The sequence below is a fragment of the Rattus norvegicus genome, chromosome 4, assembly GCF_021556685.1.
Source record: "Rattus norvegicus strain SHRSP/BbbUtx chromosome 4, alternate assembly SHRSP_T2T, whole genome shotgun sequence".
NCBI lineage: Eukaryota > Metazoa > Chordata > Mammalia > Rodentia > Muridae > Rattus > Rattus norvegicus.
Window position 1 is genome coordinate 11,480,340 of NC_141537.1, and position 138,209 is coordinate 11,618,548.

Genomic DNA, 138,209 nt, shown 5'->3' on the forward strand with positions numbered 1-138,209 from the left:
GAAAGATGCAGCCAGGGGTGCCTGGGTTAACCCCAGGGCCCAAGCCCTGCTCTGGCCCTGGAAGGATTCAAGAGCCTCATTATGGGTTTCGGTGATGTTGGAGAAATACCACCAGCCCATCACCCCCGTTCTTTATTGCTTCTGGTTTGGAGCTCTGGGCCAGGGCCTAGTCCTGGTCGGTATTTTAATAATTATTTAACAGTGTAGATCTATGTGTCATCTACCAAGTGTCCAATAAAGGAGGAGGAAGCTACACACCTTCCTTCCTGGGTCTCTGAGCCTTTTTCTCTCCCTGCAGTCAGCATTCACTCCTCTCAGGCAGCTGTGGACCTGATGAGGCCGGAGTCTGGAGGACTTACCTCCCCCACCCACCCCTTTCTGGATTGAGCATTTCCTTAGGCCAGGGTTGCAGGAGATTTCATGGATTTTGGATGTGGAGGGCTTGTCAGATAGGAGACTGACCTTGCCAACTTTTTGGAAGTCTGGAAACAGGAGCTCAGATTTCTAAGAAGCTTCCTGGCGTGTGTATGCTAGGTGTCACGGGCCATACGTTGCAGTATGATGTGCTGCTGCCACCTGCATGCCGCATGGGGCACTGTTAGGAATCAGGTTCTTAAGTTGCATTTGGTGGAGTGGAAGAGATGCGTGTAGGGTCTGCATCTGCAGTTCGCCTGACACAGTTCCGTTATCTTACATACACGTACGCCCTTCAAGCTCTGTCTAGCTTACATCTAAGGTCATAGTCTCTGGTCCTTTGGAACTTTGAGGCTTCATGTCAGTAGGTACCCCCAAAACCTCAGTGGCCATCTTTGTGAGAAAACACACCCAGCCATTTTTCAGTATGTTTATAGTACATCTAAGATAGCAAAAGAACCTCCCAGATGCTGTTCAGATCCCCAAGGAGCTCACAAGTGGGAAAGCCAACAAAACAGAAAGGCAGGCTATACATCATGTTCAATTTTAGTTTGGATACTGGAAGGATCAAAAGTACTCAAAGTGGAGGACTATCTAGCCACATCCCAGAAAGGCAAGACTTGAACCTGTTCCTATTTCCTAAAAAAGGGACAATGGTCCTCAGATAGTGAGGTCCCAGAACTGCTTAGGTGGAGGGAACAAAGCTATCCCATTGAAAGCTGAGTTTTGCAGTCTGTTCCACCAGAGCCCCAGGGAAATCTGGCTCTGATTTGCTCCCTGGGCTGGGAGCAGTGGTTTAAATCAGCCTGCCCTGGGTATCCAGAATTGGTTTTCAATAGAATCACTTGCCACCAGATCCACTGCCTGTCATCAGAACTCAAAGCAAGGTGTGGCCCAGGCTTGGGATCCCAGCACTAGGTTTCCTGACCCTTCTTTCTCATCAAAAGACTGGGGTCCCTGAGTTCAGAGTTGGAAGGACTTGGCATCTGGAGGAAGGGAAGTGTATTCAACCTCATAATCCAGTCAGCCTGTGTGTCACCTATACTTACTGGGGAAAAGCCAATTTGACCATTTTAAGAATGCCTAGAAAGTCTGCAAATTATCTAAAATTAGCAGTACCTTGTTTGGGATTCAGAACTGCCCTTGGCCTCAAAGCAAACAGCAGCTGTGATGTCGCTGGGTTTTGTGACTTGGGAAGGGGTGGCAGTGCATGTTTCTGATTTGTAGCACCCTCCTTTCCAAAAAACCATTCGACCTGTTCAGGTTCCCTTAGTCCCAGTATTCAAAGTGGCTTTAGCTCAGCTTTGGGATCAAAATCTAACAGAAGGGTTGGGTCAGGTGTGGACGCAGGAGTGGCTTTTAGCTTGATTGAGCAGAGAGCTTAGTAGGTAACCCTTGTAAGATGACCAACATCGTCTTGACTAGCTGCAGCCTTCTGTTGGCAGGAATGGTCAGAATGGTGACTGGTAAGGCCTCAGTCAGCTCTGACCCCCAATTGGCTTAACCATTCCTCTCCCCCCTTACACTGACCAAGTCCCCATACTCACACGTGAGGCTGTCATCAGGTCCCTACCATCTAGAAGCTTCTGTGATGGGAAAGGAGACAAGCACAGAGGGAAGAGCCTTATTCAAAGTCACTCCCAGGCCAAGGTCATCTGCCTTCTGACCCAGTGCTGTAGTAACTACGGTACAGATCACTTGCTGCAGAGTAACTTGCCACGCAAATACCAGACTAAATGAACAAGCCCTCTGACACGCAGTCCTCTAAGAATGTCACCCCAGGGATAGCTCCTCTGCTCACTTGGGACTGAGATGCATGTGTAGCAAGAGCTCTTACATCACAGTAACTTGGTATGAGTTGTTACTTGTCCATTTGTTCATATACTGATGAAAACAGCAAGAATCAGGGCAGGGAGATGGTGCAGTCAGACCCAAGTAGCCAAGGCTGGAGAGATGGCGCAGTGGTTTACAGTGTTTGCTCTTCTTACAGGGCCTCCATGTTCAGTTCCTAGTACCTACCATGTCTGGTGACTCAACCATCCAGGGTCTGAGGGAGTATGTGCATGTGTGCGTACACACAAAACCAAACAACAAAATCCCTAGCATCCATGAGAAAGCTGAGCACACCAACACACTGGGATTATAGTCCAGCACTGGGGAAATGAGAGGATTCCTGGGGCTTCCTGACCAGGCAGTCTAGCTCAGTTGGTAGGCCCTAAATTCAGTGAGAGATCCTGTCTAAAAACATAAGAGACAAACCTTGTAATTCATCAGATCCACTTAAATCAAGCTGAGTACCAAAAGAAATAGGAAACTACAACCAAAATCCTCAAGTATTTCCATGAAAATGCATGAACAAAGCCAGGCAGTAGTGGTGTATGCCTTTAATACCAGCACTTGGGAGACAGAGGTAGGTGGGTCTCTGAGTTCAAGGTCAGCCTTGTCTACAGAGTAAGTTCCAGGACAACCAGGGGCTACATAAAGAAACCTTGTCTTGGGGAGGCAAAAAGTATAAACAGCCAGGATTGCTGGTGCATGCCTGAGGGCCCAGCACATAAGAGGCCAAGGTAGGAAGATGTCAAATTCTAAGCCAACCCACGCTACATGATAATTTTTTGTTTTTTTTTTAAATGTGTCAAACTGAAGGTTAGTTTAACGGTAGAATACTTCCCTGGCAAGAACAGTGCCCCAGGCTCCATCCCCAAACCCTGCAAACATAAATGCTCATGGGCACTTCACAGCCTTGGCAGACAGATACTGACGTCAGGGACACTGCTAATGGGAACGCTAGCTACAGGTGGAGTGTGTTAGGAAGGTCAGGGTCATCCTGGGCTAAATGAGGAGCTTGCAGCCAGCCTGGGCTGCATGAAACCTTATCTTAAAAAACAAACAGGGGGGTTGGGGATTTAGCTCAGTGGTAGAGCGCTTGCCTAGCAGGAGCAAGGCCCTAGCAAGGCCCTGGGTTCGGTCCCCAGCTCCGGAAAAAAAAAAAAAAAAAAAAGAAAGAAAAAGAAAAAACAAACAGGGCTGGAGAGATGGCTCAGTGGTTAAGGGCACTGATTGTACTTCCAGAGGTCCTGAGTTCAAGTCCCAGCAACTACATGGTAGCTCATAACCATCTGTAATGAGATCTGGTTTCCTCTTCTGCTGTGTCTGAAGACAGTGACAGTGTATTCATATACATAGAATAAATACATCTTTAAAGGGGGGGGGGGAGGTTGGGGATTTAGCTCAGTGGTAGAGCCCTGGGTTCGGTCCCCAGCTCCAAATAAAGAGAGAAAAAAAAAAACCCTACCAAACAGTGGCGTTACCATAGGATGTAGAGACATGGATGAGAGATGAAGTCACAAACAGCAGGAGCTCCAGATGACTGCGAGCCATCCAACATGGTAGCTACGAGGGATTGAACATGGGCTCTCTGCAAGAGCCATCTCTTCAGCCCTGTGTGCTCAGGTCTGACTGCTCCGTCCCTGCCCCTGCATCTTGCTGTTTTCATCACAAACAAAGAAATGCTGCTCACTGGCTTGCTCTCAGGTTTAAGGTCAGCTGATTTTCTTATACATCCCAGACCCACCTGCCTAGGAAAAGTACTGCCCTTAGTGGGCTGGCCTCCTGCATCGATTAAGCGAATAGCCCACACAAAGGAATATATACTATAAGGATCGTTTGGGTGTAATTGTGCCAAACTAAACTAGTGAGGAGAATAGTTGCCTTAGGTGGGGAGGAAAATAGGGGTATAAAGGAACACTCTAGAATGATAAAATATTGTGACTGGACATTGGTTGTATAAATAAATACACTTGTCAATATTTAGATATGGTGGAGAGATGACTTGGCAGTTAAGGACACTTGCTAATCTTACAGAGGACCTGGGTTCAATTCCCAGCAACCTCAGGGCAGCTCATAACTTCCCTAAGTCTAAACCAAAGGAATTTGATGCCCTCTTCTGGTTTCCTGGGACACAGACGTACGTTCAGCAGAACAACCTCCATCCACATAAAAAATAAAGGGAAAAGTAGGTGGAAAATGAGGACAGTGTTGACCTCTGACAACCCCCCTACACACACACACACACACACACACACACACACACACACACAAATGGGGAGAAAAGCAAAATGCGTGTAGAACTGCCCATTTGTTCACTGAAGATACTGACCTACAAGGGATCCTACAAGGGATAGAGTCACTTTGTAATTATATAAACTGTGTTTAAACTTTGTGCACAGGACCAGCAAGAGGGTTCCCAGGGTAAAGGCACTTGCCTCCAAGCCTGATTATTAGTTTGATAACTAGAGTCCACACGGCGGTGGTGGGGGAACTGACTCCTGCAACTCTGCTCTGACCTCTGCATGGTCACCATGCGCGCACACACACACACACACACACACACACACACACACACACGCACACACACACACACTATAAATAAAAAATAACATTGGATTTACAGCCTCGTGTTGAGCAATGCGAACATTTCTAAGAAAATTTTAGTCAGTTTTATCCTTATGTGAATGTCAGAGTAAACTTGCAAAAGCTAACAGTGGCCTCAGCTGTCACTAGGCCATGCAGTCGTATGACCACTGTCACTGCATATTTGATCCACTGCCAAAAACAGAACGGTGGGAATGAAATGGAAATGCAGCTTCCTGTTTCTTTGTGTCAGGACTGGAGTCTCAGTCACCATTCTCCCTAAACACCCCAATTAACCCAGTGGTCCCTGACATCCACTTTTCCCTGGGTGGGTTGATCATGAACTCTGTCCTAGTTTGTTTTCTGTTACTGTGTTAAACACCATAACCAAAAACAACTCGGAAAAGAAAGACTTTTGTTATGGTAAATATCAAAAAACTGGTTCCATCTTTTATCCCACTCTATCGTCATCACCCGGGGGGCCACATGGCACTGTGGGGTATCTATCTCAGCGGCTCCACACTGCCCCCAAGTACGCTCTGACTCAGGTGGTCCTCAGGGCATTCCGACATGGCACCTTGTCACTCTGGTCCCTGGAGTTAGTTCCCGCACCCGTGAGGCCAAATGGAACTAACCATAATTTACCTCTGGTTAGTATCGCTTCCAGCAGCTCTCTGTCAGCCTCGAGCTGTCTAGTTCCAGTTACCCAGTAAAATCAAGACTCAATAAGCTGCAACCCAACAATCAGATTTATATGTTAAATTCTTAATCCACAGTACATCCACACAGTAAACTCACAACCAATTGATAAGGATAGAAACCACCCACCTAGATAAGATAAATTGACCTATAGAAATCCATCCCTTAAGAAATATTCATAACTACCTCGGCCAATCAAAACCACCCGGATCTGGGTCATCCTTCTTCATCTCCATCTTGATTCTTCTCCTTGATTCTTCTCCTTGATTCTCCTCCTCCCCCCCCTCCTCCTCCTCCTCCTCCTCCTCCTCCCTCCCCCCCCTCTCCCCGACTTATAAAAGCTTTGTCCCTGCCTCACGTTTTTTTACTATCCAATCATGGCTTTGACCTAATTGTGCCAGCCCTCACCTGCATATAGGCATCAACCTACAGACTTTATTTCAGTTTACAGCTTGCAATGGACCCTTGAGGGAAATCAGGACAGGGAAGAACCTGGAGCAGAAACTGCAGAGGAATGTTGCTTACAGGCTTGCCCTCGGGGTCAAGTTCACACTACTTATACAGCCTAGGCCCGCCTGCCTTGGGATAGTACTGACCATGTGACCTGGCCCCTCCTGCATCAATTAAGAATCAATAAAATACCTCACAGACATGGAGGCAAGCAAATCTGATGGAGCCAGTTTTTTTTTTTTTTTTTTTTTGGTTCTTTTTTTCGGAGCTGAGGACCGAACCCAGGGCCTTGCGCTTCTTAGGCAAGCGCTTTACCACTGAGCTAAATCCCCAACCCCGGAGCCCCACTTCCCAGGTATCTTAAATTGACCACCAAGGTTACCCATCACAAACTCTTTTGTGAATGATATCTTCTGAATGGCTCAGCCAGGCTGAAACATCTCAACTCTCTGGAAAGCCCAGGCATCCGTGTCTGATGTTGCCTAGATAGAGAACTGGCCAAGGATTGTGTCAGAGGGCACCAAGGACATCACCAACTATACCAGCTCCAAGTGACATATGCACGTGTAGTCTGTTCTTGTGCACAGTGGTGATTTGAAAAGGGGATGTGTTAAGCCAAAGAACTGTCTGGAGCAACAGTGTCCTCCACATTTGAAGCTACCACAAGTGGAATCCTAACACACTATAAAAACTGCTACCTGGAGACATGCCAAGAGAGATATGTGATAGTGCTTTGTGACTGGATGACTAATACAGTGATACAGTGTTACAATAATACTGCAATAGTGGTACAGTGACAGTGATACAGTGTTACAATGATAGTGATACAGTGTTTCAGTAATATAGTGGTACAATGTTACAGTGATAATGATGCAGTGTTACAGCAGTGCAGTGATAGTGTGTTATAGGGACAATGATACAGTGTTACAGTGACTGATACAGTATTACAGTCATACAGTGATAGTGTTACAGTGACAGTGATACAGTATTTCAGTAATACAGTGGTATAATGTCATAGTGACAGTGATACAGTGTTACAGTGATACAATATTACAGCAATATAGCATCAAACCAACAGTGATACAGTGTCACAGTGATGACAGTGATACAGTGTTACAGTAACACAGTGATACAGTGTAACAGTGACAGTGATACAGTGTTTCAGTAATATGGTGATATAGTCTTACAGTGATGGTAATACAGTGTTACAGTGATACAGTGTTACAGTAACACAATGATACAGTGTTACAGTAACACAGTGATACAGGGTTACAGTGGCAGTGATGCAGTATTCCAGTCATACAGTGATACAGTGTAACAGTGACAGTGATACAGTGTTACAGTGACAGTAATACAGTGTTACAGTAATACTGTGATGCCACACTACAATAATACTGTGATATAGTAATACAGTGATAGCAGAAATACAGTGATACAGTAATAGAGTAATACCATGTTACAGTAATACCGTGATACAGTAATACAGTGATACAGTAATACAGTGTTACAGTAATACAGTAATACAGTAATATAGTAATACAGTGATACAGTGTTGCAGTAATACAGTGTTGCAGTAATACAGTGTTGCAGTAACACAGTGATACAGTGAGCTGGAGCAAGGCCCAGGGTAGGATCCTTTCCATTTCTGGGCCCACAATTCCTAGGATGTGTTACCTTGAGATGGTAGTTTGTGACATCAAGTTGCATGTCCTTGTGCTGTCTGTCTCCCAGCACAACACAGATTTATTTGTTTTGGGATGGGGATGTTGGTGGTGATTGATTTTTGTCTTTCTTATTTTTCAGTTTAGGTTTTCTTTTTCCTTTGAAACAGGGTTTCTCCATACAGCTCTGACTGTCCTAGCACTCTCTCTCTAGACCAGGCTAGCCTTGAACTCAGAGATCCATCTGCCTCTGCCTCCCTAGTGTTGGGATTAAAGGCATATACCACCACCATTCAGCTTTTGAAGTAGGTTTCATGTAGTCCAGGCTGGCCTCCATCTCATTTTGCTGAGGATGACCTTGAACCCTGAATTTTCCTCCTCCTACCTCCTTGTGCTGGGATTACAGGCGTATACCACCAAACTGTTTATTCAGTGCAGGACTTTTGTGCATGCTAGGCAAGCACTCTACCCACTGAGCTACACCTCAGTCGGCAAATCAAGTCTACTCTTCAAGACATGGAAGAGAAGTGGTGGCTCACCCCTGTAATCCCAGCAGGCAGGAGGCACAGGTGGGAGATCTAGCTGAGCCTCAGCCCCACTATACCCCCTGATTTGATACTTTGATGTGGAAGGTGTGACTCATGGATTAGCAGCACCTGGGAGACAGGAGGAGTGAGCAGCACCTCAACCTGGCTGGAGCCTCCGGCTAAACAATATCCCCCAGTTATCCATAGCAAATATGGGAGTCTGCTCGTCCTGCTGACTTTCTTCTCCCCCCTCCTTAGTCCTTCCTCTCTTCCTGCCTTCCTTCTTCCTTACTCTCTTCTTCAATCTATTCCTCATTCTTTCTTGCCCCTGCTTAATACTGAGCCAAAACTGCCACCCCCCAACCAAAATCAGGGGATGTGAGGGCTTTCTGACCACATCCAGTACCTGTCTTTCCCTGCTCCTACCATCCCGACTTCTCAGGTGGGTCATACACAAGTCAAGACCATGCTGAGGAGGTGACTCAGGGCTAGAATGTGTGCTTATCGTGTACCAGGCCCTAGTTCTATTTGCAAAACTTTACCCCACCCCCAGGAGTAAAAGCCACAGAGTGCAGGAGAGGAGGATGGTCATGGTGTAAGAGTGTTTGAAGTGGTTGAATGAGATGTCTCCATTGGTTTACCACATTTGAACATTTGGTCCTTACTTGGTGCTGCTGTTTAGGGAGGTTAAGGAGGAATGGCCTGGCTAGAGGAAGTGTCCCAATGGGTTTTGGGAGCTGAAATCCTTGCCCTGTATCTGTAGTTCACTCACTCTACTTTGATTTTGAGGTTGAAGATGTGAAATTCCAGCTTCTTGCTCCAGTTGCCTTCAGCAACTGACCCGCCATTTTGGACTCTAGCTAGCACTCTGGGAACCATGAACCAAAATAAATTCTGTAAGTTGCTTCGGTCATGAGAGTGTTACTTTATTGATAGGCAGAAGAATAGGTGCCAGAGTTGTGCCATACTCTGCCCTGACATTCCTCTAACTATTGTCTGTGGACTTTGAGTGTGCATCCTCAAGGATGTCTTCCTAGACAAGTGTCCCCAGCCCTGCGCTCCCAGCCCCACCTCTCATCTTTAGAATGTAGGCACAATGGGTTGGAATTCTTCAAACCTGTTCCACCCCTTGCTTAGCTTCTGCGGGTTCCACCAACTTACAAAGGGCATCGAGAGGTGAAGGCACCATGTCTGAGGGGTGAGAGCTTGAGGGGGTGCAGAGCAAATACTTTACTATACTTGAGATGCATGAACAGAGGGGAGCTGGGTGCTGGCAGGCCCTGCATGCCTTTGGGCATCTGCATGGCCTCCCAGTTCTACCTCCTGGGATTGGCATTCAGTCCCAGGGTTTCAGAAGTCTGCAGAACTTCTCCTGGACTATTCCAGCTCCAAGACTCTGAGGGATCGAAGGCCATTTCTCTTCTCATCCCTTCCCCACTACTGCAGACCATTACCACAGAGTGGGTGGGGACCCTTACTTACAAAGGTCTCTAGACTCCCATCCCCACAGGGATGACCGGGCCCAGCTCTCAAGCCTAGGCCAAGTCCCCACTGTCCTTCCTGATCCATCAAAGGCCTCAAACCCCTTATCATAGACCTCCAAGCCAGGCCTGTGCGCTCTCCTTCTTCAGCAACCCCTCGTTTCACTGAAGTCCACTTTGATACTATCATGAACTTCTGCAACCCCAAGTTCACAGTCCTCCAAAATCAGCAACTTGTCCCCTGTCCCCACTGTTCCCTCTTGGTGGTGGTGGTGGTGCAGCACACAGCTAGTGCACTTTCTCTAGAACTTACCAACGCCTCTGGGAGGCCTCCCACGCGACTCTGGAAGAGGTGCTGGAAAAAGAGCCATCTCCGCTTGAACCCGTGCTCACCCGGGAGCGGCAGAGCTTCCAGTACAGGATCTCGGTGCTTTACCTGTACTACCTGGGGCTGCTGCGCCGCTTCAACCTGGCCTACGACCAGATGGTGCAGCCACAGAAGCGTAGGTTGCTGCGGCGCCTTCTGGACGGTGTGGCAGGACGCGTGCTGGAGCTTAAGGACGAGCTGGTGCGCGTCGACTTGTGTGAGACCCACTGCCTGGACCGAGTGTTGCAGGAACTCAAGCTAACCCCGGTGGGTGCAGGAGCAGCCACTCATGGCGAGATGAGAGTTGGGCCCCTTGTGGAGTCATGGGTTGGGATTGGGTAGGCCATGACCTGAAGCAGTTCTATTAGGGAACTGGGTGATGGGACTTGGGATTTAGACTCTCGGGAACTGCGGGGCTTTTGAGAGAATTGGGCTCCCACACTGTGTCTGAGAAGATCTGGAAGCCACAGAAGGTGGGTGAGGAAGGTCCTCTGGAGGCTTGCTTCTCAAAGCATGGTCCCTGACCATCAGCTAAGAGCTTGCTGGAAATGCAGAATGTATCTCAGACCTACTAAATCTGCACGTGTTTCTCAAAATATCCCCAGGAGGTCTGTGAGCATCGCCAAGTAGTAGAGGCGTGGCACAATGCTAAGCAGTGTCCAGGGCTGCCCTATCAAGGCCAGGATTTGGTACTTGCTCCATAGCCAAAGAAGTCTCAAAGTTTCCTTAGTCTGCTTCCGTAGACTTAGGGGTGGGGAAAGGAGGAGGGTTTCTCCAGGTACCATGTTCTGTTGCAGTCTGGATGATAAAGACACTATCAAATGCTTTCCTGTGGATCCTGAGGGATGGCTGCGTTTGGCACTCTCAGAATTAATCTCAATCAGATGTGGGGCAGGCTAAGAAAGGGGTGACCCCTGGGTCCTAAACCATAATTCATGTTTCCCACCCCAGGTTTCTAGGAGGGCGGGAAATAGAAGTGTCTGGAAACCCAGACGATGGGCCTGAGGGCCTGACTTTCTAATATCTGACCCTCCTTCTCCCCCTATATTGTTTTAAAGGCAGACTTGGAGGTTCCCATCCCCAAGTATTTTCAGCTGGAGCAGACCAGCACCATGAAGGCCCGTCAGCAGATGCTGGCCGAGATCCTGGCCAGACTGGAGCCACTGGCTTCTCAAGAGGTAATGTTGCTAGAGCCATTAGGGTCAGAACCTGAGTCCTGGAAGTCTTAACAAGCTAGGTTCCCTTATGGACCCTCAAATCGCTCATCAAACACATTAATGGTAAAGGAAAGGCTGTATTCGCTGTGGTTACCTTCAAAAGTAGCAGAAAAAAAGAGATTTCAAGTTCACTTTCAGGGTCACAACATTAGGTTTAGGTTTAAGTAGAGGACCAGACTACTTAGCCCAGTAGCATAACTAAGTAGCTCTCTCCCAAAGCCCCGCCCATAGTTGTCATTGTCATCACCACCACCACCACCACCATCACTACCACGTGGGCTCCAATCTTTCCTACAAGGTAGTCTGATAATGGTTCAACTCTGTAAGCATCTTTCTGGGAGACAAGATCGCGCCCTGGCTGGCACCTGGCTCCTTTCCCTACCATGATCTTCCTGGGGAAAATTCCAGATGCTTGAGGTTCATTGTTTCAATACCCTGACTGCCAAAGAGAGGGGCATGGTGTCTCCAGTGCATCTTGATTCCTGCCAAAGCGTTCCCTGTAAGTGAAGGACACTCTCCCAGATTCCTTCTACATCTTTCCTTAGCACAAACGGGCCCTGTCCTACCCTAGTCCCACTTCAGAGGCAGCCCACAGCCTCTCCAAGTCTGCTCTTGTATTCTCTGGGACCCTCTGACACTTTGCAGGACACATCTCAAGCACCTTGGATGAGGGCCCCACTACATCGTTGCTGACTGATCTCTCAGCAGCCCTCCCTGGGTACAAGCATGCCCTCCGGTCTTACTGTTCTTTTTGCTCCTTGTTATGACCAGAATCTTCGAGGAATGAGCCGGACTGAGGCCCTGATTATAGTGCAATGTGCCGAGAGGGCTAGGCAGGGCCGACTACGAGCCACCTTCATGCGAGAGATTAGGAAAGAGGAGGAACGGGACCGGAGGATTCGAGAGAATGGGCGACAGAAATTCAGTCAGGACCAGGGAGCCATTGTCATACAGAAGGTAACCCTGGGTGACAGAAAGAAGGCCAGGGTAGACTCACCTCTCCCAGTAAGAGCTGGGCACAATGATTCATCCCAGGAGTAAGAATGCCTCAGGTCTGTGGTCCTATAGCTTGATGCTAAACCCGAGACGTCAATCCATCAATAAGCCCAAGACAAGAAGACCAAAGGTGTCTCAGGATGGATGTGCCCAGCACCTAGGAAAGCACATTGGTACACTCTGTAACCTAGGTCCTAAAGGGGCTGTGTCACATCCCTAGCCCAGGTTCTTTAGGTCAAAACTGCTGGGAGGGGCTAGGGAGGTGTCTTGAGGTTAAGACCACTGGCTGCTCTTGAAGAGGCTCTGAGTTCGTTCTTAGCATGCACATGGCAACTCACAGCCATTGTAACTCCAGTTCCAGGGCACCCACCACCCTCCTTCCTCCAGTCCCACGCTAACTTCCTGTGCCAATACCTTAGGTGACATCAGGCAGCAGCAGTCACCCCTGCTGCTCCCCACTAGGCCTGAAGTCACATGGCCTGGAAAGCACCTAAGTGGCATGTGCCCCTGACCCAGGTGTGGAAAGGTTACCTACAGAGAAAACGTATTGAGCAAGATCGACGCATGGAGATGGAGTTCATTGGCATGGTAAGCCCTCCCTGGCCTGCCCAGCGCACCCCTCCTTCGTCAGCTTCGCCCCTGTCACCTTGTCCCAGGGTCTACTTCCTCCACTGAGGCAGGGCAGGAGACCCTGGGGGAGAAAGAAGCATAAGAACCGGGAACTCACTGGGTTTTCCCAGCCCTCCCACTTCTAGAGCATCCCATAGGATATCAAATGTGGGGGTAGGGATGACAGAGGGCCTCCTGGACCTTGCATCCCTGCCCCGGTTGGCAGGAGAGGCTTTGGGGTGAGTCCAGCCTCAGGAAACCCCTCAGAAAAAACTTGGAAGCCATGTTGGGGTAATAATATACCCCTAAACCAGGACTTCTGAGGCTACAGGCTTCCCTACTTGCTCTAGAAGCCCAGATGAGCTTCTCTGGACTGCTAAGAGTGACTACACATGGCGGGGAGGTGTAGCGAGAAGGGACTGAGACCCCTAGATATTGCACATGTGCATATCCAGGTGGAGTGATCACCCCCATTCTCTCAAAGTGTCCTCTATCTTCAAACCCTTCCTTCAACCAAGCCTGTTTCTGTCGAAGGCCCTGACAGGGTGAGGGTCAGACTCTGGGACAAGGAGCTTTGCCCTGGGTGGATCCTCTGGAGACCTGGCTGGAGGGCGGGGCAAGGTTAAGGCGGGGCAAGTTTAAGGCCAGAAGGACTAAAAGAAAGGCATTTTGGGGAGCAGGCTGGATGACTACTAGGGGCTGCTGTGCAGGAGTAGAGGTCAAAGACTTGCTAGGAGGCTGCAGAATGGGACCCCCAGGAGGGAGAGGAGGGGTGGGGGCAAGAGCAGTGGGTGAGGAATGAGCCTGGCCGCCCGGGCCCATCAACAGTGTGAGCTCAGCGTTTTCAGTAATTGTCTCTGCGCAGAGTGATATTTAAAATACATTTGGGAGCCAATGAGGCGGGAAAGTGGCTGTGAGAGCGGCTGCCAACTCGGCCGCCAGGCGGGGCATGCGTGGGGGCTGGGGCCCCAGGCTCACGGGGGGGGGGGGGAGGGGGCTGCTAGGGAGGGGGAGCGCCGCCCGGATGCATCTAGCAAACTCATTACCAGGGTAATTTACACAGACAAATTTCGGCTCCAAACACAATTTCTCCTGATGCAGGCATGCCCGTTGCTCCGTGAGGGCATGTGCATGAGACACGGGCGTGTGTGGAGGGCGTTGGGAGCGGAGTGGGAGCAGGTGTGTGTGTCTAAACATGGAGGCTGTGCCATCCTTTGTAAAATCTTGGCCTCTCTCTACTTCCCCTAGCTCCCCTCGTCCAGCCAGACAACGAGACAGAATGCCCTTGCCCAGGCCTTCGTGGGGGAGGAGTCACGGAGGACCCGGCAGGTGGAAAAGGAAGAGGAATTCCAGGAAGCCATATCGAAAACCCACGAGTCTCTCACGGAGACCGAGGGCCCTGACATGAAGGAGAGGATGAAGGACCAGATACGACAGTGGTTTATTGAATGCCAGTCAGTGTCCACAGCTGCAGCTGACCCAACCTTCCATACTTCATCCCCCACCTGTTCTCCCGTGAGACTGTCCCCACCTCTGTCTGCTCTCACCCTCTCCTAACACTCTCCGTCTAGACCTTGAGCTCCACTGTAAGGGCCATCTTCACACCTGACTTCCCATTTGCCTGTGAGAAAAGAAGGTACCAGGACAAAACAGGAAGTGTCGCAAAAGCTCCCACAGCAGTCTACAATTCCATCCTAACTGCTTATTCTTCCGGGTATCCCCCATCTCTCTTTCATTCATTTATTCTTCCCTCCATCTCTCCAACCACCCCATCCCTGTGCCTGTCCACCTAGTCATCTATCAGTCAGTCAATCATCTACCCGCCCCTCCACCCACCCCTCCACCATCTAACTGTACTATATCCACTCAGTGCCCTTACTGGTCGGTTCCCTGATTATCCAGACGAGGCTTCAGGTGGATCCTACCTGATCTTCGCAGACAAGACTCCAGAGCAGGTACTCTTGAAAGGGAGCAGGCCCCGCCTGTGATTATGGACAACAGTGTGTGTGAGCTGAGTGGCAGTGGATTGCAAGAGTCAGCCGAAACAGAGAGCGCTATGGCCAGAGGGGAGGACATGTGCCTAAAGAAACTAGATGGGGCTGAGGGCAGTCATGGCCCTGAGAAGGGAGTGGTCTTGGAAGACCACTGAGGATGGTCCCAGAGCGGGCATGGCTCTGATGAGATCAGTCCTTCCCAGCACCCTGCCCTTATTTGACCCCCCCAGTGCCATCTCTGTACACCCGCTGTCTCTACCTTGGCAGTTTGCCAAGGCTGAGAAACCAGGTCTGCTCAGCTGAGGCAGGCAGTGGGTTCCCTTCTCTAAAGTCCCCAGTCCCCAGAACACTGCTTGTTGGGTCCAGGTGAGACAAGAACTGGAAGCACAGGCCCAGGAGAATAAAAAGAAGGAACAAGAGAAGAATAAGGACAAAGTGAAGGAAAAAAAGGAAAAGAAGAAAAAGAAAACCAAGGAAGAAAAGGCCAAGAAGGTTGGCTAGTTCCCAGCAGAGGGATTGCGTGTGGGGAGGGAGAGCCTGTGACTCTGAAGTCAGCTCTGAGGGAGGCTTTCCCAGTCTCCTTGAGGAGGCAAAACTGCTCTCCCTTTCCATTCTAGGACCCAGAAGTGATGTTCAAAGTGCTGCCATCCAAATCTATCCCTGTGATTAACGCTGGTCACGAGGAATTCACAAGTAAGAACGGAGGGCCAGATGTGTTGAGCCTGGGGTGCACTGTCTCGGGTCTTAGGTCTTAGAAAAAGTAGGTATCTGCTACAGGAGTGGCACAGGAGGAGAGGGAAGAGGTTAAAGAAGTATGTGATGGCCAGTGAGTGGGAATGTCGCTTGTTTTCTTCAGGATTCTTGAGTCAAGCAGTTAAACCTAGGGTAGAAGCAGGGCTGGCAGCTAGTGAGGACAGGAGGCTAGCTAGCTAGGGAACTGTGTGTACGTATGTGTGTGCATGTGCTTGTGTGTGTGCATGTGTGTGTTTGTGTTTGTGTGCATGTGCAGCCTTTTTTATGTGGTTAGGTATTTGGAAGAGCCGCTATGACAACAAACACCCCAGCCAGAGCTTTGACTCTGAGACCCTCCGGGAGGAGAAAAGGAAGCAAGTGGAGATGGAGATCCGGGTGCAGGTGGGCCACAGCCTGAGGCTTGCCTCAGCTACTCTCTGGAGCCTTCCCACCCCTTCCCAGTCCACCCCCAGCACCTCAGGCCAGGCTCTACCTGTCACCCTATCACCCACACTGTCCCAGCTTCTCTAGTTTCCCCTCAGGGATCAATAAGGATGGGAGCGGGGCAGTCAGAGGTACAGCCAGCCTAGCCACAGTGCTGAGCATGCCCCCCCACACACACACACACGCACTAAACCTCATGACTGGGCTGTCTGCTGATAAGAATATGTCATCCTTCAGACCCATCCTTGGTGGGGACCTGGCTTCCAGCAGCCCATTGAAAGCCTATAGCTGCTTAGGTCCCCGAAAAATTAAGGGGATGATTTCTGACTCTATTTTGTGGATTCCATCCAAAGTTAATGACTGGGGAGGGTGGTCACCCTCATCATGGAGAGCAAAGTGTGGATTCAGATCTGGCATAGACAGGATCAGTGGAGCAAAGACCGGCCGAGTCTCTAGTGGAAAGCATTGGTGGCTGTCTGTCCCCTTCCTCCCCTGAGGCTCCCCCCACCCCCACCCCTCTCATCTAATCTCATGTATCCAGGTGGATGAGCTAATGAGACAGGAACTGAGGAATTTGCGTCTGGCTGTGGACAGGGAAGAGACCAGACCCCTCAAGTCTCCAAAGGCAGATAAGAGTCCAGGGCTGGGAAGGAGAGGGTACTTGGGGGTGAGTTGGGAGCAGATGGCAATTACCTGTATACTCATTTCCCACCAGAAAAAAGGCGGGAAAAAGAGTGGAAAGAAGAAGAAGGAAAAGGATCTGACCCCAGACAGGTGATCTGGCTTCACAGCCTTAGGCTTCTACAGGACGCAAACCCTGGCTCTGTCATTATGTAGCCTTAAGGAAACTGCTTCACCTCTCTGAACCCCTAAGCTTGTCAACCAAGTTTCTGCCTTTAAAAATGGAAATCGCTCTGGGCAGCCCACATACTATTAGTGGAGGCAGGAGGATCTCTGTGAGTTTGAGGCTTGTCTGGTCTACAAAGTGAGTTTCTGGGCTTTCGGGGCTACAAAGAGAAACTCTGTCTTGAAAAACAAACAAACAAAGCTGGGTGAGTTGCCCTTGTGAGTCAGAGAGTGAGGTGTGTGTGGGAAGACAAATGGATCACTGAAGTTCATTGGCTAGCTGGTCAGACAGACCTGATGGGCGAGCCATCAAGCAAGGAAAGGCAACTTGACATTGATCTTCGGCTTCAATACGCATGCTCACACACATGCACTTGCATGCACATGTGCATACACACACACACACACACACACACACGCACATTAGCTTTATAATCATTCATACATACATACATATATATATATATATATATATATATATATATATATATATAAAATTTGACTGTCCCTTCAATCTGTGCCTATATTGAATACCCTATGGGCACTGGGGGACCTGCTAGAAGCCTTCTGCTTACTAATGGCTGCAACTTCTGCAGGGCCACAACTCACAAAGGCAGTCACACTCTACACTTTGTTTGGGAGGCAGGGAAAAAAAGATTTGTGCTCAACTCAGACTTCAAATGGTGGACACAAAAGACTGGTGGGCATTGTTTGCAGGGGCCTTGGCTTCTGCCACATTCCGCAGGGCACTCACTGTGGAGTGTCTATCCCCTGACACAGTGGTCAGGAATTAATTTTCTGATTCTGGCTGTCCAGATGCCATGTAGACATTTCTGCTCACAGAAATTACCAGGGCACCCCTTGCCTCTTTTTGTGATCAAAGCCCCATCTCCACTTCCTTCTCTTGTCCCCTCTCACTGATGTCTGTGGTGTCCTTCTGCACCACTCTCCCACAGGTCTGTGGACTCATTGTTTGAAGAGCTTGTTGTCATCGGCCTTATAAAGAAGTCTCTGCTTGTGACACTGAATGACTACATTGGTGAGCCCCTCTCATGTCCCTGCACCTAGGTATGGCCACCTTGCCCTTCCACACCTGCCCCGCGTCCTGGGGTCTCTCTTCCAACAGATCTCTCCCACAGACACTCACAGGCGTGTCACTCATCAGCTGTCCCCTCCTGGTCCCTACAGGTGACTGCCTCTATCTCGGGTCCACTCTGACCTTGGCAAACAAGATACCCATGCCTTCCCTGTTTGATATACGGCAGAACATAGCACTGTATGGTGTTCTTCGGTTGGGTGAGAATTCCGGGGAATGTGGAAAGCCAGAGCTGGGTGGGACCACAGGAGCATGGCTGAGAAGGGTGTGCAAGCCTAGTGGACCTTCTTCAGTTACACTCAAATTGGGCCACCTTAGAGATCGAGTGAGACCATGACTTGCTCAATCCCAACTGGCATCCTGTAGTCAGTCTCGTTCTCAGAGAGGCATCCCTGCAAGCTTATTAAAGGCCAGAGACCTTTAATAAGAGCCTTGCAAACAGTGTGTCATGTGCTTTCAATGCCACCCACCAGGGTAGAATTGTATGGTGTGGAGGGAAAAGCAGTGTCCCCGACTGGCCCTTACACACAGTTCTCTACCACGGAGGTGGCAAGCAGGCTGTTGATGCAGACCTGGGGAAGCTGCTCAGGTCCTGGGGAAGGTAGCACAACCCAGACCCTCATCTCACCCTCTTAGCCCCAGGCCGCCTTAGAACCTTCTACACCTACTGCCCAGTTTTGGTCCATTGCCTGCCCCAGCCCTCTCTACTTCCTCCCAGGCTCCCATGACATACATACCATGGCACCCCTTGTCCGCTCCATCCTCCTGGTGGGACCCTCTGGCATGGGGAAGAAGATGTTGGTCCAAGCGGTGTGCACAGAAACTGGTGCCAACCTGTTTGACCTGTCACCTGGCAACGTGATGGGCAAATACCCAGGGAAGAATGGATCACAGCTATTGGTGCACATCGTCTTTAAGGTCCGTAGCCTCGAGTTTGAGGCTTGGGTTGATTTCTCAGGAGAGAGACAACAGCAGGGCTGGCTTTCTGAACACTCTGGGGGTGGTCTATGCTGTACCGAAATGAAAAGGACCTGAACGGACATCTTTCTGGTAACCCTTGTGGGATCCTGTCATCCCCTGAAGCCCCTCTGCTGGGGAATGTGGGAGGAGGTGAAGGCTGGAGAAAGCGAGTAGAAGCTAGGGGCTCTGGGTCTGGGGTCTGAGCAGCTGGGGATGTGACCCTTGGCCCAGGGATGTCTGGCATTTGACCTCTACGCTCTAACCTATCCAGGTGGCCCGGGTCTTCCAGCCCTCTGTCATTTGGATTGGAAATACTGAGAAAACCTTCTACAAGAAGATCCCAAAGGAAGAAAGGAGGGTGAGGACTGTGGGCAGAAAGGACTGGGGTGGACAACAGGAGCGTGGGTCTAGGCTGGAAGTCTTGCTCAAGTCATTAACATCATTCAAGTCACCTTGCTCAAGTGTCCTGTTCTGGTCATGCCTACTTTCCTTACCTTAAAGCTGCCCCACTCAGGACTGACTTGAAGCACAGCTCTAGGCCATGTGATCTGAGAACGGGGCTCCCACAGCCCCAGTCACTGTGTCCCAAACCCACACCCTTCCCTCTTTGGAGCAGATGGACCCAAAGAGAATAAAGAAAGACCTCATGAGGGCCACGAGACAGCTGGGCCCTGGTGACCGAGTGATGCTGATAGGAACCACGGAGCGCCCACAGCTGGCCGAGATGAAGGGGTTGTGCCGGTTCTATGAGCGCATCCTCTTCATACCCCGGCCTGATTACGCTTCTCGTTATGGTGAGGCCAGGAGCGGAAGCCAGGACCACCGCCCTGCCCTTTTGAGTCTTGGCTCTCTCTTCACATCCCTCACTTTTGCTCTGAGCCTCAATTCCAGCACCAAATGACAGGTCTGGAAAAGCCATAGTTCTCTGGCTAATGGCCTCAGTGAAATAGACACTGAGCATGTAACTAGAAGAACAATTCTATCCCACCATGTCCCACACCTTCCTGGAGAGACATGTTGTTCTTCCCGGGCCCAGAGCTGCTTGGACAAGGGCAGAGGCTTGGCTTTTGCTGCTCTCTGACCTATATGCCTTCCTCCCTCTGCAGTGCTCTGGAAACGGATGATAGAGAACCAGGGAATAGGGGTACAGCAGACCCAGAGTCTGGACATTAGTGCCCTGGCTAGGGTGTCTGATGGCTACACACCTGGTCACATTCTACAATCCATCCAGTCAGTGCTGACAGAACGCCGGCTCCTTCAACTGACCAAGAAGCCACTGGTTGCCTCCGAGTTTGTGGTGCACTTGGCAAAGCTGGATCCAGTATACAGGGAGGAGGAGGAATCCCTAAAGGTGAAGTTGCTAGGCCAGAGTTGGTGGGCTGGGCCAGGGCAGCCTGTTGTCACCCTCCACCCCTACCCCCAAAGCTACCCCCAATGCCACTCGGTTGTTGTTCAGGACAAAGGCACTTGGTTGTCAGCTGGGAAAGGAACAATTAACTCTAGGGAGGGACAGAGCTGTAGGCGCCTGAGGAAAGGAGCTTGAAAGGGCCACCTGGGCTGCCAGCACTAGACACAGCTGGTGACCACCATGGCCACCATGCCCAGAGAGAGGTTGAGCTTAGGAGTCTCAGAGGCCTGCAGGGCTGGAGGGGAGAGGCAAGTTTCTCAAGAATGGGTGACTCTATAGACTGAAGTGATTAGTAGAAACTAGGAAAAGGCCCCACTGTGATGGAACGCTTCACCCCACCCCTTACCCCCAAGCCTGAGAGGATGAGAGGGAGAGACTTGTAAGGCTGAAGGAGGGTTGCAACCAGGGAACTGAATCCCTGCATCTCTGCCAACCCAGGAATGGTTTTATAAGACTCCGCTGGGAAAAAAGAATATAAAATTTACCAAGGACCAACAGGAGGCTGAGGAGGCCAGACTGGCGAAGGAGAAGAAGAAGAAAAAGTGAAGGTCTTTGCTGTTGGGTGTGATGTGGTGAGGGGGGGGGTGCCTCGAGAGTGTGACAGACACATAAAGGCCCAGCTGGCTCCTGAGGGCTCTCTTCTCTTGTCAATCTTCATGGCTTCCTGTCCCTGAGCTCCACCCCTGGGCCCTGGCTCATCCAACCTCTGCTCTGGCTGCCACTTATCCTGTGCTGACTCTCCTCTCCACATCGCTTGTTCAAGACACTTAAGAGAGGGGGATAACAGGAAGAGAAGGACCAAGAGGAGAAAATCCAAAGGGAAAAATACCAAGTCTAGAAGGGAGTCAGCCCTGCTTTAGCCCACCAGTACTCACTCCCTCTATAACCTGTCCTGTCCATGCCTCGGTCTTCTTCTTTATGAAGTAAGGAGATGTTAGACAATATCTGCTAAGGTTCTTCCTGGTCTGGGACTCAATTATGCAGCTGAAGCATCTACAGAGTGAGGGAGTGAAGAAGGCGGGGCCTTGGGGCCACAGAGATGCATGGAGGGCTAGAGGGGCCATGGTGGATCACCGAGAGGACAGAGGCAGTGCCTGAGTTGTCTCCCTCTCTCTGATGGTTCATGGCTAATATTGACTGACACCTGATAGTATCTAGAACCACCTTGGAGACAATTTTCTGGGTATATCTGGGAGGGAAGTTTGTAGATTGTGAAGGGAAGAGCCACCCTAAATGTGTGTTGGAACCATTCCATTGGATGGGATACAGAGTGCAAAAGCTATGGTGAGCTGGTCCCGTATTCTTCCCTCTGTGCTTGCTCATTTTGGAGGCACTGTGTCCCATTGCCTCACACTCCTGCTGCCGAGTCTGCGCCAGCACCACGGACTGTGTTCCCTCGAACAGGGAGCCAAAATAAAAGCTTCATTCTTTGAGTTATTTTTTGTCAAATTTGTTTTTGTGTGAGGGTTGGTTTGTTCTTTGTTTTTGTTTTTCACTTTGTCATTGTGTGAAGAAAAGTAACTCTTAGAGTCTTTCTCCTACAAAGTGAGTGGGAGACTCAGAGGCCAGGACTACTGTCAACAAGGGCTGAAGAAGACGCATTGGCAGAAATGCCAACCTCGTGTAGAGGGTGTGAGAAGAATCAATCAGTGCCCGTGGTTAAGAGTCGGTGTGAGGGGCTGGAGAGATGGCTCAGCGGTTGAGAGCGCTGACTGCTCTTCCGAAAGTCCCGAGTTCAGTTCCCAGCAACCACATGGTGGCTCACAGCCATCTGTAAGGGAATCCGATGCCCTCTTCTGGTGTCTGAAGACAGCTACAGTGTACTCACATACATAAAATCAATCTTTAAAAAAAAAATCACTGCGGGCCGGACCAGGTAAGAGCCCAAGGTTAGAGCCATCCAAAATCCGAGACCGGCAGATGCAAGGGAGCTGAGCCCAAAGGTCCCCTTCACCTCTCTCTCTCCATTCTTTTGCCTTTTACCACCACCTTAACAAAAGCAGACTCAGTGCTCAATAGCCAGAAAGGCTTCCTGATCACTTCCAGCAAAGACACCGTACAATTATGGAGGGGGAGGGTTGCCATGTAGGAGGCGCTGGCTCACCCAGCGAGTGAAGCTGAGATGTGGCGGGAAGAGATGTGGTACCTGGGATTGATGGGAATGGAGAGCAGCACCTGGATAGACACTGGGGAACAGAGCAGGCTCAGCACCCAATGGGCACAGGAGTGATTCCGTTGCTGCCCGGAGATCGAGCCCTGCTTTCCTGGACAGAGGTCGGCTTCATCTCCAGTCTCTGAGGCTTATCTCTACCAGGCTCCGATGGGTTTAGGAGCAGAAAGTTGTATTTCAGGGACGGGATCAGCGGCCTCCCTTGAGCTCACAGACGTAGGCATGTGGAGCTGACTTGGTGATAGAGCCAGTGGCAAGACTTGGGAGCTTAGGATCCTGACTCCAGTCCTGGTCTGGGGCAAGTTATCTGAGTGTCCCTAGGCACACCCTTTCCTTCTCTGGAATGTTTTCCTGTCTGTGAAGCAATGACTTGGACAATGCTTCAACCTCGATGTCATGGGTTGCTTCCCCACCGCTCTGTCCGGCCCCTCTCTCCCCTCTCTCCAGAAGGAGCACTTCATCTAGATACTGACAGCCGGGTGCTATTTACAGCTGACCTGACGGTCTCTTGCTCCTCCCACACTGGGCTTCTCTTGGCTGGGGCCCAGTGCTGCTTGCACAGTTTGACTTTAGCGTGGCTCAAGTCTTGCTTCTTTGGCTCTGTCTCCTAGAAAGCAGCCATGCCCAGGGGAGGACACTCGCCTCACTGCAGGAGACACGATCTGAAGTGCTTCCCCTCTGCTCCTACCTGCCAGATCTGGAAAGCTCAGACCTTCCCAGCCCGGAGGACCCCTGGGTCATCACCACTGCTGTGCCGTGACATGGCTCTGCAAAATGCACTGTACACTGGGGACCTGGCAAGGCTGCAGGACCTGTTTCCCCCTCACAGCACGGCTGACTTGCTGCTGGAGAGCCGGTCAGCTGAGCCTCGCTGGAGCAGCCACGAGAGGGGTGAGGGACAGCTGGGCGTGGGAAAGCCTGAGACGGGAGCTGGGCTGGCTACCTCAGGAACAGAGGTCCCAAGCACTGAGGGCAAGTTGAAGTCCCTAGCTGCTGCTCTCCACACCAAACTTTCCCAACAACCTAGCCCTTGGCCCAAGATAGAAGTCATGTGGAGCCCAGAATAGCTCCTGTTGGACATCGTGGCCAGGTCAGGCTCCAGCAAGGGACATAGGACCTCTGCCCTCTCTGCCTATGGTCCTCTCCTTTCCTTCTGTTCTCTCTGTCTGAGGCCTTTTCCTCATCCCTTTCCCCTGACAATATCCCTTTCCCCATACGCTCATGAGTTGGTCCCCAGAGGAGTGCAGGGACCAGGGAGAGCCTCAGGGTAACAGATACAGCCTCTGCGCCAGGCTGGTGGAGAAACCCGACAGAGCCCCTGAGGAGAATCCTGAACCTGGCCTGGGACCTATCATCGTCCGCAAGGCTTCAGGACCTGCTCTTGCCTTCTGGCAGGCAGTGCTTGTTGGGGATGTGGGCTCTGTCTCTCAAATCCTCTCGGACTCCAGCACTGGTCTGGCTCCTGATTCTACCTTTGATACCAGCGACCCAGAGCGATGGAGAGATTACCGCTTCAACATCCGTGCTCTGAGTACGGGCCGGGCCATGGCAGGGTCTGAGTGGGAGAGGGGAGGGCTGCAGACTGAACGCTGGGTCTGCCTCTGTCAGCGTCGCCCTCTTGACTGGCAGCTCTTTAGGTTAGGTTCTGAGGCCTCTGCTTCTGTCTTCCTAGGACTCTGGTCTCTGACATTTGAAGAGGAACTGACCACTCCACTGCACGTGGCAGCCAGCCGTGGCCACACTGAAGTTCTTCAGTTGCTGCTAAGGCGCCGAGCAAAGCCAGACAGTGCCCCCGGGGGCCGCACTGCCCTGCATGAGGCCTGTGCTGCGGGTCACGCCGCCTGTGTGCACGTGCTGTTGGTGGCTGGAGCAGACCCCAACACTCCTGACCAAGATGGCAAACGCCCTCTGCATCTCTGCCGGGGGCCTGGTATCCTTGAGTGAGTGATCTCTTATCCTGAGTCCACTCTCAAGGGGGCAGGCTGGGCTGGTAGTGTCAATGTGTAATCGCTTCCAAGACATCCAGCCATTGGTCCCCAGCAACAAACTTCTGCTCCTCTGGGGGAGACTGGATAGCTGGGGCGGGGGCCTAAGTTATTATGACCAGTGATCCAGGACCCTGACCTAATGAAACTCCAGTAACCACTTGAATCTGTGCAGAAAGGGCCTCCCATCCTCTATGACTGCATGCCTTGCAGAAAGGATGAGTCATCCTTCTTGAGTCCCCTCCTAAGGACCTTGTCCCCTTGTCAAGCTCACCACCAGTGAGTTTGTCACAACAGGGTTTGTCGCATTACAGCTGGAGATATGTTCTACACTGGTGTGTATTGGCATACACCTATGATCCTACAGGGGAGTGAAGGCGGGAGGATCTGGGGTTCAAGGTCATCCACCACGGCTACAGTGTGACTTTCAGGATGACGTAGGCTTTGTAGCAAGCTTCAGATCAAACCTGGTCTCGAAACCACAGAGATGGAGAGAGAGAGAGAGGACAAGTAAATCATGATATAATTTAAAGTTTCCTGGCAGCCCTACTGAAAACAAAACAAAACCAATAGGCAACTGCAATAAAATAAATATAATACAAAAATTTCCATGCCAAGCATGGTGGTATAGCACGGGGACAGGGAACCAAACAGGGGTCTTTCAGAAAAACAGCCAGTGCTCTTTTGCTGAGTGCCATTACCTGCGTCTCTGACTAGTGTATAAACCCGTGCAAGGCTGTCAGTCCCTGCAGCCTTGGTGACCTGTGAGATGTGAGGTTAATGAGAGTACCAGGGACGGAGGCTGGCTATCAGAAGAACGTGTTCCAGCCCCATGGCAACTGCTGTGACTTGTACCCTCATAAGGAAGGAAGGGATGAGCCCTGCACAGAGAACTCAGGGCTGTGAGGGTTTGCTTTTGTTTTGTTTTTAATGATTTAGTTTCTTTTATGTGTATGAATGTTTTTGCCTGCGTGTGTATGTGTGTGCGCGTGCGTACGCGTGTGCGTATGTGCGTGTGTGTGTGTGTGCATGTGCACACATGCACCTGGTTCCTAAGGAAGGTAAGACAAGGCTATAGGATCTCCCAGAACTGGAATTTGGATGCTTGCAAACCATCGCAATGTTGCTGTTTTGAACCCGGGTGCTCTGGAAGAGCAGCCAGTGCTTCTAACTCCAGCCTCTCAGTTTGTTTTTAAGGCCACTGTGTTGGGGCTGAAGAGGTGACTCAGTGGTTAAGAGACACTTTTACAAAACAGAGTTTACTTCTCGGCACCCATATCAACTGCCTATAACACCAGCTTCAGGGAAATCTAGGGCCTCTGAACACATGTACACACACACACACACACACACACACACACACACACACACACCGAGAGAGAGAGAGACAGAGACAGACAGAGACAGACAGAGACAGACAGAGACGGACACGCAGAGAGAGAAAGAGAGAGAGAGAGGAGAGGTTATTATGGGCTGCAATGGCTGGTGTCTGTAATCCCAGCACATTGGGGGCTGAGGCAAGAGGAGCATCTGAGTTCAGTAGTAGTTTGAGAGTTTGAGAGCAAGCACAGGGCATCCATTGTGGATTCTGCCTCATGTTTATGGGAAAGCCTGGAAAATGGAGGGTAGAAGACCATGAGGTCTACAGAGTCCTCAGGGTGTTAGCTGTGCTCAGGCCAGCAGCAATGTTGCTCTGTCCTCACCCACCGTCTCTCCCTGATTAGGTGTGTAGAGTTGCTCCTGAAGTTTGGGGCACAAGTGGACGGTCGGTCTGAAGATGAAGAGGAGACCCCTTTGCACGTAGCTGCCCGGCTTGGCCACGTGGAACTAGCAGATCTGCTCCTGAGATGGGGTGCATGTCCTCATGTTCGAAATTCTGAAGGTTGGACACCACTGCTGACTGCCTGTGACGCCCGCTGCCAATCCCCAGTGGATGCCGAGGCCACCGCCAACCGCTGTTTTCAACTGTGCAGCTTGCTGCTGTCGGTGGGGGCAGATGCTGATGCTGCCAACCAGGACAAGCAGAGGCCCCTGCACCTGGCCTGCCGCCATGGCCACTCAGCCGTTGTACAACTGCTCCTTTCCTGTGGCGTCAGTGCTAATGCCATGGACTATGGGGGACACACGCCTCTGCACTGTGCTCTGCTCGGTCCAACTACAGCACTGGCCCACAGCCCTGAACACATCGTGCGGGATCTACTCAATTATGGTGCAGTCAGAGTGTGGCCAGGGGCACTCCCCAAGGTACGGGCCGTGGGGCGGGGTGAAGGCAGTTACCTGTGTCGGGTTTGCATCTCAAAGCAGCTTGGAGCACTTGAACGGATAGACAGATGACGGATAGACGGATAGATGGATAGACAGATAGATGGGTTTCTTCTTCCACACTACAAGTAATCAAAAGTAAGGGAAGGGATACAGTAGCGAGTGCATGTAAACACATGTGTGAGCACACACACACACACACACACACACACACACACGTGTGTGTGTGTGGGCGCACCTGAGGAAAGTGCACAGTGAGGGTAGTGGGTCAGTTACAAAGGATCACAAGGACAGAAGAACCAGGGCCAATGAGGGCGGCAGTGAGGGCTTAGGGGCCTTCTTCAGGCCTTGAGCTGAGGAAGGCAGAGTTTGAAGAGATCTGCCCTGGACATGGGCGAGCCTTCCTGAGGGCAGAGCTTGAATCTATCTCCAAGGCTCAAAGGCTCTGAGCATCTGGGAAGGAACACAGCTCTGCTTTCTGAAAGTTTAGGACACCTTCCTCCCCACCCCCAACTAGCTGTCACTGCCCTCCGAAAATACTTTAGACCATCATCTTCCCGTTTCAATCTTATATTAACTTCCCCAGCGTGAGTTCTACTTGAGACACTGGGCTAGTATGTCCTGGGACAGGTCTTTGTCCCATGCTGAGTTGAGCTACATTATAACACGGAGGCTTCTGGACCTGGTGTAGGGACAGTTGTTCTCCAAGGGGAAATGTCAAAGCTAAATTGGCCTTCTGAAAGGGTAATGGCTCTGGGCAAGTCCCTGCTAGCCCAGCCCCCTTCCCCAGCCATCCCTGTTGTCCCTGCCTCTCCCCTTTGCTCACAAACGTAGCAGCATCTGTCTGGATTCCTAAGCAAGACCAAATAATTAAACAGCCCGAGAGTTCGGCAGATTGGTCTCCCCTTTGGGAAAATACAAGAAAATCAACAATTAACACTAATTAATCTCCTATTAACACCAGATAATTAGGAGACGAGCAATCTCCTGTAATCTGACTGTGGTACTGACAGCTAATGATTTCCCCGCCAGGCAGGGCAGGAAGAGGACCTGGTGCTGCAGATAGACATCCCAGAACCCACCTCCTCTGCCCCCGAGCCCGCCTGCTTTGCCCTTTAGCCGTCTAGAGGGAAGGCACCAAGTGAAGGACACTGTTTGACCCTTTCTCACAATCCGAAGCCCCTCGAGCCTTGGCTAGAGTCCCAACCTCCCAGCAAGGACAACTCAGACTTGCCCATGTGGCAAGCCAGTCTCGGTCTCCAGAAACCTGGTGCACTGGGCTTGATGCTGAAGAGACCAGATGGGGGTCGGGCCTTGACATTGCTCCTGTGGCCGGCTGTAAGGCAGTCTCTGAAAGTCTTTGGCTCCCAAGTTCCTAGCATGGCCTACAGCCTCTGCAGAAAGAGATGGAAAGTTGTAACATTACAGAGAGGGCCAGTGCCTACCAGACCATGTACACTGCCGGGCTGCTCAGCCTAACCATAGCCTGCAAGTCTGGTGACCATGAAAAGAGTAGGCTCTGTCGGGCCATGATGCTGCAGCCTTTAATCCCAGCACTCGGGAGGAAGAGGCAGGTGGATCTCTGAGTTCGAGGCCAGCCTGGTCTATAAAACAAGTTCTGGGACAGCCAAGGCTATACAGAGAAACTCTGTCTGGAAAACAAAAGAAAAATAAAAAACAAAAACAAAACAAAAGAAGAAAGAAAACAAGAAAGGAAAGATTAGGCTCTGACGCCGGGCACCTGTGTGTAGAAGTTGTTTAATCTTCCCTGTGCCTGTATCCTCATTTGTAAAAAAGGGTTCCCTATAGCCCAGGGTTCATATTCGAAATACAGTTCACACGGGTAACTTAGAACTGTGACCTATGCACAGTGCGCAGGGTGTATTGCTGGTGTTCTGGAATGAAGCGGATGGATAGGAGTGGGAAAGCTCTTGCTAAATTGTGAGGAACCACACTAACATAAGAAGCAATCAGACAGGTGCTGGAGAGATGGCTCAGTGGTTAAGTAGCACTGGCTGCTCTTCCAGAGGTCCTGAGTTCAAATCCCAGCAACCACATGGTGGCTCACAGGATCTGATGCCCTCTTCTGGCACATAGTATACATGCAGATAGAGCACTCATACATTAGATAAACAAATATTAAAAAAAGAAGAAGAAGCAATCAGACAGGTTAGAGGGCAAGGCTAGCCGGCACAGCCTTAGTGGGGATCTGAGGACTGCCTGGGCTTCCTAGAGGTGGGACTTAGCAAGGGGACTCCCTGGAGAGAGGGAAGGAACAGAGCAGGCCTTTCCAGCAGAGATGTGATGTCCCGGACAGATTAGGCTGGCACAGCCCTGATAAACACTGTTCAGAGACAGGGTGAGAAAGGGAGGCACAGGGCACATAAGTTCTGGCCTCAGGAACCCCCGTGCCAGCACTACATCCTTCCACCTGCCCCACTACCCAGGGGCATTCACCTGGAATTTCAGTGGTGAGGTAGGCGGGGGTTATATGTGGAGATGCTCCCTGGGGACACAGCACATAGCAGTTTCATTGCCTCCGAGTGCTGGGATTAAAGGCATGCATAAGTTTTTTGACTTAAAACATTCTTACCTGTATGGGTATTTTGCCTTCAGGCATGTCTGTGCCTGGTATCTACAGAAGCCAGAAGAGGTCACTGGATCCCTTGGGACGGTAGTTACCATGGTTGTGAGCAGCCATGTAGATGATGGGTCCTCTTCAAGGGCAGCAAGAGCTCTTAACCACTGAGGCATCTTTCCAATGAGGGCTTTTGTTTTTATGAGAAGCGTCTCATAAAGGTCTCAGGTAGCCCAGACAAGCTATGATGTCTGACCTGAGATCCACACGGAGTTTCTGTGGCACTTACAATTGAATCAGAGGCGTCAGGTATGCTAGGCAAACCCTACCACATGAGCTGTATCCTTAGCCCCAGCACTGATCTTTTTAATCTGCTGAGGAGTTCACAGCCAGGCCGCTCTAGTCAGCAGGAAAACCCAGGACAGAGCCCTGGAGGGCAGATAGTTCAGTAGGTGGGAGCGAGGAGCTGCAGCAACAAGTAAGCCTGCTAGAACTGGCAGTTTCTTACATGCTCTGTGCCTCAGCGTCCCTCACAAGTTGAAGACAATAGCAGAGACGAGGATTAAGGGTCTGTGCCTGCAAAGTGCTGGGAAAAGGATCTGACTCGAGCTATGTGAACTCTAGAAATACAGTTGTCGACTTTCTGGTGCCCCTCCAACCAAGTACCACAGGCTGAGATGCTAACAGCCACACGAGTCTTCCCCCTCCCAGTTCTGAAAGCTGGAGCTAGAAATAGAGGTGCTGGAAGGTCGCTTTCTTTCTGGGAGGTGTACTACACACCTCTTTCCAGCTTCAGTAGTTCCCTGGTGTTCCTTGGTTTGTGCCCAAGGAATCACTTTGACATCTTGTGGTGATGCCTTTGCAGGACCCAAACTTGAGATATGTCTGCCTTGAACTTTTGATCTTCCCATTTTCCTCTCGATTACTGGGATTATGGGCATTATATCCAGCTTATATGGTACTGTAGGTTGGGCCAGGGTCTTAAGCAAATTACTAAGTTATATATAAGCCCTGTTCTTCACATATGAATTACAGCCATATTGGATAGAGACCACGCTAATGACCGTCGACTTGGTCGAATCTGCAAACATCCTGTCTCCAGACTGAGCTTGATGATGTGTATCTGTGATCCCAGCATATAAGTATTAAACTCCCAGCAGCCATCTTGGCTCCATGGGCTCTGACTCCCTCCCTGGGCCTCTTCAGGCACCACAAATGGTATACACATACAGACACACAGATACATCCAACCCAGGGCTTGGGAGTCAAAGGCAGGTGGATCTGTCAGTTTGAGCTCCTCTTTATTATTCATTGAGAGGGGTTGGAGAGACGGCTTGGGACGTTAAAGCACTTGCTGCTCTTCCAGATCTGGGTGCCAGAGGACCATAGCGATGTGGGTGCTGGGACTCAAAACCATCTCAGAACCATCTCTAACTCCAGTTCCAGGGAATCTAACGCCCTCTTCCGGCCTCTATGGACACTGCACATGCATACATACCAGCAAAACTCTCATATACATAAATTTACATTTAAAAAAATCTTTAAAAATTAACAAGCAAATAAAAATCTAAAAAAAAAAAGAATCAAGTAAATAAAACCTCATTTTCAGATCCGCTAGATCTGCAGTATTTTTTTTTTTTTTTGGTTCTTTTTTTTCGGAGCTGGGGATCGAACCCAGGGCCTTGCGCTTCTAGGCAAGCGCTCTACCACTGAGCTAAATCCCCAACCCCGATCTGCAGTATTTTTGTGGGAGAAAGTTTACAGCGGTTGCTCTGGTCATCCGGTCACCCCACATGGCCTGTCAGGATTCTCTAACAAATCTCTTCCTCTTGCAGGTGCTGGATCGCTGGTGCATGTCGCCACGCACCATCGAGGTCCTGATGAACACATACCGTGTAGTTCAGCTTCCTGAGGAGGCCAAGGGCTTGGTGCCACCTGAGATCCTACAGGTCAGCATCCCAAACCCTTAGCACAGCACTCAGTTTGGCCCTGGGAGACGATATCCAATGCGCAGCAGCCTTGTCTGTCCTCCATAGAGATTACCTAACAGCCCACGCGTATCTAGAAAAATAGACCTTTGGAGTGAGTTCTGAGAGTTTGTATGAGGTTCTTGGAGATGCTCCCAGTGGTCACCTTCCTCGCCCTGTTAGAAGTGTGTGGCGGCTTCTCAAGGCTGTCCTCACTGAGTCCTCTCTGTCTGTCTCCAGAAGCACTGTGGATTCTACTCTTCCCTCTTCGCTTTGGTGAAGCAACCCAGGTCGCTGCAGCACCTCTGCCGCTGGGCGCTCCGCACTCACCTGGAGGGCCGCCTGCCCCACGCCCTTCCACGGCTACCCCTGCCACCGCGCATGCTCTGCTACCTGCAGCTGGACTTTGAAGATCTGCTCTACTAGGTGAGCTCTGGTTTCTGGAGGCAGCCACTGTGCTCCGGGGATGGGGGGTGGGGTGGGGTGTTGGCAAGTTGAAGGGAGATTGGAGGGTGGTTTTGGCCTGAACCAGCTGTTTCCACGGCCACAGTAGTTCCTTGATGCCTGTCTCTCCTTCCAGATGTGCACTACCCTGCGAACAAAGCAGACTTCCCAAGGGGCATCTCTCAGAGATAAATGACTCCAGGCGGGTTATTCCCAGCCCAAGGCCCACCTTCAAGTCAGTAATGGATGTCTTGATGCACACTTGAGGGAAGAGGCCCGAGCAGCATCCAGCTGGTAGTGGTGCAGAGAAGGCCCCTGTGCAAAACTGTGTGTGCATTGGAAATCTCTAGGCTGAAGCCCAGAGCGATGGTGCAGGTGTTATCTTAGTCCTTGAGAGGTAAAAGCAGGAGGGTGGATTGTGCTACCCGGTGAGACTTTGTCTTTTTTTTTTTTTTTTTTTTTTAAGTCTATAGGTTGTGTGATTTGGTGCTGTCTCCAACAAGACTCCATCTGCCTAGTGCTACTCCCTCACACAGAATCAGAGTAGGCCACCCCTTGTGCAAGCCACCTCACCTCTTCCTTCAGGATCCAGCTGCAGGTCCCAGAACAACCTGCCTCTCTCCTCACATGCAATGCTTAATGGCCTCGGCAGTGAGAACTTGTCAGAACAGCCTGCAGGGTGGGCAGGGCAGCGGTGTGTGTAAAGGGAAGCGGTGGCCAGGCACTGGACATGGAAGAGCCCCTGGGAAGGGCTCATGGATGTAGGAGAGAGAGAGCAACCATGGCTTGGGTGATACCAGGGGCCCAGGTTTAGGAAAACAACCATGTTTACCCACTGCCCGTGTTACCTGTAGATCAGGGAACATCACTCAGTGCACATCTGGCTCCTGTTCTATTTAATCTACTTTAATTTTTTCTGTATAAGAGTGTTTTACCTGAATATGTGTGTATGTGCACGCGCACATATCGTCATGCCTGATGCACTTGGAGGCCAGAAGAGAGAGTAGAATCCCCTAGAACAAGAGTTACAAATGGTGTGAGCTGCCACGTGGGTGCTGGAAACTGAGCCTAGGTCCTTAGGAAGAGCAGCCCATGCTCTTAACTTCAGAACCATCATTCCAGCCTCTTTAATCTGCTCCCTTAAATGTAGCTTTGTGGTGGCAAGAGTGTAGGGCTGTCAGGTCTGGGTTTTACCCTCAGCTCTGCCATTAGCTTGCTGTGGAGTGAAAGTCTGCCTAGACTCAAGTTTCCTTGTCTGTAACCGGGTAGAGCTGGAGCAGCGCTGCTCGCACTGCTGTAACCAGGATCCTACAATCTGGGGGCTGCAGCAGCCAGCAGGGAGCGAGCGAGCGGGGATGACCCACCTGCAGAGCACCAAGCCAGTGGGCTGTGGGCTGTGATGTCAGAGGTCCCTGGACCCGAGTTCCCAGGATTCAGAGCACTTTTCAGCCAACTGCAAGCAGCCAGACTATGTGGGGCGGGGCTTGGGGGATGGGCGAGAAGGCTGTAGGGGCAAGTGGAGTGGAGGGGGATGGAATGGCCTCTGAACTTGGCTTTACCATAACTTTGGACAAGCCGGTCAGCTTGGGCTTCAAGTGCAAGGGCTATGGAGAGGTTTCTGGTACGACCAGAGGGCCCAGGGCTTTTCTGCACCCTTAGCCGTGGAAAAACCCTGCTGTTTGGTCCCTACACCTTGCAAGGATAAAGGTTGGGGTCAGAAGATCCCGAGGTACAGGCAACCAACCCACTGAGGAAGATGTTTCACCATCCTGAGTGAGTCTCTCTGGAGATGCTGTCTCAGCTCTGAGGTGAGGAGCTCTGGAGGATGTCCTATGTTCATTTATTTGCCCATACCTGCCTCCTGTGCTCCAGGCTGGGCAAGCAATGGCTATGTGGGACACCCTTCTGTCCCCCACTATTATGCTGAAAACATTAGGCACACAAGAAAAGGTCACACATAGTAGTAAGTGCGGAGACAGATGGGAAGAGTGATGGGACAGCAACAGGGAGTTACTTTGTATTTGGTGACAGGGAAACCTCTTTGAGGAGGTTGACATTTAACCTGAGCTCTGGATGACAAGGCAGGGCCAGCACCTAAGGAGAATGTGAGGAGACAAGGAAGAGTAACTGGGCCAGTGTACCTCAGGCTGCCTGGCTGCAAGTGTCTGGCTAGAGGAGAAGTATAGAGAACCCATAAGGTTGGCTGGAAGCTATGGCAGCCATCCTGAGATGTGAGGGGGATGTGGGGGGGACTGGCCTTGGAATTGGGGGGGATTGCTGCTGGGCAACTACATACCAGACTTACCCAAGGTGCCTCACAGGCTTTTTTTTTCCCCCTTGAACAACTAGGTGGGTGGAAGTACTAATTACTAAAGTAAGGAAGCTGAAAAGGTCTGTGTTAGCCAGAATAACCTGTCAGACATCTCCAAGGAGGTGTGTCCAAAGGCCAGATGGACTAATAAGGTTGAAGTGCATAAACCTGAAACTCTTTTCAAGAGGACCTTATTGCCTGGGGCACAACTTTCTACACACCCTGTCTATGGGTTCTGCACACCATGTCTATGAATTCTGCACACCCTGTCTATGGGTTCTACACACCCCGTCTATGGGTTCTGCACACCATGTCTATGGATTCTGCACACCCTGTCTATGGGTTCTACACACCCTGTCTATGGGTTTTGCATCGCCTCTGTTGTATCCCTTCCACACAGTTCATTTTGTGCTCCCTAACTGCCAGGATTAAAGTCACAAGTATAAGGCTGCAAAACGTGGTCCTGCCCTCAGAGAATTATCAATACAGCCACACGGCCATCACAGAACACATGTGAGCTAGTTAGGATACAAAGAGCAAAGTGTGGAGGTTGAGAGAGGCTGAGAAGGCTCCACAAAGGAGTTGACACCTCAGAGACGCCATATCTGGGGAATACTAAGTGTCGGACTCCTTTTCAAGGAGCCAAGAAAGGAAGACAAGAAAGGTGGTACGAAAGGTGCCTACCTTGATGCCTTGCTTCCCATAAGGAAGCAGCAGTAGGAAGGCCCTTCCTGGGGTTAGACATCCAGACACTTGCAAGCCAGAGACTTCCTCCCCAGCCTCCTGGCTGACGGTCCCGCGGGCCCAGAACCTCTCCCTGGTAATTGCTTTCCATAATGTGTTTGCTCCAAACCAATTTCACGCCTCCGTGAGGACTCCGCCCTGCACTGGAGGCGCGGACCTCCCTACCACCAACCTAAGCTCCTGTGAACGGGTGGGCTCACACATACCACACTCATTCAACACAACAGAGACACCGAGTTGGAGAATCCTGACACAATAAAGTTGCGTGTGCCTACATGCGTGTACAGTAGACTTCAAGACATTCGTGAACAATCCTCACGCTCAAGCCCTCACTTACAGTGGAGTAAGAAGCACTCTGAAGCTTGGACCTCTTGCCTGATTCTAGTCCCTTTGCCCTTGACACCTTTCCCGACTAACGCCAGGGGGCGCTGAGGCTCTCCATGCTTCCCTCGCAAAACTGTAGTTGCGTTCTAGCGCCACCAGAGGGTACCCGCGGACAGAAGCCGACGAGGCCCACAGTGGAAGGATACTCCAGCCTGAACGAGTCAGAGACATACATGGACCTGTTGGCTTTACAACACTTCGCTCATTCTTTGTGTCCAGGTGTAACTGCCAGGATATAAAAGGGAGGCCAGAAAATGAGACCTTACATAGGACCAAGCAAAAAGGGTAGATCAAATGATTTATCCAGTTGTAGAGGTGCATGCCAGTAAAACGGTCTGGTTTACTGGTCTATATACAAGAACTAGGCCAGCCAGGCCACATAGTGAGGCCCTGGGTTGTTTTTTGTTTTTTGTTTTTTGGTTTTTTTTTTTAACCAGATAAGTAAATAATACATTTAAGACTCTCTCCAACAAAGACATGAAAACGAAATTTAAAAAGTTCCTGTGCTGAAAGGAGCATGTCCCAAGGCTATGTATGTACCACAAGAGTGGGCTAGCTCGGAGGACACACAGGGTTCCATTTTATTATTTACTGTTAGTCTTTTTATATTCATGTGCGCAAGTGTTTTGCCTACATATAGACACATGTACCACGTGCGTGCCTGGTGCCCCGGAGGTCAGAAGAGGGGTTCAGATTCCCTGAAGCAGATATTACAGAAGGTTGAGAGCTGCCGTGTGCATGCTGGGAACAGAACCCGTGTCCTCTGGAAGAGCAGCCAGTGCTCTTAAGGGTTGAACCACCGCTCTAGCTCCCTGGCTCTATCCCATCTTTAGAAAAGATGTCCAGGGCTTCAGTAACAAAGTAACCACTTTCTGCTCCATGGGATGGAATGGCATCTGTCCTTGGTCCTAAAGTGCTGCTGGCTGAGGGCGGTAGGTCCCTTCCGATTGGGCAGGTACAGCCAGCCTCCTTTGGTTCCCTGCAGAACTCATTTAGAAGGAAGTAGTCTGGTATTCATGACACCCTTGCTTTCTAACTAGTCAGAGTAGATGATATGCTCTCTCTCTCTCTCTCTCTCTCTCTCTCTCTCTCTCTCTCTCTCTCTCTCTCTTTCCTCTCTCTCTCATACAGAGACGTCAAAGAGACCATGGTCATGTGGCTCAGGGAGGACCAAGACTTCTTCCAACTCTTTTTTAATCCCGACAGTGCTCCCCCATTTACAGTGTGGCCTGAGTTTCCCCCCCAAATGAAAGGGCAGGGATAGAAAGCAGGCTGCAGCAGTCACTCTTGAACATGCGATAGTAGTTACTGAGTATCAAAGACGGAAACAGTCACTCTTATGACCCCAGCAGAGCCAGGGGCTGATTGAAGATATAAATGGATTACAGAACTCAGTATCTGGCACACATGCCAGGTCAGCACAAAGCCCCTGAGGTCTTGCTTAGTTCACTTGTGAGTGGGTTACACACTGGGATTTATTGGTACCAAAATATAAACCTTCACCTCTTTGCCAGCCTGAGTGGGGAGTCTATGCTCTAAGCATTAGTGCTAGACAATACACTCTTGGCTGGGGTAGGTGACATACATTTGTGAGATCAGAAGGCTTTTACCCTTGAGACCCTGAGAGTGCACTATGCATTCTGTACCACAGAGAATGGTAGGTTTGTTTAAATGTGCGTGTACTACCAATGCTTTGGGACAGAGATATTTCAACATATATCCTTTTGAGCTTTTGAAATTTTGTTCCCTGTGATGTTATTACCTATGCAAAAAAATGAATGCAATTACTTTTAAAAATGGCTCTTCTCCGTGTGTTATTTGATTGGTGCGGAAGCTGTTCATACAGCCTTAATTGCAGTAATTGTAGCTCAAAGTTCCCTCCATAATTCATCAAGTCAATAAGCCTCTGTTATGTATCCAACACTGTAAAGCCATCAAATCGAGTACTTGACCTCTCCCTTCTTAAGTACAATACACTTCTGAAATCTGGTCTTCATTATCAGTATCCTGGAAGGCTTGGCTAACTTAACAAAGGTTGCTCACAAGACTGTCTTTAGCCAAAAAATGAACTCCAGTTGTTTATTGTGAGCTGGAGTCCCCAGGCCTAAGGGAAAGCACCTATGTTTTCTCTAAGGCTGCACCTCACAGTCTTGTCTCTTGTGTCCATTGGAAGAATGTAGAGCCCAGAAGTATATCAGGACTGCAGAGACGTGATGTGACACCATCTTCTTTTCACTTCTCTGATGAATTCTGAAGGCAGGACCTTCCTCCTCCTCTCTTCCCACTCATAGGGTCTCACTAGGTGCCCCTGGCTGGCCTGGTCTCAGGTTCAGACTGGCCTGGAACTCCCTAGGTAGCTGAAGATGACCTTGAATGTCTGATCTCCCTGCTTCTGAATATCAACAGGAGCTACCACGAAAACAGCTCAAACCTGATCTTATTTAATCCCGACTGGCTGCGACCCTGCTGACAGCTGGACAATAGCTCTGCTTGGGAAAAATGTCGGAGACCCAGTAGTCCCTTCTGCCCAGCTCTGGCCTCTGTGGGAGTTCTGTAGGCTTTCCTCTTTATCTAAGTAGGATCACTCGCGCTCCTAAACTGTATCCTGTTGTACTTGTCTGGCTTTGCTATCGATCCTTTTAACTATTAAGCTTTTCCTGACCCCACCTGAATAGTTCCCTAGTCCAAAGGATGCACTTTTGGTGGCCAGGCTTGCTCTCCATTTGCAAATTCAAGCCCCTCTTCTTGCTTGTCTCTGACCTGAGGTGCTTATGCAGCCAAAAGCCAATGACTTTTGCCTCTAGAACGGCAAATCTGCTGCTGGGAATCAGAGGAGGGGGACAGTCAAGGCGGGATGGGGGAGGTGAGCAGAGTCATCTGCAATTAGCAGATAATTAGCGCTGCTGACCCTTGGGGCTCATCAGCGCTCCTGGGGCCAGCCCCCAGCAATCAGCCAGGGCAGGTCGAGAGTGTCAGGCCTGAGAATGAATAGGGCTCATCAGACGCTCTGGAGCCAGGGAGCCAATCAGGGAAATTAATGGCGAGAGAGAGAGAGAGAGAGAGAGAGAGAGAGAGAGAGAGAGAGAGAGAGAGAGAGAGAGAGAGAAGAATGAGAAAATAGACTGGGATAGAGAACCAAAAAAGAGAGAAATAGGAATTTAAAAGGAGGCTAAAAGGGAGGAAAGAGTGAGAGGAAGAAAGAGAATGGAAAGGAGGGTGGAAGAGAGGTGGAGGGGTAAAGGAGAAGGAGGGGGAAGGGTAAGTTCTTGGCCCCGTGTGAACACCCAGGAATTTCCGCAGAAGCGAGAAGTTGGCGATGGAAGAGAAATGAGGGAGAAGGAGCGAGAGCCAGTGCCTAGAGAATCGAGTCCCGGACAGAGAGTGCGAAGGGACGGGGAAGACTGTAGGAAAGCGGTTGCCCACGAGTGGCCCCGGGCGCTCACGGGGCCCTGGGCAGAGAGCGCGCCCCCTGCTGCCCCGCGCCGCGTCCTGACTCCTACGGATCGCCACTCCGTGCGCCCTGAGTCGCTCCTGGCGTCCCACGCGCCCCCGCCCCGCCCCGCCGCGCCCCTCTCGCCCTTCGAGCCGCGCCGAGCCCGGGTCCTGTGGGCTGAGCCGGGAGCAGGTCCGGGCGCGGGGAGGGGACCTGGCCAGCTGCCGCCGCCGCCTCCTCGCCCGCCGCAAACTTTCACAAAGCGGCGGGTCCGGCCTCATCAATCTGCATTAATAATAGTTGGTTGGGCCGCGGGGGGCGGGCGGGGTCCCGGGCCGGCCGGGCCACTGGGAAGGCGCGGGGCGCGGGGCGCGGGAGCCGGGCGCGGCGGCGGGCGGAGGGAGCAAGTGAAGCGTAATTTGAGGAAGATGGATGAGTCCGGAGGGCGACACCCCCAGCCCGCCCGCCCGCCCCCTCCCTCCTTATGAGCGAGGGAGCGCGGCGCCGGAGCCACACTGCGCCGAGCCCGCGCCCCGCCGCTACCTCGGCCCGCGCGCCCGCAGCGAGCCCTGCGTGTCCGCGCCGGGCGCACGGCGGGGCCCGGGCAGCGCCATGCAGAGAGCGGCGGGCGGCGGCGCCCCCGGGGGCAGCGGCGGGAGCGGCGGCGGCCCCGGCACCGCCTTCTCCATCGACTCGCTCATCGGGCCGCCGCCGCCGCGCTCGGGCCACCTGCTCTACACTGGCTACCCCATGTTCATGCCCTACCGGCCGCTCGTGCTGCCGCAGGCGCTGGCCCCGGCGCCGCTGCCCGCCGGCCTGCCGCCGCTGGCCCCGCTCGCCTCGTTCGCGGGCCGCCTGAGCAACACCTTCTGCGCGGGGCTGGGCCAGGCGGTGCCCTCGATGGTGGCGCTGACCACTGCACTGCCCAGCTTCGCAGAGCCCCCCGACGCCTACTACGGACCCCCGGAGCTCGCCGCCGCCGCCGCCGCCGCCGCCGCCTCCACCGTCTCGCGAAGCAACCCGGAGCCCCCGGCCCGGCGCACAGACGGAGCGCTGGATGCGGACGAGCTGCTGCCTGCGCGCGAGAAAGTGACTGAGCCTCCGCCGCCCCCGCCGCCCCCGCCTCCGCACTTCTCAGAGACTTTCCCGAGTCTGCCGGGTAAGTGCTGGGACCGACACGGGTTCGACCGTCAGGAAGTCCCAGACCCGGGACCGGTCCAAAACTCTCTCCATCCGCTTGGAGTCCTGGAGTGTGGGACTCCAGAGCGTACACGGAGTTCGGTCCTGAACAACTCCATGTCCCAAAGCCCTGCTCTGGCCCCGGAGCTCCTGAAGCCTCACCAGCAGCACGTTTCTCTCGGCATCTAGTCCCCAAGCCTTGCCCTGTCTCTTTCAGAATCCGTTCGTTTTTCTCCTCTCATGGGTTGTATTCCTGAGGGGCCCAGCAGGACCCTAGGGTGACAGCTTGTTGGAGCAATTGTCAGTTTAGTACTCGGGAGCACATTCTGAATAGAGTCCTCAACACTCAAACGGTGGGCATGGGCTTTAGGGATGCAGGGCACAAGGAGGGCCTGGTGAGCCTGTGGCTTCCCGTTAGCGGAGGTCGCTCTCGAGTTCTCCTTTAAACTAGATCTAAAGGTTGGAGAACCAGGTAGGGTACGGGACCAGAGCTGGGCAAGACTGGAGTTGCTAAAGGTTGGCAGAGTTGGGTGTGGCATAAAGACTTGGAGTTGAGAATCCTGCTAAGATTCAGCTGAGCCTTCATTTAAGAGCCCTGGCTCTCCCGGGGAGGATGCCTTCTCCACAGAGACAGGGTGTAGTAAATGAACCCCGATCAGAATCCATTCCCCTGAAGCCCTCTTGTCCTGACCTCAGTATCTACCCTAAAGCGAAGGCTTTCTCCCAGCCAGGCAGAGCCAGGTGTGCCAAGATCAAGGCTTCTGCAATCTGACGAGTTCTAATTAAGAAAGATCGCCCGTGCCAGGGTGGAGAGCTTAAACTTCCTTCACACTAGGACGAGCCCACTTCGGCTCCACAGTTCGTGGCGCTTAGGTTGGGATGGGAAGGACCGGAAGGATTTGGAGGCTGACCGCAACAGAGGCAAGAAGAGGGTCCAAGAATCACTGACTAGGACAGGCAATTCCTGATGGCAAGCCCATGCCGTGAAACAGCCCTCAGCGCTGTTCACTCTTTCAGATGCCGGTGGCTGTCAGGAAGCCTGCCATCTACTTTTTAAATTTGGTTCCGGACATTTTGGCTATGGGGCTTCATCTGTTAATTCCTTTTCCAAACTGATTGACCAAAGAGGATCAGAAGTCAGAGCGGCATCTCCTTAGGAGGAGAGAGCTGAACTGGAGATAGGAGACAGGATCTTGAGGAGTAGGGGGCAGGGCCGAGCTTGGAGGAGGGAAAGCAGCAGGAGGCTCCTAAGAAGGAAGGATTGGGAGGGCTCAGACGCAGGGAAGAGGGCAGGGCTGGATACCGCAGAGATGCTGTGGAGGCTACAGGGCAGGAAGCAGCCCCAGGCACACATAAGAAAACCCAGAGCTGGAGGGAGGTGAGAGGAACCCACAGGTGGAACAGAACTGAGAGGGTGTGCCCTTACCACGGGAGAGCAACCCTCATCCCTACACCACCAGGGCCCCTCTGTTCCTTCTGTCTGTAACGGAGGTTCTTTTCTGAAATAAGCCCAGCACTGGCAATTAAACCAAATATATGGACAGAGAGGGAAAGGACAGAAGAGAAATACTGAGAAAGAAGTAAGGAAAGACCTGTGGTGGTGGTGGTGGTGGTGGTGGTGGTGGTGGTGGTGGTGGTGGTGGTGGTGGTGGTGGTGTTTGGAGAGAGCTGTGGAAGGGGTGGGGTCTGGAGATTGCAAACGGGGCACAGACTGTGGGGAGAGGAAGTTGGGCTGGGCTGAAAGGTAACTGAGCAACGTCGTTGAAAAAAGTGTTTGAGGAAGAGAGTTCTGTCACTGAGAACCGGGGGAAAGCTGAAAGCTGAAGGAAGGTGCTGAGCAGGACTGAGTTTCAGTACCAGGAGTATTTCTATTCCCTAGGTAGGGTTTCAGGCCTGAGGGCGGTTGGTGGCTGGCGACACAAGGAAAGTGAGGAAGAACCTATTTCCTTATCTAAAAAAATAAATTATAATCCAGAGTGGGGGGCATGGAGAAAGGGCTTTGTTGGCACAATAACGGGAGAGAGACCTCGAAGCGGAGTTTTGACAGTCTCTGTCTTGAAGGTCATGCCCCACCCCGGAAGGTCTCTGGTAGTATCACCATGGAGGCTACAAGACCTGTCAGGAAGGCAGGCTCGAGGGAAACACCGAGGGTCACAGGGGCGGGGTCCTGGCCTGTGACTTCTCCCTCAGCAGGGCTGTCCCAGCCCTTTGACGACCACTCACCTACCTTCCTAGGTGTGAGTCTGAAATGTTAGGATTTTATATCCATCCAGGGGATGGGAGCACACGCCACTGAGGGGTGAGACATGGAGCCTCTATGGTGGATGGCTTGGAGGATGTGGCGCTGGGCAGGCTGTGTGTGTTGAAACAGGAACCTCCACAGGAGAGAGTCTGGGAGCAGTGTAGTCCTTAAAGTGACAGAAGAAGAGTTGCTTTCCTGGTAGAGACAGCTGGATGGCACTGGCCGAAATTATTGGTCACCCACACTTGTTGAATGGGATAGCTAGGCATGGTGGCACCTGTAACCAGGAGGTAGAGGCCGGCAGATGAAGTCAAAGTCAACCATAGCTACATATTACGTTGGAAACCAGCCTGGGTTACTTAAGACCCTATCTATAAAAAGAAAAGAAGAAAAACTTACCATGAAGATAGGCCAGTTCGGAGAATGAAAAAGTTCTATTCTTTGGGAATCACAGAAATTTTTTTCAATTAGTTAAGAATTAAGAAAGATGTCATTATCTGAGAATTGAGGAAGAAAGGTCCCAGAAATGCATTATAGTTTGAGTGTAGGGGTGAAAGCTATGTTAGCAATGAAAAGAAAACCTAAGTGAATAAATGATGGATAGAAAGCACATTGAGTGTGGTAGATTCAAGAGAGTCCTAGGTTTGGAGTGTGGGTGCAGTAGGGCTAACAGGGCAGCCTTTTAATAGGAGTGAAAAAGACAAGAGGATTTTGAATGGGTAGCAGGGATTAAATATGGATCAATAAATAGTCTGGGGTGGTAGAATGCTTACCCAACACAGAGCAGGGTATTGAGTTTTGTACACACACAAACACACAAACACACACACACACACACACACACGCACGCACGCATGCATGGACACACATACCTGCACATTCACACACATGTACACACACATGCATGCACACACATGCACACATGCACACTCACACATGTACACACATGCATGCACACATGCACACTCACACACACATGCACATACATACATGCACATGTACACATACATATGCACACACACTATCCCACATGCACATGCCAAAAGAAGAACCCAAAGAAGTGACAACTGACTACTAGAGCTATCAAGGAAGCTATATGTTAAAAGTTTCCACTAGTCACATTAAAAAGATAAAGGAAAAGGCTGCAGTGGGCGATAACAATCTTATTTAATCAAATGCACCCAGAATACCCTTCAGCATTAATCCATATAAATTTGAATGGCATATTTTGTATCCTCTTTTTACACTGTTTGAAACCCACTGTTCTCCACTCCCACCTTGGCTCTCTTCAAGCTGACATATTTCGGGAGCCAATGGTGACCATACCCCAAGGATCTGAAAGAATAGGCAAATGAAAGTGATGGAGGAAGAGATGGGGTGGCAGGTCCTTAGCACCCCAGGAAATATGCAGAAGACTGCAGGGAGCTCCCAAGGACAAGACCAGGTCCAGCCCCAACTGGGAGGGTCAGAGCCGGTCCCAAGGGTCTGAAGGATGAGATAGCTCAGGCACAGCTATCCTGTGTGCCAGATATGGGAAGGCTGTGCGGCACTCAGCTGATGACTGGGAAGGATGCTGTTTGCTGGTGTGTGTGTGTGTGTGTGTGTGTGTGTGTGTGTGTGTAGGAATCAACTGTCCTCTGGGGAAAACGCAGACCAAAGCTTCAAAATGAGAGTATTTGGAGTATTCCACTGGAAGGTCGGACCACCTGAAGGCTTAGACGGTGGGGGTGGGTACGCCGTGTATTACCATTAGATGGGTGATGGAAACGCAGAGAGAGACTAACATGAGGCGGGACACCACGTTGGATGCTGAACTAATTAGAATTTTTGTAGCTAGGGATGGCCTAAAGGACCTCAGTATGTGAGGGACCAGACTGAGAGATGCCGGTGTCGTGAGCATCGTCTTTTCAAAACTGAGCAGGAAAGGATTTATTAATTTCCAAATGGAGATTGCAGTAATAATGGTGATCACAAAGGCGACCAGGAAACTTCAGAGGAGTGTGCCAGTCAAGGGCCGATGATAGCTCTAAGCTGAGCGCCTGATTGAGGCAAGGGGACATCTTCAGATGACCATTCATTGATGACTGTCACCTGTGAGAGGGAAATGGGAAACAGTGTGCTGCAGAGCCAGAGACTTCCGCTGTTCTAAACAAGCGGGGAATGTTTTGTTTCAGGTGACAAAGACCCGGAGTATATTTTCCTAGAACTTCTGAGAAGCTGCACAGAGAGAGTGCTTGTTCCGCTGGCTTTTTGCTTTGTTTTGTTTTTTAAAAACGGTTTTTCATTCTGTTTTCCCATGCTGACCTCAGACTCACTGTGTAGCCCAGCCTGGTCTCAAGCTCCCAGCACTCCATCTGCCTGAGCCTACCTCCGTGTATTTAGGACTCAGACTTGTTCCATTGACTTTTTGTACTTTTATTTTATCTCTCTACAATATTTTACTTTTATTTGTAAATTATGTGCATACGTGTGTGCAGAAGACAGAGGAGTGTTGGGTCTCCTGAGGCTGCAGTGACAGGTAGCTGTAAAATGCTTGGCATGGTGCCGGGGAGAGCAGTATGTGTTTCTAACATGGAGCCATCTCGCTGGCTGGTTTTGTTTTTTATTTTGAGACAAGGTCTTATGTATCCTAGGCTGGCTTCAAACTCACTGTGTGCAAAATGACGTTGCACTTATTTATTTTTTTAAAATTTACTTTATCTTATTTATATGAGTACACTGTAGCTGTCAGACACAACAGAAGAGGGCATCGGATCCCATTACAGATGGTTGTGAGCCACCATGTGGTTGCCGGGAATTGAACTCAGGACCCCTGGAAGAGCAGTCAGTGCCCTTAACCACTGAGCCATCTCTCCAGCCCGATCTTGAACCTCTGATGTTACAGTCCCAGACAACTCTCCAATGACTTTTTCTTTTCCTTCCTTCCTTTCTTCCTTTCTTCCTTCCTTCCTTTCTCCCTCCCTTCCTCCCTCCCTCCTTCTCTCTCTTTCTCCCCCCCCACCCCAGTCAGAGTTTCTCTGTGTAGCCCTGGCTGTCCTGAAGCTCACTCTGTAGACCAGGCTAGCCTCGAATTCACAGAGATCCGCCTGCTTCTGCCTGCCTAGTACTGGGATTAAAGGAGTACCTGCTTCTCTTCTCCTGTCCTCTCCTGTCCTGTCCTGTCCTGTCCTGTCCTCTCTTCTCCTCTCCTGTCCTCTCCTGTCTTCTCCTGTCCTGTCCTGTCCTCTCCTCTCCTCTCCTCTCCCCTTCCCAAGATAGGATCCCTCCATGTAGCCCTGGCTGACCTGGAACCAGTCAGGCCTCAGCTCATAGAGAGCCTCCTGCCTCTGCCTCCTCAATGTTGGCATTGATGATGTGTGTCCCTGTGGTCAGAACTCCACTGACTTTTTAAAAAGACAAGTAAGAGATGGTATTAGCTCTTGCTGTCAAGTCTGAAGCCCTGAGTTTTAATCCATGGGACCTACATGGTGATAGGAGAGAACCAGGTCTCAAAAGCTTTGTCATCCATGCTCATGTGCACTCATGTCATCCATGTTCATGTGCACCCATGTCATCCATGCTCATGCACATACATGTCATCCATGCTCATGCACACACATGTCATCCATGCTCGTGCACATACATGTCATCCATGCTCATGTGCACCCATGTCATCCATGCTCATGCACACACATGTCATCCATGCTCATGCACACACATGTCATCCATGCTCATGTGCACCCATGTCATCCATGCTCATGCACATACATGTCACCCATGCTCATGTGCACCCATGTCATCCATGCTCATGTGCACCCATGTCATCCATGCTCATGTGCACCCATGTCATCCATGCTCATGCACATACATGTCACTCATGCTCATGCACATACATGTCACTCATGCTCATGTGCACCCATGTCATCCATGCTCATGTGCACACATGTCATCCATGCTCATGTGCACACATGTCATCCATGCTCATGCACACACATGTCATCCATGCTCATGCACATACATGTCACTCATGCTCATGTGCACCCATGTCATCCATGCTCATGTGCACCCATGTCATCCATGCTCATGTGCACCCATGTCATCCATGCTCATGCACATACATGTCACTCATGCTCATGCACATACATGTCACTCATGCTCATGTGTACCCATGTCATCCATGCTCATGTGCACACATGTCATCCATGCTCATGTGCACCCATGTCATCCATGCTCATGCACACACATGTCATCCATGCTCATGCACATACATGTCACTCATGCTCATGTGCACCCATGTCATCCATGCTCATGTGCACCCATGTCATCCATGCTCATGTGCACCCATGTCATCCATGCTCATGCACATACATGTCACTCATGCTCATGCACATACATGTCACTCATGCTCATGTGCACCCATGTCATCCATGCTCATGTGCACACATGTCATCCATGCTCATGTGCACCCATGTCATCCATGCTCATGCACACACATGTCATCCATGCTCATGCACATACATGTCACTCATGCTCATGCACACACACATGTCATCCATGCTCATGTACACACAGACATACTAAATAAACATTGTAATTGTAAAAATTTAAAAAGGCAAATGGTGCATTAGCTCAAAGTGACTAAGGATCATTTACTTGGCAGCTCTGATACAGAGTCCAGTCTTAGTTTTGTCACTATTTTGCTGTGTAATTTTGATAACACACCTGCTCCAATCAGAGACTATGTTATTGTATGCCTAGTGTAGGCCGTGTATGTTTGACACTTTGGGAGAGCCACTGTCACATAACTACTTTAGGCTTTACCTTCCTCATCTAGATCAAAAGTTTTCATTGAGGTGCTTGTGTGTGTGTGTGTTTGTATGTGCATAGGTGTATACAAGTGTGTGTGCGCATATGTGCATGTGTGTATCTGCGTGTGTATGTGCGGGTGTACATGCATGTGTGTTGTTTATCTGTTTTTGAGACAGAAACTCATTATGCTGACCTGGAGCTTGCCATATCATCCAGGCTGACCTTGGACTCATGTTCATCTACCTGCTTCTGGACTAAGGGTGTGCGTCACACCCAGCCAATAAAGGGGCCTCTGCTACTCCTTCAATTCCTAGACCAAGTGTTCAAAGAGGGATCTGAACTCCCAAGGCCTCCTGCAAGGAGTCTGACGTCATTGCTTTTACTGACTCCGAACCAAAAATCAGCATGTCCTTTAATTTGTGATCGTGAAACAAAACATCATGATTGTCTTTTTTTTTTTTAAAGATTCTATTTTTTTTTCTTTTTTTTAAGATTTTGTGTATTTTATGTATATGAATACACTGCAGCTGTCCTCAGACACACCAGAAGAGGGCATCAGATCCCATTACAGATGGTTGTGAGCCACCATGTGGTTGCTGGGATTTGAACTCAGGTCCTCTGGAAGAGCAGTCAGTGCTCTTAACTGCTGAGCCATCTCTCCAACCCTTAAGAATACACTTTTTTTTCCCGGAGCTGGGGACCGAACACAGGGCCTTGTGCTTGCTAGGCAAGCACTCTACCACTGAGCTAAATCCCCAACCCCCATGATTGTCTTAAGAAGTTTTTGTCATGGATAGAAACATGTTTCATGAAAGTTTACATTCTTTGGAGAGACTCTGCCTTAAAATTTACCACATAATAAAATAATACAATTGTATTTTTAATGACATGTATATGTATGTGACTACATGTATTTGCACATAAATACAGCCTCTGAAGGTAGAAGGATTTACATCCTTTGGACCTGGAGTTATAGGCTCTTGTGAGCTTCCACACATGGCTTAGGAACTGACCTCGGTCCTCTCCAAAAGCAGTAAACACTCTTAGCCCCCAAGCCACCCCTCCAGCTCCTGTCACTGTGATTTTAGTATAAACATGTACTCTGTTTCATAGCTGAGAAGGGGCTGGCTGGTTTTATCTACCACCCAGGGAATTCATGGTACAAAGTTCATGAAGATCCCCAAAGGAGGGACAAATCTCAAAGTGTCTGGCAGCCCTGGAGACTTTTGCTGGGGGATTGGAATGGCGCTGTGCTGCATGGATTTTCGTGGGGATGAGTAGCTTCTGTGATGCACACACAGCTGTAGAGGTGCATATTACAGAAGATTAGGAAGAGAATTCCTTTCCTTTGGTTTTTTTTTTTTTTTTTTTTTTTTTTTTTTTAGGTTTTTGAGGATAGGGTTTCTCTGTGCAACCCTGGCCATCCAGGAACTAACTTTGTAGACCAGGCTTGACTGGAACTCAGAGATTTCCTGCCTCTGCCTGGGATTAAAGGTGTGTGCCACCACTTCCTGGGTCAGGAAGAAAGTTGTTCCTCTCAGAGTAAGGGGCAGGAAGATTGTACTGGGAACAGTGGGAGGAACCAGCCAGACAGGGAGGGAGGGATTCAAGGATATTTTTGTTCTCGAACAGGTTTGATGTCAGCCTGGGCTACATGAGACCCTGTGTCAAAAGAGATATGGGAAGAAAGAAGGGGGGAGAAGAGAGAGGATGAGAAGGAGGAGAAGAAATAATAATTATAATAACAAGAATAATGTCTGGGCAGGTGGTGCATGCCTTTAATGCCAGCTCTCCAGAGGCATAGATAGGTGGATGAATTCCTGTGAGTTTGAGGCCAGGCTGGTTTACATAGAAGTCCCAGGCCAGCGAGGACTATACAGCGACCTCCCTCTCAGTGCTCCAGATGCTGCTGCTGCGTGATGATGATGGAAATATTTCAGTTGGAAAGAAGAGAGGGAGGCTATGATAATATTATGAGCAAAGTGTTGTGTTGAGCTCGAGGCTGCTCTAAGAAGCTGCAGTCTTTTGGGTCTTTTCCATGAGCTGACTTGACATCAGGAAATCGGAATCACAGAGAAAGAGATTCGTGTGGGCATGCCGAGAGAGGAGTTGAGGTAGAAGCGAGGACATTACTTAGAGCAGCAGTCCTCAACTTACGGGTTTCCATCCTTTGGGGGCTGAACAGCCCTGTCTCACAGGTTGCCTAAGACCATTGGAAAACACAGATACTCACACTGCAGTAGCAAAATTACAGTAGCGAAGCAGCACCAAAAACAATTTTGTGGTTGGGGGTCACCACAGCACCAGGAACTGGACTAAAGGCTCACGGCATTAGGAAGGCTAAGAACCAATCGCTGATTTAGAGGGTATGAGGCAAAGGCTGGCTGGGTGGGGAGAAGTGGCTGTGTGTGAGCTGGCCTTGGAGGTAGAGATGAGCCGCGTGTGTGCACAGAAGAGGGGAAGCCTGGGTTCCTGCTGCACAGGAGGGGCTGGCAGCCTTTGTCAAACTCTGAACATAGGGGAAGAGTTACCAGCTTGGAGGAATTTGGAGGCACTCTTGGCAGTGGGGACTGTTTTGAGAAAAGACAGGTTAAGGGAGATGGTTGAATTCAGGTGTCCTCGGGAGAGACAGCCCCATGCTGGTCAAAGGGTGAGACAAACAAAACACGCTCTGACCAGCAGCAGCAGCTTTCCAAACTGTGAAGTGCAGAAAAGGGGGGTCAGAACAGGGGTTGTGGTGAAGCTAGAACTTTCATGGGGAGCTGTAGGGAGGGACTGTGCAAAGCCCCGAGTGCCGGAATCCTGCGTACGGACACAACGTTGAGACGTTGGCCACATCACCTCTCTCCTGCCTCCTCAGTGAAATCAGGGCTTTGGAGTAAGTTATGGTTAACGGTTTCTGGCTGTACAGGCACTGGGCTCTCAATGTGCTTGAGCCTCCTGTTTGCTTGCTCATTTGTCCATTTATTGAAAAGATTCAGTGGCTCTCACAGTTCTAGGCTAGCCCACAGCTCATAACTCACCTGCCGTGGCCTCTCCATTAGCTGAGGTTAGACGTGCAAGCCACCAAGCCTGGTTTACAATTCTGCTTGATCCTTAAGGTTACCTCTATTGATTCTTTTATTAAAGGGGGCAGGGATGGTGACTGGAGAGATGGCTCGGCCACTAAGATCACTTGCAGCTCTTGCAGAGGACCTGGATTCAGTTCCCAGCATCCATGTGGTGGCTCACGACTATCTGTAACTCTTCTAGATGACCTAATGCCTCATCTGATACTGATACCCGTGTGTGTGTGTGTGTGTGTGTGTGTGTGTGTGTGTGTGTGCACGCATGTGCATGGGTGCGTGCATGCATGTGTGTGTGTGTGCGTGCGTGCGTGTGTGTGTGTGTGTGTGTGTAATATTTAATATATGTTAAAGGCACCCTGAACAAGGAGTCTTCTGCGCTTCCCAATGTGGAGTAGCCAGCTGGGCAGGGGCAGGCCAGCTCTGTACATAGTGTGGTGATGCCAGGCCTGGGTTTAAGACTGGGTTAATGATCAGAGACTGAGGAGATGGCTGTGAGGTTGAGCACTGGGTGTGGGTTTCATGTGTGCCTGGTGTGGATGGAGGAGGGCGGCAAGAGCAGGAGATGCTAGCTGGGTTGGAGAGTCTGGGCCTGGCCTTTCTATGGTTGCCTGTCCAGTTCAGCCTTTATGTCAGATAACACTGGAACATCACAGGTTGTACCTGGGAGTGATGAGCTCAGAGCCAGGGTTGCTGCTTTGAGGAAGACACTCAAGGTTAACCTGTGAGGCCCCAGTGGCCTTTATCCGAGAAAGAGGGCTGTGGTGCTATCTCTCCGTTACAAACAGGAAGGCCCTACACCGAGTGCTGGGCGTAAAGGAAGTACGGCTGAGGGCTGTGGGTGTAGCTGAGCCCCAGACTCTGCCTAGCGTGTATAAAGAAAGCCCGGAGCCAGATCCCAGAACCAGGTGTGGCGGTGTGGGCCTTGAATCTAAGCTGGGAGGAGGTAGAGGCAGGATTAGAAGCTCAAGGTCGGGGTTGGGGATTTAGCTCAGTGGTAGAGCGCTTGCCTAGGAAGTGCAAGGCCCTGGGTTCGGTCCCCAGCTCCGGGGAAAAAAAAGAACCAAAAAAAAAAAAAAAAAAAAGAAGCTCAAGGTCATCCTTAACAAACAGTAAAGAGTTTGAGGCTAGCCTAGAGCTATGAGAACCTGTGGGGGTGGGAGGGGGGTGCTGGAGAGGTGGCTTAGCAGTTAGGAGCACGGGGTTCAGTTCCCATCACCCACATGAAAGCTACAACCTTTAGGAACTGCAATACCAGGGGAATCCAGCGCTGTCTTCTGGTCTCCATGGGCACCAGGCGTGCATGTAGTAAACAGATATTTATTGAGGTAAAACACCTATACACAGAAAAATAAATTAAAAATTAATTAACTGGGGCTGGGGATTTAGCTCAGTGGTAGAGCGCTTACCTAGGAAGCGCAAGGCCCTGGGTTCAGTCCCCAGCTCCGAAAAAAAAACCAAAAAAAAAAAAAATTAATTAACTGAAGGTAAAGAATCATCATCTTAGCTCTCAGATGGTAGCTTTCTACAACATTCTGTTGTGAGAGATCTCTTTACCGGGAGTGGCATAAAACAAGGTACCATTATTTCTGGGGTGGCGGTGGACACAATAGTCTGAGGACTTTGTAGGAGACAGGCAGAATGGAAAACCACGCGGACTGATACAGGTTCAAATTGACCTCTGCCTTCCCTTGCTTTGTGGAGAGGGTACGGACTGACTTTATAGGCCAGGCTAGCACTGAGCCATGGTCTTCCTGCCTCAGCCTCTCAAGTCCTGGGATTACAGAGGCAAGGCACCATGCCCGTACATGTGTGTGGCTTTCTCTCTTCTGAAGGCGTCCTAGTGGTCTCCGGTTTTAGCCTCAAGCTCTCTGTTTCTCTCCTGTGCCCCCCTAGGACCTGATCTCTCCTCCCTTCCTGCCTTTCCTCTTCTTCAGAACTCCTGTGCCCTCAGGTGTGTGTTTCAGTTCGATGCTATTGATTGGATGACAGTAACTCAAAGCCGGTGGGTTACGGAGAGGTTCAAAGTCCAAATGAATTCCTGCCAAGGCGCTGTGTGGAGGAACAGCCCCAGGGCACAAGGCAGGGCTGTTTTGCATGGAGTGTTGTAGGTGTGGGGTGGAGGGTTCGGTCTGTCTGCAGTCTGCTGACTGCTGCTGCTTCTCCAGAGAGCTTCCACCTCCAAAGCCCCACCCTACCTCACTACCCACCCCCGAGCCTAGACAAGTTTTCTCTGTGTAGCTCTGACTGTCCTGGAACTTACTTTGTAGACCAGGCTGGCCTCAAATTCATAGATTTGCCTACCTCTGCCTCCCGAATGCTGGGATTAAAGGTTTGTGACAGCATTTATTTAGTGACTCCCCATGAACTGCTTGTAACGATAGCTCAACCTCGATTTTTAAAAGCATTTATTTATTATTTTGTTATATGTATGTGTGTGCTTGAGTGTGTGTTTTGAGTGTGTGTATGTGTTCCATGTGCTATCAGATCCCCTGGAACCAGACTTGTGACGTGGGTGTGGCATGACCCTGGGTATGGGTACTTGGAACCACACCTAGGGTTTCCAGAAGAGCAGCAATGCTCTTAACTGCTGAACCACTGTCTTAACAAAAGACAGCCATTTGTTGATTCAAGCAACTACACAGCATCTGGACACATCCAAAACTGCAGATGGTGTTAGGTCTTCCGACCTCGACCTCGACCTCGACCTGAAGCTTCCCTGGCTTCCCTTAAGGCACTGTCTTCATCTAGAGAGAGAGGTGGAGAGGGCACAGCACCAGCAGCTCTCGACTGTCACAATCCCTGCTTCAGATCCCTGAGTGTACAATTCAGGATGACACTAAGGCTTGGGGGATAGTATGTCGTTCTTGGTCCCATCCGGCCACAGGCTAGCCTGAGTTCAGAAACACAGAGGAATGTGTTGACTGGCTACCTGGTTCTGGGCAGCCCAGGAGAGGGGAGGCCCTAAAGAAAGTGCGAAAAAGAAGGGAGACAACTGGCCCAGAAATAAGACAAAGCAACTTCTAATCTAGTGCCTGTCAGGGTGGGGAAGGAATACTAGTGGGAAGAAGCTCGGATTCCTCAGGGGCCATCGGAGGATGGAGAAGAGACCCGGGAGGCTCTGAGACACAGACCCACAATGAGGAAGGCAGAGTTAGAAAACTTCTGCCCTTCAAAGGCTGATGCAGAGTAGAAGAAAATACAGAACTTGATACTAAAGTGAGCCTGTTTCCATAACCAGCTTTTACATTTTTAAAAATTGTGTGTGTGTGGGGACTGGAGAGATGGCTCAGTGGTTAAGAGCACTGACTGCTCTTCCAGAGATCCTGAGTTCAAATCCCAGCAGCCACATGGTGGCTCGCAACCATCTGTAATGGGATCTGGTGCCCTCTTCTGGTGTGGCTGAAGACAGCGACAAGTGTGCTCACATACATGAAAAATAAATAAATAAATATTTTTAAAAAATTTGTGGGTTGGGGATTTAGCTCAGTGGTAGAGCGCTTGCTTAGCAAGCACAAGGCCCTGGGTTCAGTCCTCAGCTCTAGAAAAAAAAATTGTGTGTGTGTGGTGTGTGTGTGTGTGTGTGTGTGTGTGTGTGTATCTGCAACATGAGTGTGATGAGTGTGATTCTGGAAGAGGCCAAAAGAGGGTGTCAGATCCCCAGAAGGAAGGCCAACACATTTTTGAGCCGCCCAACATGGGTGCTGAGAAGCAAACCCAAACCCTCTGGAAGAGCAGTGTTCTTAACTTCTGAGACAGGGACTGCTGTATTCCTGACTGGCTCTCAGCTCACCATGTGGCTAAACATGCAGCTTCATGCAGTGCTGGCGATCAGATTTGGGATTTCATGTACGTTAGTCAAACCCTTTAAATGAGCTACAGCTCCAGTCTTCCCCACCCCCTTTTCTTGGTTATGAGCCCAGCCTTTAAGGGCTGAGCCATTTCTCCAGCCTAGCCCCTCCCCCCTTTTTGAGACAGAATCTTAACCTGTAGCTCAGGCTGGCTCTTAAACTCAGCATCCTCCTGCCTCTGCTTCCTGGATGCAGGGATTACAAGTGTGTACCACCATAACACTTTCTCTTTTTAAAAACTTACTTTTAATTTTGTGTGTGTGTGTGTGTGTGTGTGTGTGTGTGTGTGTGTGTGTGTATGTGTGTGTGTGTTGTCTTAGGGTTTCCATTGTTGTGAAGAGACACCATGACCAAGGCAACTCTTATAAAGGATAACATTTTTTAAAAGATTTACTTATTTATTTTTTTTAATTTTTTTTATTTACTCATTTATTATATATAAGTACACTGTAGCTGTCTTCAGATACACCAGAAGAGGGCATCAGATCTCTTTACAGATGGTTGTGAGCCACCATGTGGTTGCTGGGAATTGAACTCATGACCTCTGGAAGAGCAGTCGGGTGCTCTTAACCACTGAGCCATCTCTCCAGCCCTACTTATTTATTATATATAAGTACACTGTCTCTGTCCTCAGACACACCAGAAGAGGGCATCAGATCCCATTACAGATGGTTGTGAGCCTCCATGTGGTTGCTGGGAATTGAACTCAGGACCTCTGGAAGAGCAGTCAGCGCTCTTAACCACTGAGCCACCTCTACAGCCCAAAGGACAACATTTAATTGGGGCTGGCTTACAGGTTCAGAGGCTCAGTCCATTACCATCAAGGTGGGAAACATGGCAGTGTTCAGGCAGACATGGCACTGGAGGTGCTGAGAGTTCTACATCTTGTAGAAGAGGTAGTCTGCCAGGAGAAGACTGTCTTCCAGGCAGCTAGGAGGAGGGTCTCAAAGCCTATCCCCTACAGAGACACACTTCCTCCAACAAGGCCACACCCACTCCAAGGCCACACCTCCTCCAACAAGGCCATAGCTCCTAATAGTGCTGCTACTTGGACCAAGTATTCCAACACATGAGTCTATGAGGGACAAACCTATTCAAACCACTACATGAGTGTTAGTGTGCACCTGCCTGTGGATACGTACATGTGAATGCAGATGTCCACAGGGGACCTCGATGAACCCAGACATGGTGAGCCACCTGAAGTGGGTACTCAGAACTGAAGGCCTGCAAGAGGTGCCCTTAGCCACCGAGCAACCTCCCCAGACTTAGGAAATACGTTTTCAAAGAAAAGAAAAGCTAAGTGGTAAGATTCCATCACCCAAGCTAGCAAGGGCAAGAATAACTTGGGTGGGAATTCTGCCTCGGGAATGATAGGAAAACTCACCTGCTAAAAACAACACGGTGCTCAGTGACAGGCCCTCCTCTGTGGCAATTCCAGGACTCATCTGTGAGTGCATTCGGTGTGATTTGGTAATTAAATTAGAGCCTATGTGTATGTGAAGGAAATCAGAGTTGCATTTGAATTTGATAAGAGGGTTATTTAGGGCTGGAGAGGTGGCTCCAGCAGTCAAGAGCACTGGCTGCTTTTCTAGAGGACCTGGCTTCAATTTCTAGCACCCGCTTGGTGACTCACAACTGTCTGTAACTGCATCCTCAGGCGATCTGGTGTTCTGTCCTCCTTGCGCATCAGGCACACACACGTGGTACAAAAACACGGTTGCAGGCAAAACAGTCACACACATGAAAATAAACAAAAATCTTAAAAATTACTTTCTACTGCAGGGTGGAGGGGGGCAGCTGGGAAAGAGCTGTGACCTCAAGTGGGGTGGGGTGGAATTTGCTGGAAGGGCCGGGATGAGTGCAGGGGTTTCCTAGACTGAGCTGCAGGGGTATGGTGCAATGTCCCTGGCTGTGGGGCTTAGGAAATCCCATTCCCTTTACCTGGAAACGGGGCTAGTGACTGCGACTGCACCGATAGAGGGGAGCGAGCAGCAAGCGGCTCGAGGTACAGAAAACACACATGGAAAGCCCAAGGTTACACAAGAGCATTCTGGGTAGTGGTCATATTAGAGTACCCGGAAAGGTTGCCAGCACTGAAAAGGTATGGCTTTCTGATGTTGCGATTAAACATTCTGAGCAAAAGTCATCTGGGGAGGAAAGGGTTTATATGCCTCAATCGCAGTCTATCACCAGGGGAGCCAGGACAAGAACTCAATCTAGAACTGAAGCAAAAGCCACGGAGGAGGGCTGCTTACTTACTGCCTTACTTCTCACGGCTTGCTCAGCCTGCTTTCTCATAGAACCCAAGATCACCCACCCAAGGGTGCCACTGCCCAAAGCTGTCTGGATCCTCCCAACCATTAACCAAGAAAATATCCTCAAAGACATACCCAAGGCCAATATAATAGAGGAAGTCCTTCCATTGGAGTCTCTCTTCTCAGACAGTTCTAGTTTGTGTCGAGATGGAAAAACTAACGGGACACATGGGGACTCAGAACTACCCCGAGCTTGTCACAAAGCTTGTCACAAGGCAGGACAGCAGTGATCTAGTGAATGTCCTGCAAGGAATGTGGAGGGGTGGGAAGACAGGGAGGCTCCTTACGACATATCAAGTTCCAGAGACAGTGGCTTGCTGACCCTGTGCGAGTCCAAGGGATGAGCAAAGAAAGAGCTGGAAGGGGCCTGGTACGTCACACATGGGAGACAGTTCTGGCTTACAGAGGAGGGGTTCAGCCATGGCACCTGGCTGACTAGGGCTCTGAGGACTGGAAAGTACTTTGGAGAATTGACCCCACCTGCCAGGGAAAGGATGAATGGCTAGGAAGTAGGGAGGAGTCTTAGCTGGGATCACTGTAAACACCCACTCTGGGAGTGTTCCCGGGAATAAGTCTGAAGATGCTCCCTCACCTCCTCATCCTTGGTGACTCCAGTGCAGGTTTCCACCATTAGCAGGCGAGTCTGGGGCTGCCAGGGCTGGCCTCAGACTCAACACCATCCAGCCTTGACCTCCCTGGTGCCAAGATTTCAGGCATGCGCCTCCACGCCCACCTCAACATTTTGCATCTGTCCACTGGGGAAATGGCTCCCATAGGCGGTGTGTGGTTGTTGAGCTCCTCCCTAGCCTGATGGAGCCTTTTCCTCATTTACTTTTGAGATTATAATATAATTACACCATAGCCCCTTTCCTCCCTCCCAACCCCCTCATATACTCACCTTGCTCTCTCTCCAGTTCATGACCTTTTTTCATTAACTGTTATGCACGCACACATGTACGGTCACACATGTTACTAACTATCCCTGCTTGGTCTGTATAACATTACACGTATGCTCCCAGGGCTCCTTACTTGTTACTGGATAACCACTGGATCTCCCCCTCTCAGTGTTCCTTCATTGCCTGTTGTCATTTGCTTGGTCTTTCCCCTCCCTGGGCCTCCTCTGTCTCTGGAGCCACTGCCCTTGCTGTGGGAAGCAGCCACTGTCCACATGTGGGCATACTGTGTGCACAGCGTGAGTATGGTGTCTGGATTCAGTGTGTGTGTGAGAGTGCGTATGTGCATGTGTGTGTGCCTGTGTGTGCACATGTGTGTGTGTGCACTCGAGTGTGTGTGTGTGCGTGTGAGAGTGTGTACTGTGAGTATGTGAGAGTGAGTGTGTGTGTATATGAGTGTCTGTGTCTTGCATCAGCTCTCTGTGCAACTGTAGTCCAAGCTTTGTGATTTCCAGTTCCCAGGATAGGAACTCCATGACGAACCATCCAAACTCTGCCTGTTTCCAACTAACCAGCCAGAGACAGAGAGGTTTCTCCACAGGCTCTGGACTCACAGGGAGCCTAGCACACTCTGGCACCAGTCCACACACACAAGGTGACCTTTCTGCCTGCTTGGACACCTCCCTAGGACAGCTAGGTTACTCGCATTTGAAACCCTTTTTCATTTTGTTGAAGATTTCCTCCACAGAATCATTATTTTCCATTATAGGATGTTAATGGGGGGCGGGGTGGTAGTGCCAGAGAAATGGCTCAGTGGTTAGGAGCACTGACTGCTCTTCCAGGGGTCCTGAGTTCAATTCCCAGCAAACACATAGTGGCTCACAGCCATCTGTAATGAGATCCAATGCCCTCTTCTGGTGTGTCTGAAGACAGCTACAGTGTGCTCACACACATAAAATAAATAAATCATAAAAAAGATGTTAATGTAAGCCAGCCATGATAGCTCACGCCTTTAATCCCAGCACCTGGGAGGCAGAAGCAGGCAGAGTTCTGTGAGTTTGAATCCAGCCTGGTCTATAGAGAAAGAACCCGGACAGCCAGGACTACTTAGAGAGACAAGGCCTCCAAATAAAACCAAACCAAGCCAAAACAAAAAAACAAAAACAAAAACAAAAGCAAAGCAGCAATACAATCAAAATAAATAGTGAAAAAGACATTGAACCACATTACATCTTGTTTTGTTAACTAAGTCCATTTTCATCTGGAAATTTACATCTATCTAGTCCAATTTCTCTAAATCAAACTTGGTAAAGAAAAAAGTTCATCAGGAAGGTTTGACAGCTAGGCATCCCTCAGGAGGTAGAAACAGGAGCTGCAAGGTCAAGGCCAGCCCGGCCTCCATGGTGAGCTCCAGGCACAGAGCTCCTTTGAGAGAGACTTCTTCTTGAGGAAGCAACAGCCTCGCCTCTTCTGCTAGTTTTCAGTCATCAACAAAAATGTGTGTTCTTTTTGTCTTGACTCTTTCACCATTAATATTCATTATAAAGCAGAGCGATGGGACTAGCTTGCATTTCCTTTCTTGCTAAAACTAGGGTCTTATTTTACAGCCCTGGCTGAGAGACTCACTGTGTGTGTCAGACTAGCCCTGAGTTCATAAAGATCTGCCTGCCTCTGCTTCCCAAGTGTTGGGATTAAAGGTGTGTACACCACACCCAGATGCATTTTACCCTCCCTCCCTCCCTCCCTCCCTCCCTTCCTCCCTCCCTCCCTCCCTCCCTCCCATCTTTATCTATTCATTTTATTGTATGTGTGCATGTTTTGGCTGCATGTGTGTACGTGTACCACGTACATCCTCGAGGCCCAAGAAGGTCAAACCAGGGCATCCGATCCACTAGAGCTGGGGTTGTGGGTGGTTGTGACGAGCCATCTCCAGCCCCTGCATTTCCTTCTTAACTAAGTTATGAGGAATGGTAACCTACGCGGGCTGCCTGCCTGCCCTTCTTCCATGTACCCTGAGTAGTTCATTCATTCCTGGTTGCTGACCCCGTCCCGGTTCTCAGTGCGCCCTCTTCTGGTGGAGCAAAGAGCAAGAGACAGCAGAGCACATCTCACAAGTCAGTGCTCGGGGGCGGGGCGGTACTGTTTAACACCCCACCGCCATCATCTCTGTCTCTAGGAAAACCTTCCTTTCACTCTGTCTGGTCCACCATTTCATTTCTCTGCCACTTCACTCGGCTTCAGCCTCCTTTCTGCAGCCTGCGTTTCCCTTCCCCTCTCCCCTCTTGTGGATCTCTTCATTGTTCCAAAAGCTGTCCTTTGAGGCTGGTGGCTGTGTGTTTCTCTCAGCTGCCCCACCCCCACCCTGATCTAGAGGTAGCTTATCAGAGTCTTCAATGTCACGATCATAAAGGCGCAGACAGAAACTCTTGGCCCTGCCACTCAGTGTCCCACCGGGATCAAGAAACAGAGAGAGGGCATGAACCCTCACTCCATGTGTGGCTTTAAAAGCGGCACTGAGGGTGGCCTGCTTGTGTGGGCTGGAGTTTCTGGGTCTGTCTGAAGACAGAGGGATGGATGAGATTATCTCAGAAGGGCTCTGCCAGACCGAGGAGCTGGGAGCCTCCTCTCAATCATAATCAATTTAGATTTATTGGACGCCCCCTGAGGGCTTGGCACTGTACTAAATGATTCCATCCTTCAAGCCCTGAAATCCAGTTTCTGCCTTTTTAACACTGTTTAAAACACTGCACTATTGGGAGACAATTTTGTTAACATATTATGAATTACAACAAAGTATGTTTTAAAAAATTGAAACCACAGAACTTAGTAATGGCGTTGGAAACGTTGTTCATTTCTCTTAGCACCTGAAGATCCTGTGGCATTCCTCTGTGTATGGGAAGGTCTGAGGCATGCTGGACAGAGGGTAGGGTAATAGAAGAAGAAGAGGGGGTCTGTTCTGGTGCTGGGGCTGTGTAGAGTTAAAGCAGGTATCTTAGAAGAGACCAAGAAGGGAATCGATGGGGGTGGGAGTGCATGTACCTGCTGGAAATAGCCATTTTATTATGTTAAGTGTTTATTACATGATTACTTTATAGGTAATTTTTTTTTTCTTTTCTTTTTTTCGGAGCTGGGGACCGAACCCAGGGCCTTGCACTTGCTAGGCAAATGCTCTACCACTGAGCTAAATCCCCAACCCTATAGGTAATTTTTAAGATACCAAAGCCACACCTGTGAATAAGATATGACTGAAACCCATATTTTCGTGAAGCTTATATTCTAATAGGAAGAGACATAGGCTTTTTTTTTTAGATTTACTTATTTATGAATGTATGAGTTCTCTGCATGTACACCCATGTGCCAGAAGAGGGAATCACATCCTGTTACAGGTGGTTGTGAGACACCATGTGGGTGCTGGGAATTGAACGCAGGACCTCTGGAAGGGTAGCCAGTGCTCTTAACTGCTGAGCCACCTCTCCAGCTTGAGACATAGCTTTTACGGACAAAGTGAATAGTGTAAGGTGTCACATGTTGTGGCAGCAGATGAGCCCAAGAGCATCTTAATTCCAAGAGGATGAAGGAAGAAGAGCCAATTTCAAGGAGCAGAGGAAGGAGTCCATGCTTGGTCTGGAAGGAGTAGGATGTCTCTGACAGAGAGGACTCTCTGACCTGGGGTCAGGTGGGGACAGAAGATAGGAAAACCTTTAGAAGGAGCCAGGTTGGTGAGAAGGTGGAGAGAAAGGGCCCAGCTCTGGGCAGATCTGAAAGGCAGATTTGTCTCTGTGTGTGTGTGTGTGTGTGTGTGTTGTGGTGTGTGTGTGTGTGTGGTGTATGTGTGTGTGTGTGTGTGGTGTATGTGTGTGTGTGGTGTGTGGTGTGTGTGTGTGTGGTGTGTGTGTGGTATGTGTGTGTGTGGTGTGTGTGTGTGTGTGGTGTGTGTGTGTGGTGTGTGTGTGTGGTGTGTATGTGTGTGTGTTTGGTGTGTGGTGTGTGGTATGTGTGTGTGTGGTGTGTGGTGTGTGTGTGTGGTGTGTGTGTGTGTGGTGTGTGTGTGGTGTGGTGTGTGTGGTGTGTGTGTGTGGTGTGTGTGTGGTGTGTATGTGTGTGTGCGGTGTGTGTGGTGTGTGTGTGGTGTGTGTGTTTGGTGTGTGGTGTGTGGTATGTGTGTGTGTGGTGTGTGGTGTGTGTGTGTGGTGTGTGTGTGGTGTGTGGTGTGTGTGGTGTATGTGTGTGTGTGTGTGGTGTATGGTGTGTGTGTGTGTGGTGTGTGGTGCGTGTGTGTGGTGTGTGTGTGTGTGGTGCGTGTGTGTGGTATGTGTGTGTGGTGTGTGTGTGTGTGTGTGGTGTATGGTGTGTGTGTGTGTGGTGTGTGTGGTGTGTGTGTGTGGTGTGTGTGTGGTGCGTGTGTGTGGTATGTGTGTGTGTGGTACGTGTGTGTGGTATGTGTGTGTGGTGTGTGTGTGTGGTGTGTGTGTGGTACGTGTGTGTGGTATGTGTGTGTGGTGTGTGTGTGTGGTGTGTGTGTGGTGGGGGGAGTTGGATGGGACCATGGGAGGAGAAGTAACGAGTGGTTTCATGGTGGAGTTTAAAAATGGGGAAGCATGCCTAGGTGAGAAGGTTGGAGAGAGGTTGAGATTTCCATTTGGGACTTGAGAAATCTGAGTCTGTGGAAATAAGAAAAATGTGAACAAGACCCCTTAGCAAGAGGAAGGAGTGCACCCATGTTCTGAATTTCCAACAAAAGATTGCTTTTGATTCTATTATTTATGCATAAGAGTGCCTGTATGTCTGCTCCGTGTGCATGCAGTACCCATGAAGACCATAAGAGAGCATCAGAGCTCTTGGATATAGTTACAGATGGTTGTTGATGGGTACTGGGACTAGAACCCTGATTCTCCTCCGCAAGAGCAGCCAGTGCTCTTAACAGCTGAGCCATCTCTCTAGCCCCCAGGCGCTAAATCTTGCCGTGTCTGTGGCCAGGGCTGAGGTAAGGAAGGAAGGGTGACTGACTGAGTGTGGTCAGGTTTATCATCCATGTTTGTTTGCAACATCCTTGGTGGCTGGCACTTTTTCTAGCCAGCACGAGGCACCTGAATAGCAAGCTGCTTATGGGAAGTTTGGAGACTGACTGGGCTGCTGCAAGCTTGGGCAGGGGCGACATGAAGATGCTGACTGTAGTGATGGAGTCGGGGGCAAAAGTCTCCAGGGATCCTGAGGAAAAGGAGCAGGCATGAAGGACCAAGGTGTGGACTCACTGGGAGCAAACAGGTTGCTGACTACAGGCCCACTGTGAGGGGCCTCGATAAGCCGGGACCATTGCCATCTGCCTGCCTGCCGGGTGCCTCTGTACATGCCTTCTCTCACACACCAGTCACTATGCCCGGAATCCAGTCTGCTCTGAGCTGTGGCCTCAGCTCTGAACATGCCTCGGGAGTGTAAGTGTGTGATGTGGGTTGGGTGTGCAACCCTAATTTTCATGCAGTCGTAGCTTCACTGAACCCCCAAGTTACAGCGCCCTGGTGTTCTTCCTATACAAGGTGGGCTGTCTTTTGGATTTCTGTTGTTTCCATAGGCAGAAAACAAAGGAGTTCATAAAACTGAAGCACCGAAAAAATATTTAAAGGAGATGACTGCGTGTGTGGTGCGAGTGTGGGTAGTGTGGACACGTGTGCAGGCTATGCAGGATTAGACTGCATGGGTTCATGTGGAAGCTGCAGGTCGACGCCAGGATTTCTTCCTCAAATCGGTTCTCCATCTTCTGACTGTTTTAAGTAATTTTCAATTGTGTGTCACTGGGTATGTGTGTGTGTGTGTGTGCATGTGTTAAAGTGTTTGTGTGGCAGTAAGGACAACTTTTGAAAGTATTCTCCTCTCTCCATGTGAATCTCCAGGAATGAATGCAAGTCATCAGGCTTGGTTGACAGCAGCCCCCACGATAGCATCTCTTTGGCCATCTACTCTGTCTGTCTGTCCGTCTGTCCATCTGTCCATCCATCTATGTCTCTATGTATCTGTCTATCTATCTATCTATCTATCTATCTATCTATCTATCTATCTATCTATCTATCTATCTATCTATGTATCTATCTATCATCTATCTATGTATCTATCATCTATCTATGTATTTATCTATCATCTATGTATCTATCTATCATCTATCTATCTATGTATCTATCTATTGGAGTCAGAGTCTCTCACTGAAACTAGAGCTTATTGTTTCAACCGTATTGGTTAGCTGGTAGGCCCCCAGGATCTGCCTGACCTACATATATTTAGGGTTACAGCACGTGCCACCATGCCTGACCAACTTCCTCTTTATGTTGACGCTGTAGATCTGTACTGAGTTCCTTGTGCCTGTACAGCAAGCATTTACCTGCCGAGCTATCTCCCCAACCCTGAAAGCATTTGAAGTCATGACATCCGTGGATATGATAGAGCCGGTGACTGGTTTACCTTTAGAACTGACTGAAGATTAAAATGTTTATACCCTGGGATAACAGTCACCCACTGGGAGTCAAAAATGTCTTCCCACATTCCCTTCTCTAGTTTCTTCTCTCCTGTCTGCCTCTGCCCCCTGCTGTTCCCTCTGCCCTTCCCTGTGCACACCAAGCTCTTCTTTTTTTTTTTAATTATATATATATATTTTTTTTTTATTAACTTGAGTATTTCTTATATACATTTCGAGTGTTATTCCCTTTCCCGGTATCCGGGCAAACATCCCCCTCCCCCCTCCCCTTCCTTATGGGTGTTCCCCTCCCAACCCTCCCCCCACCAAGCTCTTCTTATGGGTCCTCGAGAAGCTTCTGTTGGTGCTGTGCACGCAACCTTAGCCAGGAGGGCCTGAGCAGGAGAGAGAGAGGACAGTGTGCTAAAATTAAAGGTTGAGCCAGGGGACCAGGGCAGCAAGTGACAGAAGGTGTGGCCACAGATAAAGAGGGGCAGTGCTTTCCTAACAGGGAGGTTTAATTAAGAACAGGAACCAAGCAGACAAGACTTGGGAGTCGAGAGTCAGGGTACCTCTTGCTCTTGGGCCCATAGAGGACGCCTTGGGGGACACAAAGACTATGTGCAGCTCCTCCCAGCCAGCCCTGGGACTGTAGGGCTAGGTTTGGAAGCTTGGTATACGTTCAACACTGAACCCTGGATAGGTACCATACTTGGTACCTGGGAGGCTGTGGGGAGCACGCAATGGAGTGGTGGGAACGTTGAGGAGTCACTGTCATCCACATTGCCTCCTTACTTTTCCATAGTGAAGCCTGCTGGTTAAAGACTGTTTTCCCATTCTTTGTCTCTCCTAAACCTTTCCTGTTGCCCACTGGATGTGCGTCCTGTCTCCTTCTGACCCATCTCTTCCTCTCTGACTCCGTTGTTTTCTATTGCCAATTGATCATTCCTGACCATGCTTTCACCGGTCCTTTCTAAACCACCTTCTCCTTGCCCTTCCTTCTTCATCCATCGTTTCTCTACCCCATCCCTCTCTACCCCCACAGCAGAGGGGAAGGTGTACAGCTCAGATGAGGAGAAGCTGGAGCCCCCAGCAGGAGAGCCAGCAGGCAGCGAGCCGGAGGAAGAAGGCTCAGGCGGTGACAGCGAGGACAGCTTCCTGGACAGTTCTGCAGGGGGCCCAGGGGCTCTTCTGGGACCTAAACCGAAGCTAAAGGGAAGCCTGGGGACTGGCGCAGAGGAGGGGACACCAGTGGCCACAGGGGTCACCACGCCTGGGGGGAAAAGCCGAAGGCGGCGCACAGCCTTCACTAGCGAGCAGCTTTTGGAGCTGGAGAAGGAGTTTCACTGCAAGAAATACCTGAGTCTGACCGAGCGCTCCCAGATCGCCCACGCCCTCAAGCTCAGCGAGGTGCAGGTGAAGATCTGGTTTCAGAACCGCCGGGCCAAGTGGAAGCGAATCAAGGCTGGCAATGTGAGCAGCCGTTCTGGGGAGCCCGTGAGAAACCCCAAGATCGTAGTGCCCATACCTGTGCACGTCAACAGGTTTGCTGTGCGCAGCCAGCACCAACAGATGGAGCAGGGGTCCCGGCCATGACCAAGCTCCCGGGGACCGGAAGTCAACGGATCTGAACCTGTGCCTGCCCAAGACTCACTGGGTGCTGCAGCCTAGAGGGGCCTGGTGGACTCTGTTCTGGGAAAGACCAGCGTGTTCCCAGGACTGCGGCATGAGTATTCGGCCAGAGACTGTTCTAGAGACCTCAGGACCAGGGGTCTCAGGGATGCAGCGTTCATTCTGATCCCAGAGAGCTTCTGGAGCAGAAGTGGATTCCTGAGGTGGGGATATGAAGTGCCCAGGACTCAGCCGGTTCCACAGCTAAGTGCCCTGAGGGGGCAACTTCTGACAGGGGGGGAGGTCCTGGTGATACCAGTCTGGGGCCATAGTTCCTTATTTATTTTATGTAAAGTTTGTATATATGGAACTATTTTGTCTCTGTCTGTCTGTACCCCAAAAGGGGACTGTGAAATTGACTCCTTGAACCTCACCCACTTTGTCCCATCCTACTGCTTTGCCTCTCTTTAGCCTAAGGACATGCAAGGACATGAAATGGAACTGGCCAATGGGGGGGGGGTGGTCATCAGCAGCTCCCTCGTTACTCCTAAGCATCCCTCCAGTGTACTCCCACACCTCCTGCTCTCACTGGGCCACTGTGTCCCTTCTTCCTGTGAACAGGCAAACTTGTCTGCTCCTGGTATCTTCTCTTTGGGAGAGGTGGCACTGAAGGGAGACCCCAGTTTAGCTTGGAGAACGTCCAAGTCCTCTACATAGAAGAGGCTGTCCTGTCAGTGATTAGGGTGGGATAGGAGGCTCGCTCCACCACCTGAAGTGCTTCCTTTACAGGGGCACACGGCCTCATCTCTGTCTTCCTCTATTTTATATGCCAGGGCCTGGGGCAGAGAGAGGCCCACTGCCTGTCTGTTCTTGCAACGTTAGCTGTTTTCTCCTGTCCATTTACATTGTGAAGCTGGGCTCCCACCGGCCTCTTCTACTACAGAAAAAGATGGGTTGAAAGAAGCCACTGTCAGATAGTTAGGACAAGGGCAAGTCCAGGATGGTTCTGGAAGGGTGGAGACAGAGATTATGGGCAGAGAAGTAAACCTCACAAGCATGGCTCTAGGAATCTGCAGACACTTTGGGGAAAGAAGACTGCTATAGAACCCCACTTGTGGCTGCTGTCATGGTAACTGTTTTTAGGAGAGAAACGGGACTTGTGTGGATTAGGGAGAAAGGAATAAAGATGAAGAAGTTATGGCTAAAGCAGTTACCAGGAAGGGAGGGGACCAAGCACAACCCACTCACACCCCTGACCTGCCTTACAGGCCACCACTGGTGAGCTGAGTGGCAAACTAGTCAGCGTCACAGTTAGCTGTTGAACGCTTCATGTGAGGCCAAGACGGCGTGTCCTTGGCCGTTCATTTCTCCCAAGCAACTCTAGTGAGGACACGATTCGGAGTATGCACTCTCGCTGGTCAGGCTTAGGGATTTAACCCTGGGATGCACTGTGGAGCTAGCTCATTCCCAGCCAGGGTTACCTCAGTCAACTCTGATCTGCACAAAAGCCAAGGTGGAGGCTAGGCGGTTAGTCTTCGGCAGAGCTGTTGTCAGGTTCTGAGGAGGAGGCAAACAGCAGGGCAGAAAGCCCGCTAAAGAGGGAGCCAGCCCAGGCAACTTGTTAGGGAGCCTGGGGCTAGTCTGACCTGTACCTACACTGCCCAGACTCTGCCCCGTGTAAGGACCTTACTACACTTGAGAAGGGGAATGTGGATAAAAAATCAAATAAAATCTGGTTCCTCTCAGTAGCGTTGATTATTACCTGACCTGTGCTGAGTGTTCCGGCACCGCTCCGGCCTGCCACGTGGACACCTGCTCAAGGTGTTTCAGAAATAACGGGCCATGCAGTAAGGTGGTTCCAGGACAGAAAACAGATCCAGCACCAAAACTTAGCGTTCCCATTCTTCACAGACTAGGACGGGCATTTCCCTGGGTTTTCTTTCAACAATAAAGAGGTTTGGCACGAGGAGTGGGCACCTGGGCTCTTCTCCCAGCTTAGCTCGGCAGGTTAAGCTCAGAAGGCTGCTGGAGGTCGAGGTGGCACTGAGCCACCTGTGACCTGCCCCTTTCAGCCACATGGCCCCTGTCCCCACCACCCTAGGGAAGCCTCCTGTGTGCTGTTGACTGCCTTCCTCAACACTGACCATCGCAGGTGCGGCGACCGCAGGGCACTGCTGACTGTGCACACGGAGTTCTCAGAAGTGGGCAGTGGCGGGGAAGGCAGCACACAGCAGGAAGCAGAGCCTGTCTCCTGTGGCCAGGCTTGCCCTGTCATGCATCACCCCTGCCAAGAAACACTAGACGGTGACTGAGGAGAGCGGGGCCAGGAAACCTTAAAACAGACTACAGAAGCAGAGCTTGGAGGGGAGGGGCTCTCTCAGCAGCTCAGGGGTACTGAGGCACAAAAGGAGAAATGGGGCCACACATACAGCCTGGTTTATTGGCTCACACACCACGTATATATACACGAACATAAATATTCCAATGTACAAGTTTTACATGGGACTCACAGATCGGCCCCTTGTCTTTCTTTCATCTGGTACCCCATCTTATGTCCTGTGTCCCTGTCCACTGCAGGGAGGACTATGGGAGGTGTCCTGAGGAGGCAGGGTTCTGGAGGAGGGAGAGGTCCTGCCCCCCTCTCCTCACAGGCACCTCCAAAGGGTTCTGTCCTTTAATGGCACCACAGGGCAGAGGGCTGAATGACAGACCCTGCTCTGCTGCAGCTTAATCACAGACCTCTTCATCCCTGCGCCCTCGTCACCCCTCTTCTCTGCACCCCTGCTTCGCCATGTCTCCTCCAGGCTGTGGAGTCCTTCTGGTCCCTCTGGCCTCTTCCTGAGCTTCATAGGATACTAGGGCTGCGGTGCAGTTCTGCAGAAGGGTTGTTGCCGTTGGCAGGCTCTCTGTTGGGAGTGGGTGCTAACCCACAGCCCTCCCCGGGGCACCCATGCTGGATCAAGATGTCTGCACACTCTTGGCTGCCGGCACGGCGGGCATAGGCCAGTGGGGTCAGGCCTCGGGCATCACGGCTCCTCACGTCCACCCCGTACTGCAGGGGAAAGCACATTCACAGTTGGCATGGTGTGGGAGGGAAGGCTTCAGCTATCGGGGAAGAGGAGGTGGCCCTGGAAGGCTGAGAGGGGAGAGCAGGCCGGGCCAGAAGTACCCAGACTCACCCAGATGAGCAGCTGTGTGAAAACGACGTTGGCCATGGCACTGGACAGGTGCAGGGCTGTCCTGCCATCGCCATCCCCGTAGGTCTCGTTCACCTCCTCCTTGGACCCATGGGCCAGCAGCATCACCAGCAGTCGTAGGTCATCCTCCACCACGGCCCGGAGTAACTGCTGCCCCAGAGGCACATCCGAGCTCGGCAGTGGGGCCAGGAAGAGCTTCTGTTCATACTTGGCCCGGATCCAGCGTTCCTTCTCCTCTCTGTAAGTAGAGGTCCACCAAGGCATGAGACAAGGAAGGAGATGGAGCCCAAACTGCGTGTGTGTGTGTGTGTGTGTGTGTGTGTGTGTGTGTGTGTGTGTGTGTGTGTGTGTGTGTGTGTGTGTATGTCAAGACGCAGGAAGGAGGCAGAGACTAGGGGAACACCCCTGCACCCCCGCAATGGTGAGAATGAAGGCAGAGAGGAGCCCCAGGGACTCCAGGGCCTTCAGAGGGACAGTGGATCACAGAAACTGGGTGGCATTGAGTAAGACAAGAGGGACATTGAAGGGAGCCCTCTGGGACTTAGGGAGCAGGAATCAGGCCTGAGAGGTGGCTTATCAAGCTGGCTGAACTCTGAGTGGTTGGTGGCACTGGAACAAAGCAGGAATGGCCTAGAGGGGCCACGGCCACCCTATCTACCACCCATTCTCCCCATCTCAGCATGCAGGCTTGGACGCAGGAGCGGCACAGTGATATGGGTCCTGCGCATGCGTCTCCTGCTGGCCCCTGACCTGTGATAACAGCTCAGAAAAGGCTCTGTTGTTGTGAGGTGCCTGAGTGACAGGACCAGCAAAGGAGGGATCCCCAGGGTCCAACTGCCAAGCAGAGCAACAGCCTTTTAACCCTTCCAATGCTGTACTGCCACGGGTTCTGTCTACCCCACAGCAGGGTGGGCTGTCTCCTTCCTGGGCAGCACTGGCTTACCTGCAGGCTTCTGGGCCTGGCTTCGAGTAGCCATCCAGAGCCCCCTCCCAGACACTGTTAGCCAAGGCATTGCCCATTGCGGTCATGACAGCTAGCAGTTCGGGTGGCCAGTCATCAAGGTCCAGGGAGCGGACTCGGGACAGGTGAGCTCCCAGGTGTCGGTGGATCCCTGAACACTCGATACACATCAGGGCACCCAGATTCAGGCTGGCCCAGTCTGGATCTAGATGGGCAGAGGGAGAAGGATAGATACAGCAGGTGGCACACAGAGAGGGGGTCATTTTAGAAGGCCACCCCCTCTGCACACCGTCCACTTCCCACTGCCACTTGAACCCTGGACACCCAGCTCCACTGGCCTGGTACTCACTGGGAGCTTCGCAGTCAACACAGAAGCTATTGCCACGGGCTGTGCGGACAGTCTGCACAGCCAGGGCTGTGCTCTGGTTCCCCAGCCGGGTCTGCCGTGAGGTCGGAGAGAGAACGGTAGTTGGTCAGTCTCAAGCCCTCCACTGGCTTCCCCCTAGCCAGGCTCTCCAAGCAGGCTCTGTCACCCATGCCAACCTTGTCCTTGGCGCTGCGACATCCCTGGAGGCTGGCGAGGATTTGGGCCTGTACGCTCTGCACCCACAGCTCCCGCTCTTCCGCTGTTGAGGCCTCGAAGTGCCAGGTCTGACCAGTGAGGGACACCACCACAAATTCAAAGGACTCCTCTGTCTCTGTGGAGGGGACTTACACCGTCAGGCTCTGTGCCAGCATACACACCCAGTGGCACACCATTGCCACAACTCCATCCAGACCCTGCTTTGACAACACTCCTCCTCCTCTTCTTCCTCCTCCTCCTCAAAAATGGGTGAGACCAATATGAGTCCCTGCCCTCCATTTCTAACCACCTGTGGAGCCAAAGAGATGGTGGGTGCCGTGCTTGGCTTCCTAAACAGCACCAGAAATGGACACCATGAGGAGGCATCCTGGAGGAACGCGAGCTAAATGTCTGGAGAAGGATGCGGCGGGTGCTAGACGGCGCATGCTGGGCAAGGAGGCGGGTGCGAGCGCCATCCGTACGTGTCAGCTGCAGCCTCCTCATTTTGCAGCTCATTAAACCCAATATTCTGGACGGCGTCAGCACAGGGCTCCTGGGAGCTGGGCCCCTCCCCCACTGCCCTGGTGTAGACAGGCAGGAAGGGCAAGTGGGTGGGGAGGTTTGCTCCAGGAACTGGAGGATGGGAACCAACTGGAACCCAAGGACATCTGTAGTGACAAGCACAGGAGTTCGCACTGTGACCCCAGGAATTGTGCTTGCCCACTGGACCCCTAAAAGATATTGAGACACATCTATTCCCAGAGGCCACTGCCCCTGAACAACTGCCAGTGAGCAGTGTGACTTGTCCTGGGGGCCAGAGAGAAATGGTGCTTGTATGGCCCTAGGGTGAGCCATGCATTCTGCCGGGGACATCCCTGACCCTAAGTCCCGTTGCTTCTCCATCCCTGCAGCCTCTCACCTCAGTGATACCACAGTCCTTGAAATCTCCACCTGCTGGGGTCCTCATATGAGGACCCTTAAGAAAATGCCTTTGCCCACATGTAAACCGGTAACTCCTCTCTCGTCTCCCCTTGTGTGAGCTCCTCTACCCCTTGGGGTTCTGGGCCCCAAGGCCACAGTAGGCTCTGGACCACAAGACTTTGCATCACTGTCAGAAGTTCACTTGACCCACACCCAACCCCACAGTAATAAGAACAGAGATGAGAACTTGCAAGTTATGTGGGGACCAAGAAAAGCCCCGGGGGAGGGGGAGACATTGGAAGAATGGTGTTATGGTAACAGACACCAAGAGAAAGGCCAGAAGAACATCTTGAGCTGGAACACCTTTGCTCCCAGAAGGTTACAGAGAGCATTAGCCTACACGTGTCTTGAGGCACCGACTGCGGTCCCTGCTCAGGAGGCCTTAGAGCAGCTAAGGCAGTGTCTGCTGCCTGCCTGTCTTTCCTCAGGAATGGCAGGAGAAAGCTCAGCAGAGACTGAGTAAGAGCCCAGGATCTCTGAGGGCTGAGTTACTATTCCAGAAGTCACTCACACAAAGTGTTTTCTCTGTCTACCATGGAAACTGTGCTTTTCAAGGTGCTATGTACACGCAGGTCCCACTGCCCACCTCTGGGTCCCCCTAACCTTCAGCAGCACTGTTGGGGCCATCTGGTCTGGGGGTCCCGGTGCTCTTTTTCCGGCGCTGCTTCTTCCGGTTGGAGCGGGGAGATGGGGGAGGCTCCAGCTTGGGGCTGGAACTGAGTAACTCAGCTGGGCCACTGGCTGGTGAGGGGAGAGGTGGACAAGTGTGGGAGGAGGGGGAGCTAGGCACAAAGTGAGCTAGGCCAGGGGCTGCCCAGCCTCCAAGCCCCAAAGCCTCCTACCCTGGAAGAGTTGGAAACTTAGGCAGAGCAGAATAAAGGCAGAGAGAGGCAAGAGCTTCTGCAACCTGAAGGGGTGGAAGGCGGCCCAGGGAACTCTTGGAGCTGAAGCCCCAGCAGCTCCGCACCAAATTTATCCTCAATCACACTCCCCGCTCCTCACAATTAATAGCAGAATTAGAAACAATCAGGGAGCTGCCTAATTACTGTCAATTAGAGCACGCTAATCAAGCTCCGCTCCCACACCCCGCCCGCCCGGCGCTCAGCACTAAATGTCAAACTTCATTAGAGGCAGACTCCCTCCCTCCCTCCCTGACTAACGCCTTCCAGACTCAACAGAGGGGCATCACCAGTGCCAGACAGGCCATAGGTCCCTGACCTAAGGGAATGGCCCCTGGCCCCCAAGGTGGCCTTGGTCTTGGATGGGGACATGTAGTAGGTATGTGTGTGTGTCTATGAGAGGCCCCTGGGAGAAAATCAAAAGTACCCCTGAGCTGGGGGGCTCGAGGGATGGGCAAACAGGGCAGAAAGGGTCTGTGGCCCAAGAGTTATGGGATGGGGGCTATGAGATTTAGGGAGAACATAATGGTGTGTGAGAGGCTGTCTCTGGCTCTTTGAACAAGACACACCCAATCAAGGGAGCAGCACATGGAAAGAGAGCCTTTCAGGACAACCCTGAAGGGACTGGGACCCTCTCCACTATGGGAGGCCAGTGATGGCCCAGACAGGGCTCTCACTGTGCACTGTGTAAGCCTGTAGCCTCTCGCCTACTCTGCTCTCCTGGTCCTCCTGCCCTGACGAGCCAACTGCACGGGGGCTGATGGGATACAGCAGCCGCCAGCACTGCTTGGAAACCAGGAAGGAGGATTTACAAAGGGCAGGCCTATACTCCCAGGCCTGGGGCCAGAGAAGCTGGTAAACTGGATGTAGAGAAGGGACTGGGCCCAAGGTATCAAGCCCTGCATCACAGTGCCTGGAGTGCGCCCTGCAGGACTCCTGGGCCCTCCCTATCAGTCTTCCAGGCTCCTGGGCATCTGGGCTCCCTCTCTGTGTTGCTTAAGCAGATGCCAGAAGAGGTGGGAAGCAGGTGAGCCGCCCACCACTCACCAGGACGCTGCACGCTGGCAGGCAGGGCAGCTGCCGCACTCCACTGGTCAGTGCTGGAAATGGAACAGGAGCGCTGGTGCAACCCCTCAGGGCGTGAGCCAGCCCAGGCTGAGCGGTGAGGGCGCTCAGAATGCAGGGATGCACTGCTGGCCGAGTGGGGGCGACCTGGGGGAGGGGAAGGATCAGGCTGGGAGGAAGGGCGGGTGGCAAGCAGAGCCTGGGTTAATCCCAGCAGGCCAGAGGCCAGAAAAGAGGCCTGGTCTTCACAGCGGGTGTACCAAGGTCTCCTGCAGATTCCACACGGAAGGGGACTTCTAGCCTTCATACTTTTTCCATGAACATGAAGACCACACTCATTACTATGACCATGGGCTGGGAAAGGCAGGGCCTTGGGGTGTCACTACAGGCCTCTCGGACAAGGCCGCGTGCCACTTCCCACAGTCCTACCCCGCTTGGTCCCTGCCGCTAACATTTCAGTCCACACATGTCACTTGCTCTGCCTCAGCTTTGCTGCCATTCTGACGAGAAATAAGTGTATCAAATTCAAGTAATTATGTCTAATTAGTATTAGTAATTATCCTGTTGGGCTGGAGAAAATTAATCTTTCGTTTCCCATCAGGGAAGAACGGCAGAGCCAAGGGAGATGGAAGGCTCGAAGAGTCCAGGGCTGGGCAGGCACAGCCCGCCATGGGCAGGAGGAGGAGCACTCAGCTTCCTCTGACCTCACTCAGGGCCCAGCCGGAGGCCTTCTGCATAAAGTGGAACAGCCATGGGCCTCAGAGCCCGCGCCACTTCCTTCACCTTCTTCAGTTTCCCCCAGACGGGGTGGTGATGAGGCCAAGAAGAAAGCCAGAGCGCCTAGGACATTCTGTAAGCCTGTAGCCTCTCAGTAGGCCAAAGCCACATGGTTTTAGGCCTCCTGAGGAGCTCCAGTGTGGAGCCTGATGAACCAGCCAAAGCTGGAGGAGGCCGGCAATGGCACCCAGGCACGGGAGAATGCTAAACAGGAAGACTTGCAGCTCAGCAGGCAGGCGTGGATCTGGATTTCAGATGCACAGGGGAGCACGGGGAGCAGAAGCAGCTGCAGGAGGGCAAGGGAGGGGAGGCCACGCGCTGCAAACGCCCTCAGAGTAGCCTTCGGGCAGGAGAGTTTGATGCCAGCTGTGTGTTTGCTCTAACACCCACAACAACTGAACACGGTAAGTGCTGGTGACCTGCACACGCACCCGCTTTCGGCTCCCATGCTCTGCTCTCAGGCCCTCCCCTAGCTTGTCCAGCCCTCCCTAAACCTCTGAAGTTTCTTGCTTCCCCCCTTACTTCAGCCTGGTCCCTATGCCTCCTGGATCCCAGACAGGACTCCCCACCCTGTCCCTTGCCCCAGCCAAAAGCATCATAGTCCCAACTTCCTCCCCAAGTCCCCAACCCGAAACCCTGAGGGAGGGAAAGTGCTTTCCCTTTTCTTTGTTAATTCTCCCCTCATTACGCCTGCAATCCCACAATCAGTGTGCACTGTAATTGTCGAATTTGATGCTAATGATTAATGAATTAAACATGGAGCCATCAATTAGTCCTCCGAGGATAATTCTGCATAAAGCAGCGGATAATGTAATTACAGTAACAAAGATAATGAGATGTTAACATCGCCCGGTGAGCGAGAGACATGTGTGAGTGTGCACGAGGGTCGGTGTCAGCGTGCGGCAGCAGGAACTCATGCTTGGGAAGCAGCATCCATGTGTTTCTATGTGTGGGTGCCGTAATTACAGGAGCAAGTTGCTGGGGCTCCTCCTGTGTGCCACGGTGGCATCCTAGGTGAAGGCTAGGTGGGCCCAGGATGGGATGGAATAGCCGGAGGCATCTTGCTTCCCCCATTTTTGGGAGATACCCCAGTTTCCCTCTCACATCTCTGAGGAAAGGTTTACTTTTCTGGATGCCTTGCTCCCTCCTGCGGCACCAGAATGAGAGCCCCATGCTGAGGTCGGCCGCACAGGGCTACCTGCACAGAACTCTGGAAGGGCTCGGTGGCTCAGCACAGAGGACAGCACAGGAACCATTCTTGCCACACAGGCTGGGTTCTCGCAAATTACCTCACAGGTGGGCTTCCTCTCCCTTGGCCTGCTTTCTTCCCATTGCCCACCCTGGGAAACCGGGGTGCACCTCAAGAGCTCCCTGTCCCCAGCTCAGGTAGTTTAGAGGAAGCAAGAGTCAGTCCCAGACCCCTCACGTACAGTAGGGTTTTATAGACACATTAACGCCCTGCTCCAGAGCTGCTGTATCCTCAGGAAACCGGGAGACTAACCTACGCAAGCTGCTGTGGCCCTGGTACCTGGTTCTGAGACAGCCGCTACGCGGGCACAGATCGACTGATGCAGTCAGACCGCTCTAGCACCTTTCCCCACACTTCCAGCCCACTCAGAAACAAGGCACACTCTCAGAGGGCAGAGCATAGCTCAGCAATGGTGCACTTGCTAGTATGTACAAGACTCTGGGTTCAAATCCCACCAGTACCTACAATGAACAAGTTTTTGTTTTTGGTTTTTTGTTTTTGTTTTTGTTTTTGTTTTTTTTTTTTTGAGCTGAGGACCGAACCCAGGGCCTTGCGCTTGCTAGGCAAGCGCTCTACCACTGAGCTAAATCCCCAACCCCAATGAACAAGTTTTTATTTTGGGTCTGTCCTGTTAGTCCATGGAACTCAGTATCCTTAAGTACATCCGTGTTCACTCAGTGTCTATGACACCCCCCCCCCCCTTACATGTCCCTACACAAGGTGGCAATCTTGGTAAATCCACATTACTGTGAGTGGTCTGATGCGGCAAGACACAAGGCCAGCACCCGTGTCCTGAGCAGAAGCTTCAGGGGCAGTGAGAGCTAACACTGGAGGGCAGCCAAGGACACTGAGTCCTCAAGAAGGGTCCGGGAGTCCAGGGCAGGCTGAGGAGTAAAGACATTCACAGAGCAAGGGAAGGAGCCCTGAGGATGAGCAGCACCAGGACTTGGGGAGGACACACTGTGCAGGGACAGGAAGAGCATAGCAGGAGACCTGAAGATGGCTCCGTGGTTAGCCTCAGAGTCCCAGCACTCACATGAGGTAATTCACAACTGCGAGTAACTCCAGCACAGGGCGACCTGATGCTTCTGGCCCCTACAAACACATGCACTCAGATACTCATACACACTCATTTACACAGACACTCATTACATATGGACACACACTCACACATAGAAGCACACATATAGACCTCATACACAGACACACACACACACCCCAAACAACATATCCATAGGAAAGCTGCCCAGACTGTCGTCAACCTGTGGTCCCTGACTTTCCATTCTGCCCTCCTGAACCCCTGGGTTTAGATCCAATGCTTTCTGTGCAGAGGCCTTGCATGCACCGCAGTCCTAAGATGGCTCCCCGAAGACGCCAGGCGACTCTGCCCCACTCCTGTGATGAGCTGAGTTGCTGGCCTTCCTTACTGCAGGGAGATAGTCCTAGGATCACTAGCAGTCGCATACCTTAACCACACCTGATAGCCAAGGCTACCTCAACATACTCCACTAAGTCCGCGTCTTGGTCCATGAGCGAGGCCCATGTGCAGCTGCTCCCAACTTTCTAAAACTTCCCAGCCGCTCCCCACCACAGCAGCCGCCTCACCTGTGGTACCACCCAGCTGTGTGTTACTCCGCTCCAGGGCCAACCCGTTGGCACCACGGGGACTGGTGCCCGGAGCTGTGGAGGGAGTGGCTCGGGGCAGGCGCTTCCCTGGCACTTTGACTGTGGTCCGCAGGAGGTCGATCTCTTTGCCGTGGATGTTCTGCATGTAATCCTAGAGGTGCACAGATGAGGAAGATGCTTTAGGCTGGGCTCCCCTCGGCATCGTGTCTCCAGCACTGACTGTCTAGGCCTTGTCCCTCTCTGCTAACTAGGGGACGGGGGCTGTCGGGGGAGGCACTTAGTCTCAAAAAGCAGGTCTCTGAGGCCAACCAAGTTTTCAAACCTGATTATGCCCAAGTCTCCATGGTGCTCAAAGGGGTGGAGTTCAGCTAGGAAGATGGAGATGAAAGCAAACACCCAAGGCCATTAGAGGAGATGGCTTCAGTGGTAAAGAGTGTCTGGGGAGAGTACCCACGTGGCCGAGGATCCCAATCTTCGAGGATGCTCCTATCACAAGCTGCCATCCACGCCTGGGTACAGAGGAGCAATCAGCCCTTGGGACAGCCCCAGGTAACGGTTTGTTGAATAGTTTAGAGACCAACACTTGGCTCTCTGTGGTGGACTTGGGAGTACATCACACACGCCATGGGTTTCTGTCAGTGGACCCATCATCGGTACACTGCCATTTGCCCATCCCTAGGTTGTGTGTTAAGTACAATAAATCTACATTCATATGTCAGCGTATTTCAAATCCCAACCAGCTGAGTAAGGGGTTTCCAGGCTCATCTCAAACTCACGGCAATCCTCCTGTCTCAGTCTCCAGAGTGTTCTTTGCCCTATGTTGGAGATGAAGAAACTGAGGCTTAGGAATGTTAATCTACCCAAGGTCACAGTGGAGGCAGACCGTGCCCAGGTTTGCAGACTCCCAAGGCTGTTCTTCACAGGTGACATCCTCAGCCAGAACCCTTGACTTGCCTGCTGGTTATGGTCCAAGTCTACAGAACCCTCTGTCTTGGCAGCTCCTGGTTAAAGCTGGACCTGACCCAGAGCCTGGCTTTAACTACAGCTTCCTGCCTCTCTCCAGATCACGTTGACTTTCACGCCCTCATCAAGCTCACCGATGGTTCCAACCTCTCAGTCTCCACACTGTTTGACAAAAATTCCTCCTCTGGTGTTATAGAACTTTCTGAGAGAAGAATGTAAGATTGTATTGATCAGACATAAAGTCAGATTTCTCATGAAGCTTTTGGAAATCTTGTATAAGCCCTTTGCCTATACACAGACCCACAGAAGCCTGAGCTTGCGGCCATCGTGGGTTTTAAGGTGGGCATGAGACTTTCCCAGACAGGCAACCTTTCAGAAGACTCAGGCCCCTTGGGCTGCTCCTTCACAAGCTATGTTCAGTGAAGACATTCAGTTCCTCAGTTCCTGCCACCAGTGCTCCCAGCCCATGACTTAGGACGGTCCACCGGTTCTGTCCATTCCTGTGACAGAGCCTGGCCCAGGGACACTTGCTCTGAGATTTTGTTCTTTTTTTTTTTTTTGGATCCATAGAAGAGTCTACTGAGAAGTCAGAGAATGTGGCTTTCTAATAATCCAGGAAGGCCCTGAAAGCTCTGGCCCTAAAGCTGCACGCGCGCGCGCACACACACACACACACACACACACACACACACACACACACACACACACACAGAGCTCTGGCTATGGCTCCGGGCCTCACCAGCACCATGAACAGCATGGGACCTACAGCTGTGCTGTGCAGTGGAGCCACAGGTCCTGGCTGCCCTGCCAAGGATTGCCTCATCTGACCCTGCTCTGCCATGCCAGGTGCTGCTGCTTGTCCTCTGGTCCTTGCTTTCATATCCAGAAGTGACTGTACTGTCACAAGCTTTCTCTCTACCTCCATTCGAGTCCCTCTTGGCTAACATTCTCATCTCTGGTTCCTGCTCTTCATCTTCAGCCCTTATACCCACTTCTTGCACTGGCTGCTCCAGACAAGTGTCAACATCTGGCTGGGCCAAAGGCCCAGCTGTGGTCCCTCTCCTGAGGGAGGGCTTGGGTTGCTCCAGTTCGCAAGGAGGTCACAGCAATTATAAGTCTTTAGGCCACTCAAGCTCTGAGATGCCTAAAGCTGGTGTGTAGTGTGAGAAAATGACCCAAGGCCAAGAACAAGAGCTGCACAGAGGGGCTTTGGAGCCAAGGAGCTAGAGGCTGCCTAGCAGGGAAAGAGACTGTCGAACTTCTGCACCTGATTACACCATGTCCTGTGGGTCCAGCAGCACGACACCCTCAGAAGTCTGGGCCGAGTGTTGGCCCAGGGGACACGGTGAGGAGTGGAGGAGTAGCAGCAGAACAGGGACCGCAGGCATAGAGCAATAGTGTTTCCCTCGTCAGCAGAACAGGGGAGCATGGTGGTGGCAGCGGCTGCTCAGGAGAGCGGTCACCACGGCTGCCTTTATTACCCACCATCAAACAGCAATTTCTTCCCCAGCCTCCTCGCTAATTACCCAGCCAGCGTTCTCATCTCGTTTTATTACTGGAATTAACAACGAGTTCAGAGCGTGGAAAGCTATTAAGATGTGTGATTAAGCCACATTCAATTAGTTTCTACAAACAATTTAATTGATGTTGCAGATAGAATTAACAGAAGGTGATTGTGTGAATGGCTCCGCTGGCTGCAAAATGGAGGAAGCTGTGGCAGGCTCTCTTGGGCCAGGCGAGGCTTGGGCTCCGGGCTTGAAGCTCTCCGCTGCCCACCAACTTGTGCTCCACATGCTGGGCCCAGCCACCTCCATTAGTGGGAGAGGTCCAGTCACTGTGGTCCTGCCTCTTAGGTGAGACCTGTGCCCTTCAGGAGAGTCAGACAGGCCCATGACTTGAGGGACTAGAGACCCTTTCTCCCATTTGATCTTGCATTAAAGGCTAAGAGGTCTTTCTCTCTCTCTTACTGTGAAGACTAAGACCCAAGCAACTCAGGGACCCTTGAGTCTTGCAGGTTAGATGGCTAGGTCACTGCTGCACTAAAGCTCTGCTGAGGTTAGAGGAAGGTGGCAAGCAGGAAACAGAGGTGACAAGAAGAAGAGGCCAGGCTGAATGCCCTGCCGGTGTGTCCTGACATCCAATGGGAAGGGTCTGCCTTTCTGGCTGTCTGAAGAGCAGCTGATGACAGACCAGACCCCAACTATTGGGTACAATGGCCACAGAATCCTCATAGAGCCCAAGGGGATCTAAAGTGCTAGGAATCAAGAAGCTAGGTGATTGGATGGCTGTCACTGATTACGAGTTCACCCTGCAGGCCATCAGGACAGGTCTGAAAGTTCATGGCCCTCAGGTCCTGTCACAGGCCTCTCTGAAGCACACAGTGCAAGTATGATGAGAGAACGCCTGGACTCCTGGGAAACTCAGATGCCCAGCCAGGCAGGCCTCTGGTGGTTTCCTTAAGCTACTCTCTGTTGTGACTTTTCCAGTCAGTCTCAAAAGTGGTGTTCTCGGCCAACACTGGCAAGTCTGGTAATGTTGATGGACCACGCTTTGACTCATTTACTAGCTGGGTAACCTTAACATGCCACAGAATCAACAAGCTACTACTTTCCCACTGTGGCTGTAGAGATTAACATCCCCACTACCTTTCTGCTTTTCTTTTGGTTCTAAAACCAGAACCTAGCCTGATACAACTGACCCCACCCCTCCAGGTTTCCTTCCTCGTCCCTTCACTCTCCAGTAGGAATGGCAAAAGGGATAGACCCCACACTCGGCCATCTCTGTCAAGGATGTAGGCAAGAGGCTGAGACCACCCTCACAGGAGGGAGGCAGGAGTCCTAGTTAGCTCGTTTTCAAGTTCCTTGGTACAGAGGTAAACAAGCAGAGAACACATGCAGCCTGCCTCGTGGACATAGAGACATGGCTCCTGAGAGGTGGTAGGTGCTGTGTGCTTCTGGGCCTGAAACTGGGACAAACACCTCAGATCCCCTTTACAGGAGACAACCCTGAGTCTACTAGCACATGTTCCTCCAGCCCTCCCTGGGTGCAGGGCTCTGGGCTGAGGCCTTGATCTGCAGAGGGCACTCTGTCAGTCTAAGGCACCTTCTGTCTCTGCAGGCAGTGCCACCTGAGCAAGCCTACTGCCTTCTACTGTCTTTTGAGAACACGGACGAGGCTGAGGGCTATGTGAGAGGAGGGTGGGTCAAGGTGAGAAGAGAGCCTGCTAAAGTCAATGGATGTGGGTCCTTCTCTATCTCTCAGGGCTCACTAGTACCTGGCATTCTGGCACAGGAACTAAGAGGATTCATTTAACCAGTGCTGCCCGAGGTAAGGGGAAGGCCAGGAGTCAGAAAAGGGGAAGACTGATGGGAAGCCCAGGCTTTACTCTGGCCTGAAGGGAGGCCTCCCGAGGCCTGCTCTGCCTAGGCTCATCCCATGCCAGGCCCTTTGGAGTGTTGTCTGGGTAGGCCTCTTAGGACCAGGTAATGGCCAGAAATGAAAGCCCTGGCACCTGTCAGGCAGGGCCTCCCTGACACCGTGTGCAGTTTTAAAGATGGGCTAGGGACCCTCTGAGGCTAGCCCAGAGGCTCTGGGCGGGGGTCGGGGGTGGGGTGGGGCTGGCCCACGTGCTGTGCTCGAGGGGCTTCACAGGAGAACTCATTAGCCCCACAGTGGGGTGGTGACAGAGATGGATTCTGGTGACAGCTGTGTGCTGGAGCCACGCAGTGAGGGAAGAAGGAGAAAGGAGGGTTGGGAGAGCTGCCACAGGGGCCACATTATGATCCTGGAACAACCATGTCGCCATTGCTGGGCGTAAGTTATGTGTTCTTCAGACTAGAGCCTTCTACTACTCCTCAGGCCAAACTCAACGTCCCAGCTCCCTGTCACCGCTGGCCCAGGAGACCAGTGCCCTTCAGTGCCATGGCCAGCACAGACCCTTGTTCAGGTCAACAGTTCCATGGGGGATAGAGCCTGGCTGGCAAGGGAAGGGAGGCTGGCTGCGACAGCCGGCGGCAGCACCACTTACGTAGCTGCTGGAAGGGAGGCTGCTCTACAGGAAGGGCAGATCCCAGCTCTTGTGCCCTTTCGAAACCACTAAGGTATGGTGCATTTTCAAAGGGAGCCCACGAGATCCCCGACTCGTCCCGACCCTTCTGAACTCACGTGCAGGCTGGGGTGGTAAGTAAGCAGCCCGTTGTCACACAGTGTCACATACTTCTTTTTCCACTCCTTGTTCAAGGATTTGCCGCTCCTTTTCAGCAGGATCCCCTAAGACCAGAGGTACGATTACAGATCAGGAGCCAGCCTGCGGGTCGCTGTGCCCCAGGGTTCCAACCAGAGACCAGCACAAAGGTCTCTTGGTTCTGATGCAGAGCCCAGGCAGCCCACAAGAGTCATGCTGTGGTCAGGTAACTCTTCACCCTACTTCCTGCTGAGAGACTGCATCTGAGCAGAGGGGTGGAGGGCCTGCAGCCACACTAGAGAGCAGGTAACAGCCTTCCCAAAGGCTTTATCCCCACTGGCCTTCCAGCAGGAAGCAGTTTGAGCCACTGTTAAACTAGAAGGCTCTACAAGAGAGAAGGGCAGCTGGTAGAGGCTTTGGTCTTCTACCACCCAAAGGAGCTCCAGGCAGCCCTGACTGTCCCAACAATGCCCCAGACCTTATGCTAGGTACCAAGAAGTCTAAGTCTCCCATTCAGCCACCAAACTTCCCATGTAAACCAGTGAGAGGTCTCCTGTCCCCCAGTACCCCGTGTGGTTTATAAGCTCTCTACCACCAAGCTGTATTCCCAGTTTTCTTTTTACAACAGGCTCTGCCAGACTGCCTAGCATGATATGCTCCTCAATTAAAAGGCAAGGACATTTATGTGGGCTGCTTTTAATAATTCTCAACAGCCAGCACAACACCTGGGCCAGAACAGTGCTCAGAAGTGTCTGTCGGAAGAACTGGACAAAGTGCCCCCAAGACAGGGCTGTGTGACTATCAAGAGATGAAGGCAAGACACGGAACCTGTGGCAACACCCCCCACAGCCTTCCTTCCTTCTCTCTGGGAGAAACCAACGCCTCTATACTCCCTTAAAGACATCTTCTGAATCACAGCACAGGAGAACCTGAGCACTACAGCGCAACCCTGTGGCTGGTCCCTCAAAGTCTCCAACTCAACATAGGTAGGAGAGGCAGGTGGTTATGGTCACAAACTGGGACTCGGTGGGAGGAGTCTGACAGACATTGCTGAGAAGGGAGCAATGCTACTCTAGGCTATCCATGGGGATAAAGGGTGATAACGACCATATGTGGAGGCAAAAGCTGGCCCTGCGCTCCCTGCTCCCTGCCCAGTCGGCACAATGGTCACGGAGGGAGGGATGTCAGTGAGCAGGCCCAGCATCAGATTCAGTCATACACTGCCCTCCCTGTGAGTCCTTCCTGACCCAGTGGATGACGTGAAAACATGGAGGAAGGGGTGAGAATGCTGGCTCATTCCTGTAGCCCCGGAGCTTGAGAGACTGAGGCAGAAGGCCAATTAAAGAAAGGCCAGCCAGGGCTGGAGAGATGGCTCAGTGGCTAAGAGCACTGACTGCTCTTCCAGAGGTCCTGAGTTCAAATCCCAGCAACCACATGGTGCTCACAACCATCTGTAATGGGATCTGATGCCCTCTACTGGTGTGTCTGAAGACAGCAACAGTGTATGCATATACAATAAATAAATAAATCTAAAAAGAAAAGAGGAGGGGTTGGGGATTTGGCTTAGTGGCAGAGCGCTTGCCTAGGAAGTGCAAGGCCCTGGGTTCGGTCCCCAGCTCTGAAAAAAAAAGAACCAAAAAAAAAAAAAAAAAAGAGGAAGGCCTGCCAGCATTGATTACATAAAAGGCAATTAGGGATTTACAAGTCATCTCACCCCTGGCCACTGGGGGGCGAGCGGGAGCCGAGGAAGGGTGATGACCCAGGGTAGCCTCATCAGCTCTAGTCTCCAGCTCCCACTTTTTTTTTTTTAAATTTATTCATTTATTATATATAAGTACACTGTAGCTGTCTTCAGACACACCAGAAGAGGGCATCAGATCCCATTACAGATGGTTGTGAGCCACCATGTGGTTGCTGGGAATTGAACTCATGACCTCTGGAGGAGCAGTCGGGTGCTCTTAACCGCTGAGCCATCTCTCCAGCCCCCAGCTCCCACTTTTTGACAGTCCCATAACCCTGAAAAGTCCCCTCCTTCCTCCTCCTCCTTCTCCTCCCCCACCCCCAAGAAGCAAACGCCATTGCAGTGGATGTGATAACACTTGTAGCGCCCAGGACGTCCCTGCTTCCTTGATGGTGAGGTTTAGCCTTCAAACAGAGACTGCAGACAAGGGGGTTTTTCTTTTACAAAAAAGCCATCAGTGCCCGGTCACATAGTATGTGAAGGGCTCTGAGAGGATCGCCTGGTGCCCTGTCTGTGGCTGTAGTGTTCCTGCCACAGGCGAGCTGTACAAGCAGAAGAGAGCCAAGGTACTCCCTCTCCCTGACCCTCAGTAATGGCACCCAAGGGCAAGTGGCCTCTAAGGACAGACAGCCATCGGGAAGAGAAGAGAAGGGAGCCAGGTAGGAAAGGAGGCTACAGAATCTCCTTGGAAATCCTCCTGTCACCAATAGTAGGCACTGCCTCTTAAGCCCCAGGCCCAGTTCTCCTCCATGCCACCAGCTGGCTAAGTACATCGAAAAACCACAACAGCTCTTAGCCTGTCTGGACCAGAGCTGCCTAAAGACCACCAGACCTACCCAGGTCCTCCTCCACCCGGTTGGCGGGGTCAGAAGTCAGACTGCTGAGGAGGCAGCTCAGGAAAGGAGAGAAGCCCTTTAGCCCGACAAAACACCCGGCTCCCCTTCGCTTAATGAGGTTCTTCAGCAAAAGGCGTAGGCGGGGCGATCAGAGCTGGCTCACTAGCAGGCTAGAGGGTGGCAGAGCGACCCTGGCCCCAGCCCTATGCCCAGCCTTGCTGCCCCCACCCTCCAACCCGGGTTCCAAGAAGGAGAGAAGCTGCGGGGTTCCCACTCCCTCCCTGGCCGGCCGGCTGCGCACCGCGGAGCAGGAAGCAATCTGGGGCGGAATGGGAGCGGTGCGGAGGCGACAGCCCCCAGAGGACCCGTTCCCGCCGCCGCCTCCCTCCCAGCTCCGCCAGCCGACTTAATTGCGGAGTCCGGATTGATTGGGAATGCAAATGGCAACTGAAAAGCAATCTCCACTCCCAGCAGGAGCTAGGGGGAGGGGAAGGTACCGAAATGGTGAGCACAGGACAAGAGGGCGGGAAAGGGGAGGAGCCACGAATGTGGTACAGTGATACCTAATGGGCGGGTGAGGTCAGGATAAGAGTGCTGCTCCTCAACCTTCATGGGCGGAGCCTCCCTAATGGGCAGCCCCCCCCAAACCCCCTGGACGAATCAAACCTACAGCACAAATGACAGACACAAGTCTGACAGCTACCAAAGCCTTAACGTAGGAGGGGCCTTCCTGAGAAGCTCAGGGAGTCTAATACTCAAGCGACCACCTGACTTCAAGGCTGTAAGTTGACAGACAAGACAGCCTTTCCCTTTCACTGTTGTATGTGGGGGACTCAGAGAACAAATAATCCAGCCCCCCCGCCCCCGCTATTGCAACCCCCAGAAAGGAAAGCCAGTGGGAGCTGAGGCAAGCAGTGTTCACAGTCACTCATCAGTGTGTTCGGTGGGTATAACAGCTCCACACTCTGAAGGCACCTGCCATCCTCCCTCCACCTCCACTCCGGCTGAATGGCAGTGCACCAGCAGCTGAAGGCCCTGGCCTCCTGGGGTCACACTGGCACCCAGAGGAGCCAGAGGGAGGAGACTGACTCATTGCTGCCATTCTGTGCTCTCACCTGTTCAGGTCACTTCCCTCCCGGAGACTGGCCCAGTTGAAATGGTCCCTGGCAGACATAAATTCAATCAACAGACATGGCAGCTCACAACTGTCTGTAGTTCCAGAGGATCTGACACCCGTACACAGACAAACACGCAGACAAAACTCCAAGGCACATAACAGTAAGCAAATAAATCTTTAAATGAGCATAGATTGCCCAGCCTTAATTGGAACATCAGAAATACAACCCTACACTTAAGGCATAGGGAAAACAACAGAGGAGAAGAAAGATGACCAAGATGGCGCCTTTTGGACATGACAGGGATCAGGGATGCTACTGAGGAAGTAGAACCAGATTTGTTCAAGGAATAAGTCAGGTAGGCTACCTAAGCCTAAGCTCCAACTGTCTGTAGTTCCAGAGAATGAAGATATAGATATATATCCCCCGCCATGGGGTGCTGGGTCCTCTGGAAGGCCAGTGCTCTCACTTGCTGGGTCACCTCTCTCCTTCCTGCCACTCACTGCTTCTCTGTTTTGACCAGGTGTGATCCACTATGCTGCTGCACTGTGATCCACTATGCTGCTGCAAATGGGAGCTGATCAGGAGCAAGATCTACTTACCAAGGAAGTGTGTGTGTGTGTGTGTGTGTGTGTATGTGTGTGTGTGTGTGTGTGTATGTGTGTGTGTGTGTGTGTGTGTGTCTGTGTGTGTAAGACAGTAATTGGCAATCAGTAGATAAGGAAAAAAAGGAACAGAGATGCTCACAATAGTAAATCTGCATCAGTAAATCTCTCAGTGCTGCCTTTTTCTCAGGCTCTTTTTTGCTTGGTTGTGTTTTTGAGACACAGTCTTACTATACTGCAGAGCCTGACCCGGGATTCCTTAAACAACCCAAGTTGGCTCAATTATAGACACCCCTGCCTCTGCCTCCAAAGTCCTGGGCTTACAGACATATTCCACCATCTGCACCTATGTTACTGCCCCCCAAGTCTTTTCCTTAGCTCAGAATCCAGGAGGCCCTCTTTCCAGGTTGCACCAAAGAACAACCATCAGGTCCTTAGCCAACTGAAGGCAGCAGGTGGCTCTCTGCTGCCCTCTAGTGGTAAGAGGGTAGGCAGCTGTCTGGGCCACAAGCTTCAGACCAGGATCACTTGGTAAAAAGGCAGGCAGGCAGGCGGCCTAGGAGGCGCTGAGAAGACTCAGTCCTGGGCTTAGGAGGAAAGTACTAACCTGCTTGATAGGGATGGCCCGGCCGCTCCCAATGCTGTCCACTTTACACTCCGCAGCTTTCTTCTCCCTGTCCGGGTCAGCACCTTTTCGAGACTGAAAGAGAAAAGAACAGGCATGTTAGAGGTCTGGGGCCTTTTTGGTGGGTACTGCCTGCCTGTAGTTCTCCACCCTCCCGTTTTCCTCCCTCTCCTGGGCAGCCCTAACACTGGGTCCGGCCTGGGCGGCGGGTCGGGAAGGAACCGAGACACGAGTATTCCAATGGGTTTATTCTTACACACGGCACCATACAGAGCAGCACAGGTCACTGAGCCAGGCCCGCCCCTCACAAAGAGCAAGGACATGAAATACGGAGGGCGCAATGAGTGCGCAGCCCAGGGTCTGGAGTTTGTTAAGTGAAGGGAGGGGCGAGGAGAGGTGGCCCAGTGGGGCTGAGGGCTGGCCAGGAGCATAGGGCACGACAACCAGGGATAGCAAAGTCCAGAAGTGAGCGGGCAGGTGCTCGTTTGTGGCACAGACACCACATGGCACCGAGCGCGTCGGTGTGGCCCAAGGGGCACAGTGGATGGAGAGAGAGAGGAGAGAGGCCAGAAGAGGGCCTGCACCCTGCCAAGCTCCTGGGGCAGAGTCCACCCAAATGCGGATCCTAGGAAATGGGGAGGGGCCAAAAAGAGGGGGCAAGGCAAGCGCGGTGGCGGCGGCTTCCGGAGCAGGAGCAGGTACAGCAGAAGTCCATGCAGGAAGGAGCAGAGGAGGGGAGGGGCAGGAAAGCTCCCCCCAGGAGCAGCTGGGCCAGCGGGCTTGAGTGCCCCCGCCCCTCTGGGCCTCGTCGCTTTGGCCGGCCGGCGTGGGCCGAGCTCCCTTCTTCTCCATTCAGCGAGCCTGGCGCAGCATCCAGCCGGGCCTGGTCCCCCGGCAGCCCCCAGCGCGGGCTCCGGCGTTCCTAGCCTTCCCTGGGGGTAGGGTTAGTTACAAAGGTTCCTGTGGGTCTCTGGAGCGGGGAGCTCGGCGGCCGCTTCTCATCTGAGAGCAGTCCCAGGGCCCGGCCCGCCTCCGGCCCCGCACAGGGGGAATGTCCAGAGGTGCTGTGTATCACCACCTGGTCTTCTAATTTGGAAGGAGTTGGAAAGGCCTTTTTGTTGATGAAAAGTTGGAAACAGTGGCACATATCTGCAAATATCGAAAGAATAAAGATTTTGGCAAGTTATACTTCAGCCCCGCAAAAGTCGGTCAGCACTGGTGAGGGCAGAGACCCAGGCGCCTGGGGAGAGGCGGCAGCGGGATGAAGAGGAGGATGTGAGGAGGAGGAGGAGAGGAGAAGGAGAGGAGGAGGAGGCCGCCAACTGCTGGGCATTTGTGGCCCAGCAGTCCATGTCAGCAGGGAATGTTCACCACTCTGCTGCCCGGGCCCCATCCCTCCTGTATTCCCAGGCTGTCAGAGGCCGAGGGCACAGGGTCGGTCAGGACAAAGGATTGCAACTGCGATGTGGGAGGAAGCCCAGCAGGGGGCACAAAGAACCCGGCCAAAATCTTTAGAAAAGATTACACTGGTGCCCAGCAGCTCCACAGACAGCACCTGCCCGAATCCATACCCTCCAGGGCTAAAGCCCTCTGCCCCTTTGGCCCCAGGAGGAGGGAGGATGGCATTGCTGTCACTGGGTCTCCAGACTGAATGGCTGGTCAGGATGAGTGTGACGAAGCCTACCTCAGCCAGGCTGGTAAGCCAAGGGGCTGTCAACTACCAGAAAACCCAGAAGCCCAGAGTGGCGCCTCTCCATGAAGGATGGGAACTGGAACCAGGGCAAGAGTGGCAACAAATGAACACATGGAGTCATGAAGGGGAGACTGGGGGATCACAACCATGCCCAGCAAGGAGTCACCAGTCACAGAACAGGCAGCACACCACAGGGTCCCCCTGGAGCAGGTGTAACTCCTCAGGAGGGAGGAAGGAAGGCAACCCCAACAGCAATGATGGGGTGAATCTCCAAGACACCCACTGAGCTGACCATGACCTGAGGCTGTCTCAGGGACAATGGTGCAAGTGAGGTCACCATGGAAACGATGAGAGAAAAACTCAGGTCGCCACTGTGAAGATGGAGAGAAGGGAAGGGCCTGGGGGGAAGGCCGTGCTCTAAGCAGCAAGGGTGTGGTAGGGCAAGGCAGCACAGCTGAAGCAGGCAGGCAGCAGAGTACACATGGAGGGAGCCCGAAGGTACTGTGGCAAGGAGGCCATGGAGTCGGGCACAGCAGGCCAAGCAGGGAGGCAGGGATGCCCTGACGTTGAACCAGCCAGTGGGGGAAGGTGGGAGGAGGTTAAGAATGGAATCGAGGCAGTGGAGAGTGAGACAGGATGTTGATGCTGGGGAGTAGGCTGTGGAGGGTGCCAATGTGGTCACCCGAGGGCTTTACAGCAACAGTAACGGCAGCAGTGTGGACACGAGCCGGCAGCCACCACGGCTCTGCATATTCGATGGATGAACAGAGCAGAAAGGAGGAGCTGTGGGTCTCAGAGGGTGGGAGCTGTGTAAGCACAGTGCACCCCAGCAGCAGCAGCAGCAGCCGTCAGCACAAAGAGGCCAGTGAGCGCGCACATCAGGAGCCAACAGACAAAGGGATGCAGGGCAGAGGTATGTCGAGCAGGAGAGATGTGAGGATGGAGGATACAGGCCCAGGCCACGAGCCAAGCCCTGGCTCTCGAGAGAGGTGTGGAGTGATGCAGAGGGACGGCTGCTCACCCACCTTTTTTCTGCCCACAGCTCCTGGAACAGTCCAGCCAGAGCCCCACTCAAGGGCCACAGCAGGAGCAGGGAGGGGCATGGTGTGTGAAAACTGGGATGGGGAGCACCGAGCTCAGGGGCCACAGAGCTGAGGGGCTGGCCCTGAGCAGGGAGTTCAGTGGACCCCGGGCAGGGGCATGAGGTTGGTAGGGAAGGGCAAGGAGCTCACAAGGAGACAGGACAAACCTGAGCGGGAGGCACGAGGCAGCGTGGTGAAGCCCAGGAAAAGATGGCTAAGCCTTTGTTAAACCAATCACAGCGGTGGGTGGGAAGCATGAATGTTCCCCTCGGCAGTGGGGTAACGGAAAAAGAGCCGGAAGGCGGACTGGGAAGCCTGGCTGGGCCTCTAGCTGGGCCAGCTAACCCTCTGTGTCGCCTTGGGCAAACAGCCTTCCGGCCTCCGGTTCATTAGCTGTTGAATCAAAGGGGGTCAGGGTAGTTAGGCCACCGAGTCCAAAGATCCCTCAAGCTGACACAGAAACTCTAGGTCTTGGGAGGGAGGGAGGGAGTGAGGGAGTGAGGGAGTGAGGGAGGGAGGGAGGGAGGGAGGGAGGGAGGGAGGGAGGGAGGGAGGGAGGGAAGGAGAGAAACTACAGGGTGAGCATGTACACAGGGCACAGTCTGAGGGGAGCCTGCCTGGGCTCAGAGGTATGGCCTGGAAGGTGCTGCGGGCTCAGTGAGGAGCCTCTAGGAGCCCTGTGTGTGAGAGCAACTGCATCCTCTTGACCTGGGGCTGCCTGCCCTCCTGCTCGGGAGCTCGGCGCAGCCCTGCCTGTGCGGTGATGGCATCTGGGCAGGGAGGAGGATGGGGCACGTACCGTGAAGATGTTAGAGCGCCGCTTGGACTGCTTGCGGATGGGTGTGGGGGTGGAAGAGGCAGCGATGGTCTCGATGCGCAGCTCCCGCTGACTGATGCTAGGGGTGGAGGGGACTGAGGAGGAGTAGTCGCTGAAGGCGCTGCCGCCGCCGTTCGTGGCCTAAGAACAGAGAGAACTGCTGAGAGTGACCATGGGCGAGGGGCAGGGCACACTGCACAAGAGGCAGCAGAAGGGAAGGGCCACAGAGGTGGTGTCATGGGGAGCTAGCGTGTCCTGGAGACCAAGGGAATCACGGTCCCCATGAAGAACTCTGCACCCTTGTTCCAGGGCTCTGAAAGGGGTTGGACGGGATGCGTCTGTGCCAACCTGAGAGCTAGGTCAGGAGCATAAGCTAACATTACCACATCAGAGACACAGTCTGAGAGTGAGCAAATGACAGCACCATGATCCGCAGGCGGCCTGGGACAAGGATGCAGATCACCCGTTCTGAATTCCCCAAATCAGGGCAGGAGGCTGGGGGCTGGGCTCAGGGTGTTGGGCAATCTGAGGTTTGCTTCAACAAAGTGCATGGCAAAGAGGGCACCAGAAGAGCCAGAGGTGTAGTGCAGAACAGAGCAAAGGCTTCTGGGTATAATAAGCTACAGATGAGGAATGGAAAAGGAGGAAGAGAAAACCAACAAACACTCAAAGGATGGAGACAGAACATACACAAGTGTCTTCCCTAGACCAGAGAGATGATGTGTGGAAACCAGGCCTCGCTAGAGCACAGGCCCCATCTCCACACAATCTGGCCAAGGGACTGCAATGCACCCGGCCCTCAGCAGCCTCCCAAGGGTGGGAGCATCGCAGAGGCTAGGGCATTACCTTGGCCCTGCTGGTGGAGTAGATGGACCACTTGAAGACATGAAGACCTTCTTCTCTCTCCCTCCTCACCCCCTCCTCCCTTTTCCTTTCATCATGGGATGGTGTAAGAGTCCTAATGAGGGTCCTGACACTGAAACCAAACTGTCACTGGGAAGCACAGTGGCTGACCACAGACCACTGTGGATGGCTCTGGGCTTGCAGCGAACAGCAGCGAAGCAGGGCAGGAAGGGTGTCTAGCTATGGAACCAAACACTGGTCTACATGTCAGGGCCAAAAAAACTAACCCAGCAATAGGCCCAGATATAGACAAATGTCCAAATGGTATGCTGGGTCCAAATTCAATGGCAGGAGCTGGCTCAGATTCTGCACATCCCACGCAGAGCTGAAGGCCAAACACCCTCGTAAGGGTGTGCTGTCCTTCTAATACAAAAGACTGCCACGGGGCAGAGGACCAGCATGGGTGCTTGGTGGCCCTGGGGCTGCATCCACCTCCTCCCCTGCACCTTCGACCAGGTGGGAGTGTTTGCCTGTCAGAGAAGAAGGGGTCAGGCCTGCTTACCAAGGGCAGCGATGAGCACACCAGAAAGAACTTTCTGGTCCCTCCATGCCTGCTAACACATAAGGCTTCCATAAGCAGTAGCGTGGAGACTAAGTGATGGAATTCAGAGAGCACATGTTTGTGATATCTTAGCTAGAGTAGTGAAGAGGAAGACAGTGGAGTGAAGGGGACAGAAACCAGGACAAGGAGCAGGAAAAGGCCAGACCGAAGCCAACCACACAGGCAACAGAAATGGAGCCACAAACAGCTGAGAGTTAGGAGAGATGAGCAAAGGTGAGATGACGCCACCGAGAGGTAGGACAAGGCAGACAAAACCAGGAAGTACAAGGAGGCAACCGCACCTGATTGATGTGCACAGCTGGGATGGAGGCAGCAGACACGGCCGAGTGGCTGGGTGAGTTGGGCAGGGACTTGCAGGGCCCGATGGCCAGCTGCTGCTTCTTCCGCAAGGCTACCACTTTCTGGGCCACTGCAGGGAATAGCAAAGTCAATTCTACTTGCTGGAGAGAGGGGTTCGAAGTCCAGGCTGGCAGCTCCCCAAGTACACTTAGCACTAACTGCTTGCCACAGAGCCACCCTATACCCAGCTCTGGGGTCCTGAGTTACCGTCCTGGAAGACTCGCTCCACATTGAGCCCATAGGTTGCGCATGTCTCATAGTAGGTACAGCGCTTCAGGTCTGTGGACAGCTTGCGGGCCCTGCTGTCATCAATGACCCGGGGATTGGCAGCACTGATAGCATCTGTTGGAAGATGGGAGTCATTCAGCTGGCTGAGAAGCAACAGAGGGCTATGCACTGGTGGGCCGGCAGAGGCCCAAGTGGGACACACAGCATGGAGACCTCAGGTGCCTGGATTGTAATTCATTCTATTACTGTCTCTTTGAATGAAAACTGGCAAACCAATTACTTTAGTGAGCCCTTGCTCGTACACTGAAAACAAGTGTGGACACAACCCAGTTTGGGGGACATGTCTATAATCCCAGATTTAGGAGGCTATAAGGCAAGGTCAACTTGGGTCACAGGGAGAGACCATGTTTCAATAACAGTAACAATAATGACAACAATGAAAACTGTGGACACAATAATCATACAGAGTTTGGGAATCATCGTGAGAAAAGCAAATTGAAGACCCTGTGTTTAAAGGCCATGGAGTTAAGAGCCTGTCACTGCTAGGCAGGAAGTGGGAGCTGGGGTCTCGTGGCCTGCTTATGGAGGCTTCACTAGTCTACCACCATACCCTGCCATACAGCATGCCCTGCCTCACCCTGCGTGCCCACCAGCACCATGGGCACCTCGCTGGCATTCCGGAAGCTGCAGAGGCGCAGGAAGTAGTTGTACACTGTCTGGAAGCTGATTTCATCCTCCAGGCTGAACACAAACACCACCGCATCCACCCAGGCAGCAAACTGGGGAGATAAACAAGTCAGCACCCACTGGCCCCGATGAACTCTGACACAAGGCAGGCAAGTCAGCAGGCGCATCACCTGGAGCTCAGGGGGGCCTCCTTCATCTCGGATCAGCAGCAGGTAACTCTGGCCATCCACCACAATCTCCTTTTTAAACCGACCCCCTAGGACAGAGTAGAGGTCAGGACCAAATGCAGAGAAGGGGAACATGGAGTGTGTGTGTGTGAGCAGAAGCCCCGGGTGCCCAGAGAACATGGTGGAGGTGTGTGTGAAGAGTCCTGAGTTCCCAGGGGAGAAGGGAAGAGAATGGGCCAGGAGAGGAGCAAGAGCCCCGCACAGACACAATATGGAGGAAGAGACAACCTATGGCCAGCCCAGCCTGTGATGCTCACCTTCAGGGGATTCTTCCTGGACGTAGGTCCCTGTCAGATACCGGTGAACCAAGGCGGATTTCCCACTAGACAGGTTCCCCACTATGCCCTGCAGAAGAGGAATGGGTAAAGCAGTGGTCAGATGGCATGAGGACAACCTGAGACTCGGGCTTAAGAGGAAGGAAGGAACATGCAAGTTGAAAAGTATAGAGGGACCCAGAAAAGGCCAGGGAGAGGGAGCAAGGCCACAGAGGAAAGGGTGGAAGTCAGGAGAACCAATGTCCAGCCAGACACAAAACCTAAAGCCAGGGCCCACCCAGCCATAGGGCCTCTGGGCTCCCATGGACCCACTCACCACTTTAAGCTCCGGCACAGAGCGGCTCAGGGTCCACTCCTGGCTGTTCACAAATGAGTCTGTGAAGACAGAGTCAATCCATCAGGGCCAAAGCAGTGTCCACAGACCTGCCCTAACCTTTGCAGCTGCCACTTACAATATTCCTCTCAGTCAAGGCCAGAGGACATTACTGTCCTCTGTGGAACCTTGACTCTCACCCTAGCTCATTAGGGAACAGACAAAGATAGTCTTCAGGGCAGGGCTGTGAGTTGAGGCTCATCCTGCCTGTTGCCCCTCCTAGTCCTCCTTTTTATGGTCCACATGAGCTCACCTGGCTTGGTGCCTGGATGCCTCTCACCCAGATGAGAGGCTACTTACTCCAGCAGGTCTCAGACCAGACCCAAAATGGGCAGGGCCCTGGCAAGGGGGACCAGTCTCCTTCCTGCGAGTAGGAACAGCTCACCCTTGGCAGGGTGGGGCCACCTACCACATTCCAGAGCCAGGATGAAGAGGGAGGAGCCTCACCTGGCCCTGTTCTGTAGAGGCAGGTCCAAGGAGGCACATCTACCAGGCCCTGCCAGGCCTTTTCCCCAGCACCTCTGCAGGAGAACCAACCTCCAGGCTCCCTTTTGTTAGCCCACACTCAGCACCGCTAGCCTAGATTCAGACAGGGTCCTTGGGAAGGAAGCCTCTTGCTATTCAGTGCCCCTGACCTGATAGCCAGCATTCATCTCTTATTCCCCAGCAAGTTGTAGACAGCCTGGCCTGGGCTAGACTCCGTCTGGGCAGTACTTGCTGTCCTGCCCAGCTCCCACTCACTGGCCCAGCCCACAGATGTTTCACAGCATTATCTCATTCAAGGCCAGGATCAGTCCCTGACCTCAGCTCCAGAGGCAGCTAGGAAGAGAAGTCAGCTACCAGCTAAGAAACTCTCTAGTCTAGTGCTCCTTTCCTGAGCAGCCATATTGTACAGAAAGAAGATGTATAGAGAGCCACCGTAGAGCCACTATAGAAAGAGGATGGCACTGAAACGCAAGGATGCCATGTTAGGATGCTATGGGCAGTGCCATTGCCCGGAATCCTCTGCCACTGCCATCTCCTCTGGACACTTCCAGCGACCCTAAGCATACCAACTGGCCGGTAAGGGCGCTTGGGCCAGACCTAGCTTTTCCAGGCAACGCCCACTCGCCGGTCTCGATCAGGTAGGCTTCCGACACAAAGTGTTTTCAGCCAGACTTCAACCAGAAGCCACTACAAAGATGCACAGCGTTCCCCCTTACCGCTGTGCGCGCCCAGGAATCCTGGGGCTGGGGCTGCCCGGCGGCTCCACAGCGGCGCTGCGGGCGCGGGCTCCCTCCGGCGGAAGCGGCTGGTGAGCAGCTTCCAGAGGCTGGCGGCGGCGCGGGGGCGGCCAGGCTCCGGTGGCGGGCACGGGGTATCGGTGCCCAGCAAGTCTCGGCGACTGGGGAAGGTACCCAGGGAGCTGGCGTCGCCGTCGCTGCGGGTACGCGTGCGGGGTGGCCGGGCAAGAAGCCCGGATTCGGAGCGCCGGATCTCCTGGCCGCGGCGCAGACGGAAGCTAAAGCTCTTCCTGAGCGCGGACAGCCCGCGCCGGGGACTCTCTGCGCCGCGGCCGCTGCCACCACCACGGAACACCTGCCAGCGCTGGCTACTCCACAGCGACGCTCCTCGCAGGAAGCCCGAACTTCCCGTGCGTCCAAGCCCTGTGCCCGGCGCCTCCGTAGCCGCCAGCTCTAGACGGTTCACCTCCAGGAACGTCATGCTGGTGGGCCGCGGCCTGGATGCCCTCTCTCCAGGACCGCGGCTGCGCCAGGTAGGCGCGGGGCTGAGCTCAGGACTGGGCGGCGGTGAGCCGGGCCGTTCTGAGGGCGCAGGGCCCCGACGGCCGTGGCGCGGGCGCAAGAGGCCGAGTAGTAGGCCGCGCGCACCAGAGGGCGCCGACCCCGGAGTCCCGGAGCACACGCTCCGTGGCCGCGCAGGCTGTTCGTGCGCGGTGCACAAGGCGGCCTGCAGGGCGGCGGCGGTCCGGTCGGCCGAGGTGCTGTGCAGGTCCAGCGAGTCGCAGACGCTGAGGGCGCGGCGGCAGACGGCCGGCCGCTCCCCGCTGCAGCTTGCCCCGGGCGGCCAGCCCCGCTCCATGCTCAGGGCCCACAGGCGAAGGCCAGGCCCATGGCGAGGGACGCGGGGCTGGACCCGGGCCGGGGCCGCGGCCGGGGCGCACGGACCAACGGCCTCTAGGCACCTGGTGCGGGCCGATAGAGTCCCTCGACTCTTCCACTTGAGGCTGCAAGCCCAGACCTGGTAGGGCCTGAAGCCAGCCTAACCAGGAGAGGCAGCAAGTCTGGCCTGGAACACCCAGGAACGGCGGTGCAGGGCAGCCCCTGGGAGCCCTCAGAAAACAGGAAATTCCAGCCAGGGCTCCTCCTAAGACTGGGCAGGTAGGTGAGGAGTTGTCAGTAAGAGCAGGCCAAATAAATAACAGTCCTCAAGCACTCCCAACAAGAGACACCGTTTTTTGCAGAAAAGTGAACCATTTTCTCTTTCTCCAAGGAGGGAGGACCAAGACCAAGGATTCCAGAGCCAACCAGATTCGTTAGAAGCCCAAATTCTGCAGGAGACAAGCAAATCTTATGTCTTCTCTTAGCTTCAGACTTCTGGAGAATTTAATGAAGTAACCGTATTTCAGAGTTCCACTCTGATGTTTTTAAGGCTGAGAGGTGCTTGATGCTACAGCAGCTGCTGTTGATGACTAAGGACCCCTTTTTCCTTGGAGATAATAAAACTCAGAAGACACTGTTTTGCTTGGACGAGGCCAAAGGGCAGCAGAAAAAGCAAAAGGTAAACCAGTGCCCAGGAGAAACTCCTAAGCAGTGAGAGAATTTGTGGTACTCACCTGCCTGAGTTGACACTGCAAACTGAAACACCCCTAATTTTAGCCAGTGCCCTTCTGGCATCAGGGCTGTGGGCTGCACACAATCCCCAGATAACTCAGGTTCAGCCCAAGATGTGGCAAAAGCTCCATCTATGACTGATCCTGTACTGCCTTCATCACTCCTGACCCAGACATCAGCTTCCATCAGGCGCAGAAGACAACCACTGATACCAGGAACAGATTTGCTAGAAACCAGTTTAGGTTAGTGCTTGAGTGTCCCTGGAAACCCCAGGTTGCCTCCGCCCAGCCAGCCCAACTCCATGTCCCTTTGAGCTTCAGAATCCCACAGTCTGGGTGAGAACTAGCAGACTGAAGGAGTAGCCTGAGGGGCTACTTCCTGAGGGGCTGGGGTTAAGGGGAATGCCTGGGACGCAGGGCCCCTCCAATCAAGGTGCTCCCAGAAAGGAGAGCTGGAAACTTTCAAGTCCTGGGCTGGATCTCTCGGGCATGCCCTCTCGTGGGACTAGTTATTAAGAGTGGAGATGATGGCTGCTTCCCTGCTCCTTGTAGCAGAGGTAATAGGCAGCTCCATGAAGGAGCCTTTCCCAGGCTCTCAGGAAGGCCCAGGGACAGACAAAAGCCCAGCACTCTTTTTTCTTTTCTTTTTTTTTTTTTTTTAATTTGTTTATTATTTATAAGTACACTGTAGCTGTCTTCCACACACCAGAAGAGGGCATCAGATCCATTACAGATGGTTGTGAGCCACTGTGGTTGCTGGGATTTGAGCTCAGGTCCTCTGGAAGAGCAGCCAGTGCTCTTAACCTCTGAGCCGGCTCTCCAGCCCATAACTCACAATTTCTAATGTAAGTTATCCATCATTCTTGAGCTACACCTTAACACTGCCAAGTTGGAGCTAGGGAGATGGTTCAGTGGTTAAGAGCACTAAATGTTCCTCCAAAGAACCAGGGTTCAGTTCTTACTACCCACATGATAGCTTGCAATGGTCTGTGACTCCAAGATTTGACACCCTCACACACGCAGACAATGTACATAAAAATAAATTACAAAAACAAAAAACAAAACCTGCTAGATCTGTGAGGGGTATTTTCTTGATTCACCTCTTGGCAATCCCTGGTCAGATGATTCTGAGAGCTACAGAAGGGTGGGCTGACAGAGGGGTCCAGACTGTAACAAGGACATGCCCACAGAATCAACTGAACAGGGCTCCCTCCCAGGGGCTCCCACAGACTGAAGCACCAAACCAACCCTGTATGTGCATGCCTGGCTGGTCTTCTGCATATGTTACAGCTGTGTAGCCTGGTGTTCTTGTGGGACTCCCAACAGTGGAGTGTGTGTGTGTGTGTGTGGGGGGGGGATCTCGGACTCATTTGCCTGCTCTTGAGAGCCTCTTCCTCCTCCTGGGTTGCCTCATTTAGCCTTGACACGAGGGTTTGCGAATGGTCTTGTAACTTGTTAGCCTTTGTTCGGTTGATATCCCTGGGAGGTCTGCTCTGGTTTTTGAGTGAATCTGGATGAGAACGGATATGAGGGGAGGAACTGGAAGGAGTGGAGGGTGGGGAAACTGAGTTAGGAATGTGTGAGAGAACTAAAAAAAAGTGGGTTGGGCAAGCCACAGAAGCAGACCAGTAATTAGCATATGCCCTGCTTTACTTTCTGCCCTGACTTCCTTTGATGATGGATTGTGATGTGAAGTATAAGCAAAGTAAGACTCCTTTCCAGGTTGGTTATGGTCATGATATTTATTCCAGCAACAGAAAGGCTAACTAGAACAGTTCCCTGCCTTCATCTATCTGTCCTGTCTATCCCACCCATAGGAACTATTTATTCTCCCACAAAAGAATAGGACGGCCCATTACAGCCTCATGCACTCACAATGAAAATGCAAGCACAGGACAGTAGCTAAGAAGCCAGTGTTTGAGGACTGAAGGGGGTGGAGGACAAGGTGCCCAATGGGTTGCTTCAGGAGTGGGTAGGATGGCACTAGTTGTGTATGCAGCCATACACCTGCCCTGAATGCTCTTGACAACCACACTGTCCCACACAGCCATCACCTACAAAGAGCAAGGAGGTTGTCCTTGAAAGCTCTGTGCTGGACTGTTGTAGAGGGTCAGAACCCCACAGACCCGGCCTCTCTCAGAGCAGCTGGGTTTTTTTTTTTTTTTTTTTTTTTTTGTTTTTGGTTCTTTTTTTTTTTTTTTGGAGCTGAGGACCGAACCCAGGGCCTTGCGCTTCCTAGGCAAGCGCTCTACCACTGAGCTAAATCCCCAACCCCCAGAGCAGCTGTTTTTTAAGTGCCAGGCTGCATCTGTCCTACAGAGGTTGCATGTATGGCTCTTTGAAAATTTCTGAAGGATTAGTGATGAATCCTGCAGAGGTGTAGGAACAGAGAACTCTTTAGGCAGAAAGAGAATGACCCCGTGAGCAGGGCTGAGACACACCTGGGAAAGAACACTGACTCCTTAGCAGAGGGGAAGGGCAGCTCTGCGTAACTCCCACAGGCATCCACCTGGTCTCAGTAACCTAGTCCTGCTACTGATGCACTGATAATCACAAATGAGTGTCACAACCCACTTCATCTGCAAGAAATGGTGGCTGTCACTCTCCGAAGGACCAGCTTTTGCCTGGAGATCAAAGTTATGCAGCTAGCTTTCCCAGGAATGGCTGAGGCATTAGGTGTCTTCAGGTGTGAGCTCTCTCTGGCCACAAGGTGGCAGCAGAGCGTCTCCTGCACCAGGCATGCCCGCACCAGGGCCCTTGGGCTGGTCACACTTGGTGTCTGTTCCACTACCATGCCAATCCTGACTGTTCTATCATCTCTCTCTCCAAACGGGTTCCTCTGCTCAGTAAGCACCTTTGGCACTGCAGCAACTTCCTAATGGTGTCCTTACCCCATCTGCTAACACACTGACACCTGTATTCATGCCCACAAAGGTGTGCAACCTGCTAAAACCATGACCTTGTCACTGTCAACGGAGCCCTGCAGTCCCTGACACTGTATCTGTCCATGTCTCTGTGCCCCTGACCCTGGGGCTTGATGTCACCTACTCCACCCTCCCTCTACTGAACTATACAGTATCTACCCATCCCTTGTCCTTTTGGTCACTTGGAACTCAGTGGAACTGTCCCTCCCTTCAGTGGTCCAACTCTCTCCACTCTGAGATGCCTTCCTCACCTGCATCCTGCTTCCCAGGGGACCTCACTAGAGTTCCGGCAACACATGAAGTATGCACCAGAGCTCTTCCTGAAGGAGACAGTTCCTGGTGGGGACAGCCGGCTGAGACGTAAGACAGTGCCATAATCCACATAACCCAAAGAAGAGCACAACTTGGCTCAAACTCACCCTCCAGCAGCAGTGGATTAGTGCTACCAACTTGGCAGGACCCAAAACCACCCAGGAACCCAGCTTCTGAGCACTTCTGTGAAGAGGCCTCTAGGTGGAGTTGCTGGAAAGACACACCCTAAATGTGAGTGGTGCCATTCGACAGGCTGGATCCCAGAGGAAGAGTGGAGCCAGCAGTCTCTGCTCTTGCTTCCTGACTTCAGATGCAACGTGACCCACCAGCCGCCCCACATCCTGCCGCTTGCCTCCCTACTTCAATTGACAGCACAGCCAAACGGTCCTGAACTTCCTCTTTGGTCATAGGAACACAGAAAGCAGATAATACAGACATGACTGTTGTGTGAGTACCTGCCCTCATGGCAAGTTTGCTGACGGCAGATATGGTGTGTAAGACAGAGAAAGCCGGGCTGGAGAGATGGCTCAGTGGTTAAGAGCACTGACTGCTCTTCCAGAGGTCCTGAGTTCAATTCCCAGCAACCACATGGTGGCTCACAACCATCTGTAATGGGATCTGATGCCCTCTTCTGGTGTGTCTGAAGACAGCTACAGTATACTTATATAAAATAAATGAATAAATCTTTAAAAAAAAAAGACAGAGAAAGCCCCTCTTCCCAGCTCAAACTGTCACAGAACCATGGTCGCATCCTGGAGCCTGGTGGGCAGCAGGTGAGCAGTGACCAGTGCAACCCCGCTGGGTAAGAAAGGGTGGTATAAACATGAGTGATTAAAACCAGGGCCATATGCCCAATAGGCTAGGTAGAAACTCAGGTCAAGGGCTACAATTCACATGTGCCAGGACAGCCGAGCCAGGCTGGTCCCCTCTACCTTCCAAGCTTGGGGCCCTGGAGATTTGAGGCCCTGAATGTAGGTCTAAGACATAACATGTGAAAACAGCAGTGTTGTGTTTGTACTTAAGACTGCAGTGGGGTGGGCACCTGACCTGACAATGTCCTTATAAAAACAGGGACATTTGGTCTAACTATGTAGAGAAATGCTAATATAAGTCTTCACAGTGGAGCTAGAGGTATGAGTCAGTGTTTGTCCAGTATGCACAAGGCCTGAGACTGGTCCCCAGCACAGCACAACCCAGCCATTTAAGGCACACCTGTCATCCCAGTACTCAGAAGGCAGAAGATCAAGACCATTCTCAGCTACATAGTGAGTGGAGGCCAGCCTGGGCCACATAAGACCCTGTCTTTAAAACCTAGAGACACAAGAAGATGGCCATCTATAAACATAAGTCAAGGAGAAGCCTGTGGCAGATGTGTTCCTAGTACCTTCAGAAGCAGGGTGGCCCTGCTGGCACCTTGATCTCATCAGACTTTTGCATTCCTAAAATAAGACGATAAATTGATATCTGGCTCATGGTAATTTGTTATGATTCGCTGCCCAAGGAAAGTACAAAAGGACCCTATAGAAAAGCTCTGAGTTGGGGTAGTTTTGGGAGGCTCCCAGGCCCCTGCAGCCTGGCACGACTTCAGCTCAGAAGCTGCAGCCTAGTCTTTTGGAGGTGGTAACTATGATGCTCTGAGAGGGAAGTGAATTGTCTAAGGTTGCACAGCCTGTAGGTGCTAGAGCCCAGAACAGGCCCAGGACTTCAGATTCCATGGTCAAGCCTCGGGCTTCCGAGAGCGCGCGCGCACACGCACACACACACACACACACACACACACACACACACACACACACACACACACACACACACTTCTACATGTACTTCCACAAACGTGCATGCTCACACTGTAGCAGACTGACTTGCTGGTTCCTCTATCCCAAACCCTTCTGATCCTGAAGGGAGTGACTTTGCAGCAGCAACTCTCACCTATTGCTTTCTCTCATGTGTTTTTTAAAATGGTCTCTTCCTTCAGAAGACTGAAGCCAGCCAGACATGGGCTCCTGTTATAATCCTAACCTGGAGGGTCCTAGGCTGAGGCAGGACTGCCATGACTGTCTTTAAAAAGGACGGAAGTTTCATGATTAAAATTCTGCTCCACTTAGCTGCATGTGTTTCTGTTTCTCTCTTTTCGCCGTCTGGCAATAGTATTAAACCCAGAGCATGGTTCTCAAACAGTGGGCCACAGCTCTTCTGGGAGTCAAACGAACCTTCTATATGGTGCCCTATAAGACCATCAGAAAACACAATTACATTATTATTCAGAAAAGTAGCAAAATTACAGTTATGAAGTAGCAATGAAAATAATTCTTTTTTTTTTTTAATCTTTTTTTTCCCCCCCGGAGCTGAGGACTGAACCCAGGGCCTGCTCTATCACTGAGCTAAATCCCCAACCCCTGAAAATAATTCTTATGGTTGGGGGTCACCATACCACAAGGCTGCAGCATCAGGAAGGTTGAGAACACTGACCCAGGGCCTCATGCATCCTGGGCAAAGGCTTTATCGCCTAACTGTCAGTTTCTCAATGGGTTCTAAACCCTTCCATTTATCATCTCTTCATTTTGTTCATAATTTTTGAGACAGGGTAACAAGTCCCAAGCCAGCCATGGCTATATTATTAAAGACCCTGTCTCAAATAGTGGAGGGTTTGCAGGTGAAGCTAGAGTTCAGTCAGCAGACCATTTGTCTAGGTGCACAAAAAAGACCTGGGTTCAACCCTTAGCACCCCATACCATAAACCCTCATGATGGCATATACTTAAAATCCTAACACTTGAGAGGCAGGAGGATCAGTTCAAGGTCATTCCCAGCTACACAGATATTATGGGACTCATTCAGTCATCCACCAGAAAGGTAGCATGGACCCTTGCTATAGGTGCACACAGACACACACACACATATACATGCACACACCATAGAACTTTGCAGCTCTGCTGTGTGGACAGGGCATCTGGTGGCTCTATCTCCCTGGATGTGTGCTGCTCTGATTGGAGAACATCTTTTCATGGTGACTGACTACATGAGTTTCTTGTTCACGTCTCTCTCATCCTATTCTTTGCTTGCCTTTCTCTTGGGTTTTTCAAACCTGTTTCTTAACACCTCGTAGAAGCTCTCTGCAAGAGGGAGCATGTTAGCTGCTTATCCAGTACATGTACACTGTGTGATGAGAGACGTAATTATACTGACAGACTTGTAACGGATTAGAACATATGAACATGCCACCAGCCATCCGCCAGACAGGAGTGGTATTTGTTGAGGGAAGGGAGTTTGTTGAGGGAAGCAGTCTATCCACTGACACCCAGAAAGACTACAGACACAAGGAAGGATCATCGAGGCACACTAATACCATGGGGTAAGGACTGTATATACCTTATTTCCAGGGTATGGACATAACCCTCTACAACCTACCTTAGCAACACAGGACAGGGGATGAGCTCTAGGTAGCTACTACCTACCTCACTGTCTCGAATACTCTGCCATGATGATCAGATAGCCTAAGGCACTTTTTTTTTTTTTTAAAAAAAAAAAACCTCTACACTTCAGTTTCTCCACTTACAAAATGGAGTTAATAATAGCTTGGGAAAATGATCTAAAGCTCACACTGCTAGGAGAATGGCAGGTGTGACGGGTAATGTTAGGACTACCCCAAGTGCCAGACCAAAGTCCCTTTCTCATTGCTGTTCTGCACGGTAGTGATGGTCCTGACGGCCCAGCTCAGAACCCTGCAGCCCTCATCAGCCACAGCAAGAGCTGTCAATCTTGTGACATCTGCAGCATGAACACTGAGGCACTGGGGTGAGGGCGGCACGTTTATGTGGATTTAAACACATCATGGCAGCAATTCTCACAATCACATCACACTCTAGTGAAACTGTCTGTCGGGGCTTGTCAAGGCTGCAGCCACCAGCAACATCTACTGAACCACCCTGCCCTAGGGCCAACAGGGCCCAGCACCCATTCCCGGCCCTAACCCTGTGCCCTTGGGATTCTGAAAGCACGGTGTTTCTTGATGGCAGTTCACCATCACACTACACATATGCCCACCTCCTGCTTACAGCAGTAGCGAGCGCTCACGCTCACGCTCACACTTCCAACATGGGGGCCCAGTCCAGTCCTTGCATTCTAGCCTGCCCCAGAAACAGACTGTATTATTGGTCAAGTTCGGGGCACCTTGAAAGAAAAGGCTGTGGTACTGTTGTCCCATGTTTGGACTTTACCCCTGTCAGCCCTGTTTCCCCTACGGTCTCCTCCTCCTGGACTATACCAGACCACCCCAGTTTCCTGGGCAGAAAGGGATGGGGCAGTCAAACAGAGTATCCAGGAAGTGATTCTCTGCCAAGCTCCCTGAGATGCTGGCCCCATTCTCCTGGATTTGGCCCTATTCTAGGCCCTACTATGAGGAAGAGGTCAACTCTTCTCCCCATCCTACCCCAAACACCATCAAAGTCTACTGCTTAACAAGGCCCATGAGATGTCCCCATTAGCAGGCCACAATATTTCAAAGGAGGTCTCACAGCTCAGAGAAAGGAAGATGCCAGCACATACTTGAGATGGCCCCGTCTGTTCTCAGAGTTCTGAGGGTGCATGTGTAGCCAGGACTGGAATCTGGGCCTGGTCTCTACCCCTCTTCCCTGGACTGATGGCATGGGCGATTCTCTCTGCATCTGATACTCAAATACTCAGAGGGTCTTTGTGGGGCTCACTGTTTGCACCCCACACAGAAAGATTACACCATTCTGTAAGCTTCCTCTTTCTCTTGATAGCTCCATGGTAACCCTTAGCCCCTGGCCTATAGCTCCTAGCTTATTACTCATCTCCATGTGGCTAGGACCAAACAAGGACAGCACCCTGCATCCTACAAGCTGTCCTCCCAGTACCACCCTAAGGCCTAGGCTGGCCTGACCTCAAAAGCAGGGCTCTTGTGATTTCCGAGCCCATTCTGAGTTCCCTACTTATATCTTTCCCTAGCCACTGGTCCTGCTTAAGAGGGACCACAGTTCCTGGGCTAGTCCAAAACTCATGAGTGGCCAGTCCTGTGGGTGCTCACCTTTAATTCCAGCACTTGGGACGCAGGGGCAGACAGATCTCTGATTTCTGAGGCCAGCCTGGTCTACACAGTGAGTTCCAAGACAGCCAGGGCTATGTAGAAATCTTGTTCTCGGGCTGGAGAGATGGCTCAGTGGTTAAGAGCACTAACTGCTCTTCCAGAGGTCCTGAGTTCAAATCCCAGCAACCACATGGTGGCTCACAGCCATCTGTAATGAGAACTGATGCCCTCTTCTGGTGTGTCTGAGGACAGCTACAGTGTACTTATATACATAAAATAAATAAATCTTAAAAAAAAAAAAACCTTGTCTCAAACAAAACAAAACCCACCACAACCGTTAGCACTCTCACCACAGAGAGGGCATGAGTCAGAAGACCTGCTGCTTCTGCAGAGCACACAGGCCATAGTCAGTGGCCTGCCTCTCTGCCTCAGCCCATACAGAAGATGATGCACAGGCCCTTGACCTGGTAGCTGGACAAACTCATGCTCACTGCCCTGGCTGCGACTGGCCTGGGAGCCCTCTCCACTACTCCAGAGCAGTCCTGGCCCGTGACCTAGGAGGCCTCTCCTCCACTGTGCCCCAGGAGCGGGTTCGGGAGGCTCAGGCTCCTCTGACCTAATGTGGAATCATGAAGGGTCCTTGGAGAAAGCTTCACATCACGCAGAGGACAGGAGGGGAAGCTGGGCGTGGCTGGGCAGTTCTGCCATAGGCACAGGGCTCAGGCTCCATCAGGAAGTAGAAGTCAAACAGACACAAGGACATAGTACATGCCAGCTAGGATCAGCAACAGCTGCTCCAGGTCACTAGAATTAGAGTGGGGAAGGTTACTACTGTATTTGAGGAGAGAGGGGATAAAGTGAGCAGAGTGAACCCAGCCTGGTAAGGGGCTGCCAGAAGGAGCCAAATTGTGGGACCCACAGCAAGCAAGGCGTGCTAAGACAATGTGCTAATACGAGTGAGGGGCTGGATGAGAAAACTGATGGTTGACTTGGAGGTGGAGCACTGATGCTGGACAGCCAGGCTCATTCTAACAGTGTGCAAGGACTGCCTGCTGCCACTCGGGAGAACTCCTCCCACACATAGAAGGGCAGTGGCCTGTCTGTCCTCCACGGGTTAGGGGCTCAAGTCCTACACAGAAGTAGATGCACCTAGAATCTTCTGACCTGCTAGGTCTAGCAGGAAGCCGGCTCTAGACTCTGGGCCAGATACACTGAGGACCTGAGTGTGTTAAACAGGCTCAGGACCGCATCTCCCCTAACAGTGACAGACAAAGATGGTGAGAATAAGTTCTTAACCAGACAATCACTTCAAACCTCGTCAACGTGGGCTGAAGGAGGCATGGGGTATCATGTCGAGTGTCATACATGGCCTGGGATAACAGGGTCCAACTCACCCATAGGCCCATTAGTTCCTGGGTTCCAACATGGGGACAAGAGGAGTCCCCTGCAGCATCTGTATTTACTGCTGCAGTACTCTGAGACACTCGGTTCCCTGGTTCAGTACCCTGTCCTTTATTACGGAGGCTGGGGAGAACAAGACATACTTCTAGGCTTTCAAAAGATATATAGGGTTGAACAAAAATGGTGTGGAGGGGTGTAGTGACATGGCTCAAGAGAGGTAAAGATGTTTGCAACCAAGCAGGATGACCTGAATTAAATAAATCCACAGTACACATGATGAAACAAAGAACTGACCCAAAGTTGTTCTCTTATTTCTGCATGGGCACATACGTGTGTATACACACGCACACACAAATACATACATGCAAAAAAAAACCCTACTAGGCATATGTAATGCTTTTAAGTGGATGTATTTGCCATTCGTCACCTTGGTGGGTGCTCAGCAGATAAATATGAATTAGCTAGGGCGTGGTAGCACCTGCCTGTTACTGCGAGCCCTGGCCACATTGAGGCAGGACGGCCGTGGGCTGCGTGGTTGAGACCATCAGTGAGGGTCAATGGTACAGGAGGGAGATCCTGTGTTGTCCTCCCAACATAAAAGCGCAAACATGCGGAGCTAGAGAAACAGTTACTGGTTCTAAGAGCATGCGCTGCTCCTGTAGAAGACCTGGCTTTAGTTCCTGGTCTCTCTCCCATGGAGCAGCTCACGACTTCCTGTGATTCCAGGGAGCTCAACGCCCATTTCTGGCCCCCACGAACACTTGCACACCGATGCACATCATTTATGTATACTTAAGCCCACACACAGATATCCACAATAAAAGTAAGATAAACCTTTAAAGTGAAAAGAGAAGCAGAAGCTAACCAGATGACTAAAGGAAGACGGAGATCTATAGAAAAGGCACATTTATGTCTGCATTCTAAACTCAAGGTCGGTGCTGAGACGTATATTGAAGCTCCGACATGCTCACATGCTCATGTTTTCAACTTTCACAGCCAAGCAGAATACTCTACCTTATAGTTTACAAGGTCAACAGCACAGTGGTTTGAATGAGAAATGTTCCCAACTGGTGGTGCTGTTTGGGAAGGTATAGGAGGTGTCACTGGGGTGGGCTCTGACATCATCCAGCCTCTTCTCTGTACCCTCTCTGCTCTGTGCCTGGGTTTGAAGAGCTCCCAGCGTCCTGCTGCCATGCCTCCTCTCCATGACAGACTTGTATCCTCTGAATAAGCCCAAATAACCTGTTCCATGTATAAGTTATACTGGGCATGATGTTCTATCATAGAAGTAGAAAAGTAACTCAGACATATTGTTTTCAGGCTGGAGAGATGGCTCAGTGGGTAAGAGCACTGACTGCTCTTCCAGAGGTCCTGAGTTCAGTTCCCAGCAACCACATGGTGGCTCACAACCCTCTGTAATAGGATCTGATGTCCTCTTCTGGTGTGTCTGAAGACAGCTACAGTATACTCATGTATGTAAAGTAAATAAATATTAAATAGCAAAAAAGACATATTGTTTTCTTGTACCATGAAAATCAGCCACATTATCTACTGGGCACTCAGGCCTAGGGATGTAGCTCCTTAGGTAGAAAACATTTTTAGCATGCACACAGTCTTGGTTCAAGCTAGGGAGCTACACATAAAGAAAGCATGGTGGTATACATCTGTGATCTCAGTACTTCGGAGGTAGAGGCAGGAAGATCAGTCTGAGGATAGCCTCAGAGGCCTTATTGACATTACTGATTAAAGAGGCTTCCATCTAGAGGTAAAACCAGAAAAAGCAAGTGCTGCAGACACACAAAAGAGAGCCCAGAGCTCAGATGCACAAATGTCACAGCTACATCAGATTCAAAAGCAAGAGGTAGGGCTCGTGGTACCCCACCTGTGGCAAGAAGGGGAGCTAGGGAAAGAAAAGGGAACACTGTCTAACAAAACACCAGGCGCACCACTGTGGTCAGGATCAGGGCCTCAGCCACGTCAGGGGCCAGCCCTGTCAGCCCTGCGTCAAGCACAATGGACCAATGAGCTGACGAAAACAGTGCAGGGCAGAGGGGCTGACTCTCAAACACAGAAACAGTTAAGAAAAATCAATACTAAGAGAGATTAAACTTATTTTAAGCCTGAACAGACCTGGAGTGACGAACCAAAGGAACCTGCACAAAGGACGGAATTAAATCAAAAGAGAATAAATGACACTGTGTGTGTGTGCGTGCGTATACATATGCGTGCTGTGGTATGCCAGGACTCTATTCGATAAACAAGTGTTCTACCCTCAGCCCAACAAAACTTTAATGACTCTTACTACTAAAGTCAATCAAGTAGCAAAACAAAAAGCCATAATCAAAGAAACACAGGTGCAAAGAGGGGAAGCTATTCAATCTTTTTCTTTTAGGGTTTTTCCCCCTCATCTGTCAGGGAAATGGGCAGGGAAAAGGCTACCTCAGCCCTGGGAGTCAGAACGGTGGCGGAGGCCCTAAAATGTGCAAACTCTGTATCTTACCATCTTCATGTGGGAAATCGGGCAAAGGAAATGATCAGACAAACTCACAACTAGGTAATAAACAGTGTGCCCTTCCCGGAGAGGATGCGCACAGCTGTCTGGAATAATGCCTACCATCAACATGGGCTGGCTATGTACCAGGCGCCAGCCTAGCTCACGTATGATCCTGTTGTACTCAGCACACCAACACTAAGACAAGTCAAATGCGTAAACTGAGGCACAGAAGCTCTCTTCCCCCACAGGCTGTTCCACTGAGGAGGTCCCAGTAGGCTCTAAAGTGAAACATCTTAGAAGCCACAAGACTCTAAGCTTTGTACTCAGCACAGAGTCCTTCTCAGTCCCAGACCTGGTAGCTGGGCCCCTGTCCCAAGAGCCATGCCTGAAATGGTTCTAAATACTGTAACTGTACATCTGTTAGGTGGACACAACTGAAATGACCCTGGAAGACAGGCACAGAGCCATGGAGTGAATGGCCTAAACTGGAGAGCTGGGCAGAAGGAGCGTGGAGACAAGAACTCCCTGCCTAAGGGGCTGCCAATTAACAAATGATTCTTGCTATAGTATCTGAACCTCTGGTTCTTCTCCCACTGCAGCATCTGCCACAAAACAAAACAAAAGCCAAGCATGCAAGCTAAAGTAAGGTGGCCAGAGAGATGTTCAGTGATTAAGGGCGCTTGTTGCAGACAGAGGCCTGGGGTTCAGTTCCTAGAACCCACATACCAGCTCATAACTGTCTGTAACTCCAGTTCCTCTGGCAGCAGGCATGCACACTGCACATTCACCCATGCAGGCAAAACGCTCCTACATATAAATAGGCATGTTCTTTAAAGTATAACGCCAACATGTTGCACATCTATAATCCCCACACTTGGGAAGGGAAAAGTGGGAGAAACAGAAGTTCAGAGTCATCCCCCATCACATAGCGGGTTCCAGGCCAGCAGGACCACTGTGAGTCTCAAAGAAACACAGCATAAGGCTCTGAATTCCATCTCTAGCATCCACATAGAAAGGCTGAGCACGGTGCATGTGCTGGTAATCACAGCACTGGACAGACAGACATAGACAGGGGAGCCCTGGGACTTGCTGGCCAGCCAGTTTAGTTGAATCGTGAGGCCAGTTTCAGTGACAGACTCCATCTCAAAAACCTGTCAGAGATCAACTGAGGAAGGCATTCAGTGCTGACACCCTTACTCCATGAGCACACACATGAGCACAGACCCACAAAACCAAGCCAAAACATTCTGTCCTTGCTGTGAACACCAGTGGTACAAAAACCCACCAAAAATCCACAGAGGGGAAAGAGCAGAAAAGGAAGCAGGGAAGATTCTCCTGACAGTAACTTCAGGTAGGAAGAGGGGCAGGCACGGTTAAACTTCCTTTGTTATATGAATTGGGTATAACAAACATACACTTTCAACACATAAACGTGTATTAAATGAGATTTTTAAAAAGACTTTTGTGTATGCGATTACTTTACATGGGTGCTGGACAGTTATTCTGTGAATAACCTAAAGTCATCTAAGGATAAGGAACCTCAGTTGATAAAATGTCCCCATCAGACTGGCTGGGGTAAGCATGTGGCACTTGCTTTTTGATTCAGTGCACTGTAGGTGGTTCCACCCCTGGGCCGATGGCTCTGGGAGGTATAAGGAAGGTAGTTGAGGCTGCGGTGGCAGTAGGAGTGGCGGTGGCAGTGGCGGCCCACACCTTTGATTCCAGAAGAGGCAGGCAGATCTCTTAAGTTTGAGGCCAGTTTGGTCTACAGAGCAAGTTTCAGGGCAGCCAGGGCTACACAGAAAAACCCTGTCATGAAAACAAAAGCAGGTGGCAGGTGGGGTGGGGAAAGGAAAGGCAGATGAACTGGAGGGAGGCAGAGGACAGTCCACTCTCCGAGATCTCTGCGTCAGCTCCTACTTCCAGATTCCTTAGTAACTGCTCTTACCTCAGTTCCAGATGGGCTATAAGCTGCACAATGAAATAAACCCTTTCCTCCCCAAGTGGCTTTTGGTTGTGGTGTTTATCAGAGCGACAGAAACCTAACAGGAACAGCCTGCATGCACATATGTGTGCCACGTGCATGTCTGATGCCTCCAGAGGGTTCCAGATCATAGATCCCAGAACAGTGGCTCCTCTACAGGAGAACGAAGTGCTCTGAACTACTGAGCCATTCCCTTAGCCCTTCAAACGAGGCTTATTACTTACTTTGAGACAGGGCTGGCTGAACTCCCCACACACTTACAGCCTTAACTTTGGTTTGTTTCTCAACTAGTTTATAACTTAATCACACATTTACTCTATTCTAAGTTCTACTATGTGATTGGTAACCTCTCCTCAGTTTCATGTTACTGTCCTTCAGCATGGGGCAAGTCTCCCTTGCCTGACTCTTCAGCAGAATCAATCAATCAGTCATCATCATCATCCTCAGTCTCTCCTTCCCTCGATCCTTCTTTCTCCCTCTCTCTCTCCTGGAACTCCCACCTCCTATTTCTTGCCTCAACTCATTGGTCACAGACGTTTTTATTGACAGGCGATGCTTCCATACAGTTCACAAGAAATCTACCTGCCTCTGCCTTCCACATGCTGGAGTTAAAGGTGTGCACCATTATGGTGGCTCAAATAAGAGTTTTTACATAGTTTTGTTTATTTTACTTACTATTTTATGTGCATTAGAGTTTTGTCTGCATGTATGTCTGTGTGAGGGTGTCAAAGCCCCTGGAATAGGAGTGACAGGCAGTTGAACTGCCATGTGGTTGCTGGGAACTGAACTTGAGTCCTCTGGAGGAGCAGTCAGTGCTCTAACTCTGAGCCATCTCTGCAGCCCTCACATGAGTTGTTTTTTTTTTTAAGAACACACTCTTCATGTATGCTACTGTCCATGCACTCTGCTGAGTGGAAGTGATACCCTCAAATGCTATGCTTCAGATGGAGAATCAAGGAACCAGATTCCTTGATCCACCAGGGAAGAGGAGGCCTGAGCCACTGTACACTATGATCTACAAGTTTAAACTCCAGGGCAGTTTGAATCTCAAACACTTTCTTCCCTTGGAGTCATCTATGTGGATACCATGTGCCCACCTGACCAAACCATGCAATTAAGGAACAGGAACACCAGCAAAAGTCCTGGCTCTGTGGCTCACAGTAGGGCCTCAGGGGGGGCTACTCTAAGTCCCAGGCCATCTATGTACTAAATGAAAGGACACTGGGGAAAACCGTGCGGGGTGTGGGTGTGGGGGGTGGGGGGCTCTGCAACTCGGAGGAAGTCTTTGTCTTGCCTTCAGGACAGTACTGAAGACCAGGGGGCATGGAGAGCTGGCAGACAACACAGCTGCCCCATCTGCCTGCTCACCTTCCTGTCCTACCCACCCCAGGGCAAATCCTCAGGATTAAACTAACTTCAGAGAATGTGGCAATACACGCTGATGTTCATTCAGGTGATGAGCAGGAAGGCATCTGTCTCCTCGAGAACCCATCTTCCCAGAGCACCTCTGCACCTGGGCCGACATGACGTGTGCTAACAGCTGGCCAAGGGCTCACAGGCACATGTCGAGGGGCCCACTCTCAGGCAGGTCAGTCCATATTCTTGCCTGCATCCTCTCGGGCCACCTATGTCCTACAGAAGGAAGCACCAACTCCCACGGTTTCTTGAGACTTAGAAGACGGAGATGAGTTACTATAGGAGAGCATTAAAAATGCCTTTCCCAACTAACAGATGCCCACAACTGGACAGCGTGCAGAGCTTTGGATCACTCGGTTCTTTTTTTTTTTAAAGATTTGTTTATGTATGTGAGTACACTGTAGCTGTCCTCAGACACATTAGAAGAGAGCATAAGATCTCATTACACATGGTTGTGACCCATTATGTGGTTGCTGGAATTGAGCTCACGGCCTCTGGAAGAGCAGTCCGTGCTCTTAACCACTGAGCCATCTCTCCAGCCCAGATCACTCAGTTTCTAAATGGGATGTCTGTATCAAGGCTCTTCCTGGGCTGACTGTATGAGACAGAGGCCATGGCTGTGTCCGAGAGAACAGTGTCTGCCTTCCGGATGCACACATGGACTCAGAGGCCGGGAGAACACACCCATGACCTGCACAGGCTCCAAGCATATGTGGTCCCAGTGTTGAAAGGAAGTGGATGCAGGCTCCCACCCCTAAGAAACCACCTACAGTTATTCCCCAGCAGAAGAAAAGTCCATTCTCTCCAGAAGAGTGGTGTGAACCGCATACTTCAGGGCATGCCCCACACCCAGGAGGAGTCGGCCAGCACAAACTCAAGGCTATCTGTGTAGGTGTTTCGCCTCATTTTGTTTTCTTCGGAAGTTTTTCTTATTGATCTTTTACTTGTGTATTTTAGTTTCTGTTTCTGTAGAGGCTTGTGAGTTTGTTCCTTTATGTTTTAGAGGCAAGAAAAAGAACATAAAGGTGAGTGGGGAGGGAGGCGGGGAGGACCTGGGAGAAATGGGAAGGGGGGTAAAACATGCCCAAAATATACTGTATGAAAATTAATTCAATTAAACAAACTTCCCTCCTTCACCCATTAACTGTCCCCTATGAACACAGAGACTCACTTGCTATATACTCTGAATGTCACATGTATGTTTTCAGACCACCCCTAACGCAGTCCTGTCCCCTGTGGGTGGGAAGCCCTCCAACCAGCTCACGCAGCTCACGCTTGAGAAGTGACACAGGTGGCACTTAGGGGCAGTCTGCTTCCCTGATGAGGGAGGTCAAACAGGCATTGACTCTAGAGCCAATGGTGTGAAGGAGGTTTTCCCGAGGTCATATTCTGAAAGCATGGTCCTTTCTAACCCCAAAGCAGGTCTCCCAGTTTTGCCCTGGTTTCAGAAAAGCCAGTTTCATTACTGTCACTCTGGGTGCCCTTGATACCTCCTGCCCACTGAGCCACCCCCAAAGGGTGGCTGGGCCGGCCCTTACTGTGTCTCTTCTCCCTCCCTCCCCTTTGTTCTCCAGTGTTCTGAGGTCCTAGATGCAACTGGGCCACCTATAGGAGTTAAAGAGATAAATTGGGAACAAATACACTTTTCACTGCCTACCAGCACCCCACATGGGTATCCTTTCTCAGAATTCCTAGAACCCTTGTGTGAAAAGTCCTACATAAGCAGCCATGCTCCCAATAGGCCCTCCCCACTGAAATAGCTAACTGTGGGAACCAGAGTCACAAATGTAGATTCCAACCTATTCCTGACCTACAAGTTAGGCCAGCCACTGGGAAAAGCCTAGCTTGGGCACTGCACAAAACAGCAGACCCTGTGGCAAGAATCCTAGCCAGGGTGGAGACTACCCTAAACAATCAGCAAAGTCAGGAGCTCGGGCTGGCGCTTCCATGTCCTTTCCTTATGGTGAGAGAAATCTGAGCAAGGGGGAAATACAGTCATAGCATTAACCCCAGGCTGGCCAGGCAAAGACTGTGGCTGAACCCTTTCCTGCTGCCCCCCTTGGCTTTCCCAAAATACCTGGCCCCTTTTGGCCTGAACCAAACAGGAAGAAGCCTGGATCTCTTCCTTCCAGTACCTTTGGGATATCCCTTAACCCACAGGCTGGGTAGGAAGGCGGGCGGAATGGGAACTGCATGAATAAGGCTGAGAACAATCCACAGAGAGCAGGAATGCTCAAAGGAACTTCTCCCTCTTTCAGGAAACACAAACCCCAGGGAAAAACAAAGGGGCTTCATGCAGCGGACAAAGCTGGGTTCCTGCATACACAATAGCCATGTGGCACGCACACATAGACACTTTCAGGCCCACAACCCAAACCGGAAACTGAGCTGGCCCCGTTGCTGCCCCATCCCCCTACAGACATACACCTGGTCGGCATTACACAGTGGGACCCCTAGAGCTGCTCCTCCCAACACGTTCTCTGGGCTTCTGGATGGGCCAGGCCTACCCTGAGTCTTCCTTCCCCACTCACCGCCATCAACCGAAACCCTAGTGTCCCTGCATTCTTCTTTCTAGGATGCAGCTTCAGCTGCAACCAGGAGACTCACTTTTCCTTGGGAAGGAGAGAGGCTGGGTTCACACTGGTCCCTCCCATTTCTGAGGGTCAGTTTCCCACTGGTGAGGCTGAGTGACTCAGAGGTCCTGCACGTATCTATCCTCCAGGCCCTGGTAGTGTTTCTTTCATTCCCTGGGGCTAAGTGCTGAACAGGTGTTCTCCCTAGAGTAGGATAGGAATTTCAGTGTTTTAAACTGTTCTGGCAGTCGCCTTCTGATAAAACAGAGTAAGCCCTTCTTCACAAGAGAGTAACTGGGGTTGACTGAAGGAAGGTGAAATGTTAGCTCTTAGAGAAGGAAGCTCGGCCCCTTGAAGCACAGGCTCCTGGCAACTCTGTAGGCCAAACAGAAAGACCAAGATGCTGCTATCGCTTTCTGTGGGCAAGGTGGGAACACCACCTTGCAGAACAGATCAACATGGTTAGGCAGATGAAGAATCCGACTGCAGGAAGCACGCAGGGCTGAACACTGAGAAGGAGTCTGGTTGCTTAGGTTTAACCTTACTTTTTATTTTATTTTTTCTTTTTAGCCTGCTGCCTACAGTGGAAAACTTGGGTTGACAGAAGTGTGAAAGCCAGTTGTGGTGGGGGGAAAAAAAATGAGTTCCCAGGAAAGGCCTGGAAGGGGAAGGTGAAAGAAGGGGCTTGGAGATTTTCCCAGGCAGAAGGGACAGGGACGGGGTGGGGGCAGCAGAGCTGAGGGCTGTTCGTGTATGGGGAACAGCTGGGTCAGTCTTGTGACAATGATCATCAGGGCCTAGGATTTCATGAGGGTGACACAAAGCTTCCAGGCGAGGCAGATGGACAGTGGGGTACTTCCAAACCTCAGTGGGGAAGCTGGTCTGGGGGAGGGCTCAAAACCAAGACAAGTACTTCCTGGGACCATGACTTACACAGAAGATGCCCCATCTGGTATGTGAGTAGGGATGATTTAGGTCACTAATAACACTAATAAACAGAAATTAGGTGTGGAGCCTGCTCAGCCTGTCTTCTCCCTACCCTTGAAAGTCATACACACACACACACACACACACACACACACACACACACACCCCTCCCCCCTCCCTCTCTCACTGGTGGCAATCCAGTAAGTTGTTTCATCCTCCCAGAAAGGCAGGGAATCACCTTGGGAGTTGATGAAAACTTCATACTTCCTCAGGGACAGGGAAGCTCAGAGAACAGTCTCTTCTGGCCTCACCCTCTCTGAACCTAACAAAAAACAAAACAAACCCCCCTCGTCTCTTCTGAAGACCCGGGCTCACCCAAATGCTACCTCCCAATCTCCAGCCACAGCAGTGACTCCAAGCCTTTTACTCAAATCCATGTTAATGAGTTTCTTCTGTCACCTAATTAGTTCACAGTGAACTCTGCCTTGAAAGGAAAGAGAGGAAAACAGGCTGGGAAGAGATCAAAAGGAAGACAGCTGGGATGTTACAACAAAAGGGCCCAGAGCTAATAAAGGTGGAGGGGGCTCTACTCACAAAAGATCTGGGTACCTCAAAAAGCAAAACAGGGTTGTTCAGGTACAGAGGGCCCCAGAGCCCCACACAAGATGGGAACGGGACCTAAATTGAAGGGCTCAAAACGTGGGCATGCCCTTCCCAACTCCATGTCAGCAGCAACTGGCCTTGGCTCTCCCTGCATTGCCACTAAGGCACAACTCACCACCTGCTGGTGGGCGTCCCCCTTCCAGCAGAGTTGGAAAAGGAAGCAGATGGACCAGGGCGAGGCCCATCTGTCCAAGCTTGCTAGAAGGTCAACACTGCCACTGGGGTGCCTGTTGCTACTGCCAGCCAGCCTCCACCACACCGAAGGTCGTGGGGCTTCTTGCCAGCAGTGTACCCCCTAATTAATGTGCCCTACAGCTGCCAGAGTTCAGGGCGCAGGTACCCACAGGAAGGAACATAACTAGGAGCAGTGCATGGCCTGGGGCCCTAGATCCAGGCCCGACCTCCCTGGAGGTCAGTCAGCATCCTCACAGCAGCCGCATGTATGCCTGAGGGTTAGAGGGCACTGGCAGCGCAGAGGGACCATCCAGCGCCTCCCACGCGGCCACAGCTCCCCAGTCCTGCGCCCAGGCCAGGCCCGCGCCCGCCGGGCCACAGAAGCGTGGGGGTGGGTGTGCGTCGGGAGAGGGCGCCGCGGGGAGCGCCACCCTCCAAAGCCTGCAGGAGAGGCCCAGGAAGGCTGCCATCCACTAACCTGAAGCTCAGATCCTCCACCCCTACTGCTGGGTTGGGCAGGGTAGCAGCTAAGATTACGCTCAAGCATCAGCCCCACCTTCAGGACCCACCAAGGTCTTCCGTCGCACCCACCCGGCCGGACCATGCATAGCCAGATGTGGCCCCAGGCCCTCCGGGTCCTTGGCGACTCGGCGCATCAGTCCTTGGAGCGACAACCATCTTCACATCCCAGGTCACGAAGAGAAACACACACACACACACACACACACAAACCCCAAAAACGTGTCCACTGGCACAGGACTGAACCCACCGGCCCCTTAAAAAGAAGTGTTCCTGTATGAAAAACCTGTACCACGGCTCTGCAGTCGGTATTAGCAAACCGCAAACCTCAGCTTCATAAGACCCCCGAGTGCCAGAGAGGGGCCGGGCCGGGGCCATAGAGGGCCCCCCTCCACCCGCCACCGGCCAGCGCTGCAAATGCCACTGCGCCTCAGATCCCGCAGCCCCCCGGCTCCGCTCACCCTCGATGGAGATGACGTGCTCCCGGATCTGATTCTGCAGTGCCAAATCCTCGATTCGCTCGATCAGGTCGTAGATGGCGTAGATGTTGGGGTGTACCGACTCGAAGCGCTGGATCTCGGCCCGGATAGCGGCCGAGTTGGAGAGCGCAAACTGCTGGGGGGGCCCGCCGGCCAGCTGCTGCGAGGGGCCGCCACCCCCGGCTCCGGGCCCCGCGCCGCCGAACTGCCCGCCGCCCCCCGCGCCGCCGCCGCCGCTGCCGCCGCCCCCCGGAGCCGCCAGGCTCTGCTGCTGCTGAGGACTCTGGCCCCCGCCCGCCTGGAAGTTCATGGCTCCGGAGGCGCGGGGCCCAAAGCGGGCCCAGCCAGGGCCTGGGGCGGCGCGGCGGCGGCGGCGGCGAGTAGGCGCGCGGGGCTGGCGGGACCCTAACTAGGAAGCGCGCGGCACAGGGCTAGCGCATGAGGCCCGGAGCCGAGGCCAAAAGGCGCGGTCGCGCACGCTGGGGCCGCCGCCCGGCGTTTACCGGCGCTGAGATCCCGCCGCCTTGGAGCTGCCTCCAGCGGCAACAACAACGGGACCGGGAGCGCGCGGCCCGGGCCCTCCCCCCGCGTCATGCGCACGCACCGCCGCCCCCGCCGGCTCCGGCACACGCAGCCGAGCCCCCCTCCCAGCCGCCCCCGCCCCTCCAGCGCATCGCCCTGCGCCCCCGCCCCTCTCGTTCGCAGGCGCCTCAGCCTCCACCCCCAAGAGCCGCGTGTTGGCCGCGACGCGCCGCCCCACCCACCCGCGTAGGCCCTTCCGCCCGCTCGCCCGCCCCTAAGCTCGGCGCCTTGAGGGCCTCCCGCCTGGGGACACGACCACGCTGCCCCCCCCCCCCCACGTCCGGCCAGCTGTCATTTCTACCTCTCTACATCGCTCTAGGATGGTGTAGAATCCTTGGGTCACTCGGAACAGTTCCCTGCGCCTGAGGGTGCTGATAAATGGGACTGATTGGCGGAGAAGCTCTCCCAGGCCCAGCGGCGCCACCCTCTTTTAGTGCTGCACCAGCTCCTCTGTCTACAGGCCTCGAAGACAGCCCTAGGGATCATGTCAGGGTTCTCTTCCCTGGCTCTCTGCCCGGGTCTTCACTGCTGGCTGCACCGCAGAGACTGGGATGGGCTCCCCGTTCCTATTTTCAGTTCCCCTTGAGTTTCACCCGAGGGCCCCTGCAAGCTTGAAACAACAGTGTCCCAATTCTTATCTCCCAGTGACAGCCCTCTCCCAAAAGATACCATACTGAAGAGGGTCCGTTGGTTCATTAAAGAAACTCACCAGGACCTACATGAGTCTCATAATTTTTCTTGTCCTATCCCCTTGTCTTATCTTGTGCCCTCCCTAGGGCCAGAGATCGCCCTTCAATGTCCCAGTTCTTCTGTATTCCCATTATCAAAGTTGTCTTCAGCTGTGTTAACCCACATCCCAACACAGATCCTCGAACCTCCATGAGGTGGCATGTGCAAGAGAATGACCCTGTGGAATAAATCTGCTAGAGGATGCCAGGTGTCAGGATGTACACATTATCCCAGCACAGGGGTCATAGAATAGGAGGATTAGTTCAAGGACAGCCTGGGCTACATAGAGTTCAAAGTCAACCTGGGCTATATGAGACCGTCTTTAAAAACCGAACCAGCTGAATTATGAGTACATGTCTAAAGTCGCAGTGTTAGGAAGGCAGAGCCTAGATCACCAACCCTGTCTCAAAAATGAAAAGCATCACTGGGTAGTAGTGAGTGAGGTACACACTTTTAATCCCAGCAGGGGCAGGGGCAGGGACAGGGGCAGGGGCAGGGGCAGGGGCAGGGGCAGGGGCAGGGGCAGGGGCAGGGGCAGGGGCAGGGGCAGGGGCAGGGGCAGGGGCAGAGGCAGAGGCAGAGGCAGAGGCAGCAGATCCATGAACTCAAGGCCAGCCAGGTCTACAGAATGAGTTCCACAACAGCCAGGGCTACACAGAAAAACCCTGTCTCGAGAAAAAAAAAAAAAGTCGTATTATGTCTGAAATAATTATTATGCTATGCCAGGCATAAATGTTTCAAGGTTTCTATAACTGTCATCTAACTTTGATGTAAATTATGGTTTCTTTGTGGTTTTTGCCTTTTAACTCTGTACCCCTGAGCTTGGACACCAACAGACTTCAGTAACGCAAACCAGCTCTTGGTCTGACCATCAATAAAAACGTAAAACTTAATTAGCATAGTAGTTGATACTATCTTAAGTGGATGATTTCACCATTGATATATGCCCTGCACTCCCCTCTCTCTTTTGGTCCTAGGGTTGGACTGCAGGAACTAATTAACCATGCTGGCCAAATGCTCTACACATAGCTATGTATGTGCATGGTGTTTTCTCTGTGTGAATACAGGTGTATTATGTACAGACAAGTAGCGGATGCCTGTGGAGGTCAGGATCCTCTGGAACCGGAGTTACAGATACTCTTTTGAGTTGCCATGTGGTGTAATGAGAAATAAGCCTAAGTCCTCTGAAAGAACAGCCCTGCTCTTAGCAGATGAGCCCTGTCTCCAGCCCACATGTATCTTTTTTACACTCATTTCTACTTCAAAGATCAACCTGGACTTCTTCCCAAAATAATATTGACCATTAGTTGACTTTTTACCCACCTTCCTACATTTCTCTTAGTTCCCAAAGGATCAGGTGCAAACTGATCAACTCTAGGACCCCTCAGACTATTGAATGATTCACGCTTCTACCTGTGTGACTTTAGGAATGTCTTGTCAACTTCCTGGTCTTAATCTGAAAACTGAAGGAGTTAAACAGAAAATACAGCTTTTCTCATAAAAAATTATAGTTTTTGTACTTTACAATTCTAAAACTAATACTAATACTCTGGCCAGGTGGTGCAGATGTGTGCTTTCAATCCCAGCACTGAGGAGGCAGAGGTAGGTGGTCTCTGTGAGTTCAAGGCCAGCCTGCTCTACATCAAGAGTTCCAGGACAGCCAGGGCTACATATAGAAACCCCATCCTGAAAAACAAAAACAAAACTTCAAACAAACCCACACACCCATAGCGTCTCTGTTAGATGCTTAGATAGAATTGGCAGGAAGAAGTTCTCCCAGAACTTCTTGAAGGGGAAAAGCTCCAAAGTGTTGCCCAGGCACCAGCACCTGCCTGCTTTAACATTCATCGATTGTCTGCCTACATATCTATTCCTCTATTAGTGTATGTATCAGTGAAGGCACGGAAAACATTATATGTTCAGTATCTTGCACAATACCTAGCATATAAAACATATATATTTAAATATAGCATAAATGAAGAAATACGAAAAAACTAGAGACAAGTTAGTTACTTACTTTATAAACCCAAACTGATGTGCCCAGGGCAATATTTGATCTGGTCTTAATCTGAAAACTGAAGTAGTTAAACAGAAGCACCATCCATAGAAGACCAGAGTAGAGTATTTTTAATTCAGACTGGGTTGAATTGGGCTGGAGAGATGGCCCAGAGGTTAAGAGCACTGACTGTACCTGTTACGGTTGCTGCTCTTGCAGAAGACCCTGATTCAGTTCCCAACATCTACATGGCTCCTAAAAACTGCCTATCACTCTAGGCAAACACCCATGCAGATATAATATACAAACCCCCTTTTAAAAGAATAATTAGAGGCTTGTTCTGCAAGCATAAGGACCTCAATTTGACTCCTCAGTATTCATGTCAAAAGCCAGGCATGGAAGCCTCTGCCTGCAACCTTAGCAGAGGGAGCAGAGACCAGTCCTGTATGTGTACACTCACATGTATGCATCACACACACACACACATACATGCATGCACAAACTCCCAAGTAAAAGCTGGTCTGCGGGGATGGGGATTTAGCTCAGTGGTAGAGCACTTGCCTAGCAAGCGCAAGGCCCTGGGTTCGGTCCCCAGCTCCGAAAAAAAAAAAAAAAAAAGAAAGAAAAGAAAAAGAAAAAGAAAAAAAAAGCTGGTCTGTAAAACTGGGGATTCAAGATTTCTGTAGTTACTGGAGTCAAGGAAAAATCTACAGAGATTAGCTACCACAGATCCATCGCTATATGCAGAAACACTTTTTTTAGGGGTGGGGGGGAATAAGACAGGGTCTCTCTAGGTGGCCAAAGGTAGTCTCAAACCTCCTAATCATTACCTCAACCTCCCAGTGCTGGGATTACAGGGCTATGCCACCATACTTAGCCAATTTCTCAGTTTAGGTTTTGGTGAACCCGATGCTTTAATACTAGGCGAGCAAAATATAGTGACATATATTTTACAGAGCTGTCATACTTATTTAATAAAACATTACGTTTCTTCTTTCCAACTGACCTAGAAGAATTATACTTGTTCAGAGATTAAATAACCCACCAGACATTTTATAGCTGATGAGTCTACGTGAGACCTCAGGATGTATGCTCTATTCCAAGGTCTATGCCACTTTTACAATCTCATAGGGACACAGTGGAGGTCAGGCCAGAAAAGGAGACAGCCGGGATCAGGCACTCTTCCCTAGCAAGTGGCGAGGGCAATTCACGCCTCCTCGACTAGAGTCAGTTTAGAAAACCAAGCTGCTTTCTGACGTCCACTGTGATACAGGCTAGACTGGGGTAGTGGCCACCTGCGCTCCCCAAAGCCTTCATCACTGTATCACCAACGCGGATGCTCTGACGTGCTGCAGACTGACGTTGGTGTCAGGAGTGACAGATGCTCCAGTAGCTGGCGGCGGAAATAGAGTTTCTTGCTGCGCTGCTGACCAAACTTCTATGGACAAGCAAAACCCCTGGGTCCTCTCTGAGGGGGAGGGTGGGGGGTGGGGGCGCGTGGGCATCGAAGATCTACCGGTACCGGGAACATCTGGTCCATTCCGGCACGTGGGTTCACAGGGCGGAGGGCGGGAACTAAACAGGGCGAACTACAATCCCCACAATGCTCCCGGGCCGCGGCAGCAGGGAAGGAGAGGGACCTCAGGTGTCTGCGACCTCGGTGCCTTCGGCCCGGAAGTGCCCGAGGAGCCGAAATGGAGCTGGTGGAGCTGGGCGGTGAGTCTCTGTGCGTGGCCGCGCCCACCCGGTCGCCCCAGGCCACAGCTGGGACCTGCTTGCCCCGCCCCGAGATCGCTGGTGCCCTCCAGTAGCTCTGGGGGGCGGGCAGATGGGAGGAGTGATGGAGCAGTCGGGGGTGGGGAAGGCTAAATCTAGGCTCGCCCCGAGAGATCAAGGGTCTGGAGGCCTCTGGGTTTGGCGCCCAGGAGGTGCTGAGTCGGATTGCTGCGGGATGGGCTTTGGGTGGACCCGGAGAAGGGGCCGAGCTGAGTAGGCAACTGAGCTCCGTAGACTCCAGATTGGCCAAGGGCGGAGTTTGACGTTTGGGGTTGTCTAGGAAGCTTTGGAAAGCGGTCTGTGTTGTGGGTGAGGTTTGGGTAGATGGTAAGGGGGAAGTCAGGGAGGTATAGAGACTCTTCTGTCGGAGAAACTTAGGAGTCAGGGCGTCAGATGAGCTTTGCTATAAATAGGTGAAGGAGTGAACTTTGGGATGAAGTGGACCAAAGAATAGGTAAGCTTTTGGGTAAAGTTTGATGAAGGTTAAATTTAAGGAGAGGGTTGGTTAGAAAAGCAAGGCCCTTTCTTTCTTTATTTTATCTATGAGTACACTGTAGCTGTCTTCAGAAACACCAGAAGAGGGCATCAGATCTCATTACAGATGGTTGCGAGCCACCATGTGGTTGCTGGGAATTGAACTCAGGACCTCTGGAAAGGCAACTGGCTAGTCCTGGTAACCACTGAGCCATCTCTCCAGCCCAAGGCCCTTTCTTGAATGTAGGGTTTGGGTTAATCAGGAGCTGAATGAAGATCTAGAACTCAGATAGCAAAGTTAGGTCTTGGAACTTGGTGATGGAAAGGGACATACCCAAAAGGCAAGTTTGGGACTACAGGATGCTGGACCAGTCCTCATCCTGAGTGGGCAAGAATGTAGACTAACTCGGACAGTTGAAGTTGGGATGACTCCTGACCAGAAAGCAGCCCCTCACCAATTCTTTGTACCTCTCTAGCTCCTTAGCACCTCTGGCAACACAGGTGCCATGGCCTTGATTGAAGGCGTAGGGGATGAGGTGACTGTCCTTTTTTCGGTGCTTGCCTGCCTTCTGGTGCTGGCCCTCGCCTGGGTCTCAACACATACGACTGAGAGTACAGATCCCCTACCACAGTCGTCAGGGACCACAACACCAGCACAGCCCAGTGAAGCCATGACAGCCATTGATAGCATCAGAGAGGAGGCCCCAGGAGCTGAGAGTCCCAGCCTGAGGCACAGAGGTCCATCTGCACAGCCAGAGCCTGAGGCAGGGGTCACAGCATCAACACCTCCAGACTCTCCACAGGAACCCTTACTGCTACGGTTGAAATTTCTCAATGACTCTGAACAGGTGGCCAGGGCCTGGCCTCAGGACACCATTGGCTCCTTGAAAAGGTAAGCCTGGAAAAGGGTGAGAACAAAATGTTAAAAATGGGGTGGGTGACTATTGAAGGGCCACCATATGAAATTCTCCCTCATTTTTCTGTTTGAGAAAACTGTCTCCTCACATTACATGCCATACCTGTTAACCTGTTCCAATCAGCCTCTCAGAGGCCTGGATCTGGGTGGTCCGATGTAGGGCAGGGGTGAAAGTTGGGATTGATTCTCTGAACAAAGGACCAGGATTGCCTGAGGCCTGCTTTCTTACCCAGGTCCCTCTCTCCTCAGAACCCAGTTTCCAGGCCGGGAACAGCAGGTTCGACTCATCTACCAAGGCCAACTGCTAGGAGACGACACCCAGACACTGGGCAGTCTCCACCTTCCCCCCAACTGCGTTCTCCACTGCCACGTGTCCACAAGAGTCGGTCCCCCGCATCCTCCCTGCCCACCGGGGTCAGAGCCCGGCCCCTCCGGGCTGGAAATCGGCAGCCTTCTGTTGCCCCTGCTGCTTCTGCTGCTGCTCCTGCTCTGGTACTGCCAGATCCAGTACCGGCCCTTCTTTCCCCTGACCGCTACCTTGGGCCTGGCCGGCTTCACCCTGCTCCTCAGTCTCCTGGCCTTTGCCATGTATCGCCCGTAGTGCCTCCACGGGCTTTTGGCAGTGTCGACGGCCCCTCTGGACCTCATTCCCCAAGGCGCAAAGGGAGCTGCTGTCTGCCCAGGCCCACCTCACCCGCTGCCTGTCTTTTCCCACTACCCTGGAGCCCAGCCTTGCGCAACAGAGGACTCCAGGTGTTAGCGGAGGCCACCCCATGTGATCTTCATAGCTCTGGGCCATCTCCTGGGGCTGCTGGCCCTCAGCCTTCTCTGACAGTGGGCTCTTCTGAATCAGGCACCTGCTGCCGCTGCCTTGGCCTGGCACAGAGCCAGACCACCCCAATGGGCCCATCTTAGTGTGCTGACAGAGGATCAAGATACATCTAGTTTCAAAGAGATGCCTAGGCTGAATTGGAAACTGGTGAAGACTGGCGAAGGGGAATTGAGGGGAGGGAGAGTTGTTTTTCTGGAATTTGTGGAGATTAAAGAAACTGTGATGTTTTCACACCTAGTGTGTCTGTGTGGGGCTTGAGGGTGGGGAGCCCTTGTCCTAGGAAAATGGCACCTGCCCTAGATCCTGTGTTCGCAAGCTACCCCAGGGCTGGACAGCGGACCGCGGCTCTTTGCATCTTTCACGACAAGTTCTGTGGCCCCGCCCCCGCGACATGCTCACTTCCCGGAAGCGGAGGGCGGGGCTCGAGACTCCTCTGCTCGCAGCGCCTGCCGGGAGCCACGTCTCCCCTTCCCTAGCGCCGGGCTGCGATTGGTGTCTGGGGACGATCCGGGGGCTGCTGGGAAGATGGCGGACTCAGTGGCCCGCTGATGAGGAGGCCCCGGGGGGAGCCCGGCTCCCGGGCCCCGAGACCTGCTGAGAGAGTGACCTACGCGGGGTCCGGGGAGTCATGTAGGGTGGCGCCTGCGGGGCGGACCTCGGTTGGGCGGCGGGAGCTCGTGTTAGTGGTGGAGGCCACGGACTGCTAGCCTCTTGGGGCCGGGACAGGGTGTGGGGGCCCCTCCCGCGGACAGCATCAGCTCCGCGCCTTGGCAGACGGCTCACTCGGGCTCGGCGCGCGCCCTGCGAGGTTGCGCTGTGTTCTCATTTCACTAGTTTGGAGGCTTAGGCAGAGAGGCGAAGACATTAGTCCAAGGTCACGCAGCTGGTAAGTGGGAGCGCCCAGCATGGGACCCAGCACCGGCCCGCTGCAGAGCCTGCGTTCCACCCACCCCGCCGCCGCCTCCTGCGGGAGGGGGAGGTGGTCGGCAGGGCTCGTCGCCGGGACCACCGGGGCTCCAGGCTGGGTGCGACCACTAGCCCTTTGAATGACCTCGGGCTTAACCTCTCCGCCGCTCTGGGCCTTGTTTCTCCACCTGTGAAATGAGGTAATGCCAGCCCTGCTACTCCTCATCAGCGTGCACGGAGCATCGAAGGAGATATGCATGTGAAATGTGAATAGAGTTGCACTGAGCACATTTAAAGAATTAGGGCTTCTACTTTAAGGAATGTGGGGGGAGAGGGGCAGGGTGGAACCAGAATACCAGAGCAGTCACAGGGGCTTTTTTTTTTTTTTTTTTTTTTTTTTTTTACCTCAGGCCCTTTGGATGGGGAGTCGGGTAAGGACTAGATAGCATATTTCCCCTTGGAGGAAACCTCACCCGGTTTTCTGGGCCACCCCCTCAGGGTCTCCACCACCCAGCTCCATGCTTCGAATCCTGCTCTCTGCCCAGACTTCCCCTGCTCGGCTGTCTGGTTTGCTGCTCATCCCGCCAGTACAGCCCTGTTGTTTGGGACCCAGCAAGTCCGGGGACCGGCCTTTTGGAGGAGGCCCTGTGCAAGGCCTTCAACGGCTTCTGGAGCAGGCACGGAGCCCTGGGGAGCTGCTGCGATGGCTGAGTCAGAACCCCACCAAGGTTCGAGCTCATCACTACCCTGTGGCACTTCGTCGTCTGGGCCAGCTCTTGGTGTCTCAACCTAGGCCCTCTCCTGTGGAGCAGGCCACGCTGCAGGACTTGAGTCAGCTCATCATCCGAAACTGCCCCTCCTTTGACGTTCACACCATCCATGTGTGTCTACACCTTGCAGTCTTACTTGGTGAGGAGTGTATTGGAAGGTGTGGGAGTTGAGGGAAGAGTGAAGGAAGAGAGAGCTTAGAGGACTCAAGCCATTGGTAACTCTCAGATTCCCATCCAGTAGTGGCACCTCCCCAAGCACACTTGCTGATTTCTCTCTTGTATCCATGGGAGATGTCCAAGTCAAGCAGCATCTTTCTAACTGCAGGGTACTCGGTTCTTTCTAATACAGTGCCCTCGGAAGCCACAGAGGCAGAGTTGCTGTATTTGCCGCAAGATGACTTGTATAAGGCTTTCCCCACACAGTGTTGATACATCATGTTCACATGATACCATATCACTCCACTGAAATAACTGTATTTTCCCATTCAAGAAACGATGACAAGGAATTTAGGAACTCCTTCATTCCACTTGGCAAGATGGCACACCCCAGCTCACTCACCAGGATGGTCTTTGTCCCTCTCCCTCCCAGGCTTCCCATCAGATGGACCACTCCTGTGTGCCCTCGAGCAGGAGCGAAGGTCCCGTGTCCCTCCAAAACCGCCCTCCCCACGTCAGCCTGCCATCTACGGTGGTCAAAGGTTGGAAGCGGCCCTGAGCTGCCCCCGTTTCCTGCGGTACCCTCGTCAGCATCTGATCAGAAGCCTGGCAGGTGCCGAGGGGTAAAAGCAAAAGGGAGGCAAGGGATGAGAGGAAGCCGCTGGGATGAAGCACCTGGGCTGGCCTGCACTCCAGCCCTCAGGAGTCTTCCTTGAAGGCACAGTATGACAGGCTGTTCTTCACAGAGGCAAGGCCAGAAGAACTGACTCCTCATGTAATGGTGCTTCTGGCGCAGCACCTGGCTCGGCACCGGTTGCGGGAACCCCAACTTCTGGAAGCCATTGCTCATTTCCTGGTGGTTCAGGAAGCCCAGCTCAACAGCAAGGTGGGCTGGCCTCCCACCCTTCCATGTCTCTTGCTCACTGGTTGTCCGACTCTCATAATCAGTAGAGTCTAAAGCTCCTGCATAGCTGCCTAGCTCTGCTTAGTCCTGTGAGCCATACCCCCGCAGTTATGTCCCTACTGTAGTATGTGGCTCAAGACACTGCTTAAGCTGCAGAATTTGGGGCGGATGCTGATACAGAGGGTGTTCTGCCTTGAAAGCCGTTACTGACTGAACCAGGCCTCCCTGAGCTTGTACCCATTAAACGTGGCAGAGAGCTTGGTGTGGTGCCTTTGATCCTGACAGAGGCAGTAGCAGGTAGGTCTCTGGGTTTGAGGCCAACCTGGTCTGCATAGCAAATTCCAGAGACCCTGCCTCAAATGGGAGAGAAGACAAGACAGGGTGGTGCTCCCTGCTGGACAGTGCTGCCTGTTTCTGCAGGTGGTACAGAAGTTGGTCCTGCCCTTTGGGAGGTTGAACTACTTGCCCCTGGAGCAACAGTTTATGCCCTGTCTTGAGAGGATCCTGGCTCGGGAAGCAGGGGTGGCACCCTTGGCCACAGTCAACATCTTGATGTCACTGTGCCAGCTGCAGCGCTTGCCCTTCAGAGCCCTGCAGTTTGTCTTCTCCCCCAGCTTCATCAGCCACATCAATGGTATGCACACAGAGCGGCTGGTGGGGGCTAGGGCTGTAGGGCAGGGGCATCCCCAGGTGTCAGCCGCCCAGTGTCCCCCAGTCCCTGCTTCCCTACAGGCACCCCTCCTTCTCTGATTGTGCGACGCTACCTCTCTCTACTCGACACGGCTGTGGAGCTTGAACTCCCAGGATACCGAGGCCCCCGCCTTCCCCAAAGGCAGAGAGTGCCCATCTTCCCACAGCCCCTCATCACTGACCGCGCCCGCTGCAAATACAGGTGGGCTAGGGGATGGGCAGCCCTAGGAGCAGAGTAGGAAAGCCAAAGCCAGTGTTTCCTAACGGAAGAATACCTTTCCTCTACCGCTGCCCTTTCCTTTCAGTCACAAGGACATGGTAGCTGAGGGGCTGCGCCAGCTGTTAGGGGAAGAAAAATACCGTCAGGACCTGACTGTACCACCCGGCTACTGCACAGGTAAGGTATACATGGTGTGGGCGGTTAACATAAAGCTGTAGCAAGGCTAAGGCTTGTCTGCCCTGCAGACTTCCTACTCTGTGTGGGAGGTTCTGGTGCTGTGCTACCTATGAGGACACAGGACCCCTTCCTGCCCTACCCACCACGGCCCTGCCAACAGGACCAGGCTAACTCTAATTCCACAACCCAAGACCCTACCCAAAGGTAAGGAGAATGAAATGGGGTTGGGGGTCTTGGCTGCTGGTCCAACAGCAACCTGAGGCAAGCCCACTGCTCTCCAGGGTGGTGCTGATGCTGCGAGAACGCTGGCATTTCTGCCGTGATGGCAGGGTGCTGCTGGGCTCTCGGGCTCTGAGGGAGCGGCACCTGGGCCTAATGGGCTACCAACTCCTGCCGGTGAGAAATTCTGTCCCACCCTTTGCATGTGTGTTCTTATAAACAACCCACTGCAGCCTGTCTTCTCCCCACAGCTGCCATTTGAAGAACTGGAATCTCAGAGAGGCCTGCCCCAGCTCAAGAGCTACCTGAGGCAGAAGCTTCAGGCCTTAGGTCTTCGCTGGGGACCTGAGGGTGGGTGAGGGAGTACACACAGTACACATGGGGCACAGGATGGATCCCCTATGGGGAGGAGGGTGGACAGTTTGCACTTTGGCTCCCTGTTATTTTTTTCATTAAAATCCCTTTCCTTCCTGATGATGAATCTCATTTCTGGGATAAGGAACAGAGCTGGGCCACCACCTCTTTCCATTCATGACGCCCACCACCAAAGACACAACATCAAGTCTAGGTTGGGGTTGAAGCACTTTACTGCAGGGTGGGGACAAGGGGGCTTTAAATTATTCACTTAAATAAAAATGAGGAGGGACAGGAGGAGGGGAGCCCCAGCTCCCCAGCCCCCCAGCCCCTGCCCCTTAGTCCCTCTGCTATGCCTCTGGACAGCAGCTACACAGGCATGGGCATCTCGTTGTACTCGTCCACACCTTCACACTCATCAAACACTGGCTCTGCCTCATTAGCATCCAGCTGTGAGAAGAAAGGGAGGGAGGGTTGGCTTTTATGGAATCATGGGAGAGAGGACTGGAAGGAGAGAGAGAAGAGAGTGAGGGGTGCTTACACATTTCATTTCTCGCTCAGTGAAGATCCGGGTAAGTACCACCATGCGCAAAGGCACTGTGAGGATGAGGATGAAGGGGAAGGCCAGGGAAGCAGCTGTGGACATGACCGCCCAAAGCAGGGCCAGACAGAGCAGCTGCAAGGCAGTGAACAGGTGCATCCGCATGGTCCGAACCTGGAGGCAGAGATGAGGTGAGCCTAGACACAGCCCAGCCAGCCAAGACGATGAGTGTCCTTCCCCTCCCTGGGAGATGAAGTACTACAGGATTTCCAGAACTGTTCTGTACAGGGAGGAGGCCAACAGGCTGGCCTTCAGCGCAGAAACTAACCTTCTTGACATAGGTAACATCTGGGTGGTGTTTGGGCGGCATGAGTAGCAGGTGCAACCGCTCGTAGAATTGGATCCCATTAAGGGAAGTAACTCCCATGTATAAGAAAATGCCAAAGAGCACAGCCAGGGGGATCTGCCGCAGTAGGTCCCCAATGACCATGGAGAGTCCTGGGAAAGGGGAAGAAACAGTTGGTCCCCTCCAGTTGGTAAACCTGGGGACTTCCCAGGGAAGGTGAGGTTCAGAGTATAGGCAGCATACCCACAAGCAGGGCCACCAGCAGCCCGGTCACCCGCTGCTCCTTGACTTCCTGAATCTTGGGTTTGTCACCAGGTGCCACAGCCTTGCTCATGACAGTGAGTGCATTGGCATGAGTGACAGAGCGGACAGTGGCAGCAGCCAACCAAGGCAGGCCAAAGAGGGCACAGATGCCACCCATGGCTACAATGAGCAACAGATCAAGGTGGAAGCCAGAGCCCTTCTGAAGCATCCGCTCTTTCTTGGAGATGATCAACCTGGGAGGAGGGAGGCATTGTGAGACCCAGGCTACTCACAGAATGAGAGATCATTATGGCGGCCCCGCTGGTTCTGGTGGCTTCTGTCCATCCCACTGGGACTAGACCTCTGTTACAGAGCTGAACTTGTGTCCTTAGTCTGTACCTTGCAGGATTTCTCCTGGCAATCCCTGCTAGGCTAGCCTGCGATGCCTGTGCCCTACCCAACCCCAGCTAACATCAGTGACGTTTCTGTCACCTAGAAAGGAAGCCAGTTAGCCTGGCTTTCAGGGTCTCCTGAGGTCATTGCCCAGTGGCAATAGGCCTCGCATCCCTATGTCTGGCTGAGGACCCTGATCCCTCAGCTAGGACAGCTCACGTGGTGATCTGTGTCTCCATGAAGATGAGGATGAACACCAGAACGGCAGGCAACAGGCTGGCCACCATCATCCACACAGGGAAAGGAGTCTTCTCTCCAAGGGGGTTGATGACCCAGCCCCGCTTGTCTGGGGCTGTCACTGAGAACCCACTGGGCACACTTAGCTTCTGCAAGGCAGAGACAGTGTGCTGTTCCATGGAGGGTGCTCCATGGAACACCAGCACCGAGGGTTAGAAAGCCCGGGGCAGCAGCACTGTTCTGCCACTTGTACAATGCCTTACCTGGGTGTAGGTATCCTCAATACTGTAATCCACAAGCACCATGATGAGGATCGCGATGGGCACCCCAAAGTCCCCAATTACCCGCCGGATCTAAGAGGGCAAGCACCATGCTCAGAGGCCTGGGATAGGCCATGCAATTTCCCGGTACTTCAAGCCATCCCCTTCCTGTCTTCAGCTCCTCCAGTCTGCAAACGTACATACCCGGCCAGGGAAGAACCGGCTGTTCTTGAATTTGCGCAGGAAGAAGGCGATGAAGAAAGTGCCGGCCATCAGCACCAGTGATAGCAAGGCAGTGTTAGGCTGGCCCCGGGGCCTCTCCTGCCCAGACGCACTGCTGTTGTCTGGTGCCAGTGTGGTTGCTGCCCAAGTCATATTGTTACTGCTGCTGTCTGCCTCTGAGTCGTTGGAGACTGAGCAGCCATGGAGGGGGTGCTCCTGAAAGATCTGGAAAGGAGTCATACAGGACCATGGGCTGAGCTGGGGCCAGGCTGGATGTTGGCGGGCTGGAGTGGGAGTTTGGCAGAGGCCAGCCTGCCTTCTAGAAGCTTGTCTTACTAGGTTAAGAAAATGACTTCGTGCTTGCTTCAGCAGCACATGTACTAAAATTGGATACAGAGAAGATCAGGCAAGGGCTGGTGTGCACCTCTCCAGTGTTTTTAAAAAACTTACCCATTCTATTTTAAGTTAACACTAAATCATTCATTATCTCAAAAAAAGTAACCATCACAAATTCACACGCACAGGGTCTGACCAGACACACAAAGCGTGAAATATATGTGTGGGAACTGCTTTCACTTAACTTCGTTCATTGGTTTTTGCACCAACATTACGTTTTTCTTTTACTTTATTGCATTTATTTAGTATGTGAATGTATGCATGCATGCATGTATACACATAGAAGTGCAAGTGTGTGTGTGTATGCATGTGCATGTGTGCGCACCTGCATGTGCTACCCATGGCACCCATTGTGGAGGTTGCAATGACTTTTGGGAAGCAGTTGTCCTACTATTAGGTGGGTCCCAAGGATCAAATTGGAGTCATCAGACTTGGTGGCAAGTAGCTTCACCCAGTGGGTCATCTTGCTGGCCCTCTACCAATATTTCATTTTCCCTTTTCAAGACAAGGTCTCTCTGTGCAGCCCTGGCTGGCCTGGAATTCACTCTGTAGACCAGGCTGGTCTCAGACTCACAGAGATCTCCCAGCCTCTGTGTCCTCCGTTGGAGTGCTGGGATCAAAGGTGCACCATTGCACCCAGGCCCAAGATTTCTTAATGGACTTCAGCACAAGAATCTCGGTTAATTTTATGAGTTCCAAAAAGCCCAAATTATATTTCTTTAAGCTTATTTTACTATTATGGCATTTTTGACTCCAGTTTTTAATTTTTTTCTGGAGCTAAGAACTGAACACAGGGTCTTGCACTTGCTAGGCCAGCACTTTACCACTGAGCTCGAACCCTAACCCCTATTATGGCATTCTGAGAGTAACCATCTCCTTCATCTTCACAGCCAAAGCTTGTACGGACCAAGGCCTGGAGCAGCTTCTTAAATGTCGCTATCTATGGATGGCAATGTTTCTCTTCACATATGTGCCTGTTCAGAATTTCAGATTTGAAAAAGAATGCCAAATATTTTCACACTCACTTACATGTAGGTATCTAGAAAACATTCAGAGACTTTGGAAACCAACTGTCCAGCCTCATGTTGAGCAAGCATGATGTATATAATAAAGAATTTGGGCTGGAGAGATGGCTCAGCAGTTAAGAGCACCCAACTGCTCTTCCAGAGGTCAAGAGTTCAATTCCCAGCAACCACATGGTGGCTTACAACCATCTGTAAAGAGATCCGATGCCCTCTTCTGGTGTATCTGAAGACAGCTACAGTATACTTATATATAATAAATAAATAAATAAATAAATAAATAAATAAATAAATAAATAAATAAATCTTAAAAAAAAATGAAAAATGAAATCAAAGCAAAAGACCTAGTTGAGCCTAGAGAGTTTGGTACAAGCAAGCATAAGGCTACCTGGGATAGTGGGGGAAGGAGTGGGAGGGAGCCGGAGCCCAAGCTGGGCTCCAAAGGCTAAGGGAAGAGGACCGACCGGGGCTCCTAAGACGCTTGTGTGTTGGACATCACACTGTGACTGGGTGGACCACTCTGGGCCCTCATTTTTACATTTCTTGGATTCGAATGGAAGTGTGTGTTCTCCTGTTATTCAAAGTATGTGAGTTCTGGGTTGGAGAGATGGCTCAGTGGTCAAGAGCACTGACTGTTCTTCCAGAGGTCCTGAGTTCAAATCCCAGCAACCACATGGTGGTTCACAACCATCTGTAATGGGATCTGATGCCTTTTTCTAGTGTGTCTGAAGACAGCAACAGTGTACTCATATACATGGAATAAATACATAAGTCTTTAAAAAAAAAACTGAGTTTTTGAAGGAGTTGATGTGATGCTGTGTGTTGGTGATGATGAGGCCATGGGAAGGATGGGGGTGGGGGTAGGAAAGCCAGCAGGCCAGCTGTAGCCCTGTACCTCATCTCTGCCACACTCCCAGTAGTCTTCCTGTTCTACCCACCTCCTCCAGCCCTCTCTTGACTCCATGTCACTCTGTGCTCATGAACAGACTCCATGGGATGTCAGAATCAACCTGGAGTGTAGTCCAGAAGGAAGAACCAAGATACAAGACATATATAGGCATAAAGAGAGGAAAGCAAGGGCAGACAGAGGCCAGCAAGGCGGCTCCTTGGGTAAAGGTGCTTGGTGCTAAGCTGGACAATCTGGGGTCTATCAGAGGGTGAACGAGTAAGCCAACTCCCTTGGGTTGTCCTCTGAACTCCACACGGGCACTGGGACACAGCCGTGTGCGTGCATACACAGACAACAAATACAACCGAATTAAAACATTTCCCCCTGAAGATGAGACAGGATGCCCCCGGCGCCCCTGTACCCCATGCATACCCACCTTGATCAGCTTATAGAAGGTCTCATAGATGAAGATGAGTGATATGAGGAAGGCAAAGATCTCCTGGGTGAATCGGGAGACAAAGCGGACCAGGAAGCTCCCCTCCAGAGCCACCATGAGCAGGGCCAGGAGCACCAGCCAGAAGCCAATCCAAACTCGGCCCACCAAGTACTCCAACTGGTTGCTCTTGCAGAACTAAGCAGGAAAGGTGGGAAGCCCTTAGGGGTGCCAGAATTCATGTCTGGAAAGGACAATCAGGTGGGACAGAGAGAGCTCTTACCGAGAAGAAGGCCTCCTCGAAGACCAGCAGAGGCCCCGAGAAGCCGATCACCAGCAGTGGCTGGGCGCCCAGCAGGCAGAAGATCACTCCCTGGAGCGCTGTGGACATGATCAGCTCTGACACTCCTATCAGGTCCTGTGTCTTCTCCCCTGAAGGGGGAGAGGGGCAAGCTCAGCCTGTTGGCCAGGCCTGTGCACACCCGCCACTCCCGCTATAACCTCTCCTTACCCAGTAGCCCCCCAAAAGTGATGGCAGGCGACAGGGCGGCAAAGTAGATGAAAATGACAGCAGCCAGGCACTGGGGGTCTAGTGCATCTCGGAAGTCACTCAGGTAGTGCGGGTAGCGCCGCCGCACGTCACGGATCAGCCCCCCAAAGGGCCGGCCTGTCCTCCGAAGGGGATCATCTTCAGCTGCACCTGCCACCTCTACCATCTGCAGGAGTGCTGCAACCCAGGCCTCCATCATCAGGGTGCCTGTGGCACCTCCCCTCCCCCCAAGAGGCCCTCCTCCATGAATGCAGACCATGCTAAATACAGATAGAGATAATGTAGTTGGCTTCCGGTCAGGTGCCTACAGGCCGTCCACTGCCCATGAGCTCCCTCCTTAAGGTAGCATCACCTGGCCCAGGCTACTCGGGCGGGCGTACCCTTATCTTGGGCAGACTTGGGCTCTAGCCCAGCACCAGGGGGCAGCAGGCGGCCCTGCTCCTCTCGCTTCTTTAGCATCTGGCGCTGGAAATGGGCAACAGAACGCAGCAGCTCCTCGCCCTGCACTTCAGAAGGCGGTAGCACAACACTGCAGTCCAGGAAGGCATTGATAGCAGTCAGCAAGTCATCCCGTTCATCTGCCAGGTAGGCTGCCTCGTGGAATTGCTGCCAGAGCAGACAGGAATCAGGGAGCATACAAGAGAGGGGCAGAGGCTGGGAACTGGGGCTGTACGAGGTAAGTGGCCGGTGCAGTGAGCAGCACAGGTAAGCAGCTGACCTTGTCAGACATGAGGGTGGAGATGGATCGGCCAATCTCATGGTAGTCCATGTTGGCGCTGCTGGGCCCCAGCAGCAGGAAGAGGAAGCGCACAGGCACAGGCACCTCCAGTACTGCATCCAGTTCCACAGCCTCCCGCAGGCGCACAAAGGCCATGGTGGGGCGGGAGAGGAACTCCACACAGCCTAAGGAAGTGGAGCCACTGTGGGCAAGAGCAGGTGGCAGGACCCCTCCATTTTCCAAGTCCTGGATGGCCCAAAAGCCCAGCTTCTAACACCCCTGACTTCCCTCACATACCCACGAGGACCACTGTGGCCTCTGCATTCTCAGGGATCTTCTCCAGCAGCTTCAGCTCATGCTTGGACTTGGAGCGGGTAATACCTGCAGGTGGGGCTGGGGGCGGCAGCTCACGCTGGGGATGGGGGTGAGAGGAACAGGACAAATCAGTCCAGGCAGCACCTCCCACACGCCCTGGCTGCATTTCCACGTCGGGTTTGCTCAGCCCCTTCTGCCAGCCCCTAGGTAGGATGCATCCCGCTTCACCTCTCTATCCACCTCCAGCCGGGTCTCAGGAACACCACCGATGAGAGGCTCAGTGACGTGAGGATCACTCTCAGTCCCCTGGGCGTGGTGATGCCCCAGGAGAGAGCCCAGAGAGCCCGCTGAGATGTTCCGGGGGAAGGAGAATTCTTTCTCATCACTTGGGTGGCTGGTGGACAAAGGACAATGCACATCAGGATCGGCCACCGTGGGGCTAGGGAACAGGCAGGCGGAAGATGGCTGGGTTCTCCTGGCCTGAAGGCCATACCTGTGTTTCAGCAGAAGGGCTCGTAGCACATTGGCTCTGTCCTCTGCTTTGATCTGGTCAGAGATAACCATCTGCTCGACCACCTGATGGGCCACCCCAGGCAGGGTCTGCTGATCGAGGTCCAAGAGCACAGCTCCTGCCATGAGGGGTAGAGAGAACTTGTTACCCCAGAACCAGTAGCAGCAGTAGGGAGCAGACAGGAGGGAGAGTGGGGGCAGGCTGGGCAGTCGGGAGGGTAGGCCAGGGCCTGGACTTGAGTGCTGGCTCTGCCCCGAGAGCCTCTGCCAATTTATCTTTCTGACTCTTGGCTATTCTTTTCCCCTCCAAGGAATACTACATGAGGCTGACTGAAACCACCACGATTTAGTTTCTGATTCCCTATCCAAGGAGCACCCAGCTTAGGTTACCCAGGGCTTCCACTACTAGGCTACGTCCTCTTTGACATGCTAGAAAGTTATTCCTGTTATTAACCCACAGCGCTGCTTCTCCATGATGTTCCCAGGGCCCTACATCTCCCTCATGTTCCAGCTAGCCGGTGGCCTTGTCCACAGGACAGCCTGGGGTCAACTGAAAGTTCCCCAACTCCCTGCTTCACTTCTGCAAGCCCAGTGGGGGCTTGCTGGTCACTCAAAGACATATAGAAAAGAAACTCCTTTCAAAAGCTACCAGACACTTATCTGGCAAGGTCAACTCTCCAGAACAAAGAACTAAGGAATAAATAGACTTCAGTGCTTCTGAGCAGCCAAAACAGCCTAAGAGATAAAGCTCTCCCCTCCCCTCCGGCTTCACCCAAAGCCCAGAAACCTCACTCGCAGCCTATTTGCTTTCTGTTTGGAAACAATTCCAACAGTGGAGATCTCAGTCCTCAGCTGCTTAGAAACAACCTTTCAAAGAGCAACTGGGAGTGATTGCCCAACAGGAAGGAGGAAGTAAGTCCACTGTGTCCCGCACCTGTGGTTTTTTTGTTTTTTTCAGTGAAGTTTAGAAGCCTTACAGGTTAGGTAATATTCCCAGATCCTCTAAGAAGTTAACACAGAGGCTGGGTGTGGTGGTGCATGCCAGTAATTCCAGGACTCAGGAGGTAAAAAGGCAGAAGGATAAGGAGTTCAAGGTGAGTGTCAGCTACAGGGAGTTCAAAGCTAGTCTGGGGTATTTGAGACACATCTCTAAAACAAAACATGCTAACAAGACACACCAGGAATTTCAGTCATTTTCATAAAAATCTATGCTCTCAAGTCACTTCAGCACCTAGGAAGAAAAGCATCAGCTACGGAGCTAGAAGCAAAGAGTTCTTGGAGGAGGTAAACTAAAGTATACCATGGGCCAGTGTCCTGCGGAGCTCCAGGAGGCTGCGGAAGGACAGTGATGCCACGTGAGGCTTGCCCCAGCGCTCAGTCTCCTCTTCCACGTCCTCCTCAAATTTTATCCACCGGGCTGTCTCCCGCCACTGAGGCTCCTGGTTTTTGTCCAACTGCAATTCATTCAGCTCTACGAACACCTTGGGGGTGAGATGAGAAAGTGCTGTAGGAAACAGTGTCAGGGGATGCTGGGACCTACTTCCGGAGAAGCAGCATCAGAAGGGGCAGGCGGCCATGGGCCATGGTGATGGTGCACGGGCATGCATGACTGACTAACCAGATGTGAATTTCCCTCATCTGTAAAATGTCAATGATGCCCATCTCCATGGCAGATAGAGGACTGACTGAGTCAAGTCTGTGAACCGGACTCATAGAGCCAAGTGCGGTCACCATACAAGGAAGCCACTGGCTTCTGGAAACCTACACAGGACTGACAAGACTAGCAGCAGCTGAGTAATGGAGTATTTCTGAAGTCCCAGCCCCCTCAGGACGCCAAGGAACAGAACTGCCTTGAGTTTGTAGCCAGTGTGGGTTCCACAGTGAATTCCAAGACAGTCTAGACTACAAAGCAAGACCCCCATCTCATCTCTCTCTCCCTCTCTCCCTCTCTCTCTCTCTCTCTCTCTCTCTCTCTCTCTCTCTCTCTCTCTCTCTCTCTCCGAAAAACTGAATAAGAATGCCAGGGGACAGCCACCTCTCTAGGATGGTGCCAGGGTGGGAGTGGCAGGAAAGAACTTGCTGAGGGTCAGAACAGGCTCTAGCTGGGCAGTGGCCATCTGGGTGGTGTGGGTGCAACAT

General features: G+C 52.0%; 8 protein-coding genes and 1 long non-coding RNA gene across 71 annotated transcripts in view; 7 read left to right on the top strand and 2 right to left on the bottom strand.

The window, feature by feature from the left end:
• Abcf2 (ATP binding cassette subfamily F member 2) overlaps positions 1 to 276 on the top strand; it is a 12,749-nt gene extending 12,473 nt beyond the window's left edge. For 11 of the 16 annotated variants that reach the window (XM_087657111.1, XM_087657117.1, XM_087657112.1 and 8 more), the window contains one exon: positions 1 to 262. This exon is cut by the window's left edge and continues 397 nt beyond it. The gene's annotated coding sequence lies outside the window, so the exon portion shown is untranslated. The other 5 variants (NR_174136.1, NR_174137.1, NM_001398837.1 and 2 more) reach the window with 1 other exon arrangement.
• Positions 277 to 9,323: 9,047 nt separating this feature from the next.
• Drc11l (dynein regulatory complex subunit 11 like) lies at positions 9,324 to 20,945 on the top strand. Its single transcript, NM_001024317.2, is given in 19 exon segments — positions 9,324 to 9,362; positions 9,952 to 10,279; positions 11,071 to 11,190; positions 12,001 to 12,186; positions 12,742 to 12,813; positions 14,083 to 14,288; positions 14,705 to 14,789; positions 15,195 to 15,320; positions 15,446 to 15,521; positions 15,856 to 15,962; positions 16,546 to 16,629; positions 16,720 to 16,778; positions 17,807 to 17,889; positions 18,039 to 18,146; positions 18,665 to 18,864; positions 19,178 to 19,264; positions 19,523 to 19,700; positions 20,013 to 20,257; positions 20,753 to 20,945. Coding segments are annotated over 19 exon segments (2,469 nt in total). The 5' UTR covers positions 9,324 to 9,351; the 3' UTR covers positions 20,861 to 20,945.
• Positions 20,946 to 23,042: 2,097 nt separating this feature from the next.
• Asb10 (ankyrin repeat and SOCS box-containing 10) lies at positions 23,043 to 32,144 on the top strand. 2 transcript variants are annotated; one of them, XM_087658540.1, is made up of 6 exons: positions 23,043 to 23,375; positions 24,157 to 24,424; positions 26,194 to 26,713; positions 31,145 to 31,258; positions 31,517 to 31,702; positions 31,857 to 32,144. In XM_087658540.1, the coding sequence occupies exons 1-5, from the start codon at positions 23,105 to 23,107 to the stop codon at positions 31,700 to 31,702; spliced, it is 1,359 nt and encodes a 452-aa protein (XP_087514666.1). In that variant the 5' UTR covers positions 23,043 to 23,104; the 3' UTR covers positions 31,857 to 32,144.
• A 6,494-nt stretch (positions 32,145 to 38,638) lies between these two features.
• Gbx1 (gastrulation brain homeobox 1) lies at positions 38,639 to 65,131 on the top strand. Its single transcript, NM_001271453.1, is given in 2 exon segments — positions 38,639 to 39,751; positions 64,413 to 65,131. Coding segments are annotated over 2 exon segments (1,278 nt in total). The 5' UTR covers positions 38,639 to 39,024; the 3' UTR covers positions 64,964 to 65,131.
• Positions 65,132 to 67,392: 2,261 nt separating this feature from the next.
• Agap3 (ArfGAP with GTPase domain, ankyrin repeat and PH domain 3) lies at positions 67,393 to 117,844 on the bottom strand. 13 transcript variants are annotated; one of them, XR_015685620.1, is made up of 19 exons: positions 94,752 to 95,892; positions 93,493 to 93,551; positions 93,159 to 93,246; positions 92,845 to 92,930; positions 92,625 to 92,766; positions 91,967 to 92,101; positions 91,702 to 91,829; positions 89,938 to 90,096; positions 89,306 to 89,531; positions 86,346 to 86,438; positions 81,423 to 81,527; positions 76,275 to 76,446; positions 72,626 to 72,790; positions 71,283 to 71,420; positions 69,680 to 69,834; positions 69,486 to 69,576; positions 69,119 to 69,341; positions 68,158 to 68,413; positions 67,398 to 68,030 (listed from the first exon to the last, which is right to left on the bottom strand). XR_015685620.1 is itself a non-coding variant. In XM_087657944.1 (18 exons), the coding sequence occupies exons 1-18, from the start codon at positions 117,602 to 117,604 to the stop codon at positions 67,824 to 67,826; spliced, it is 2,730 nt and encodes a 909-aa protein (XP_087514070.1). In that variant the 5' UTR covers positions 117,605 to 117,844; the 3' UTR covers positions 67,398 to 67,823.
• LOC134486542 (uncharacterized) lies at positions 96,043 to 101,722 on the top strand. Its single transcript, XR_015686291.1, has 2 exons — positions 96,043 to 96,330; positions 99,576 to 101,722. It is a non-coding gene; the product is annotated as an uncharacterized LOC134486542 (long non-coding RNA).
• A 4,421-nt stretch (positions 117,845 to 122,265) lies between the features above and the next one.
• On the top strand, positions 122,266 to 124,832 carry Tmub1 (transmembrane and ubiquitin-like domain containing 1). 3 transcript variants are annotated; one of them, NM_198781.3, is given in 3 exon segments: positions 122,266 to 122,317; positions 123,328 to 123,743; positions 124,017 to 124,832. In NM_198781.3, coding segments are annotated over 2 exon segments (738 nt in total). In that variant the 5' UTR covers positions 122,266 to 122,317; positions 123,328 to 123,357; the 3' UTR covers positions 124,369 to 124,832.
• A 229-nt stretch (positions 124,833 to 125,061) lies between these two features.
• Positions 125,062 to 129,115, top strand: Fastk (Fas-activated serine/threonine kinase). 28 transcript variants are annotated; one of them, XR_015685350.1, is made up of 11 exons: positions 125,098 to 125,705; positions 126,004 to 126,233; positions 126,318 to 126,414; positions 126,865 to 127,044; positions 127,178 to 127,317; positions 127,756 to 127,969; positions 128,051 to 128,227; positions 128,331 to 128,422; positions 128,491 to 128,626; positions 128,704 to 128,818; positions 128,893 to 129,115. XR_015685350.1 is itself a non-coding variant. In XM_087656363.1 (11 exons), the coding sequence occupies exons 1-11, from the start codon at positions 125,759 to 125,761 to the stop codon at positions 128,998 to 129,000; spliced, it is 1,485 nt and encodes a 494-aa protein (XP_087512489.1). In that variant the 5' UTR covers positions 125,098 to 125,758; the 3' UTR covers positions 129,001 to 129,115. The 28 variants fall into 28 exon arrangements, 15 of the variants coding, with proteins under 15 accessions (NP_001358218.1, XP_087512489.1, XP_087512493.1 ...); XR_015685351.1 differs by having other exon boundaries at positions 125,098 to 125,485; XR_015685353.1 differs by having other exon boundaries at positions 125,098 to 125,229; positions 126,865 to 127,054.
• A 95-nt stretch (positions 129,116 to 129,210) lies between these two features.
• The window catches only part of Slc4a2 (solute carrier family 4 member 2), an 18,057-nt gene continuing 9,058 nt past the window's right edge, over positions 129,211 to 138,209 (bottom strand). For 5 of the 6 annotated variants that reach the window (XM_087655999.1, XM_087655998.1, XM_087655997.1 and 2 more), the window contains 16 exons: positions 137,371 to 137,551; positions 136,054 to 136,189; positions 135,789 to 135,954; positions 135,543 to 135,657; positions 135,246 to 135,430; positions 134,908 to 135,133; positions 134,489 to 134,704; positions 134,261 to 134,409; positions 133,981 to 134,175; positions 131,220 to 131,462; positions 131,019 to 131,108; positions 130,738 to 130,904; positions 130,126 to 130,379; positions 129,865 to 130,034; positions 129,537 to 129,710; positions 129,211 to 129,445 (listed from right to left, as the gene is read on the bottom strand). In XM_087655999.1, coding sequence (XP_087512125.1) covers positions 129,365 to 129,445; positions 129,537 to 129,710; positions 129,865 to 130,034; positions 130,126 to 130,379; positions 130,738 to 130,904; positions 131,019 to 131,108; positions 131,220 to 131,462; positions 133,981 to 134,175; positions 134,261 to 134,409; positions 134,489 to 134,704; positions 134,908 to 135,133; positions 135,246 to 135,430; positions 135,543 to 135,657; positions 135,789 to 135,954; positions 136,054 to 136,189; positions 137,371 to 137,551 — 2,748 coding nt within the window. In that variant the 3' untranslated portion in view covers positions 129,211 to 129,364. The remainder of the gene's footprint in view (positions 129,446 to 129,536; positions 129,711 to 129,864; positions 130,035 to 130,125; positions 130,380 to 130,737; positions 130,905 to 131,018; positions 131,109 to 131,219; positions 131,463 to 133,980; positions 134,176 to 134,260; positions 134,410 to 134,488; positions 134,705 to 134,907; positions 135,134 to 135,245; positions 135,431 to 135,542; positions 135,658 to 135,788; positions 135,955 to 136,053; positions 136,190 to 137,370; positions 137,552 to 138,209) is intronic. The other variant, NM_017048.2, reaches the window with a different exon arrangement.

Excerpts from the sequence above, each read along its gene's own strand:
- Tmub1 (XM_087657950.1), top strand. The coding sequence starts at position 123,358 with ATGGCCTTGATTGAAGGCGTAGGGGATGAGGTGACTGTCCTTTTTTCG. Across the intron at positions 123,744-124,016 it reads ACCATTGGCTCCTTGAAAAG|AACCCAGTTTCCAGGCCGGG; the intron begins GTAAGCCTGGAA and ends CTCTCTCCTCAG.
- Asb10 (XM_087658540.1), top strand. The coding sequence starts at position 23,105 with ATGCCCAGGGGAGGACACTCGCCTCACTGCAGGAGACACGATCTGAAG. Across the intron at positions 23,376-24,156 it reads CTGGAGCAGCCACGAGAGGG|GACTCTGGTCTCTGACATTT; the intron begins GTGAGGGACAGC and ends CTGTCTTCCTAG. Across the intron at positions 31,259-31,516 it reads TGCCACCTGAGATCCTACAG|AAGCACTGTGGATTCTACTC; the intron begins GTCAGCATCCCA and ends GTCTGTCTCCAG.
- Fastk (XM_087656354.1), top strand. The coding sequence starts at position 125,148 with ATGAGGAGGCCCCGGGGGGAGCCCGGCTCCCGGGCCCCGAGACCTGCT. Across the intron at positions 125,230-126,003 it reads CGCGGGGTCCGGGGAGTCAT|GGTCTCCACCACCCAGCTCC; the intron begins GTAGGGTGGCGC and ends CCACCCCCTCAG. Across the intron at positions 128,819-128,874 it reads TGGGCTACCAACTCCTGCCG|CCTGTCTTCTCCCCACAGCT; the intron begins GTGAGAAATTCT and ends AACCCACTGCAG.
- Agap3 (XM_087657941.1), bottom strand. The coding sequence starts at position 95,631 with ATGGAGCGGGGCTGGCCGCCCGGGGCAAGCTGCAGCGGGGAGCGGCCG. Across the intron at positions 91,830-91,966 it reads GGAGCGAGTCTTCCAGGACG|TGGCCCAGAAAGTGGTAGCC; the intron begins GTAACTCAGGAC and ends TATTCCCTGCAG. Across the intron at positions 68,031-68,157 it reads TCACACAGCTGCTCATCTGG|TACGGGGTGGACGTGAGGAG; the intron begins GTGAGTCTGGGT and ends TTTCCCCTGCAG.